Raw genomic sequence first — 121,896 nt, forward strand, 5'->3', positions numbered from 1 at the left:
TAAATAAATAAAATTTTAAAGAAAAAAAGACTTCAGCATTAGAGTCCCGAAGACTTGACACTTGGCTTCTGGGCCCTTCCACTAAACAGCTGTTCTCAGTTTTCCTCCAGTAAAATGGGTCCAACCATCTGGGCCAGGTAGCTCAGAGGTGTGTGTGGAGCCGCCCCCAGGAGACAGGCAAACAGAAAAACGAAGAAGGATGGCCTAGTGGTTGTTCTTTGTGGAATCTGTATTGAATACTAAGAACTGGGTAGGTAGGTAATTTTCTTGGAGTCCTTACCCCACCTTAAGTGATACTGTTACCTCCCTTACCCAGAGGCAAAAACGGGTCAGAGAGGTTGAGTTCCTCTTCCTAGGAGGCTCAGGATTCCAAAACAGAGAGGTAGCAGAGAAAACACTGCCAGGAAGAGTTTCATGAGGCCGGAGAGCCAGGAGCGCCAGATTAAATTCAGGATGTACTTACACTGAAAAATTGTTCCTTGCTTATCTGAAATTCACATTTCACCAGGCATCCTGTATTTTTATCTGCTAAACCTAGCCACCTTCCAGGGGTTCTGATGTCAGGCTGGTGGAGGCCGGGGGCGCAGCTGTGACAAGAGGTGTCAGGGTGAGCTCTGGTTCTGGGGTTGGAGAGCCAGGGGTGGGTAAGAACAGCTGGAAAGGGCAAAGATGGGCAGGCTTGGAATCCAGGCCAGGTAACCAACTGCTTCTGCCTGGCGGCCTCAGCATCAGGCATTTCAGCTTTCAGCTCCTCAGCTGCTCCTTGATGCTGCTGGAGAATACCAAGTAGGCTGGCCCAACCCTGCTCGGTCGCCTTCGGGCCACTCCCAGTTTGCTTTACAAACAAGTGACTGCAGCTTCCTTTTGTAACCTGGTTTTCCCAAAGGGCTTCAGTTTTCCTGCATCCTGAATAAAATTCAGCTTGGCTAATTGGACTTGAAAATAGGGGATTCAGGCATCCTCAGGGTTGATTCATTCAGCCAATTCCCCTGTTCAACATTCCCCAAACCATTTTTGAGCACCTAGGAGATACAGAATTGACAAAACAGACACTAAATAAAAAGTCATCAGGCCCTGGCTGGTGTGGCTCAGTGGATTGAGTGTTGGCCTAGGAACCAAAAGGTCGCCAATTTGATTCTTAGACAGGGCATATGGCTGAGTTGCAGGCCAGGTCCCCATTTGGTGGCGTGCGAGAGGTAACCAATGTGCCTTTCACACACTGATTTCTCTCCCACTCTTTCTCCCTCCCTCCCCCTCTCTCTAAAAATAAGTAAATAAAATCTGCAAAAAAAGAAACATTGGAATTTACACCCAGTTATTACACATGGATTAAGTATTAAATTATGATTTCCCTAAACCCCATGAGGGCAACACATGTATATATAGCAAGGGGATCTGATTTACTGCAAGGTGTGTCCAGGAAGATTCCCGATGGAAGGAATTTTGCTGCGGGTTTTGAAGGATGAGTAGGAGTTACCTAACAACAACAGTGATAGCTAAGTGGTGCGAGACCCAGCAGACCGGCCCTTTTACTACAGGAGCTAGTTTAATCCTGACTACACTCTGGGAGGTGTTCTTATGCACATTTTACAGGCCCCGGGCGTTGAGGCTATTTGCACAAGGTCGCACAGTGAGTGAATGGCAGCGTCAGAATTTGAACTCTACCAAGCCTGTTTTGGAGCCTCCCAAAACAGCTGGGGTCTGGATCAGAGACTGTACCCAAAGTTGAAGGGAACCCTGAAAGCCACCCCCCGCCCCGAAGGCTCGGTGAGCAATTTGAGACTGGCCCGAGAACAACGGGAAACCTTTGAAGGGTTTTTGAGGTGGAGGTTGGGGGATGGGGTATGTCCTGGTCCAAATTGAAATTTCAAAAGATCCCTCTGGCTGCTGAGGGTGGGGGTGGGAGCTGACCGGGACCTGGGGGCTGGTGGAAAGCTAGCTGCTCCTTCCTGCCCAGATACACAAGTAATGGGGATCCGAGCGAGCCACCAGCTTTACAGTATGGTGCTCCGCGGCCGGAATCGACAGTGGAAGGCACCCAGAAGGTAAACCCCACGGGACACCGGGATGGGAGGTGGGAGAGGGAAGGTCATGTCCAGGTTTGCCTTGCAGAATCGGATGGGGCAAAGTTTGACTGCCTGAGAGCGCCTGCAAGTTGAGTTTTGATCAAAGGTCCCTGAGCCCAGATTTCCTCTTTGTCTTGTTGTGGCTTTTGTTGTCGTCGCTGAATGGGTTCCTGATCGCCTTTGGGTGTTTCCTGTGACTATTGGTTCCCTTTCTCCACAGTATTTGTTTCTTGGGATCTTAGAGCTTGGGAGGGCCCTGACTTCATTTTTCTCATCACTGCTGTCCTTTCTCAGATGGGTACATGATTTCATTTTTCTGCGCCTCAGTTTCCTCATCAGTGGTTCATAGAGTTTGTGGGGAGGTTTAAATTAATTAACATACAAAACGTTCTGAGAACAGTGCCTGCCAGCCAGAGTGAGGCTCTGGAAGCGCGGCTGCTCTTGCAGGTAAACAAGGACGGAGAAGGAGGCAGGGATGGCTGTACAGAAGGGTGAAGGCCCATGGAAGTCACTCCAGTTATTTGGCAAGTATGCAGGAAGCATCTTTGTGTACCAGTAATAAGCGATCTATTTTAAATTTATTGATTGATTTCAGAGGGAGAGAGGACGGGTGAGAGAGAGAGAGAACATCAATTTGCTTTTCCACTTATATAAATAAGCGGAACAACATTTGTTGGTTGATTCTTGTATGTGTCCTCACTGGGTATTGAACTTGCAACTTTAGTGTATTGGGATGATGTTCTAACCAACTGAGCCACCTGGCCAGGGCAGCAACCTGTTTCAAAAGGATGCACGGAAGCTCAAGATATTTACATTCACTCAAATGAATAAACATCGAGAGACTCCCAAGTGCTGGACCTGCTGCAGGCACTGGGGCTACCAATGTGTATAGGAAAACAAATTTCCTGCCTTGAAAAGCAAACCCAACACCTCATTTTAGAACGTACTAAGTGCTGGGAAGAAAATGAAACCACTGTGGTGACATGATGTGGCCCCAGGGACCTTCTGGAGGAGGTGGCATTTTGGTCCTGGGTCTGAGGCATCAGAAGGGAACAAGTGCAAAGGTCCATAAGGGGTTTGGTCGGAGACAAGTGGCACATTTTGGGGTCCCCATAATAGGTCAAGGTGCCTGGAGTAAACAGTTAAAGGAGAGAATTAGCTGCTTGTAGTTCTGCTCATCACCACAGTTGAAATTACTGGTATTCAGCTTCTACTAATATACAAATTGAAACTTCATATGGTTCAACCTAGTAGATTGTGCAAAAAGATGATAAATCCATATTAGGGCCATAGGTGATTAACTGGAGGTCTTGTACAGAAACTACTTTATGGAGGAAGGAAATGCCATTCATTGGACAAATATTTATTGAGCAACGACCATGCCTCAGGCCTGTGCTGGCTTCAGGAACACTGGGAACAGATAGATAAACAAAGTCCCTGCCTTTACACGCAGACAAAAGGTAAGTAAACAAAATCAGGTGCTGTACGTTGTGCTAAGTCCTAGGAAGGAAAGAACCCAGCGATGTCCCAGAAAATATAAGGAAGTTGGCCTCAGTGGATGGTCAGGAACGGCCTCCTGGAAGAGTGGCGTTTGCAATGGGACCTGAGTCAAGAGAGGAAGCCACCACGTGGAGTGGCGTTCCAGGTGCATAGGACCTGAGGTGGGACCAAGCCTGGGGAGGCGGAGGCGGAGGAGGAGCTGAGGAAGGAGGACACAGTAGCCAGAACAGAGGAACAGAGAGGGGTCATTTGTGAGGAGATCACAGCAGGGACCAGCAGGGGGGAGGGCTCCGCAGGGCATGTGGAGAGCAGCAGGCTTTTCTTCTGAAAAAGGGGTTGCAAGGGTTTTCTGTGAAGGACCAGATAGTGAACGTTTTAGGCTTTGAGGGCTAGGTAGAGTCTCTGTTACAACCACCTGACACTGAAGCCCAGACCATAAGTGACTGCACGCCCACGGCTGTGCTCCAATCAGACTTTACTACGAACACGGAAATCCCAATTTTGTATAATTCATGCATGCCACAAATAATTTGCATTTTTGATTTTTTTCCCCAGCTATTTAAAAATGTAAAACACTATTTTGAGCTCAAAAGGCCAGACATGAACAGGTGGTGGGCTGGATTTAACCCCTGGGCCTCAAGTTGTAAACTCTGGTTTTAAAGTCATGGGAAGCAACCTGGCCTGTGTGGCTCAGTTGGTTGGAGCATCATCCAGCAAACCAAAAGGTTGTAGGTTCGATTCCCAGTCAGGGCACATACTTAGGTTGCAGTTTGGATCCCGAATTTGGGTGCTTACAAGAAGGCAATGAATCAATGTTCCTCCCCCATGCCCTGCCCCTTCCACTCTGGTGAAAAGCAATAAAAGTCTCACCAGGGGAATAAAAGAATGTGATTTATGATGGGAAGACATGGCTTGAGCTATCGTGTAGTGAGCTATCGTGTAGTCCTTCAACAAACACAGTCACTATAATAGTGACGATGCTGCTGGAGGGACCCATGGTCTGTAAGACACGGTGTGCACTTGCAGAGTCTACAGTGTAGCAGGGGAGTTCGAGAGCAAAAGAGAGACACAAAAAAGCCAAAGTCACGTTGAAAATCAGCAAGGTCGCAGACAGGTGGAGTGAGCCCCAGGGAAACTGGTAAGAGTTGAGGGGAGGGCACATGTAGGACTTGGGATTTTGTCCGAGGTAAGATGGGAAGGCTGTAGAAGGGTTTTAAAAAGTGTGATAACATTCACTTTATGTAAAACTTGCTGTTTTAACCATTTGAAAGTGCCCCATCCGGACGCATTTAGTACATTCCCAATGTTGTGCAACCGCCACTATCTAGCTGCTTTTTGCTTCTTTTACTTGCCTAACGCTTTCAAGGTTCATCCCTGTTGTAACGTGTATGAGTACTTCATTCTTTGTTACATGGTTGAGTAATCTTCCATTGTGTGGATAGGTCATACAGGGGGCAAAAGTAGGCTCACAGGTGTTCGTATGGGAAATAATGCAATAACTGATGAGTAAGAACCCAAGGATAAACTCTGTTTCGCAGACTCCCAATGTAAACCCACTTCTGCTCCACGCTGTGTTTTGTTTATCTGTTCATCTGTTGAAGGGCAGTTGGGCTCTCTCCACCTTTTGGATATCGTGAATAGTGCTGCCCACAAAGGGTTTAGAGCAGGCAAGTGACATCTTGTTCACATGATCCCTGTGGCTATCGCTGGCTGAAGAGCCCAGAAGAGGGCAGGAGGAGAGGCACGAGACCAGTCAGAACAGGATTCGTAGTCTGGACTGCCCAATATGGTCCCTTTGAGGGGTGACATGCACTCTAGCAGAATCAGAGCAGAATCCCCAGGGGATTCAATGGTGAAGGGGGATGGAGGATGGGATGGGGGATGGGTACCACTGGGGAGAAGAAGGCTGGAGGAGTTCTGTGGGTGACCAGGGCAGTGGCGCTGATGGAAGGGATTGGGTCCATGTTCAGAATACATTTGGAAGGCAGAGTGCCGAGACTTGCTGATGGTTTGGAGGAGCAGGTTTGAAGCAGTTAGTCGAAGGGTGATTCTGTTGGGTGGGATGAGAGCCCTGCAGAGCAGCTGGTTTAGAGTCAAATAGCTGGGTTGCCTTGCTCAAGGAGAGATCCCAGTAGCGCCCCACATGCAGAAGTCATACAGGAGGGGCTGTGTTTTTTTTAAAAAATTGTTTTGAGAGAGAGAGAAATATTACTTTGTTATTCCACTTATTTATCATTCATTGGTTGATTCTTGAATGTAGCCTGACCGGGGATCAAACCTGCAACATTGGTGTATCAAGGATGATGCTTTAACTAACTGAGCTACCGGGCCAGAGCTAGGGGCTGTGTGTTTTCATATCCTAAATTCACTGCAGTACAACCTTATGAGATAGTAAGTACTATTCCTATTTTTTTCCATATTTAATCTCTCTTTTTAAAAAAGATTTTATTTCTTTTTAGAGAGAGAGGAAGGGAGAGAGAAAGAGGGAGAGGAACAACAATGTGTGGTTGCCTCTTGCGCGCCCCCTACTGGGGACCTGGCCTGCAATCCGGGCATGTGCCCTGACTGGGAATTGAGCCAGCAACCCTTTGGTTCACAGGCCGCCACTCAATCCACTGAGCCACACCAGCCAGGGCAGTACTATTCTTATTTATAAGTGGAAAACCAGGTGTAGAGTTACGGAAATTATTTGGGCTTCTGTTGCTAGGTAGTGGCAGACATAGCCTCAGGTAGTTTGGGTCTTGAGTGTACATGTTCTTGATTATCTTTCCATGGGACTCGCATTTGGGGTAGACTCAGAGACAGTGCGGACTAGATGGGAGAATGGGGGATAGAAAGAACATTCTGGAATAGTTTGAATCTGAGTACTAGAAAGATAATGGAGGAAGTAGTGAGCTTGTTTCTGAGTCTCTCCTGGCTCAGGTCCTCTCTCACTCACTGGCCTACTTTGGCTACATGTGGTCTTTTTTTGTTTGTTTGTTCCTCTGAGACATTAAGCTACAAAGTTCAAACCTGCCTCAGGGCCTTTATACTTGCTGTTCCCTCCACCTGGAAGGCTCCATGTTGACCAGTTCCATTGTCAGAGCTCACTGAAATCCTCCCCCCCACCTACCTGAAGCAGGCCTCCCTCCCCTCACCCTGCTTTGTCTGTCTTCATAGCATTGTTCTCAGTTTGATATTTTGGCTCGCTCAGGTATTTGTTTAATTGCTCGTTACCTCCTCTGCTCAGGCTTCAGCTCCTTGAAAGCAAGAGCCACAGGCAGTAAGTCCGGCTCTCAGAGGGAGAGGAGACGCTCCCTGCGTTATCTGTGGGCTGTCTATATCAACAGCAGGGAAGTGCTTGCCCAGGGGTCAGATGTATATATAGATCTGGGGGCTCCGGGGTACGGTTGGACCTAGGTAGTTAGATTTGGAATCTGTTGTGGTGGTGGATGGAATTTTGCATGGAAAGGTGGCAAGGAAAGAAAAGCACCCCACATTTCTCGTGCAGATTGTCTGAGCCTGGGCTAAAGAGTCCTCACATGCCCACTTCACAGACTTGAACACTGAGGCACAAGTTCCCTAGGTAGTAACAGAGGAAGCTCAGAATGGACTCCCCCTTCTCCAACAGGCTGGCTCCAGAGCCCAGAGGAGAAAAACTATGGCCACAAGGTCAGAGCAGAGCAGCTAGATTTGGAGCCACTAGGTTAGGTGGTGTTTGGAAAACTCAGAAATGTCTATAATCAAATGTTAGCAAGAGGTCAAGAACAGTGGACCCAATACTAACCAGCCTGCTGAAGTTGATTCTTGGAGGTCAATGATGACTTGTTCTTTTTAAAAATCCTTGTTCAGCCCTGGCTGGTGTGGCTCAGTGGATTGAGTGCTGGACTGCAAACCGAAAGGTCGCTAGTTCGATTCCTAGTCAGGGCACATGCTTGGGTTGCTGGCCAGGTCCCCAGTTGGGGTGCTTCTTGCAAGAGGCAACCAACTGATATCTCTCTCTCCCTCCCTCCCCCTATCAAAAAAAAATTTTTTTTGTTCATCCCTGGCTGGGTAGCTCAGTTGGTTAGAGTATCATCCTGATATACCACGGGTGTGGCTTTAGTCAGGGCACATACAAGAATCAACCAATGAATGCATCAATAAGTAGAACAACAGATCGATGTTTCCCTCTCTGTCTCTCAAATCAATAAGTAAAAAAAAAATTAGAAAATCCCTGTTCAAAAAGCACTTTCAGCAACTACATGCAAATATAAAATGAACACATCAGAGCACTTGTAAGGTGTTAGGACCGATTCACACACAGGTGGGTTCAGAGGAAGGACTGACTGCACAGTGAGGAACTCAGACACAAATTTACAAGTAGACGCAAAAACTGCAAAAACCGCAAAACTCCTCCTCATCAGTATCCGCAATCAATTGTCCATTGCATTCCAGGGGACCACATTTGCATTTCTATGGACAAGCCTCATTTGCACGAGTAAGTTTTCTACAACTTCTGTGAAATCGCTCAAAACCCTTGAGGGGTGCAGGTAACCCAGTGGTGAAGCTAGACAGGCTACACACTGATTTATTTTTTTTTGCGTTTTCATAGTCTTTCACAATTTTCCTAATATCACATTTATTAATTTACTTTTAAAGAAGTAATGATTCATGTGATTGAAATTCAAAAGGGATAAAAGGGTATAATGATGCAAAGTCTTCCCACCCCCAACCCCCAGTACCCCTTGATGCAACCACTGGTAGCGATTTCTTTAATTGATTTTTAGAGAGACAGGAAGGGTTGGGAGAGAAAGAGAGAAAGAGAAAGAATATCATGATTTGGATTTGTTGTTCTGCTTATATATGCATTCATTTGTTAATCCTTGTACGAGGCCTGACCAGGGATCAAACCCGCAACCTGGGGGTACTGGGAAGATGCTCAAACCAACTGAGCTACCTGGCCAGGGCCTGTTACTGATATCTTAAGTGTGCTTCCAAGATATTCTATGTATAAGCAAACGTATTAAGAAAAAGATACATACATGCACATATAGAGGTGTGCCTATTTTTTAAGAATGGCATTATAGTTCATATACTGTTTTTTTTTTACGATTTATTTATTTTTAGAGAGAGGGGGAGGGAGGGAGAAAGAGAGGGAGAAAAACATCAATGTGTGGTTGCCTCTCACACACCCCCTCCTGGGGACCTGGCCCACAACCCAGGCATGTGCCCTGACTGGGAACCGAACCAGCAACCCTCTGGTTCTCAGGCTGGTGCTCAATCCACTGAGCCACACCAGCCAGGGCCGTATACTGTTTTTTTTTTGTTTGTTTGTTTTTAACTCAATGATATGCTTTAGAGTTCGTTTCACATCAGCACATTAAGAGTCCCCATATTCTTTTTTCACAACTGTATAGTATTGTTTTGTGGTGGGATAATGTTTATTTAATCAGTCCCTTATTGATGATGGCATGGTGACATCCGAGTAAACAGGCAATTGAAAGGCTTTAAGGAGTGGGTGGGTATCGAGGCAGATGAGAGTGGACAAGATGTTTGCTTAGAATGAGACTATTAATAGTTCCTACCTCAGGTTCCTCGTCTGGGAAATGGGATTGATGGTTATAATGGTGCCCACCTCACAGAGTTGGGAAGGTAAATGGGTTAGTTCATGCAAATTGCTTAGAACAGCACTTGACACAGTGCTGGGAACATGTCAGCTCTTAGTGTTTACCAGTATCCTCCTTTGCAAAGTTGGATGGTGAAAGAGGAAGAAAACTGAGTTGGAAGCATTTAGAAAATACCTTTTTAAGAGCAAGCAGAGAGGGGAGTAACAACAGCAACTAAGTAAGTGCTGACTGTGCTGTGTTCTTGGTAGGACTGGTCCATCCAATGCTTCCAGGTAGGTGTTCTGATGGCTCCCATTGTACAGGTGTGAAAATCAAGGCACAGAGAGAGTTTTGTATCTCAAGCAAGACTGCGCAGCTGGCAAGTGGGGCGGCTGGATTCACACCCAGGCAGTCTGATGCCAGCAGCCGCATGCCCGGCCGCTGCACTGTTCTGCCGCTTGATGTGGGGAAGGAAGGAAAAAGGTTCAAAGTGTCATGCCAGGGCGCAGGCAGGAAGGCATCTGATAGGGGGAGCAGGGGAGGAGATGGCGTGTGGGGCTGGGGAATCCTTTCAGAAGCAGGTGAGAAGGCAGGAAGGAAGAAACAGACATGTGAGGCTAGAGGAGGGAAATGGCTTATTGTTAGGTGGTTTGGGGAAGTGGGGAGATGGGCTGGGAGGAGGGGCAGAGGCAAGATCAAGTGCAAAGGCCCAGGGGAAGGAGGGAATGGAGCTGAGGCGTTGGAAAGAACAGATGGATGGTCAGAGCGGCTGCAGGGGAGTAAGTCCCAGGAGCGCTCAGGCTTTCAGTCTGAGTGAGGCGGCAGCTACTGATGGACTTGGTGTGGAGGAGGGATGAGGTCTGACTTGTTTTAAAAGGACCACGGGCTGCCTCTGTGTGCGTAGGTAGTGTGCTCATGCACAAGCATTTACAAGGGCAGAAGCAGGAGACCATCTGGGTGGGGGATGAGGTTTTCCAGAGCTCTGACACATATCCGGGACAACGTTAGATGCTGAGAGCACAATGGTGCAGAATTCAGACAAGCTCGTGGCCTTGTGGAAGCTCTCACTCCAGTTCAGGGTTTTCCCAACCTCAGCAGTCGTGACTTTAGGAGCTGACCAGTTCTTTGTTGTGGGTGGTGCTGGGCCACCCTTTGCATTTAGGCTGTTTAGCAGCATCCCTGGTCTCTGCCCTCTGGACCCCAGTAGCACCCCCTTCCTCTAGAGGTGGCAACTAGAAAGCTCTCCAGGCATTGCCACCGGTCTAGGGGAGAGAGAAACAACCGGAGTGCTTGCGTGTTTGCTCTTCTTTCCATAGTAACTGCTCGGGAGTAAAAGAGCAGGGAAGTGGAGGTCTGAATCATCTTTCTTTGGCTTTTCAGTTTGTTTCTGCATCCCTCCCATCTCCCCTCACCCTCACTGTGGCCATCTGCCGGAGGGTCCTGCACCAGCCCCCCCTTGCCCTTCCTGTCTCCCTCCATTTGTGTAATCCTGCCAGTCCCTCCTAGAAAGAAGTTTAAAAAACCCAAAACCCAAAACAAAACCCTTCCTGGGGACACCTCTTCTTCAAGGTGGGGAGTCCTAATTGCCTCTCTGTGGCTGTAACATGACTCCGTGTTCTGAAGGTGAGCCCTCCTGTCACCGAGACTGCAGTAGGCCTCAGTTCCGATTGGCCAAAAAGGAACAAAACAAAACAGGATATTTAAAACACTTCCCTGCCTCAATCCCGTCGTTTTGCATAACGGACTGCGAGGCCTGCTGCTAGCGTGAGGCCGATAACTCCAAGTGTGCTTATTTTCACAGGCAGCCCAACGGGCTATCTCGGGATGCAGCTTGCCGAGGCCGCTTCTCCTGCTGCTTGCCTGGCTGCGGGCCAGCGGCAGTGGAGAGCCATTTTGGGGAGGCTGGGCCTCTGCTAGTTAGGGTGCCTGGGTAAGGGAGCTGGGGCCAGCCCTTCCTCTCCTTGGAGACCAGCTTTATCACTGAGACTCTCTCCCTGGCTTCCTTCTGCCTGATTCTGTCCCCAAATTCTCTTTGTCCCCTGGGAATATTAAGAAAGACAGGCTTAATCTATTTTTATTAGCTCATTGCTTATTAATATCACCACGGAACCTGCTTGTTTAGGCCTGTGCTGGTTTTTCTATCCAGAGGCATAATGGTTGGATTTTTGGTTTTTCTTTTCACGTAAGCCAAGGATTCCCTACCTCGGCATAATGGGATGGTGGGATCACATAATTCCTTGTTGTGGGGACCGTCCCATGCACCGTGGGGTGTTTAGCAGCATCCCCGGTCTCCACCAACTAGATGCGAGTAGCACATTTCCTCCAAACTGTGACAACCCCCAAAACTACAGACATTACCCTCATACCCCCTGGAGGGCAAAACCACCCCTGCATGAGAAACACTGACTTCAAGGAATGTGAAAGCCTGGTTTTAGAGATGGCAAAATGACCCCCTTCACACCTCGCCAAAGATGGGAGAGGAGGTTGCTCAGGGCCTTGTCTGCATCTGATCTAAAACTCTTCCAGCGCCATCATTCCGGACTTAAGCTCATTGTCAAAAGAGTCGACCTCCTGAAGAAAACACACAGCTCAGGCTTCTCTTCGGTTTCTTTCTTTAGAAGCAAAGGAAAGTACAGGGCTTAGCGGATGCGGAGTCAGAACTGGGTCGGCAGTCTGACCCCTAGCTCTTGCCAGCTATGTGACCTTGGGCAGCTCATTTCACCTCTTTGGGCTCAGTTCCATGCCCGTAACAATGCTCCTTATCTGCTGAAGTCAGTGAGTGGAAGGCCAGTGCCCGCCCACTGTGAGCACTGGGCAGCTGCTGGGACCACTCTGTGCAGGGACAGTTTGGGAAGTGCCCCAGAATGATCTGTAGGTGCAGACCAACGACATGGGGCTGGCCTCTTATCAGCCAGGTTCCATCAAGCCCAGGAGTGCCCTTAGTGGGCCTGCCCTAGCCTTCCTTTTCGATCCATCACTGTCCCAGGATTCCATCTGCCACAATACCTTTGTCTCTGTCCCCAGCCCAAATGCTCTTTTCCAGATAACCTCAAACTCGCCCGAAGGCCCACAGCATTCCTCAAACAGAGCCGAGCTGCCAGAATGAGCCTGCAGCTTCCTGCTCTTTGCCCCAGAAAACATTTCAAGTGATCAAGTGATCAGAGAGCGGAGGGGAGGGAGGGGGAGGATGCTGCAGCTGCTTATGCAACAAGCTTTAATCCCGGGGTAAAATCCACCATGCGGCACCAGGGGCATATTTCCTCATTGGATCATGAAGTTAGCCACACACAAGATCTGCCGCAAACTCACAGTGACATTTGTTTGTCTGTCTCCCCCGCCCCTCGCCGGCCGCCCAAAGGCAGCACCCGCAGAAACAAACGGTATTCCCATGGTGGGGGAGGTGGAGGAAGCACAGTCTAATTAGCTCTGGCCTCCGACTCTTGTCCCCCATTTGGTCTCTCTGTATGAGCTTCCACTCCGAGGAAGAGGAGGCCTCTCCCTTCGGGTGTGGCCCAGGCCCACTGTCCTGAGTGCTGGCCCTGTGGAGGTGGAGGCCTCCCTCCCTGCATCCTGGCCTCTTTAGCCAAAAATACAACAAACGAGAGCAGCAGCAGCAGCAGCAGCAACAAAAACCCCTCCCTTGTCATAAAGCCTGGGGCCTGCCCCTGCAGTATACTGTGTGTCGATTCCTGGCTTGCTCCTGTTTGATCGGTTTCCCGGCAGGAAGAATTTATGTACACACGGTGGGCATCTGTTGTCCATGTGGGGGGGGCGGGGGCAGGGAGAGCAGGCCATCAGCTCTGTTCTCTTTGTGGGAACCAACGGGCGTGGGACAAGAAAGCCCACGAGTCCTAATTTTAGGAGGAGACTCGGGGCAGTTTTGGGCTATAGTTTTACCTCCTGGCATGTGGCTTTCTCCCCTCTGGAAGCTTTCTCCAGCCTCTAAAGACTGGTGTTTATTTAGTTTCTGTTGTTCTGGCTTGCTGGTTTTTTTTTTTTTTTTTTTTTTTTTAAGTCTTGTTAATTAAGCACCTTGTCTTTAAAAAAAGAAGAAGAAGAAGAAAAAGAAAGCAAGCATGAACATTTTGGGATCCTTTTGATTTGTCTTTTTCTTCTTAGGGTATAGACCGACTACAAAGGCAGCTTTCGGGAGCAAACAGGCAAAGACCACCTAATACTATTGAAATGGGTGGAATTATAAGCAGCTCTGAAAAACTAGTTAATATTTTACTGGGGAGCAATGCCAGAGATGAGGGGGGGCTCCCAAGCTCTGGGCTGTGTGTGAAAAGCTGTTCCATCTGCCTTAGGGGACGAAAAGAAGCCGTTCTCTGTGGAAATAAATTTAAGCAAGAACCCTTATAAAGCTCATGGGATTCGTCTGCCCACCGAGGGCCCAGCTCCCCAAGTACATACATACAGGGGTGATTGTGACAAGGGCTGAGCGGTGGGTGTAGGCCTGACTAATAATGGGGGTTCTTGTTCCCTGGCCGAGTTTGACATCTTTCTTTCTCCCTCTGGATTTAAATGGCTTCTCAGACCAAGAGGCACTGCCTGTGCCCTGGATTCAGAAGGTACACGCCTCCTTGGGAAGCAAAGGCGAGAGACAGCAGCGCTCGCTTTCTCTCTCTCTCTCTCTCTCTCTCTCTCTCTCTCTCTCTCTCTCTCTCTCTCTCTCTCTCTGCATCTGCCTGGGGAAGCTGCAGCTGGTATTTTTCCATAGGCCTTTTCTGCGATCCCAGGGCCTAGTCTTTCCCAGCCAGGCCCGGAGTCTGAGAGAGGGTTAATAGGCAGGAAGCTGAAGGCATCGCAGGCTCAGACGGAAGTCAGATTTTTGTTTAACTGACAGGTTTAGCAGGCCTCGGCCGAGGGGGAGGGGGCCGGGAGGGGAAGGGAAGTTTGTAGGTCTAGGCATGTGGCCCGCTAGGAGCGCAGTTGGCTTTTCTTAGGGTAAGGCCAGAGAGAGAAGGGGGGCTGCCCCTTGGCATCCTGGCAGGGAGGCAAGAACCCGCTTTGGTTTTTCCTTGGAGTGCTGGCTGAGGGGGACCAGAGAGAGGATGGAGACTGTGCCGGGGGAAAAATGGCTCTCTGGCCTGCTTTTTCCAGGAGGCTTTCTGACCATGACTATGCAAACTTGACCACTCTGTTCCCCTCCTCCCCTCGGCAGCCTCACTCCTCCGTCCTAGTCTGAGAAGCCACAGCTGCTCTGTAGCTATTTTTTGGGGTTAGCCTGTCCTGTCTGTCTGCCCCCAGCTCCACAGAGGCCTGCCTTCAGCCCCTTCCTCCTGCCCCCTTGGCTCATTTCCTGGGGCTCCCCACTCCTCGGCTTCACTTGCCCCTCACCCCCCTTGCTGGATGCTGCTGGATTGTTCTAGAAAAGAGCCAGACTTCCCCCTAGCAGGGAGCCGCTTCTGTGGGGGGCAGGTGAGGGTGAGCCATTTCAGCTCACCCCAAAAACTCTCTTCCCAGGGCCCCCCCCGGGCCTCAGGCTTCGCTGGAGCAGGTCAGGCTGGCTGCACCGGTTTGCCCGTGCCGGGGAATCTAGCCAGGGTGCGGGACAAGTGCGTCTGGGGGCCCCTTTCCCAAGTTTTTCTTGCTGCAAAAGGCCTAGCTTAGCCTGTCTCTTTCTATGCACAGGATGGCTCTTGCTCACCAGAGCCTCACAAAGATAATCGCTCAGGAAGTGTTTCAGCCAATCCCGGGCCGCCTTACACTCCGCTCTGCCGGGCCAGCCAATCGGGGATGAGCTCTTATTAGGCGGCCAGATCATCAAGCCGAAGTGCCAAACCCTTTTTCTGTGAGAACTAGGAGCCTGTCCTCCATGTTTTATAAGTATTGACATTACACAGTGTTAACAATGCATCCACAGAGGTAAGCTCGACTTTTTAACCATCTTTTCTCCCCCTCCCTCTGAGACATCCGAATTGTGGGCGAGCAGTGTGATTTCTCTGTGGCTGGCCGTGCCACACTCACCCCCACAGCACTTAGGTTAACTTGGAACTGTTTAGAGAGAAATTTTTTTTTTTTTTTTTTGCTTTCTTGGGTCACATGGCTAAGGAGCCATGAGCCACAGCTTGATTTTGCAAACTGGCAAGGGCCTGGCACACCTTTTCTTCCACCAGGACATGGTGTTTCTGGAATAGTTTGAAGCTAGCTCCTGGTATGCCAAAAAAGAAGCCTCTTTTTTTTACCCCCCCCTTTTCCTCTCTCTCTCTCTCTCTCTCTCTCTCTCTGTCTCTCTCTCTCTGAGCAGTCTCCCCCCCCCCCCTGCACTATTGTCTTCTCTTGTGCCACATGCCTGCTGGGGGAAGAAAATGGAAGGTGAGCAGGCAGGCTCCTGTCTAAGCAGAGCTCATGGCAGACAGCAAAGCAGGCAAGTTTTCCTCTCCAGAGCGGTTCTGGGAAGGCTGGACGAAGTTTTGACCAGAGAGGACGCGTGTTTCTAAACAGAACCAAGCCCTTCAGCAGAGCAGGGCTAAGGGGAGCTGCTGGCTCCTGGGGCCTAGGTGGGTGGTGGTGCCTCTACATGGTCTTTTCTTTCCCTACAGGGTTTCTGCACTTGAAACTACATTGTTCAGCCTTTTTTCCTGACTTCTGTTGATACAGAGTGTTCTTCTGCAAGCCAGCCTACAGCCAGCAAATGTTTCTGAAAGTGTTTTCTAGGCTTTGGAGGAAGTTTTTGGAGTAGGGATGGGGAGTGGGGGTGGGGGTGGGGGGGGAGGTTGGACAACATCCTGCAATAAATCTGTGAGGACTCTCTTTTGGATCCCTTACCTTTCTCCCTTCTTGCATGATTTTCAATGAACTAATGTAATTTTTTCATCCTCGTTTTCTTTTTCCTTTCCTCTTTTATTTATTTATTTTTTACATTGTATCACCCTCTGCCCTTCTGTGGGACAGTGCAGAGGAAATAAAATCATGTCTGTGTCTCATGACAGCATTCCCTATTCAGTTGTTGGGTTGTGTTGTTGTTATTGTGTGTGTTTTTAATGATCCCATGTAACTGTTTAAAAAAAAAAATTTCCTTTTTGATCAAGTCCCAAATCTGCCAGCCTGTTCTCTCTTCTTAACTGTGGAAAAATGAGACGGTTGCTTGAACATGTTGGGTAAGTAAAGCTATCCATTTCCTCTGTGACCATATGTACAAAGAGTTTGGCGAACATTTGGGGTCTGTTTGTGGCAGGGGGTCTTGGCTGTTGCAGTGGAGGGCTTTTCATCAGCAGGAACCAAATAAGGGCTTTTTAATAGTGTCTTGATTTTTAGGTGACTGTTTGAATCCACTGTTTTTCCTGAGAACCTGCAGCTAGGATCGAAGATTACACTTCCTGTTAACCCTCAGACAGGGGAGACATGTGCAGTTCATTGTGACTTACCTGGAGACCGTTCGTTGGGTTTGTTTGGATATTAGATAGAACTCTGGGTAGGTGATCTGGTTGTGAAATAGAAGAAAGTGCTTGTTCTTAGAGTCACAGAGCCTTAAGCAAGTGGCGGGGCAGGAGCTGCTGGCTGGGGGGGTGGGGGTGTGTGTGGGGGATGGTGGGGTGGGGGTGTGTGTGGGGTGGTGGTGGTGGCAGGAATCAGGTTTTAAGATACTGACACCGAGGGCAGAATCCCAACCCCCAGCAAAGTGGATTTGATTCAGGACTCACTGCACAACAGATTCGGCCTTTTTCCAAGCCTGACCCGCACACATCTGTATGCATGCTTGCCTTTAACTTATGATTTATTTCTCGCTTCTTACACTTCCCCTGATCTCTTAATGCTGCAGTTAGAACTTCAGAGTGGGGGGAAAAAAGTGGACTCTTGTTTAGCTACAGAATTTCCCTAGAAGTTCACTGCATCAGTTTCCAGCCTGGAGACCAATCCAGCGTGACTGTCAATGCTGGAACTCCGTTCAGTTGCTGTGTTATGCCAACCTGATGGAGTCAGTAATTAATCTTTTTTTTTTTTCTTTTAAATCACCGTCCAGCTTTTAGCACCAATAATGAGAAACGCACCAATTCTAAGTTGAGAAAAGCCTGCGTAAGGCCAGCTTCTTAGAGTAAAAGTGCAGGGAGTTAATGATGTTTTCTATACTTAAAACGGAGCAGTGCTCCTGCCCCCCACAAGTAAGTTCAGACACTTAGCTATTCTCTTTGTTCTTATCTCCTGGCTGTAAATGGAAATTACATACTGAGGTTCTGGTGGCCTCCCTAGAAGCAATATCTAATCACAAGACTCCTGGTTTGGTGCCTTCAACGTTTGCATAATGGTGTGTTTGTTGGGCTGGAAGGAAACCTGAGGGCAAGGCATTTGTTCTCTAAAAGCTCACATTAAAATGGCTCCCACAGGTTTGCAAAGCCAAGATCTTGTTTTCAAATGTGCAGCCCCAGCAAATTCCCAGCCCTGGACCAAGCGAGCCACTTTCCCTGGGTACTGTGGCCACCACCAAGCATGAGTCTGTAAAAAGTCAATTGCTTTCAAAGTAGCATGATTTTCCAGTTTCACTTAGGGGGGGAGAACTAACTGTCTGCAATGCAGCAGGACTAGGTAGGCACAGTGGCGCTGGCTCACAGAGCAGCCCAATGGGGCTCCTCTCTGCAGCGTTTGAACCAATAGACTGGGAGGAAAGGTTACAGATTGACAATTGCAATGGCCGGATTGAGACTGGGCCTTCTGGAAATTTCTACCATCTTTGTTCCTTTTAGGAAGAGCAGATCCACCAAGCTGAAGAGCCTCCTGCATTCCATTCTTAGGTCCTCTCCCCCTGCCCCCCTGCTTTTTTATATCAAGGTAGAATGGCCTCTGTCACGTTGGCAAATTGCAGAGGGAGGCACAGAACACTGGGCTGTTTTCCCTTTTCCTTCTGCCTCCTCAGTCCCCAAAGAGGGTGCACAGCTGCAAGGAACAAACGCAGACACACTGGAGCTTTTGATTCTTCTCTCCCCCTCCCTTTTTTTTTTTTTTTTTTTCCTTCAAGACCCTCCAGGATGGATTCACTTTCTGCTTTGGGAAATTAAGTGGCATTCATGTGGGGGAGGGGGAGTAACTGCTTTTATTAGCTCCAGAAAATGGTCAGTGTTCTGTCTGTAACTAGGAATTAATTATATATAATCTCCCACTAAACTTTCTACAGAGTTTTTCTAATTGCTGTGTATGACCATGGTTAGCCTGTTGGAGCCCTGTCCAGTTACTTTTATAATTATCAGCTCAAAGATTTGAGTCAGAAAAGTGGGCCATCTTGGATTATAAAACAGGGATGAAAACAATAGCCTGTCCCCCCCCACCCTTCCTTCCTTCCTTCCTTCCTTCCTTCCTCCCTCCCTCCCTCCCTTCCTTCCTTCCTTCCCTCCCTTCCTTCCTTCCTTCCTTCCCCCCCATTCTTTCCCTAGGGAACAGGGCCCGGGAACAGCTTCAGGTCTTAAATAGGAGACGGGGAAAATGAGTCAATCTTTAATAAAAAGCCAGGACAGTAACCCAGAAAACCCTGAAGGCAGAGGTAGGTTTTTTGAGTCCAACCACTTCAAATGTGTACTTTTTGTTTCTTTTGCCTTTTCCCTTCTCTGTCCTGTGGCAGAGGCAACAAACATTTGTCAGCTGAGAAGCCCTAGATCTGGCTTTGCCTCTGGTTGACCCTGAAAAGAGAGACACATGCAAAAGTGCCTTTGCCACCTCACAGCGGAGGTTTTAGGAATGGAATGTGTTTAGAAGCCCTTGGGTTGCTCTTAAATGCAAAAGCAAGGATTCACCCTTGGCTTCAGGTTGCCTAGGCTATGGCTGCCCTTCCCCCTCCCCAATCTCCTTCCAGATAAACAAGCAGGCGGGAGCCATTTCAGCCCTGTAGCTAGCTGTGCTGCGAGGCTGTCCCTCCTCATCAAGATTACCCACCTACCGGCCGGCAAGGAGCCAGCTGCCCGTCCTTGCCCTGGCACAGCCTTGGGCACCATGCCCTCCCGTCTCCCCTGGAGCTAAAAAGCAGTCACCTTGAAACTCCCCACTCACAGCACTGCAGTTCTGAGGCCCATGCTCAGACCTGTAACCGTAAATTACATTATCCACTATGAGGCTCTTCGTTTGGCCTTTGAAAGCGGGTTTTGCAAAACCCGTTGTTAATTTTCAGGGCTCTGTTGGGGGTGGACAAAAATCTAATTTGTGAGTATCCTGTGCATTGGCTGAGCGAATGTTTTATCGTTGTGTCTCTGCAGACTCCGATTGTCTTTCCTTGATGCTGAGTTAGGACTGGCTGGGCATTTGGTGGCCGTTTTCAGGCGCGTACACTGCCTTTTGATTTTGCCTTGGCCTCAGACCGGGGCGCAGCCCTTGGGCTTGGCTTTTCAGATGCCTGTTGTCCTGGAAGCACGTTCATTTTATCTAGCTCCTTTCTGCCGAGGATGCAGAGCTGGTTTGTAATATACCAAGAGGGGCAAATGGGCTTCCTTCCCCTGCCCTGCCTGCTCCCTTTTCACGTTCTTGGGTTTTGCGCAGACACCTGTCCCCCTGCAGTTTATGCCACAGGGCTGCCTATTTCCTAACCTTCACCCACCTAATTTGAGGGCCAGGGGGCCTCCTCTCAGAGCCTCATGGTAGAAGGCTCAGGATGTGAGAGAGGGAAGGCTTTTCCTTAGGAACCTGTGACTTCACAAACTCCCCCTGTCATTGCAGGGTTTTTTTTTTTTTTTTTTTTTTTTTTTTAAGCTTCTAAACGTTGGGTTGCTGGTGTCCTCTGGTTGAGCTTTTCCTGGTTCTGATATTTAGGAAGGTGGCTTTGAAACTAGCAGGGCTGCTTAAACAAGAGCTACAGCTATTGAACAAACTGCTACCATTTTAGCTTCAATACAGGAATGAGGCAGTGTTGCCAGACGCCATTTTAAGAATCCTGCATAAATAGCTTAGCTCCCGATGACTGCCTGTTTTAGGTGAGTGCTTATATAAAGCTGCTAACCATGCCCTTCCCTCCCTCAATTAAAAAAAAAAAAAAACAAACGAATTGCAGATTTAGGGAAGCATGGTTTTTAAAATTTTGATGCTGACTATTTTGTGATGTAGAAGAGGAAGATGTTGTATCTTGGGGATTAACTATTTCTTGCAGCCTGGACCAGTTTGGTATTTTGAATGAAAGTAAAAAGCTGAAGGAAAAAAGTCTTTTGGAATGATGCATGCTTCTTGAATTGCTGTGCATTCATCCTCAGCTGTAGGACCAGAGTCTCGTGCATGCTGGTTGTGTATTCTAGACGGGTTTAGGTATTCTTGGTTAAAAGTCATATAGTAGGGGCACTTGGGGAAAAGAAAGATCTGGGCATTGTGTATCCAGGCATTTTTCTGTAAAAACTAGAGGGTTTTTTTTTTTTTTCCCTTCTCTCTCTTTTGGGAGTGTTGAGGGGATGGGATTCCTGGGTATTACGGACCAGCCTTCAGTCCTCAGAATTAATAATCAGAAGGCTTAAAACATCCTGGAGGTTCAGCAGTTCATCTGCAACTTTTAATTGCTCTTTTTTCAGTGCATGCAGGTTAAGAAGGAAGCTTAGGTTTTCCTGCTCAGGCACTGGGGGAGAAATGGATTCTTTCTGGGACGGGATGGCATGGTCTTGGTTGTATTTGCAGGGGTTGTTATTTCTTTAATTGTCTGAAATGTGTCAGTTTGTGAAATCCAGATGCAAGTGACCTAGGGTAAATGTGCGTGCAAGAAGTGGTGGTGGTGGCGGTGGTGGTGGTAACATAATATATACAACTAGTTGATGGTGAATTTTCCTGTTGGGGTGAGGGACTGTTGTTTGCTTTTCAGCTAATACTACCCTTTCCTTGTGCGGGCCCCAGTCTCCCCTGCAGACCTTAACAGGAAAAAAAAAAAAGTAATGTCAGTTTGTAACCAGGGCTTGTTGTTCCATTGTTTTTGATTGAAATAGTCCCGGGTTGCTGGCAGCTAACAGATAAGGAAGGAAAGATGCTGTATATTTCCTGAGACTTGAATGTGTTAATGACAAGAGTTCAAAGTCTTCTCTCCAGATGCAGCTGCCTTTTCAGCAATTACTGTTATTTGACTTTTTATTTTTCCCAAATGACTGAACAGCTCTTAACCTAAATTGATCAAGATCTGTGGGGCATGCAGACAGGTACAACAAATCTTTTCTAACCACCACTTTTGATGTAATATTCAGAGTTTTTTCTTTAATAACATACTAGTACTTAACACTAAACCAAACACACACACACACACACACACACGCACACACACAACAAAACAAAACCACCTGAGTTCAGTGGTGTAGGAAAAAGGAAGTCCCTTTAGATGTGGCTATTCAAAAATGACTGATTTTGCATTCTGGTCTTTGCTTTTGTAAATGAATTTTTTCCCTTTTAATGCACAGCCTCTGCAATTTCCTTTAGTCAAATGCAGTGTATTGCGTGTGTGCATGTGTGTGCATACACGGGTTCTCTTTGAAAGGATGGGTTGCTGATCTGTGAAAAAGATGGCTTTCTGAAATTGTACTTGAAATCCTTGGTGAAAGCTGGTGGTGCTGTTGCTAAAGTTAGGTGATTATGGTGCCCGCTTGTAATACTTGGAAAGATAAAAACAGCTTAACTTTTTCCCCCCTTCTTTTCTGCTCCAGAATTGATTATCTTAAACTCAGCAGCAAATAGCCCTCCACCACTAGTTTGCATTTTCTTAGCCTCAGCAGCATCTCCGCCTGATGTATTCAACTCCTCTGAGCTGCTAAAGCCAAGTCGTCGTAGTCTTGAATACAGCCCTTTTCCACGATCTTAGCTTTGGCTGTTTTCGTCCCTGCAGAAACCCTTCAAGTGGGCTTTGGGAGTTCCGTTATGCATTCATTGTTTTGTTTCACTCCTGGACATTTTGGTTGCATCCCAGCTTAGCATTTTTCTTTCCATCACCCCAAAGATGGGATCGGTTTCAAAAGTTTAGGGTTTCACATACTTCATGCTAGAGAGGGAAACAGTTCTAGTTGGCAGAAAGGTCAAGGTGGCTATTTGTTCTTTTGAAGTGCACCATCTGCCCACCTCTGAGGGCTGCATGGGGTTTTCTATTAAAGTTTATTTCCAATCAGGCCAAGCAGGAAACCGTCAGCAGAATCTGTTTGGGCGGCCTTTGGATGTGTGTTGCTGAGTTGAGAATGTGTGCCTCTGAAAGTGGAGTAAGTTGTGAGTGCCCCAGTCACTTTCCACCACCACCATTGTATTGGTGCGTGTTACTGATGTGTTTCAATGTAAAAGGCTGCTTTTCTTCTGATGAAAACCATTTGTGACAACATGTCAGTTACTTCTTTGGAGATTTGTGTCACACAGCCTGTCCCTACAGATGCCGTGCAAATGAAATTGTTAACGGGTCCGGTATCAGAGAGCTCAACGTGGTAATATTCTGATTTAAAAGCAAACTACCTTGCTTCTCTCTGCTGGGACTAGTTAAGTTTGAGGCCTCCGAGTTCTTATCATTTAATTCTGAGCTGTCCTCTCTTCCTTTCTATCTAGTTCCCATTCTGAACCCTTTTCCCCCAACAAATGTGGAACTCCCCGAAACACACCTCCATGTGACCAGGCCTTTTGGGACTCATCTTCTGTCCCACACAGTCCCAGACCATGGAATACGGAAGGGACATTCTAGTCCCTACTCTCCAACCCAGCCTCCCTCCTGTCTTGACTTTGAGTCTTCCAGATGGAAAGTTCCAGCTGCGGCAATTGGGGGTCCACCCATACCTCGCTGGACCACAGTCGGAGAGGATTGCATTAGAGTAACTGTTAAGATTTTTATCACTTCACTGGCAGCCCGAACATTGGGGAAGTTCAGCACCTCACATTCTGCACCTACTGGAGCAGAACTTGACTGGCTTGGCTTAGGGGGGGCGGGGGGAGGGTGTGTGTGTGTGTGTGTGTGTGTGTGTGCGCGTGCGTGCAAAATGGCCTGTGGTCTGTACCAGGAGGAGTTCCAGAAGAGAAAAGAAGATTTCTGGTGGACCTTCCCTGCGAAGGGGCCCGCTTTTCTGCTTCTGTCCCCAACCCCCAACTCTCAGCCTCTCTTTCAAATAACCCTTCCTCATCCCACCGTTGCGGTGGGGTAATTAGTCACAGCTCAGCAGAGTGCTGAATGCTTTCTCTAAGCCGCGCCCGCTACCCAGAGGAAGCGTCCCCGGGGTGGGGGCGTGTTGACCCTGGTCCTCATTCCTGGGGTCATTGGGGGGGGTCTGGATGTTCTGAGACCAGGCCTTTTAGCCTGGGCAGATTTTTCTACATTGTAATTCTGTCCATTTCTTCATGCTCCTGCCTCGTCAGGAAATTGTAAGATTTGGCAGGGAGGTCTGAGAAATGCTGTTTGCCTTACAGAATTCAGACATCAGAACGCTGGATGCTCCGAACCTCCTACCTGAACCCTGGGTTAGAATGAGAAACTTGTTTACTCGAAGGCTGGGTGGGGCAGATTGTAATTGTGTGTCTAAAAAAAAAAAAAGGCTTTTTTGCACCCCCCAAGAGCATGACAAGTGGGATAGTAATTTGACTTAAAAAAAGAACAACCTAGAGTTTTAAAAATACTCCTTTAGGAGGTTTAACACTTTGTTTGCAATCAAGGGTGGATTTCTACTCCCCCCACCCATCCTACAGGATGGGGGGTTCTGTTCAAGTTGGATTTGTTGTTAGGACTTCTAAAGACACCCCCCCGTGACACCCCCAGGGGGCAAGTTCTCAGTCTGCCTAAACCTGAACATCATTTGCTCTGTTTCAGCTTGGCTGAAGAGGAAATAAAAACAGAACAGGAGGTGGTAGAGGGCATGGATATCTCTACTCGCTCCAAAGGTGAGTCAAAGTCTTGAATATTCCCTATTCCAGAGCAGAGGAGGAAAATGAAATTTCTTTCTCTTATTGTAGTGCAGTGAAGTGTGTCTCCGCGAGCCGAGGTTGCAACACTCCTCTGATTTTGAGATGTGGGACCTTAGAAGGATGCACCTGATTCATGGGGAAATCTCTTTTTGCATTTCTTTCCCTTGCGTGCCTGTGCAGGTATACCGACCTGTCGGGGACTGTTTGTGATGGCGCATTTTATATTTGACTGAGGGTGGTTGGCTGTCTCTCTCTGCAGGGTGACTTTCAGGAATCAGAATTTAAATAAAGTATGTTCTGGAAGCCACCCGTCTCCAGCTGCTGCTGTGTTTGTGACTTGAAGAGCAGGCCCGTGTGGACTCACAGGAGTAGAGGGGAATGTAGGACTGCTGGAACGCTGGGGCCAGTAGTTGCACGTAGGACACAACTGAGCAAATTAGACCAAGCCCCGTTGATGTTTGCTAAGATGGAAACCTGTATTAGAATCCTCCAAATTCTGATTGAAGGATTGGCTCTTTTCGTCTGGCCTGGGGGCGATATTACGGGAGGCAGTTGCTCACTTTTGCCTCCAAGGGTGCTTGTAAACAGGAGGTCCTGGGGTATTTTTCATGTCTTCGGTTGGTGAAAATGCTCCTCTCTAAACTGGGTGGTTGCAGCACGGCGTTGCAACCCTTTGCGAGGCGCTGAGTGCCTGCCTGAGCACACAGCCCCTTGCTCTGGGGCGTGGGGACGGGGGGAAGGACAGAGTCTGCCGGAAAGACCCCCATCTGTCGGAGAGCAGCCCAGAAAGCGGCTCCCACCAGTCATCTGACACAACAGAGCTTTTTGAAGATTTGCACAAGCTTGGCATTTTGGGCACAGATAGGGGTCAGGTAGTCATGGCTGCAACCTGGGGAGGGCGGGCGGACCCGACAGATGGGGGATTGGCATGGTTCGGAGAGGGGGGCTGGAGGCCCCTCAGGTGGGAGGGCCAGGCTGCCCGCGTGGGTGGTCTGTGCCTGGGGGGCGGGGGAAGGGAGAGGTTGGGAGGGTGGACCCAGTTAGTGGGCCCTTCATTCTTCATCACAGCCCCCATCCAGCCCATGGTAGGGCATCAGCGGGGGAGTTGTGAGCAAGGAGAGAACCTTCCAGGAGGAATATTTTGCGACAGCTGGAGGGAGTGTGGCCCAGCCCCTTTTTGTGGTCAGAATGTCGAGGGAGAAGCCAGAGGCGGGGTGCTGGGAGATGGGGATCTGTTGTTGTTCAGGCTCCCAGGGGGCTTGGACACCTTCTGTCTCTGTGCCTCTGGTTTCTTCTCTGTAAAACTGGGTGTCAGGTTAGATTCTGAAATTCCTCCCGCCTTGGGCCTCTCTCGTAGAAAACATCCTCACAGTATGTAGGAAGGCTGTGCCGGACCAGGAGCTTTCTCTTACTGAATTCCTCCAGTTCCCGCGTGAGGGAGGTGTTGTTCCCATTTTGCAGATGAGGAGACTGAGGCTCCAAATGGTAATGTCTCACAGGTAGTAAGTGACAGGACTGAGGCTCTGCCCCCAAGGAGGTGCTTCCTTCCTGGAGCCTTGCTATGGAGACTTCTCCAAGAGGGTCAAAGTCAGGGATCGTCACCCGGGGCGGAGGCCTGCCCCGATTAGGACACCCCGCCCCACGTGTGTGGAGACGTCTCTTCTCGACTTCCTTCGTCTCCCTACGTACTCCTAGGTCTTCACCAGATAGCACCTCCCTGTGACTGTGCTGCCTGAAATTGACCACTCCGGGGTGACCACTGTCCCTCTTTCCTACTACCCCACTCCAGTCCTCCTCCTGTAGCAGCCTGGGCGATCCAGGAAGCACAGGTCACATCTGTCCCCTTTTGCTAACTCCTTCCACCGACCTCCAGGGGTGCCCTGAGGCTCAAGTCTGAGGTCATTATGCCTTATGTCCCTGGGCCTAGCTGTTCACCCTGGACGTTCTGTTTAGCTCCCGCCCTCTCTCTCCCGGACTGCACTCGAGCCACCTGGCCTCTTGCCCCTTGTTCCCTCCTTCGGGCCCCGTCTGTCCTGTGCCCTTTGCCGGGAACTTGGTGTCCTGCTGCCTGTTTCTCATCTCTCAGATTCACCTTAGACATCAGCCATCTCCTTGGAGAGAGGCCTTTAGTGGCCACTCAGTCCAAACAAAGGAGCCATTCTGTCGTTTTTCTGTTACTTTCAATAATAAGCTTCTAATTTTAGATTTCCAGATAAGCCGTGAAGATATCGCAGAGTTTTCCCATATCACATCCCCTGCACACGCACACACAGAGTTTTTCTCCCGTTACTGACATCATACGTTAGCATGGTTTACTTGTCACAATTAACAGATCGATCTTGCTATGTTACTACCAACTGAAGTCCACGCTTTGTTCAGATTTCCTTCGTTTTCCCAGTAAGGTCCCTTCTCTGCTCCAGGATTCTGTCCACGATACCCAGTACATTCGTCATCATGCCCCCCCCCCCAACTCATGTAGGCTCTGAGGGTTCCACAGATTCTTGTGTTCGATGACCTTGATTGTCTTGAGGAGTATCGTCAGGTATTTCGCAGGGTGTCACCTGGGACTTTTCTGCTATTTTTCTCACGATTGAACTGAGGCGGACTGGGGTAATGGGTTTGGGGAGCCAGTGCCAACTCATCACACCACATCAAGGGCACATATTATATACACCGATGGCGTTGACCGTGATCGCCTGGCTCGGGTGGCGTTCGTCAGTTTCTCCCTCCCGTGTTGTACTCTTTAGCAGGAAGTCACCATGTCCCGCGCACATGGAGTGGGGAGTGACATTCCTACTCTTTAAGGCCAGAATGTGTATGTAAATGATTTGGAATTCTTCTCTATGGGAGATTTGTCCCTCCCCCACGTTTAGTTATTCAGTCACTTATTTATATCATCATGGACTCCGTTATTTGCTACTTGGGTTATACAGTCCAATACTACGTATTTACCTTTTTGCTCAAATTATTCTGGCTTCGGCCATCGGGAACATTCCAGTATCCTTTTGACATCACTGGAAGTTGACTGATTGACTGATTGAACACTTCCTTACTTTGCGCCCCAACAGGATGCTCTAGGCTCGCTCATCTTGTATATTTTTTCTGTCACCGCACTAGACTGAGTGGTTTCCCCAAGGAGTCCTGCGTTCGTTTATCGGAGAATAATAGCATTAGCAGCCAAGATCTGGGCACCCAGTGTGGCATCGCTGCTGAGGCACGCGGCTTTGCTTTAGGTCCTCTCGGCAGACCGAGCAAGGGGACGTGCCACTAACCCATGTGTGTACACGTGTCTGTAGTGTGTCTATCTCTGTCTATATCAAATGAAACGAGTTTATACACTTGTCTCCAATTCTGCTCCGTTACCACCTGGATCGTTCCAGCCTTCCCTTCCTTATCTGTAGCCTCCCGCCATCCGCCCTGCGTTTACTGTTTCCCGGTACGTTTTACATCTTCGAGGTATAGCTGGAAGAACTTTTGACTATGTACGCTAATGGGACCACAACCCAGGGCGAGCCAATCGAACATTTGCGGCGTCCCAGGAGGGTGCTCGAACTCACTCCCCATTTTCTTCCTATCCCTCGTCCATGACCTTGTAGTTCTTTTTTATTTGTTTGTGGATGGTCTTCCCTGTGAGGATGTAGGCTCCTTTTCTCCCCGGGTTCTTGCCCCCCTTCTTCGATGCCCCCTTCCATTCAAGATGCAGGCTGGCATGAAAGTTCAGAAGACCTTGGCTTTTAGCACCAAGCTCCTGGGGCTCACATTCTGGACCGTGCCCTGCCTAGCTGGTTATTGTTTGTGACTCGGTTTCCCCTCATACACGGGGATGATGGATGCAGACAGAGGGTTTTGGTGAAGGTGAAATTTGCTCACACAGACAGTGCTCAGAGTGGCACCTGAGACGTGGTGGGCGCTCAGAAATGTCAGCCGTGGTCGGAGCCGGCACGAAGTGGGGTGAGCCACTTGTGTTGGTAAGCCCGTCACCTGCAGGTCCTACTTGCCATGTTCTCCTGCTGCCCCCACTTACACCTCTAGAAAACGGGTGTGGAGGTAGGTGTGGAAGCCGTGCCCCAGTAAGGAAGAATTGTGTGGGGCTCCCTGGCAGGTGGGCTCGGACAGGAGCCCTGTGCTGTTGGGACTCTCAGATGTTTGAAGAAAGCTGGTCTGCAGCGGTTTGGGCTGATTTTTTCCCAGGGCTTCTGGAGCCCCTGTCCTGGTGGGGAGTCTGTGAACAGGGGTCACCTGGTGTCAAGGGAGACCTTTCTCTCTCTCCAGGGGCACGGCTTTGTGTGGAAGTGAGCTCCGTCATCAGGGGCTGCTCCTGTGCCTAGGGGACCTTTCCGACAGGGCCCTGTGGGTCAGGCAAGGCCATTGCGAACACAGAGGCCTGGAGTTAGGAGACTGGCTTGCTGAGGTGCTGAGCACTGAAGTCATCTGGTCAATTTGGGAGGTGTGCAAAGGCTGATTGGATGAAGCCTTATCTCTCCTTCAGTCCTGATTATCTCAAAATCTGAGGTGTGTTGACTTAATCCTCCAGTCTGTTTGTCTGTGGTTTGGGAAATTCATGGCTTCAGTCCCTACTGACCCCATCCCTGTCACCGGCCCTGCCGAGCTTCTGTGGTTGCGAGCCCTGGAAGCCGCTGGTGAACTGGAAGGGAAGGCTGTCGGCCGGCCCGTGGGGTCGGTGGGAGTGCTGGAGGTCTGGGGCTGCCCTGGCGAGTGGAACTGTTTGCAGCCTCCTCAGGAGCCTCAGGGCAAAGTCCCCAGGGAGCGTCTCAGCCAGTGTCCTGTGTCCCTGCACTTTGGCCAGGGAAGGGCTGGGATCTGGACACCTAAGACCCACCAGCACTGCCTGCGTGGGGGAAGAGATAAATCCTGAAAAGAAGATGAAGCGCCCCCACCGCTGTGACTCAGTTGGGCATTGTCTCTAGAAGTGAAAGGTCACTGGTTTGACCTGGTCGGGGCACCTGCCTGGGTGTTTCGGGTTTGGTTCCTGGTGGGGGCGTGTATGGGAGCCCAACTGATCAATGTTTCTCTCTCACATTGATATTTCTCTCTTTATTTCCCCCTCCTTTCTCCTGTCTCTACAAATAAATAAATAAACCCTTGGAGGGGGGGAAAAAGAAGATGCGATGACTCTTTAGGCATCTCGGGAAACTGGCAACATTTTCCCCATCTCTTAGGTAGAGAACAGGCTCTGAACTATGCTATATTTGGGAAACATAGAAATGCTGTCAGAAATTGGCTCCAAATTCTGAAATCCTATTACTGCATCTGGTCTGTCTGACCTTTCAGGTTCTCTGACTACATTTTAGTTGGTGTAGCCTCTTCCCCCCGACACACACTCATCACAAACCGAGTAATTTCCGAGCCGGTCGTTGTCATTGCGCAGCCTCGGCACTTACCGGAGCATTTTCATTCTCGGGAGACGAAGCTTCTGAGCCTTCCGGACGTCAGGTTGACATTTGTGTCCGAGGGTAATGATCTGCGGAAAGATGCTCGGGCACACGCTGGAAGTACCATCTAGAGGTCACCTGTGTTTGCCCAGCTAATGTTCTCTGAGTGCTTACTAGGGGCAGGTGTTACATGCAAATCACTCTACTTGATTCTCCTAATAATGCGGTGATGTGGGTGTTGTTTTAGGCCCATTTTACAGTTGCGGTACTCTGAGACTTGGACTAATGAAGTGGCAAAATGGAGAACTGGGGTCAGGTGTTGTCTTCGAATTTAAACCTTTGTCCTTGGTTCTGAGCTCTGCCCCAGGGGTTCCAAGTCGGGTGTCTGCAGGGGCAGCAGGCAGACCGGTGAATGTAGCTGGCCTCTAGGATTTTTGGGGCCTTGAGAGTGACCAGCGGGTGCATGGCTCACCCGGTGTTATGGGATTCTTTACCCCATAAAAATGTCGGATTGAAATACGGTCTGTGCAGCCCATTTTCTGAAAGACAGTGCACAAACCCAGCAAAACACATCTCTAGGTTAGAAGTGGCTGAGGGCTGTCAGTTTGCATTCTCTGCACGAGACAAGTCATAGCACATTTTACCGCAGAACGCTGGCCACCCCGTGCACGGGTCGGGACAAGCCCCTCGCAGGCCAGGGACTTGAAGCCGGGAAAACGACAGTCCCCACGAGCTACGGCTCCCTACAAAGGCTTCCCTGTCGGGGCTGCTTGTGTTTGGATGCTGCTGTGTGCGCATTTTGCCGTGATGATTGTGGTGTGCGGATGCTGGGCTGCCAAAACTGAAACCGTTTTTAAAAAATGTCTGTGTAATGTCACCCGCACGAGGGGAACGAGCCACTTGGAAACCATGCACAGATGCGGCGGAAGCCCAAGATATTAAAATCTTGAACGGTATCATTCTTGCTGAGATTTGCCTGGGTATGGGTATGTTTTCTGAGACAGGATGCTGGAGAATATGCAATTATGGCAATTTGCTAACCAGCCCCAGACCTTAATTAGTACAGGAGCCTCGTTCTCACTGTTGTATGTAAATTAAGACTGTTTCACAAAGGGATTGTTTATGAGGATGGAGATGAGCTAGAGACCTTCTGTCATTTTTTTTTTCAAGGAAACTCTTTAAGAAAATATAACCATAAACACTCCTAAGTCACAGTGAGATGAAGAAGTGCTGAGAATTTTTGTTTCAAAAAAAAAAAAAAAAGAGCATCGGTATTTTTAACTCTATTTTGGCTCGTCTACATCTCCCGCAGCCCAAGAAGTGCCATCCGTGCGCTGTGCAGTGGAAAGAATGTGTTTGCGAGTCAGATAACTACCAGATTGTTCCTCTCCCAACAAGGTCTGAAATGCCCGGAACTCTGAAGACGGCGGGGGACGGCTTTCCAAGTCTCCACTTTCTTGTCTTGGTCGGCATGGCATCCACCGTGCATCTGTGCTGAGAGTCCCGGCGGCACCGTCTGTGCCGCGTAGCTCTGCGGCTCACTTGGGCGCAGCCCCGCGCCCGCCCGGCTTTTGAAGCCTGCCCCGTGTTAGGTGTTTATGTGCCTCCTGGGCTAGGACCCTGGGATCTAAAACGGACTGTTTCCAACCTTAGTTTACAAAGACGAGGCTGCTGCCGCCTTTTCCTCTTCTAGAGAAATGCCTGTAGAAGGAAGCGTCTACATGTAAGGCCTTTCAGAGGTCCTGGCACTTTTCGTTTCTGGCAGGGAGGGGCAGGAGGGGGCTGAGTTGCAAATACTGGTTACCTCCTTTTGTTCCAGTGGAGGTGGATCCTTGACTGTTGACTCCAGGGGTTACCCCGTCTGGAAAGGCTGCTGCTCCCAGTAGGGGGGGCAGTGCAGTGTCACGGGCCGACCCGGCACTTCCCCCATGCCACCCCACGCTGCCCTTCCCCACCCTGTGTTCCCTCTCCGCCTGCCTCAGCTTTCCTGGGAACCTAGAGACCCAGTATTTCACAGAGTTTTTTTTTTTTAAGCTTTATTGATACAATTTACATGCTATACAATTCTCCATTTAAAAAGATACACTCGCGTGGTTTTTAGTGTTCATAGAGTTGTACCACCACCATCGTGACACTCGATTTTAGGGCATTTTTATCACCCCATGGGCATTCGCTGTCCTTGCCCCCTCAGCCCAGCCCCTGACAGCCACGGACCTAGTTTCCGTCTCTGTGGATAGGCTTCTTTTGGACAGTTCATGGAGTATGTCGTGCGTGTGTCGGACTCAGAATAATGTTTTCAGGGCTCACCGGCACTACGGCACCTCTGAGTACTCCATGCCTTTTTACGGCTGACTCGTGCTCTGTTGCAGATATATCACATTTTGTGTGTCCGTTCATCTGCCGATGGACAGTGGAGTTGCTTCCCCTTTTTGGCTATTGTGAATCATGCTGATGTGAACATTTGTGTATGAGTTTTTGTGTGGATGTATGTTTTCATTTTGGGGGTATAGATGTAGGAGTGGAATTGTGGGGGTCATTGGTTAAGCTCTGCTTAACCTTTTGAGGGATGTGGCCTTATTTATTTATATTCACTTTTGGGGGTGACCTTGATGAATCAAATTCTATAGGTTTCAAATGTACAATTCTTGGTCACGTCGTCAGGACATTCCATTGTGTACCCACCGCCCAGAGTCAAAAACGGACAGTCTTTTGAACCCACTCAAGTCTCCCCCACATTTATTCCCATGGCCCTGTGTCGTAATGCCGGGCCACTCCTGTGTCTAGCCTCTAAAGCCAGACTGTTTAGAAGTGTGCGGACTCAATTCTTGGCCTCCCCGCCTCTCGCTTTGCCCCACCAGCTGCATTGTGGCTTCTACCCAGTCCCTCGTCTCTACTAACAGAGCTTCCTGCAGACTCCTCGCTGCTTTTTGGGGGCAGGTGTTCAGCACCCCTCCACCTTGATCTAATGGAGTGTTGGACATTGCTGGTCATTTTTCTCCTGGGAACCACCTCCTCCTCTGGCTTTTTTGCTGCCGCGGCCCTGGCTTTCCTTGTGTTTCCCTGGCACCTTCTCTTCTCTGCAGCCTTTCAGGGTTGGAGCTGCCGAAAGCTTGGCCTGTCCTCATCTCCCCGGGCGTGTTTTTTCCCTGGGGGATCTCGCCCACATCTGTGGCTTTAGGATGACTCACACATTTTTGATTTCCTATTCAGATTTTTGCTAAGTCACAGCGCAGAGGGCCAGCTGCTCACCTGCCCTCCCTACTTATCCACGGGGGTCTCAGACTCAACATGGCTGCTACCAATTTCACATTTCAGCCTTACCCCTGGTTCCCCCTGCACCCCCCGCCCAAACACCTGCTCCTCCTTCACGATGAATACCCCAGCACTCTGCCAGTTGGCAAGATGTGGGGATGTGTGACTTATCCTCCATTCTTCTGTCCTTTTGCCGTTTTGTGTCACTTACTTAGAATATTATATCTTGAAGGCCACTCTTCTTCCCATCGTCCCCATCGACCTGCAGGGGTCTTTTAGCTGGTCTCCTCACCTCTGTCCGTCCCCACTCCCAGTCTTTGAGAGGTCATCTCCTCTGGCTCTTCCCTCTTAAATCCTCACGTGCTGGTCCCTGCCCACCTTTCCAGCTCCCTCCCTCCTTGACCCCCTTTTCTGTCTGCTCCGGCCACCGGGTCTTTCCGATCTTCGATCTTCAGAAGGGCCATCTCTGACCATCAGGCCTTGGCTTAGGCCTGGAAGGTCCTCTTCTCTCTTTTCTTTGAACCTCCCCCCACGTTGATTCTAAGGCTCCAAATGAGGGTGGGTCCTTCCTTTGTTTTTGCTCATCTTATCTTTTACCCTGTGCCCGTTGTGCTACCACCGCCTAGGCGGGTTGGTAGGCGGTGAATATTTATTTTGAGTGCAGGAGTGAAGGACTTGACCTTGTCTATCAGATAGATAGAACTTTTTTCCTGGAGAAGGAAGTAAATGCGTTTCTGCTACAGAGGATGGCTTTGTTGGCAGCGTACTCTGTGCCTGGAAATAATTACCGAAGCTCAAACGTTTGTTCTCTTGGAAATGATTGGTGGCCTGTTTTTTTCCCCAGAGACGTGGTACTCTTTGAAATGGCCCCCTTCCCTCTGATTTCTTCCTTCCCCAAGGTATTAATACCACATCCAGTAGTGGCCCTGGGAACCTACTACCCTCCCATGTGGCCTTGTGTAGGTCCCGTGGCGGGCCAGGGTCCCCCTGCTCCTTGCCCGGGCACACATTTGCAGATCCAGGCTGCTCTCCCTGAGGACCTCCTTCCCTTCACCGTCTCTGCATCCTTGGGGACCCAGGCCCCCTCTTCCTGAGCCTTCATTTACATCTCCTACTGTGGAGTCCTTAGTTTCCAAAGTCAAAATCACCCTGGAAAGTCCCTATGAAAGTACACTAATCAGCTCTCATCAGACATTTTTACGCATGCTAAAGGTTTGCGAATTTCCAGGCCTGGCCAAAGGAGGAATCAAGGGTGAGTCCATATGCGTGTTGCTAGGCATCAAGTCATTATGCCCTTGAGGCATTCAGGATGGGCAGAGGTTCCTACAGTGGCCCTTGCCAGGCTCACTGCAGTGTGTTAAGTATTGAGCTTCCACACCTACACAGTCCAATCAAGCAGCCAGTAGCTGAATGTGACTGTTTAAATTTACATTAATTAAAACAGAAGATTCTTCCCTTGGTCTCACTAGTCACGTTTCAGGTGTCCGAGAGCCACATGTAGCTAGAGGCCGCAGCGCTAGGCAGCACAGGTAGAGAACACTGCGTTATTATGTACAGAAAGCTCTAATACTTGAATACATTAATGGATTGGCCATCAGTGCCGTGCTGGATGCTGTAGGTGAAAAGGCAGAATTAGCCAGGGGCTGGCACAGCATAGAACGCGCTCAGTAAGTGATTGCATTGGGGTCTGAGTTTTGCTTGATCCCCCTGGGCCTGCTCTGTTTTGAAAAGCTCTGCAAAGAGAGAACATGGCTATCTTCTTGTCTTCCCAAGCTGGCATTTCTTCCTTCCTTTTTTTTTTTTTTTAAGATTTTTATTTATTTTTTTAGAGGGGAAGGGAAGGAGAAAAAGAGGGAAACATCAACGTGTGGTTGCCTCTCCGTGCGCCCCCTACTGGGGACCTGGCCTGCAACCCAGGCATGTGCTCTGACTGGGAGTTGAACCTGCAACCCTCCACAGGCTGGCACCCAATCCACTGAGCCACACCAAGCAGGGCCCCAGTTGGCATTTCTTATGGAGGCCCCACCAGACTGCCTTTCCATCAGGCCCTTTGGCATCTTGGCGCTGGCTGGGGGAAAATACCACAGGGTATGCTGGCCCACCCTCTCCCCAGCCTTCAGAATGCTTTAGTGTAGAATTCGTTTACCAGTGTGTCTCCTCACCTAGACGGAAATGGGGACCAGGTCTCCATCACTTTCCTGACAAACATGAGGCTGGTGATTTTTATAATAGTTGCTCAATAAATGTTTTTTGAATAAAATGACCTTCTAAGAAATATAGACTAATTAGAATCTAAGGGGAAAAATAGGTTATTGGTTTTCCTTTTCAAATGATGAAGTCAAGGCACCTCCTTCGATCAGCCGAAGCATGCACAGAAAAAGCAAAAATCCTCTCCTGCCAGGCAGTCAGGGCTAACGGTTTGCTGTATTTCCGCTACACTCTGCCCCCTTCTGTCTCTCTGAAAATATGAGCACACTTAGACCATGATGGGGTCGAACTTTCTAGAACTTGGCCATTCCAGCAAAGCGTCCGTTCTCTCTCACCCCTCTGTCTCCCTTCTCGCCTTCCCCACTTTGCTCTGCCTTTAAGAGATTTTCAAGGTTAGATTGAATCATCTGACAGTTAAGAATAATGGAGACCCTAGCAAAGGGGAATTTTCCTTCCATCTGAAGCGGGCAGCCTGGAGGATTATTCCACGTGGAAATGGGGCCCCGTGTGGCTGGACCGTCTGCTTGGACCGTCTGCCTGCTTTCTTTGTTTAAGAGAAGCTAGAAATGGATCTGCTACACTGGTAATCCTGGGGGTTGCTTCCCTTCTTGACCCCTGGTCCATCTCATAAACTGTCACCAGGGCCCTCTTCTGAATAAGGCTTCGGAGTTTTGTCCTGTCCCTCGTGTCCCAAACCATCTCCAATAACTTTCTGTACCCGCGTAGTAATTGGGACTGTCTTTCGAACCAGGCTGTCATTTCTTGGGTTGGGACCAGGTATACTAGGAGTTGGTAAGAGTTGTTTGACAAATATGAATCTTTAAAATCTAGACTCATCTCAAGGATGGGGGGGCGGCGTGTTGAGAAGAGATCCTCAGACTTAAAAGGGTCTGATAAGAAGAAGGGCAAAGCATCAGGACTAAAATATTTGGTTAAAGGGTCATCACCGTGGGGGTCTCCCAGTGGGGAGCACGGACTGAGTGTTTTCCCTGGCAAAAGTCCTTCCTCTTTTTAAGCTAAATGATCTTAAAATGATAGCTCTCCCCAGGAAGAGTGGAGCTTGGAATGGGCGGCCTGAGAAGACCTCATGGGTTTTCCCGCTTTGGTTCTCAGTAATTGTGCTTATTAGCTGCGTAGGCCCATCACATTTTCAGGATACAAATTCTTACTGAGTCCCCTACTTTTGGGGGAATGGGCTCTTTTAGGCAAGAAACAAGAATGGCTGAGCACCTGTTGAAAGGGAATTTCCTGCTCCAGTTTCTCTCTCGGACCCTGGAATGGCTAGGCTGCCTTTTGTGTGGTCGTCCCTGTTGACCTCACAACTCTCCAGTCTTCTTGCTTTGCCCAAAGAAACCCTGAGACTGGGGAAGAAAAACCGGAGTTTCCTGTGAGTCAGGCCTGCTCGGCGCACCTGGCAGCTTTGTAAGCCCTCCTGTCACTCATGCATTCAGCTGGTTAGGTGTGCGTTTTGGGGCACAGCTGAGCCAGGCCATGTGCCAGGCACTGGGCCCCAGCAAAGAAAGAAAAACTGAGACGAAGCTCACATTCTGGAGGAGACACATAAACCAGTGAACCAGCAAACAAAACAAAACAAAAGAAAACAAAACAAAAAAACCCACCCCATACTTTTCGGGCATTTTCAGCTAGAGAGGACTGCAGTGATGGGACGAAAAAAGGCTCCAGGGTGATAAAATAAAGCGGCTGGAGGCTGAAGTGGGCAGGGAAGGTTTGCTGGCAGGGAGATGACATTGGAGCCAAAAGCTGAAGTTGCCACCTATGGGAAAATTAGGCACAGAGCATTCTAGATGGAAGGGCCAGCAAGTGCACATGAGTTTAGCACATTTGGGGCCATTGTGTTTAAGGGTGAGTGAATGGAGGAGAAAAGGTGAGCAGGGCTAGATCTGGGGGCGGGGGCACATTGTAGATCTTGATAAGAGGTTGGGTGTCTAAGGCCCTGGGCAGGTTTTATGTAGGGGACGGCTCATCTTAGTTTTGAAGCAGGCTGCTACAGAGGGGCAGGGGGCTTGCATCAGGCCGGCAGCTGTGCAGGTTGGACTGAATCTGAACGAGCAGAAGTGAGGGTGGGCGGGAAGGAACAGCCCCTTTGCAGAGCCCTTGCTATATGTGCCGGGCACCACGTAGGCACTTGCTGGCATCCTAACCCTGCGAGGTTTGGCTTGCTGAATGCGTTTTGCAGATTACTGGGATTCTGAGGTCAGCTCCCTCCCCGGCTTCGTGAGCCTCTTCTGAGCAGCGAGGACAGTGCCTTTGGAGGAGGCCCGGGGATGAAGTTCAGGGATGAAGTTCAGGCTGACGGGTGGGGCCGGGACTGTGGGCCACCTGACAGCTGGCTGCTTTGATCTGGTGGAAATTCTGAGCCCTGAACGACTTTGGAGCCTGGCTTGGTTGGCCCCACACCAGCCTGAGCAGACTGAAAAAGCTTGTGATTCTCATCAGTGAGCCTTTTCAGAAACAGGCTGGGAGGAGGGAGCCTGGTGCAAGTCAAGGTGAAGATACAGAGATTGGGGGAAACTGGCTTGAGATTTCTGGGTAACTGTTTTTTTCCCTGCCCTGGCTCCTCCCTCCCCCACAGGGTAGAGTATCAGTGGTAACTGGTGGTGCTGTGTGCCAGGCGCCGCCGGTCACGGTGCCTGTGTTGTCCCACTTAACCCTGACACGCCTTTCAGGAGTGTTCCAGCAGTTCCAGCTGAATTGGCTGAGGCACCGAGAGGCTGAGTAACTTGCCAGAGGACACACAGCTGGCAGGTGACAGGGCTTGGGTTCTGACCTAGTGGTGGGGCTCCAGAGCCCACACACCGAACAGCAGTGTCGTGGTGACATCTTCCAACACCAAGCGTGCCCTTAGTGACGGAGAATGACAAGGTGGCACTCACAGCCCTAGGGAGGACAGGGGACTGGTGCGGGTAGGGGTTCCGGAACGGGACTCGGCTGCGATGCGGTCCCTGGCTGCTTTGACCTGCCTTCCCACTTTGCCTCTCTGAGTCTCACCTACAGAAGGGTCCAAGAATGCCATTTCTACCTCAGGGACTCTTGGGAAGATTCATAAAATAGTAGCTCCTGAGTAAAAAGTATCTGTGGATCGCACAAGCCCAGTTGGAGGAGGCAATAGAGAAATATTTTCCTCGCTATCCCTTCTCCCCCAATATATATTCACGAATTCCTGGTATTTCTCCTGCTCTGCTTTTTGTCCGTCCGTAATCAGTTTCTGATTCTGTATTTCTATACTGAATATATTTTGTATTCATTCTTTGTATACTAGCCACTCATCAGGGGCTCGTTTTTCCCGGGGCCTCAGTTTTCTCATCCATCAAAGGGATACTTAGTCCTGACCTCCTTGTGGAGGTGTGGTGAGGAGTAAGTAAGTCCATGTTTGTATTTAGAACAGTGCCTCGCAGATAAAGCGGTCACCAAAAGGCAGCTGCTGTCACTGTTACTTGTTGCTAGCTGTCCTCCCACTGGGGCCTTGCCGACAGTTCCCCAGGGAGCCCCGTGTCTAGTAGTTGCTCAGTGGCTGTTTGTTGACTGACTGGTTCCATTGTTTGTTTGTTTTTCTCTTTGAAATCTGAAGTCGGGCTGCCAGGTGAAACAGCGGGCATCGTTTTCCTGCTTCACGGACATAGATGCCTCCATGCGTGGTGCATTTACGCAGGGGCCTGCCTGGCAGCTCGCTGGAAGTTTCTGGACACCAGGGCTCCTCAGCCTTGGCTCTGGTGACAGTTTGGGCCTGGTCGTTCCTTGTCAGGGGGCCGTCCTGCGCACTGTAGGGTCTGTAACAACAGCCCTGGCTTCTCCACCCACTAGATGCCAGTAGCAGCCCCTCATTTTGCCTGGTTGACGGCCAAAAATGTCTTCCGACGTTGCCAAGGGTCTCCTGGGGGACCTGGTTGAGAACCCCTGCTTTACAGTCTTCTAAACACCTGAGTCCCTTAAAAGTGGCACCTGATTAATGTCGGGGGGCATGTTCTGAGCTCCTGTGTGTCGGGGGTCCCTGGCTGGGGCCAGTGCCTGGTACACAGTGAGAGTTACATAAATAATAAATGTTACCAGACATGCCCTGGCCGGGTGGCTCAGCCAGTTGGAGCTTTGTCCTGAACGATCCCCAGTTGAGGCTCATACAGGAGGCAACCGATTGACGTTTCTCTCTCAACGTCTATGTTGTCGTTCTGTCTCTCTCTCCCCCTTCCTTTCTCTATAAAATCAATAAATATATCCTTGGATGAGGATTTAAAAAAAAAATTATCGTCCATTTTCCCCTGAGCCGTTTAAACACACCTACAGAGTTAAGCGTGTGAATGCGATCAGAATGAATTCGAAAGGGAGCCCGGAGCTTGTCTCCTGGTCCCGGGTGTTTCTGCGGGCCTTTGCAAACCCGGAGCCTACGCCGCGCCTGTTTCTTGCACCCGGTTCTATTTCTGGCCCTTTTTCACTTGGGTTTTGTTCTATGTACCGCAGAAAGACGTGATTCCCTTTTTAGTCTATTTTTTGGCTGCAACGCGGATTTTTGCATCTCAGTCCCCCGTTCGTGACGTGGAAGTTGTTCCCCAGCTTCAGCGTGCACAAGGCTTGCTGCAGTGGCTGTGGGGCCCGTCCCGCTGGGCTCTCCTGGGTCTTCTGGCCACAGGGTGCTTTCTTAGAGCCCCCCACTGATGTCCAGGTGATGGTGAGCCTCCTTTTCACTAGTGTGGTTGGGTGACATTGTGGGTCTGAAATCTGCTTTCCCAAAGGAACTTGACTAGGTGACTGTAGAGGGTCTGTCTCCTCTTCCTTGGTGTCTTAGAGAATTTTCTTATCTTCACGAATTAGGGGGCTTTTAGAGAGGCCGGACCCCCACCCAGGACATGTGGGGACCGTTGCCTGGCCCTTAGTAACACCTCTTTCTTCATCTGCCCCCTTCCCGAAGCCTCTGTTGTTTCCCTTTTCAGCTCACAGCCCACTTCCCTGCTCCAGCTGCTGCCAGCCAAGGCGTTGTTTGTTTCTGAATTGGCCCTCGGATGCTGCAGTTCCCCATTACAGTTTGAAAGCCACCACCAGCACCTGAGCTTTCTAGAACCTCTTCTTGGCTTGGAGGGTGGGACCTACCACAGTCCCGCCAGCCTCGAGAAATAATGCAAATGGGTTTCTAGCCACCAGAACCAGTTCCTCCTCTGAAAACTGTCCTCATCCAGCTATGAAGTAAAGGCCAGAGGCAACTGGTTATTCCACATTTTTCTTTGTGGTGGTTTGGCTGTTTTAGGGCCTCAAATGTGCACACACATGGGTCGCAGCCTTCGGCCTGGGCCTGCGGTGGGGGGTGGAGGGCCATGGCTACTCCTAGGGAGTTGGGTCCTGCCTTCTCCTCCCTCTTTGCAAAATTTGAAAAAACTTGGCATTCTCAAATCAGGAAATTCCTGTTGAGATGTTGTCGTGTTTTGGTTTTTTTTTCCCCTCCAGAAGCAGAAGGCCTTATCCCAGCCGCGGGGCAAAGAGCTGCCTTGGGTTGCATGGCCTCTAGTTGTTGAGGGCTAAACAGTGAATTCATTTGTAAATCAGCCTCTTTTTCCTAGATTGAAGCAATTTCTGTCCTGGCAGGAGGGTTTGGAAGTTCACCTTTTACATGTGAATGTGCTCTTTAATCGCTATTTCTGCATTATTGGGGGGGTAGGGGGGGGAGACACAGAGAGACAGAGACGGGCCTTGACAGGCCTTGTGTAAATAGGGGGAAGATTGCTTTTCTTGTTTCTGGGAGAGGCTCTCAGAACTGAGGAGAATGTGAAACAATAAACAGGCGTTAAAAAACTAAAACCGCCACAGCTCCCTTCTGCTGTTCTCACCCCAGCCGGCAGAACAAATGCAGGTGGTTGTGTTTATCCACATCCAGTGAAATAAATGGCCCTTCGGTGCAGCGCACAGCCGAGCTGCTGTCTGTCCAGGGTGATAAATTAGAGCCGAAAGCCCCGGGACACAAAGGCACGTCGTCACCCTGCCCCACACCGTCTGATTGCAGAGAGGTGAGGGTGTCCTTGCCCCCCTGGGAGACCCGGTGAGTACGAGACCAGGGCTGGCCTGGTAAATGGTGACTCTTAGTCTGTCCTCTCTGCTCCTTCCTCCTCCCCCTGGGAGAGGCCACTGAGGATCCGGAAGCAGGAATGTCTGCCGCGTGTGAGCCTCTGTTCTCCTTGAGAGAGAGCCTAGGCCCTCTGAGCAGCAGAGCTTTCTCAATGGCAGGTAAGTGCCCCCTTTCCCAGGGTCACCTGCCTTTCCCTGGCTTTGCCTGCGAGGCACCCGGGGTTCCCGGTGCATTGACATTCGCCCAAGTTGAGAATGACCCGTAATTCCACTGCCTCCTCCCTGTTCCAGCCTTTCTCTTTCTGATCTGGGCGGCAAGTGCACATTTCCATGCGCTGGAAGAACCTTTCAACAGCCCAGCGTAGGCCAGAGAGCAGCCTTGCTGAAGGAGCCTGGGGCCTCGTCTCCCAGAATCTGTGGGTCGAGGACATGTTCTGTGTGTGAGCTTGAGAGCTGTTTTGCGTGTGTTCCTTCTGACTTGGGCATTCTCTGCTAAGAAAAAAATAGGGTTAGGGCCCCACCCCACCCCCTTCTCCTTTGCTGATTCCTCATTTCTGTTCTGGGCCTGGAGGAAGTTCAGGGCTTTTGTTTCATTGTGATGTAATTACTGGCTGCCGAGGGCCCTAAGATTCCTGGGGAGGGAGGCCTGTCTGGGTACCTGCTCTGTGTCTTTGGGAAACGCTTTGAAATGATTAACTCTGCTCTCGCTCTGCTGCTTCGGAGAACAGCGTGCGGTCGTGTTTGAAGGAGGCTGTGGCGAGGGCTGGGGACTGCCCTGGGTGCCAGGCCGGTGATTCTGACCCGGCTGCCTGCGCAGTTAGCTGAGAAAACCTGGGCTTTCCCCAGTCCTGGAGATGGAGAGATCATTTCCTGGGCTGATTCTGGTTTCCACTTGGTAGCCTGGCTTCTCCATAACTTTGAACCTGCGTCATTAATTTAACAGGCTCAGCTGAGAATCCAGGCTCTGTTTTTGGAGAGGGGTGGTGGGGGAGGAGGAAGAGGAGGAGGAGGAATATTGTTGGCTTTGAAAAATAGCTTCATTTTATTGAGTGCACACTCTTTGCCAGGCATTACACTTAAGAGCTTCATGTGCATTAACTCATTCAGTTCCTCAGTAACTCCACAAGCTCTTACGACATCCACCTTACAGGAGAATGGAGGCACAGAGGTTATATAGCTTTCTTAAGGCTGCCCTGCTGGGCAGCCGCAGAACTAGGCTCCCAACCACTGTGACACCCTGGCTGTGTCACTTGGAACAGGCCTACGAGAGCATGTGTCCCCTGACTTCCATGTAGGGTGACCAGCTCATGCTATGTTGCCTGGATCTGGCCATCTCTGGCTAACCCAGGGTTGGTCACCCTACTTCTGTGGCCCACGATGCCTGGTGACCGAGTGTCTCTTTTCGTTCAGGCCCCAGCAGGCTTTGCTGTGAGCATCATTTAGGACATTTAACAGCCACAATACACACCACAGGGCTGGTCCTTGTCGGCCTTTCAGCTGGGGCCCTTTCCAAACTCTTAGGAGGACACAAGTCCCTGTCATGGTGTGTCATTTCCTAGACTCTGGAGCACTGTGAGTGCTGTGACTCAGGCTCCGGATGTGGGTGGGGGTGGGAGTGCCTGTCTGGGACACTCGGCTGGAGATTGGAGAGGAGTGTCATGGGAGAGGAGGTGGCTGCCCCCCCCCGCCCCCCACCAGCCTATTTTGTGGCAAAGGCCAAGTTCTGGTGCCACCATTGGAAGATTGGGAGGTGAGTGTGCTTTCCGGGGACAGCCTCTGAGAGACTGGCGTGCATCATCAATGAGTAACAAGCACCATTTTCCATCTTCCTCCTAGTTAGTTCCCGGAGCTCCCGATGGAACTTCCCTCCACCTCCTCCTCCCCAGGTCACATCTGCAGTGGAGACAGAGAAAGGCAAAATGAAAGTGTGCTCTTAACACCTAGACCCTGAATTAGGAAGTCATTTCGCCACTGAGCTGAGACAAGCCTCCCCCAAGCCTCTGGGTCACGTTGCTTTGGTTCAAATCCCAGCCCCGCCACTTGTGTGATCTTGGGCAGTGACTTAGAGGGCAGGACACGAAGGGCATTTTGAACACTGCCTGGTACTTTGTATGTAATAAAAGAAAGCCTGAGCTGTTAATACTGTGGCTCAGGGGCCCTGGCCGGGTGGTTCAGTTGGTTGGAGCATCGTCCTGTTCACCAGAAGGTTGCAGGTTTGACATCCTGTTGGGGCGTGTTTAGGAGGCAACCAATTGATACTTGTCCCTCTCTCCTTTTCTCTCTCTAAAATCAATAAGCATATATAATCTCGGGTGAGAATAAAAACAACACCGTGGCTCAGGAAAGCTGAGAAGAGCCTGGGTTATCTGGAAGTAAGATTTCCCTTAAGTTGAGGGACATCGAGGAAGGGCTGGGAAGGGGTTATGAAGTCCAGGGATCATTTCTGGTGGTGCACAAGACAGCGGGTCGGGTCGGGGCCCATGTCGTCATGTGCTCGGGTCCCGATACCCACAGACCTCCCTGTATTATTAAGATTTCAGCGAACTGTCACGAAGAACGGAACTTTCTGTGCTTCCTGCTCCATGCTGAGCTGTGTTCCTGAGTCACTGCTCTGTCCTTTTCCTCCACACAGCTTTCCTCCCTCGCCCACGTTAACTCCTTCAGAACCAGGCTTATTTGGGGGCCTGGGGGTGGAAAGCGGAGGGTAGCTGGTGTGCCAGCTCAGTGGAATTGCAAGGTCCCTGCTACCTCACGGAAAGATCCTTCAGATCAAGGGGGAACCGTTTCCCTGCTTAATCTGTCTATAGAGGCTGTTTGTCATCCTTCCAAGCATATAGATCAAACACTTTTAGCAATACTACCTCAATCAGAATTAAATCTTTAAAGAAGGGGAAAAATACTTGAGTCAGCTTTCTGGAAAAGGTCCTTAAGGCGGCTTCGTAACCATGACGACAGCAAGGGCCGCAGCACCCCTGAGAGACCTGCTCTCCACAGGAGCGGGCAGGTCTTTATGTCAGGATGCTGACATACCTCGTGTGCCTCTGAAGGCTGCCATTGCCCAGTTTTTCTCCCTAAAAGCCTCCATTGAAAACTGGGGCTGTTGACGGATGGATGTGCTTGTTGTTTGGAACCTGTGAAATTTCTACCCTTTGGATGTAGCTACTGAAGTCCCTCCCATTAGCTCTGGAGGGAGTTGGTATGTGTATAACCAGGAACAAAATTGAAGTCTTTATGTTTTGCCGAGACAAGAAGGTTGGGGTCCTTTGAGGTGAGGGTGGTTTTGGGTCCCCCGTTTCCCCTTTTGTTTTCTGTTGGGCTCCTTAGTTGTAAATTGCTTATGAGTGTATTCATTTCCAGTGATCTCCCCACTCCCTACCCAGTCCTCCCTTTCCCACAGAATTAAAGAATTCGAAAGTTCAAAAGGGATTTTAGGTTTAAAAGACCCTGTTCTTCTTGATCTTTACTGCTGGGACACCTATGGGAAAGTGAAGTGGGCGTGGCCCTTCTTCCCAGGAAGTGGTACCCACCCATAGAACCACCCATGTGGCACATGGGACCCACCCCGGAAGCACAGTCCTGGGTTCCAGGTAAGAAGTTCTGGTCTCCTCTCCCCCCGCTTTACAGGTGTAGCCCTGGGGCTCTCAGAAGTAGTGATGGCCTGGGGTTGTCTCCTGGTCAACAGTCTTTAGTCCCTTGCCTCGCCTTGCCTCCTCGCTTGACTCCTGTTTCCTCAGTCCCGAGCCAACCCCACAGGTAGGGGTGGGAGGAGAGGAGATTGGCTTATGGGGTTCTCTAGGTGTGAGAACTCAGAGGCCACCCCCAAACATGCACTGAGAGCATCTCAAACCAGTCAAACCCGAGGGTGAGCTTCTGAATCCTCTAGAGGGCTTGTTAAACCCCAGGTGGCCGGGGCCCAACCAGGAGCTTCTGATTCTGTAGATCTGGGGTAGGGACCCAAGACTGTGCATTCTAGCAAGTTCCCTGGTGACGTCCCTGCTGCTGGTGTGGAGACCACACATAGGGAACCATCGGTCTCAGCTGCAGGTGGGAACTCAGAATGCCCAACGAGGAACTGCTGCCCTTTCTGACGGCAAAGGTTGGCTGCGTGTGGGCTGGGCTGCCCCCTTGTCCCGGCTCAGCAGTGGCGCTCCTCTGGGAGTGTGTGGAAGGGTGTGGGGGCACTTTTTGGGCCAGTGTTTGGGATTGCCGACGTCATTGCATGGGAGGGTGCCGGGGTGGCCCTTGCAATGAGGAAGAGCTGTCCCTTCCAAAACCCAGTAGCGAGTGCTCCATTGAGAAACATCAGAACACACCACATGATTTTTCCCTGGTGTGCCCCAGTTTTCCCATTGGTGTGCCTTTCCTCGTATACTTTCTTGCTTCAAAATTGACCCACAAATGGCGAAAAACATACAAAATCTAAACCTTTGCCCAGTTGCTTTCAGTTTTTACCCAGCGAGGATGCCATTTCTTCTAGGACCCACGTCCTCTGAGTTCCCAAAACACCTTTCGCAAACAGCCAGGCTCTGACACCTGAGCAAAGATGTTTGGGTTTATCCCATCTGTGGAGATCAAATTCCAAATGCCTTCCTTTGATCAGCCCCCACTCTGTCCATAGGGTGATTGTTTTTATCCTGAATCAGGCCTCCGTCCTCCACTCATTACTGGCTTGGCTTTGTGTACTTCCTGCTTTTTTTTTTTTAATGTGAAATTGAACCTCCTAAATACTTTATTACTTTATTTTGATAAAGTTACCAGACACATGGTAAACACTATACACAAGGGTTACATAGTGAAAAATAATCCCTTCCCCACACCCATGCAAGTTCCCCTCCCCTGAGGCAACCACCAGTCCCTATTTAGAGCAGTTCGTTCATCCAGGAATATTCTAGGCTTATACAAACAGGGAGACACGTATATTACCTCTGTTTTTTTTGGGAGAGGGCATGTGTGTTGGTCCCTTAATGGTGTAGGCATATGTTGCTTTTTTAATCTGATGCAGAAGCTTGGAGACCTCAGACATCAGCCCAAGCCGAGGCGCCTCATTCCACTTAAAGGCTGCAGAAGGGCCCACTGTGTGGCTGGGGTTGTATGTGCTTTGCTCCTCCGTGACTGTGGTGGTAGACGGGGTTTTTTGGAGGAGATTGCTGGGCCAAAGACTTTGTGAGAAAGGGAGAGTTTTGGTGGTGGAGTGGGGCGGGGATCCCTGTGGGACTGAGGAAGTTTACTCTGGGGAACCTGCAGTTCCCAGCTGCACCTTTTGACTGCGTTTTCTCACTAACTAGCTGTCGTGTGCCTCGGGGCCAGCCCTTTGGGCTCAGCAGGCCTCTGCGTGGACATTTGTGGGAGGACTGCTGCCCTCGGGGGTCTGTTCTCCCTCCAGGAGCCTGTGGTTGGCATTTAATTTCCTCTCAGGGAGAACCCCTGAACATTGGTTCCGGATTTTCCTGGGGCCTGTCTGGTGAGACTGGATTTTGTCACAAGCCGCTCATCGTCTTGCTTTAGAGCTTGCCTGCTGCAACATGCTCCGCCTTTCGGACCAGAGTAAATCATTAGGAAGCCTTGCATATGGCCATACTGGACCCTGTTAATCTGCCCCCCGGTGGCTCCTGTCCAGACACAGAGGATGGTGACCCACGACGGCAGTCTGCATGCTGGGACTTGCCTGAGAGTTAAAACTGGAGGAGGAACGTCGCCAGGCTATCTTTGGGGATAATCATCTTTCCGGATTCCGTGTTCTGTCCCATCACCTGCACCCTCCACGTAGCTCTTTCCTCCTCTGGTGTCTGTAGCTTTCATTTCTCAGCATGTCAGGCGTACCAGGCTGTGCCATTATGTCATCCCTAAGCTAACAAGGCAGCTGTCGGGCATGGAGTGGATTCAGAGTCTTGCAGGTGAAGATTGGGTGGTGGTGGAAGTGTACCTGGGTTTCAGTGAGATTCTGGGAGAACTAAAGTAGAAAAGAATGGATTGACAAAGCTGAGGTGGGCATTTTACAGATGAGAATCGGTGAGAATGTCATTTGGGTCGATTTCTTTGGAGGAGAGCTGCACACACACAGCCCACCTGTGGGCTGGGGCCACGGGCACTTTCTGGTGGGTGGGTTATATTCTTTTTGCATTGGTTACCCGTTGTTTGCCTGATAAACATCAATAAATGTTGCCGTCTTCCACGGTCAAGTATGTTTGCCTTTGTTTTCTTAAATGTGTGGCCTTCCTGCTCTGTCTGTCCTGGTTTCCTGCTTTCCCCGTCAGGACCGGATGTGGAGAAGAAATATTTCTTTGGGATAAGGAGGATGCCGGTGCCTGTGTGACAACTCGTGGCAGCTGGGTCACAGCCTTGTCAGCAGACAGCAGCAGGGAAGGGTGGGGATTGTGGCGAAATCGAGGGCCCGTTTTCTTGTAGAAATGCAATGCTTGCCTGGTATTCAGATCATTCTGTTGCCATAGAGCCCTAGAAGGCCCTGATCTTTTTTTTTTTTTTTTTTTTTGAGAGAAGTCAAAGTCCAAGGTTATTTTGTGGAGCCTTCCCAATTTTATATTTGGGCAGTGAACTAAAACTTGTGCACAGGGGTTACGTAGGCCAAGGAAAGGCCGTCTGACCTCTGATATGGGTAACTGAACTTGGGGGTAGGCGGGTATATTTTAGGAGGATGGTTTGGGGACAGAATGCCTGGGGCCTCTCACACCGCCTCCTTGGGGCGGGGGTAGGCCTCCCTGATTGCTTTAAAATGCCTGGTCCTGTGTGTCTCTTTCAGATCCTGGCTCCACAGAGAGAACAGCCCAGAAAAGGAAGTTCCCCAGCCCTCCGCATTCCTCCAATGGCCACTCGCCACAGGACACCTCAACTAGCCCCATTAAAAAGAAAAAGAAACCAGGCTTACTGAACAGTAACAATAAGGAGCAGGTAAAGGGCAGCCGGGAATGGTGTCCACACCTGAGGGACAAAGGCTGTGTTGCGAGGAGCACAGCGCTCTGGGTTTTTCTGAGAGCCGGTTCTTGGCATTTAGCACGCTGCCCGCCTCCGGCTGTCATTGGCCTAGGACAGAAAAGGGCAGCTCAAGATGAGCCTGTGCAGACATTTCTGGCGGGTGTTCAGATGTGTTCTGGGGACAGGGAGGTGACCCAGATGTTCTGAATGTCCTGTGCTGTGGGGTTTGGGGCTTTTCCTTGGGTTTCTGTTTCCCCCTCCCTGGCTGGGGAGGATTTTTCCCTCCAGGGCCTCACTAGCAAGATAGTTTTCACCTCTGCCTGGAGGCGTTTGTGTGGCTGAGCCACGCTCCTTCTTGGCCTCAGTTTTCTCATCTGTAAAATAATGGGTTTAGGCCTGTGGGGAGAGACTGCTGCCAACCCCACCCATTGCTCCTGGTAATTAGTCTCCATTCATTCGGGGCAGCAGACCCCACCCTCCCCGGACAGCCAGGGCCAGTCCACTGGATATGAGCAGCTATGTGCCATCTTGGATCCTGCTAGAGAAACCTTCTAGCTTTAGAATTCTCTGATGCAGGCTAGATGCATTTCCAATTTAAAAAAATGAGATGTGCTTTAGTGTGGACCAGGAGACCAGGTCTCCTGGCGCAGGAGGAGACGGGATGACCTGTGGTTCTGGTACCACTTACGCAGGGATTCCTCGATGTATTCAAGCATTTCGTGCGTTCTGGAGGTTCTGGAGTGCCGAAGTGGGCTCTGGGGATTTGAGGTTGAATAAAACGAGATTATTGCTTTCACGGGAAGAGACCTAGCAGCGGTTAAATGCCCAGAACCGGGAGAGGAGGGTGCGTTTCCGCACACTAATCTATTTTCATTCTCAAATGATAGAGCCAAATGCCAGCTCTGCTTTTGCTCTGTGGCTGTGGGCAAGTTAACCTCCTTGTACCCAGTTTTCCCATCTACTGAAAGGAGGATGAGACTCCTACCACAGATTTTCTAGGTCGTTAAGATGAAGTGAGCGAAATGACGTAAACAATAATAATAGTAGTGATAATAATAATAATTACTACTAATAATATCATACTAAAGCCAGGCTCTGTACTAAGTGGTAAAACCACACACACTATACAGGAAATAATTCAACGACAGTTCTAGAAATGTCCTAGACCTGTGCTGTCCAGTACGGTAGTCACAGCCACGTGTGGCCAAGGAGCACTGGCAAATGACAAATGTGACTAAGGAACTGAATTTCTAATTTAATTTCAATTTAAGTGGCTACCTGTAGGTACTGTGTTGGACACTGCAGATCTAACCCTATTAGAGTTGGAGAAATTGGTGGGTCCACAATAAATTTCTGGGGTGCTTGCCATTTGAAAAATGTACAATGGTGTTGGTAATAATAAAGCTAAAAGCAGTACTTGCCCTGTGCTATGTCCTGTTGTAAGCACTTCCCTGTGTTAATCTTTAAATTTGTTTTTATTGAGTCATAATTGACATGGGACTTTTTTTTTTTAATTGATTGACTTTTAGAGAGAGAGAGAGAGGGAAGGAGACATTGATTTGTTGTTCCACTTACTGATGCAGTCATTGGTTGGTTCTTGTATGTGCCCTGACCGGGGATTGAACTTGCAACCTTGGCATGTTGGGATGACTAACCGACTGAGCCCAGGGCTGGCATATGACATTGTATTCGGTTCAGATTTCCTCCCCGCTTGCCCCCGTTTTCAGGTTTCTATGTTAGTGTTACCCTGGGAGTAAGGGCTGTAATCACCTCTGTTTTGCAGATGAAAAGAGGTTCAAAGAGGTTAAGTTACCTCCCTGAGGCCTTAGAGTGAGTAAGAAGCTGCCTTTGAGTTTAGGTCTCCCTGTCACCCAGGAGCTACTTTACCTGTTGGGATTAAAGACTAAGAAAGAAACACAAAGGCTGCAGATAATCCCCAAACCTTACTTCAGCCAGTCATTAACTCCCTGTGCAAGCTCGTTCTTACCAGCTACCTGTAAGCCACGAAGCAGGTACTGTCTGTCCTTGGGCCTCCTCCCTGTGTGTCCACGCACGCACACACACACTGTGAGTCCCTCCCTGGCCTTTAAGAATTGGCTTGCATCTTTGGCTTGCATGGGGGACTATTTGTTTCTGGAAGCTGATCACCTTGGACAGTTCATGCATTATTCTCTCCCTCCCCTGTGTGTGTATTAACACCATTTTTGTAACACTGAAACCTCATGACCACATCGAGGTGTCTGTCCATCGTGGTCCCCCTCTGGACTGTAGGCTTCAGAAGAGTGGCCAGTGTCTGACAGTTGCTGTCTCCCCAGAGTCTGACCCAGGGTGGGAGGTGTGACAAATAAAGAACATGCTCAGGGTGTGGCAAATAGCAGAGCATGGGTGACTGGACACGTCACTATGCTTCGACTGATCCGTCCTCTTTAGGCCTGGTGGACGAGCCTACAGGATGTGGCACTGGAGGGAAGGTGTGGCAGGCCTGGAGGCAGGGAGGGCCCCTTTTCGCCCCCCTGTGCCTGGGGAACTGGCTGTGTGTGTGACCTTGGCAGTTGTCTCCTATCTCTGAGCTTCAGTTACATTGTAAAAAATGGTTCGGACTAGGGACATTAGAAGGTTGATTGTAGGGGCTGAATGGCCAGGAGTTGGCAAAGGGGAAATAGCCTTTGCTGTGATGAGAGGAAATGGCTGACCTTAACTCTGTGACTCACTGTAGCACATAAAGCTTCTTACATCCTATGGGCAGCTCCTCCCATGCACAGCCTGCTTTCCTAAGGGGAACTTAAATCCTTTTTTTTTTTTTAAAAAAAAAAAAGGTCTTTAGGACACTCCTTTTCCGTTCCTTTTCCTGTCCTTTCTTTCTTTTGGAATTATGGAATTAAAACCAAATTGTAGGTCGGAAATGTTGTGTTTGACGAACATAATGTAATTCCTATTAGTCACCAACATTTGAAGATTATGAGATTTCAGGTAACAACTTATATTTCTGGGTTCTTATGAAACTCAGAATTCCAGCAATAGCTGGAGCTGAGTGGATCCTGCCCCTTTGGACGCAGGGTTTGTGTGCCCTGGTTTTCCATACTCCCCACCCCTCCCTACTGTACCATACCCTGCGTGCTTTGCTCATTCCTTCTGCCTCTGGCTTTCTTAAGTGTTTGAGTTCTTTTGATTTTTGGCATACAAGGGCTGTCGGGAAGGTATCCAGCCATGTAAAAAAAGGCATTTATTGAAGAAGATACAAGATACAAGAAACACTGTACATAGGACAATGACGCCTCAGTCCCCTTCAAAAGTGTGAGGCACCTTGGGACCTCACACAGTTTTCCCCATCACCATCAGCTGCCCCGTTGCCCCATCACATTTTGCTGAATCTCATTGACGGTCTGAAATCTCTTCCCTTTCAAAGGTGATTTCAGTTTTGGGAAAAGCCAGAAGTCACAGGGCACCAAATCTGGGCTGTAGTAGGGGTGAGTCACCTGGGTGATTTGATGTTTTGCCAAAACACTATGGGCGAGGCGTAATGCATGAGTGGGCGCGTTGTCGTGATGAAGCTGCCTGTCACTAGTTGCCCACAGCTGCGGCCTCCTGAGTCATCCAGACACTTTCCATGGAGGAATGTTCAAGCTTAACACAAAATGTGATGCAGATTTGTTGCTCTATTTGCTCAGTCATTTTGAATGCAACAGCCACACAGTACACATGCTCATTCAAAGGCATCTAGCGCCCCCACTGACTAGTACAGTGAAGTCATCATTGTTCACGCATGTGCATTCCAGTCCTCTCTCCTTGGTTGCCAGGTTACATCGATGTCATGCAAACTGTTCTTGTTATATTAACAATGGCTGGGCTTTTTCTGGACAGACCTCATATGTCAAGGTTCTCCACATCCTTCCTTTTTTCCTTCACTCTATTATCTTCTGTATTCTAATGTTCTGAAAACAAAGCCATTCTGGCCTTATTTTAAAAAACTCTGTATTTTTCCATTTTTGGTAAATGACCTTTTATTACCAACTGCAGGTATGGGTTGAGTTTTCAGGTTGGGACCCTGTTTTCACCCATTTTTCATATATTGGGGATTCAAGACTTTTAGTGGAGTTTCAAGAAGAGCTTTAAAACATACTGTATTTTTAGGGGAAAAAGTATTCTAAGCTTTATAATTAATTTTTAATGCCTTTTGGTCCCGTGGTTTCACCCCTTAAGAAACGTTTGAAAACATGTAGGAGCTTTTTCTTGGGACTACTTGGGGGAACATCCCCAAACCTAGAAGGATGCTCCTGGCTTTTTTTTTTTTTTTTTTTTAATTGTCATCTGAGGACATTTTTCCATTGCTTTTAGAGAGAGGGAGGAGAGAGAGAAACTTCGATGAGAGGAGGAAGCTTTGATTGGCTGCCTCCCATGTGTACCCAGACCAGGGACTGTAGGCACCAGGACTGGGGAAGGAACCTGCAACCCAGTTACGTGCCCTGACCGGGAATCAAACCCGTGACCTTTCGGTTACGGGACGATGCTCCAACCAACTGAGCCACACCGGCCAGGGTGCTCCTGGCGTTTTGTGGAGGAGGGTCAGGTTGCCCAACACACTGCAGTTGATGGGAGACAAGAAATATCATGTCCCCAAATGACATTAGGGCCTTGACTGCAAAATAGCACTCTTATCTTTAGTTCTTGGGTCATTTGAGTTTGAAGATTCCTTTGGGAAGCTCTCCTTCCTTCCTTTCTCCTTCCCTCTTTTTCTTCCTTCTTTCCTTCCCTCATCAACGTATTGAGAAATAATTGCTAACAGACTTGTACAAAATGGCCTTAGGTATTCTTTGATCAAATAAGACAAAGAAATCATGGGGCCCCTCCTCACCTCTGAGGCCAGGGTGTATACGTCATAACTGGGCTGGCCAGGACCTATTTTGTTGGATCCATGCATTGTCCTAAAAACCTGGGCTTTCCACAGAAGTCCTTTTTTGGGCAGCGGGGTTGAGCCAGTGCAGGGGATAGCAGGGTCGCTGGCATGGTCCTGGATTGGGCAGCACCGTGGTGGGTGCCCGCCTTGCCGCTTTGGCCAGTGGGGCTGAGTGGAAGTGCTCCCCGAGGGTGGCCATGAGCTCTGCCCCTCCCTGCTGTCTCTCAGTGTCCAGGCTGTGCGCCAGGGCTGTCCCTCATGCTCCAGGCCCTGGCAGTTGGTCTTCTTCTGGAGACCCATGCTTTCATCCAAAGCGGGAGAGCAAAAGCTGGGCAAGCTGGGGCGAGGACAGTGTTAACTATGTGGCCCCTGCAGGAATTTGAACTTGTGGATTCCCCATCCCCCACATGTACCCTGGGCTCGCACAACAGCCAGAGCACCCATCCTCTGGCTTAGGTAGACCAGGTGCTGCAAACTATAGCCTATGGGCCAGATGTGGCCAGGAGCCTGTCGTTTTAATTTAATTTAATTAAAAATAAAAAAAAATTTTTTAAATTACAGTTTATATTCACTATTTTTTGTATTAGGTTCAGGTGTACAGCATCGTGGTTAGATAATCACATACCTTACAAAGATCTCCCCCTCGGTATTTACAGTTACTTACCTGGTACCATACAATAGTTACTATGGTATTCAGAGCCTCTTTCTGTAAGTGAAGTTTTATGGGCCCACAGCCACATTCATTCATTTACATATTGTCTTTCTTGCTTTGGTGCTGTGGTGGCTGGGTTGAGTAGTTGTGGCTGAGACCCGGTCACCTGCAAAGCCTCAACTATTTGCTGTCTTTCTAAAGCCCTTTATGGAAAAAGTTTGCCAGCTCCTGGTGTAGATTGTTTGTTTACAGAACCTGCAATCACCCTGTAATAACACAGGCTGCAACCTGTTCGCCTTACCAGCAGGCTGCTAACACACCTTGTACTTGTGGGGGAGAAAAGTCATAACTCATTTTACCTGAAACGATTTGCTTTTCCAGTTTCAAGTGTTCCATATTGGTTATCAGATTGTTTTGATGGAGCAGGAAACATTTACAAGCAGCAGATAAGGCAGGTATCTGATTGACAAGGAGATTATTAGGGAGGTAGGTCTCAGCCACAACTTCCCCACTTCAGGACAGGAGGAAATCTCCTGAAAAGAGATTGGATTAGCCTGGCTCTCAGCTCCTCCTGATCCTCCAGGAACACCCACCCCCAGCCAGGTGTGGGGCTGGGGCTAGGACGTGGGGGAACTTCACTTTGGAAGGGGCTATGCCCTGGCTTCCATGAGAGAGACAGGACTTGGGTTGCCAGTTAGGGACGCTAACTGTCCTATTTGAATTTCCACTTATATTTAGATCTTAACGACTCTTCGAGTCCTATTATTAACTTACTGAAAGGAAGCCGAGCGCTGACATGGGGCTTGCAGCTCTCCTGCGGAAGCCACGGAAGCCCCCTCGAAGGCCCCGTTCGGGCTAGAGATCATTAGACTTGCTGGACAGGCACAGTTCCGGGACACCCAGGTTCAAGGCCTTGCCCTGGGCTTGGGGGTCAGATCAGTTTTTTTTTTAATTTTATTTTTCAATTACTGTTTACATTCAGTATTATTTTATATTAGCTTCAGGTGTTTAGCCTAGTGCTTAGAAAATCACATACTTTACAAAGGGATCCCCTGATAGTTCAAGTACCCGCCTGGTACCGTACACAGTGAGTACAGTATTACTGACTGTGTTCCCTGTGCTGGGCTGTCCATCCCTGTGGCTGTTGGGTAACTCCCAACCTGTACTTCCTCACCCCTCTGCCTTTTTCCTGCCAGTCTCCCTCCAGATACATCTTTTTAGCCTGGTTTTCTCATCTGCCGAGTAAGACTGGTAGCACCTTCCCCTCTGTGGTTGCGAGGATGAAAGGAAGATGGCGTGTGTGTTGACAAATGTGACCTGGGAAGAACGTCGTAGCAATGATGTTATTCTCTGGAACCCAAGTAGATGCTCCGTCTTAGCTGGTGAACTGAAACAGGGAACTGACTGGACTCAAGGATGATGTAACCCTGGAGCCAGGTTTCAGAGTGGGAGCTTATCTGTCTGTGTCTCTGGGCTTGGTGCCATTTTCTGAAACTAATAAGTATCTATTCTCTTTGCTGCTTGTGTGCAGGTTTGTTAAAGATTTTGTTTATTTTTAGACAGAGGGGAAGGGCGGGAGAAAGAGGAAGAGAAACGTCAGTGTGGGGTTGCCTCTCGTGTGCCCCTTGCAAGGGACCTGGTCCGTAACCCAGGCACATGCCCTGATTAGGAATTGAACCAGAGACCCTTTGGTTCGTAGGCTGGTACTCAATCCACTGAACCACACCAGCCAGGGCTCCTGTTTGTGTTTTATTGGGCTTTGATGCATGCAGGCAAATGGACCCCTTTTGTTTGTTTACAATTTGGGCTCCTAGCGTGGGGCTTTTTGGCCTGTGGATCTGGTGCCCCCCACTCCTGTCTTGGGGCTTGCCACCAGGTCCCCCCCACCCAGCAGCTGCCCAGACCTGTTGTGGCTTGGAGGAGGAGGAGGCTAGATGACAGTCTGTGACCGGGCAGCCCCGGCCCCAGCGCTTTCGTTTGCAGCACAGGAAGGAGGAATTGGAAAGGCCTAGGTTTGGAATTTGCCCTGGTTTTGGAAACCGAAGACGTCTTCTGCCCCAGGCTCCTGAAAGTGGATCAGCCCTGCCTACCACACCGTCCTGAAACTGGACTGAATGACGTCATTGACCTCAGGACCCGATGCAGTGGTCCACTGCCCCCAGCCCTGGCCCCAGCCAGTCACTAGAGCCCAGTGCCTTAGTCACCGTGGTTTTTATTTTCTGGTCAATGGGTTTTATTTTATTCTTTTATTTTATTTATACTTATTTTATTTTGAGGAAACAGTAACCATGTGAGATTTATTAAATCAGTAATGAAAACATGTTCCTGGTTTGGGAAGAGACAGACAGACCAAAAAGAAAGTTCAGACACTGATTCTAATACATGTGGGAATTTAGGGACCCCATTTAATTAGAGCAGATCCAGGTGGACTGTTCTGCCTTGTTGGGCCTCTCCTCATTTCTCTAAATCCTGGAGCCTTTCTTTTAGATCAGTCACTGTGATGGATGGTCTTTCCCCTGTATCTTCTGACCCCGTGGGGGCCGTCGGGGAGCCAGGTGCTAGAGCCTGAGCTTACCTGTCTCCGGGCATGGTGCCATTTCTGTAAACTAATAAACCTCTCCTTTCCTCGCTGCAAAAGAAGTAAATTAAGAAATAAAATAAAACAAGATAAGATGAGATAAAATAAAAAAAAATCACTGTTGAAAGTCTTTTTCTTAGTAGAAATGAGAGTAGCAGCCTTAGAAGGGTTGTTTGGTTAACAAGGATCTGCGAGGCCCTGTGCAAAGGAGTGTAGAGATAGCAAGCCCTTTGAGAACACTAAAACCTTATAATAAAATCCTAAGGAACAAGACTTAGGTGCCTGCAATCTTGGCCACTTTCCCCACTGGGGGTTCTAGCCACTCAAGTAGAGAAAAAAGATACGTAACGTAAAAGCATTGGACATGAACAGACACACAACTGATATAACTTAGAGACAAGATTTTTAATCAATAAACTGTTAGAGCTGTTCATACATGAGGACAGTATTAAAAATCTTAGCAGCATTTCTATGTAGCAACAATAACTATTTAGAAAACATAATAGAAAAAGATGCCATTCACAGTCTCAACAAAAAGTATGCAGTCTCTAAACAGTATGTGAGATCTTTGTGGAGGAGACTAATGTTTTACTCAAGGACAGAAAAAAACCGTTGTACATGGAGGCTCATTCAAAGGCAGGTACTGTGGTTGTGGCTAAACTCTGATCCACGGAATCGAGGCCCACAGTGGGCTGAGCAGCCTTCTAAAGGTCACACAGCCGGTTACACCAGGTCCTTGCGATGCTGGCTGCCAGACTTTCTCATAGTTCCTAAACAGGATTTCGTACCGGTTTCTGATGGACATTTTTCCTAATGAGTTTCTTCTGATTGATTTTATGTGTTTGGAATGTGCCTTTGGTGGATTCTATAATATATCATTAGGGAAGTATTTCTGTTGAGATTTTGGGATAGAAGGAGGTCTGGCTCCCATGAAATGGCTACCCCTCTCATCTTTCTGCCGTTGTTGGTTCTAGGTAGGTGAGGTGTAGTCCCTGATAGATAGGAACCTACCCTGTTTAAGACATATGGCTTTAGCCCTGGCCGGTGTGGCTCAGTGGATTGAGCACCGGCCTGGGAACCAAAGGGTCACCAGTTTGATTCCTCGCCGGGGTGTGTGCCTAGGTTGCCCTCCAGGTCCCCAGTGGGGGGTGCATGAGAGGCAACCACACATTGATGTTTTTCTCCCTCTTTCTCCCTTCGCCTCTGTCTAAAAACAAATAAATAAAATCTTAAAAAAGAACTAGTATGGCTTTAGGTAGCCTCTTGTTGGCTCATAGTACTTCATGCATTCGTGGTAACTTAAAAAATGAGCACCCATTTGATCTGTTCTCCAAAAGTCTGCTGTTGAAAGAATCCCAGGGCAAACTGACTTTATTTTGTTGGCTTTGTACATTTAGACTCACCATCGTTTGGGCTTGTAACTATATCTACAATATTAGTATCGACAACTCTGTTAAATGCATATACATCGTATCGTCCCATTGAATCCCAACCATAATACCATGAAGTTAAATATTATACCCATTTTACAGATGAGAAAATTGAAGCTAAGAGGTTAAGAGAGTTGCCCGGCGTCATGTAGCTAAAATACAGCTGGCAGAGCTACATTCGAACCTGGGTACGCCTTAGTTGTAGCCTTGTGCTGTCTTGCTACAGGGCTGCCTAGTAACTCTTAGACAGCAGCTTTTCAATCTGTGTCCTCTTCAAATAGAAGAAAAAAACCTTAATGTGTAATGATCTGTAAACCCTGTATTTAGTAGAATAACCCAGATGGCTTTTTAATGAATGTATGAAATGCTGTGCTTTTCTTTTGTTGCTATTGATGTATTTGTTCAAATTCCCTTTGAGAATGCACATTTGTTTTGAAACCAAACCTGTCTTTCTTGCCTACATTTCAGTCAGAACTAAGACATGGTCCGTTTTACTATATGAAGCAGCCACTCACCACAGACCCTGTTGATGTTGTACCGCAGGATGGACGGAATGATTTCTACTGCTGGGTTTGTCACCGGGAAGGCCAAGTCCTTTGCTGTGAGCTCTGTCCCCGGGTTTATCACGCTAAGTGTCTGAGACTGACATCGGAACCAGAGGGGGACTGGTTTTGTCCTGAATGTGAGGTTAGTTCTCGGTGAATGAATGCATTGTCTGCCTCGTGTCTTCTCCTGGCTCTTTCTCCCTTCTGTCTTTAACTCTTCAAGTCATCCACATGCAGGGCAGAGAGAAATGTCTTGCCTTCCACCTGCTCTATCCTGGTCCCCCTGCTTCTGGGACCAACACCGGCAGTGTGACCTCTGGGAAAGACAATCGCACTGAATATTATTTTTGATTCTTTGTGGGTCTTTGGATCCCTTTGAGATCTGCAGCCTTCTCTGATTCTCTTGTAGCGAACATTTCAGAAGCTAACTTACAAATCTTCACGTATTTTGAGAAGCTCTCTTGCTATTCTCCCACTTCTTGGAGGTTCTCTCCCGCTACATCGTTGGCCCATCGGCAGGAGCCGGGCGAGGAGGGCCAGCTCTGGCTGTGTGCTCCATGCGGTTGCCATCTGACGCTTTTACGCAGGCGGCAGCGATTTCTTGCGTGCTTTTTAGGTGCTAGGGAATCAGCAGTAAACAAAAAGAGGCACGGATCATAGTTTTTCAGGAGGAAAGGACAAAAACCGGAGTAAGTTAAGCTGACATACAGTGTGTTAGAAGGAGAGTGTTCTGGTGAAAGTGGATCCAGTTGAGGTTGAGGAATAGGGCACGAGGAGGGTGCAAGGTGTTTCCATTTTAAATGAAGAGATCCAGGAAGCCTTACTAAGATTTGAGAAAGACAGGAAGAGGAGGAGCCATGTAGCCAAGGGACGGGGTGGGGGGAGGCCCCCCAAGGCGGAGACGGCTGCAAGTTCAGGACCGTAGGCAGAGAAGCATACTGGCAGAGTGAAGGGCAAGCTGTATGTATTTGTAGCAGAGTCTAAACACTCTGCATTGAAACAATCACTGTGGTTTCCACGATTCTGAGGTGTCTTCTATTCTTGGTGACATCCAGTAGGATACAATTTCAAAGTGCTGAAAATAAGAATGTCATCTACAAAATTACCTAATATGGAATGTCACTTGGGTTCAAAGGTATCCTGGAATTAGATCTCAAATAAGGGAAGCTTTCTAGGGGTGGAATGACATGTTCTCCCAGATGTTGTTAGTGGGAAAAAGCCAGCCAGAGGATGGTATCTATGGTATTGCTTTTGTGTAGGTAAAAGAGACAAGTAAGAAATAGAAGAGATCAGACATTCCCTCAAGAGGACGGTGACCTTTCAGTGGTGTTCTGCGTCCGGCTCTCTTTGGGTGACTCTTCCACGGAGAGGTGGCCGGGACTCTGCGGTTCGGCTGCACCCTCCTGTTTGGAGCCTGCCCTAGCTCTTCTCCATCTTCCCTGGAGCCTTCCTGTTTGCTTTGGTCTTGGCCAATCCTTCCCTTCTGTAAAATTACTACTTAATAATTTCGCAAAAAAGATAGTGGCTCCGAGAGGATGCTTTTGCTGCAGATCCTAGGTCTTCAAGAACAGCGGCTGCAACAGTAGAGGTTTATTATCATGCGTGAGGAAATCCCAGAGCGGGGCCAGGCCAGAGTGGACTCTTCCTGTTCCATCCTTGAGGCCATGTGTCCCTGTGTGGCCTTAAGATGGCTGCTGGGGATTTTATCACATGTGGCGAGACAAAAATCCCCACGTAGGAGTGTCTCTCTTCACATCCCTTTTTGTCAAGCAGAAGGACTTTGCTCTCAGCCTCCAGCTGACTTGCCCTTGGGCTCCTGGGTCAGGATTGGATCACTGGTCCTAATGCCAGAAAAAAAAAAAGGCTTGAAAAATGCATGTCTGGCACTTTCAGTCTCTATTGTGGGAACCAGGCACTGCCAAGAGAGAAGGGGTTGGGGGTGTGGCACAGAGGAGGTGAGTGACGGTTGAGCATGCCGTCCAAGTGCTCTCCACGGATAAGTTACCTGGAAACAAACAGGAATTCAAACAAACAGGCGTGCCGTGTCTAAGGTTTCAAGCCCCGGTTTTCTTCTGGGTGAGTTGGTAGGGCAGTCAGCTGAGAAGACCAGCCCTTTCAGGCTCTGATGGCCAAGCAGTTAGAGACTTGAGTCATTCACTGTTTTCAGCTTCAGAGCGCCTCTTGCGTTGCCCTTTTCCTCGAAAGTTCTCTTTGGGGGATCCAGACATAGGAAGAATGGAAATGAAATCCAAATTAACTGGAGGGAGCTTTTCTCAGCATTCTCTCTACACAGATGGTTCGAGTGTTTCCTGAGAGCATCAGACTTTGCTATTTTTGTTGTTGTTGCTACTTAGGGGCCCTGAAGCTCTGAGATGCCACCCCAGTTTCACAGAGCAGCATCCGGTTTCCGACGATTCTCTGGGCCTCTTCCTTGGTGGGAATTTCCCTTACAAAATGACATTTATTGCCCGTGGAGATAGACAGCTAGATGATGCTTCTCGCGCACTTTGCCAGAACGTCCCGAGTGGGTTCGCATCGGTGGTGACGGAATTAAGTCATGCTTATTTTTAGTTCGCTACCATCCCTTGGGGTCTTCTACCGTGAAGACTGTCCCATTCCGGCAGTGACGTCATTGAGCTCATGCTGGTTCATGAGGTGAAGAGATCACCCTGAGACCCTCCGTGGCCTCTATTCTCATCCCCCCCCCTTCTTGAGACCCAAGGTTGTTGTAATGACGAGTTTCAGGTCCCAGCCTCGTCGCTTCTTTCTCAGATTCTGTCACCTTCGTGAGCACAGAAACGCTTCTCACCAGGTCATCGATGGATCGGTGTGCTTCTGACTTTCATCCACCGATCCATCCGGCCCACCGTCTGGTAAGCCTGGAGGCCCTGTCCAGCGAAACAGCTAGTCTCCTTCGGCTGTTAGTTTTTATGCGTGAGCTTATGGGAAAATTCCGAGGAAAGGGCACTCAGGAGGTGGAAAGGAGCCTTCTCCCTAACCGGACGTGTGTGGTTTGGCTTGTAGAAGATCACGGTCGCAGAGTGCATTGAGACCCAGAGCAAAGCCATGACGATGCTCACCATCGAGCAGCTGTCCTACCTGCTCAAGTTCGCCATCCAGAAGATGAAACAGCCGGGGGTAAGGAGACGGTGCCTCTTGGCATAGCGGCCATGGAAGCAGTGACTTTGGCTCTGTTAACATCTTACTCCATGTAGCTTTGGCTTTTCAGACACCTGTGCGTAGCCCTTCTTACAGGCCCGAATTCAGGTGTCCGTAAGTGAAATGCAAGTGTGACAGCAGGCAGTTCTCTGTCGTGAGCGCCCTGTGTCCTCGGGGACTTGAATTGGGAAATGACACATAGTAGAAAGTTGAGGGGGATTTAAAGTTCTGATTGGTTATGTATGCAACCTTATACCGTATCGGGTAAGGGGAAGTTTATGCCTTCCCACGAGAGTTACTAAAATTGCATTGCAATGAGAAAGCTGAGTACAACCCAGTTTATTTATAGTCAGGGTCCGGTGACAGAGCCTTCAAGTAAAACCAAACCAGCAAGGTTTTCTGTAAAGGGTGAGAGCTTGTTAGTTCCCTCAGTGTGGCAGTGAGATGTCATGTACCGCGAAAGCAGGGCTGCCACGCTGAGCCGGAAGGCTGTGTCCTTCCCTCCCGAGGACCAGTCTGATCGTAGCCACGGTGGTTTTAGTTTTTTTGTGACAGTTTTCAGGAAGATGGCTGTAAAATGCCTTTCTTCTAAAAATCACCAGTCTGTGATGCCAATGTAATTGACATATTATGACATTTTCCCTCCGGAAACTTGAGGATGGAGTTCTCTTTTTCTGCTTGGCACACAGGCACCCTATAGACCAGTAGTGACCCTTTCTGAAAATCTTCAGAGTTTGCTTTCTAAGTCAAATGATTACATAGAAATGTAGAATCTCAGGGTATTTAGTAGCCAATGTGGTTTACTTTCCTTCAAACAGTAAGCTTCAGTTTAGAGATTATATAGTGAAATTTGATACAGTGATGAAAAAGATCCAGAGCATACCATTTGGGTATTGCTAAATTGGGACCCTAGCTGTCTCTTTAATAAAATGTCTGTCAGTGGAAGCAAGGGCATATTGCCTCAGTTTGGTTAAAAAGACACACTTTTTTAAACCTGTGGAGTTTCATATGTTGAGTGACAAGGAATTACTTTCTGCTTTTCATAGGCGGAATTTCATCTGCTGAGGACTGTTAACAAAAAGAAGAGTCAGTTTATTAAAAAAAGGAGAAATTGGAGAGGGTGTTAGTTTCTCACATAAATTGTTTGATACAAAATCATTCAGAGCAGAAAGTTGTTGATTTTGTGGTAGCATCTTTTAAACTTAAAATGACCACACTTTCATTTTGGATGAAAGGGCTCGATGATTGCAAATGGTAACCCATTCGGATGCCTCGCTTTGAGTATATTTTGGTGTTGAATGAAATCTCTTATATTTTTTATTCATAAGTAAGCAACATCCATAAACAAACCAGCCTTACATTTTCAGCTGATTCAAGTAGGGCTTAAGAAAATGGATCAAGATGGAGAACTTTTACACAGTTCCTATGCTGAAGGTAATTTGGCTTCTCAAAGGAGGAGCAAAGTCTCACTGTTCAAATTTTCCCCCACGTGTAAATTACCTGTTGGTACTTAGGGGAACTTTATTTGGTGTATCATCCCTGGATACCGCCCAACTTCACCCCCGTTCAGTTTGGATTATGGGCATTTTTGCAGTGTTCATTCAGAGTTCATAGAGCTTTTGTCAGTCTTAACTAAAGGGTGGGGCCAAAGTGTGTCTACAGTTGTGAATACGCGAAGCACAGAGTTTATTCGTGTGTCATTTTTCATTTGAACAAGTGCAAACCCACTTTTGCCCCACTCTGTGTGAGAGGACAGGACCTAGTCTTTGCATATATCTTGAAAAGGAAACAAATGAAACCAGACCATGACGGGGTGCCAGTGATTTTTGATAAACAGAATTAGAAGGAGAACCGGTTTGAAACTCCTCAAGATCATTCGTTTTGAAAACTTTTAGAACCGTATTGCCCGAAAATGTGTCTCCATCTTTAAAGGGCTTTGTTGGCTTTAACGCTTGACCTTCCACAGCAGGGATGAGTTTGCATCTGTGTATCCATCTCTTCCTCTGTAGACAGACGCATTCCAGAAGCCTGTTCCTCTGGAACAGCATCCCGACTACGCAGAATACATCTTCCACCCCATGGACCTCTGCACATTGGAAAAGGTCGGCCTCCTCCCAAGAACCTCATCGTTGTAGCCCACAGTTGTCGCGACGACTCAGGATCCTCCCTCCTTTTTCGTGCCCCATCTCAAGTTAGATGGTTTTTCTCCATTTCCTCTGCACCATTTTTGTTGGGATGGAAGCACTTTTATCCCTTGAGTTCTTCTGTGCCATTCTTTCCAGGGTGGCGATGGAGTGTTGAAGTCCACTGATGAACTGCAAATAATCACTTTTGCTCGCGGTTCTAGTTCTTTATCTGAAAAAGTCATAGCTTCTGAGAATTAATGATCTGAGTCTTGCCCCCTCTTCTCCCTGTTTCAGAGGTGCTAATGAGGGCCCCAGGAGGGAAGAGGGGGAGATTAAGTGTCTGGGAAACCTTCACATTAGCAATACATTTATGGCTTCACAGAACTTGATTTATTCTGCCGATAAGGATATTTCTTTAATGCCCGAAGGTGTTTTAGGAGCTCATGCTGAATCTCCGTGCTGGAAATTACACTTGTAACCCTTAAGATTGTGCACGACATTCTGGTGCTGATTTTCACATTGTTGGCCCCAAAATCTGGGTCAAGAAAGCGTGGTTGAGGACAGATGACCCCCCCCAGACAAGAAATCTACCCTTCTTTTGGAAAATGGCACATACCCTCGTGGCATTCCAGAAAAAGGGCATTGAGAAAACAAGGTTGGAATTCACAAACTAATAGCTTTGGAACTCTGGATACTTTTCTTAACATTGCCATGTCTTGGCCCCCCGTCTATAAAACGGGGATGATAATGACGGCTTCATTGAGTTCTCCATTATGGGGCTTACGGGAGACTATTACTAGTGACAATAAATACATAAATATGTATATATAATGTCCTGGTTCATTGGAATAAGCTGCTTGATAAAAGACAGCTGCCGTAAAATGAGAAAATTCAAGTTAGCGTGATAAATTCAATGAATGCGTTTTTATAGAGTTATAGATCTCAACTATGATCGCATCTTGGGAAATGAGTAAAAGCATTAATTAATTTGGCAAATGACTGCTAAGACAATTACGTGAGGGACGCAGGTGTTAGCGGCTGTGGCTTGTGGAGACCCACTGGTGATTATGCCCTGGCTTCTGTCCCCAGAACGCTAAGAAGAAAATGTACGGCTGCACAGAAGCCTTCCTGGCCGATGCCAAGTGGATTCTGCACAACTGCATCATTTACAATGGGGGTGAGTGGCTCAGACAGCACCAACAAAAGAGTGTGCGGGGTGTGCTGCCCATTCTTCCACCCTGCATAACAGATCTGGCTTGTTTTTTCATGCATCAGGGCCAGTGTCAGAATACTGTGTATAGACTGCTAACATTTGGGAATAGGGGCCAGTGACTACGTGTATTTTAAGTATGAGCTGACATCCAAACTGGCTCGTGGCTCTGTGATGCTGCTACTTCTCCTTCAAAACCAAAACTTTATTGTAACGAAGGAATAACTACATACAATAAATAAAAAGCACAGATTTTACGGGTAACCACAACCCCAATAAGATCTAGACTAACGTTTTCATGATCCTATTATATTCCTACTTTCCCTTTTCCAGTAGTCTACCCTCCTTTTTGTTCTCTGTCACTGTAGGTTAGTTTTGCATATTCTAGACTTTCATTTAAATGGAGTCTTAGAGATCGAATTGCACTCTTTTGTGTCCGGCTGCTCTAAGGCAGCATAATATTTTTTGGGGGTTTATCCATGTTGTGTGTATCGCTCCTTTTTATTGCTGAGTGCTTTTGTTTGTTTGTTTCATCGACATACAATTTAGTCACCTTCTTGTTCCCGGGTGTGTGTTCGTTTAAAACAAACACTGCTGTGAGCATTCTTGTATAAATCTTCGTGTGGACCTAGGTTTTCATTTATCTTGGGCAAATACCCAAGGGTGGTATTGCTAGATCATTGAATTCGTATTTGACTTTATGAGAATTTTTGCCAAACTGTTTTTGCGAAGTGGTTGTATCATTGTGCACTCCTAGCAGAGTGTATGAGTCTTAGTTGCCTGGCCACGTTCTTGACGACACTTGGGATTGTCTGTCTTTTTAATTTTAGCCATTCTTGAAGGTATGAAATATTAGCTTGTAATGGTTTTAAATTGCCCTTTTCTAATGACTAATGATATTGAGTATCTTTTTTATGTGCTTCTTAATCATTTGTATATCTTTTGGTAAAATACTTTTTAAAATTTCTTCCTCCTTTAAAAAAATTGGATTTTTGTGTTTTATTATTATTGTTGGGGAGCTTTATATTCTGGGTACAGTTTTGTCAGTCGTGTTTTTGGGAGTTTAGAGGAATGAGCCTCTGGACAGAAAGATCTCCTCCTGGCACCTTTCCCACTGCCCCAACTTCTCTCCCACAGTCCTCTCTGTTTACCTTCTGGCCAACTGATCTTTTCGTGACCTGCCAGGTCCTGCTCCTCTTGTCCCCAGGTCTTCTGGTCTCTTGCTGGGACAATCTTTTTACCTCTTTGTCTTCCTGGCTTTTTCTTATTCTTCAGTCTTAGCTTCTCAGGTCTCGTGAAAAGACCAATCGTATGCTATTGGTAGGGGCTTTCACAGTAGCTGTGCTTCCTGTGGCAGCACAGACAACACTTTCTGGATGGTACTGGTTTTATCTGTTTGACTCCCTCACCAGGATGCACGTGAGCTCTTTAAGGGCAGACACCTTGTCTTGTTCCTGGCATACGCTTGGATCTAGCACAGACTTTTCAGTAACGTGTAAGGAAAGCTGTATGAATGGGTGTATGAATGGGTAGACGTTTGTGTAAAGCACGTGTTGTGCATGTGTCTCTCTGTAGCAGGGTTGGGGTGCAGGGAGGGAAGAGAGTCAAGGCCTTGAGAACCGTGTAAAGACTATAGACTCAAACACATGAACCAGTGAATGAGAACTGTCTGGAGAAACACAGAGCACAGGCCGGGGTAGGCACTGACTGTGGGGACAGCAGGAGACTGTGGAGAACGGGGAACTCCTCCTGCCTGGTCTGGCGGGCTTGCCTCTAGATACCCCGTGGTTTCTTGGAGACAGAGTTCTCAGATCTTCTGAGTTTTCAAGGCCAGCCAGAAATCTGGGTGTTACATGTATATGTGTGTGAAATCTTTTTGCCAACAAACACACAATTTCTGTAAATAGGTAATATTCAAAGAAAACGTGGCTTTCTGACCCTTTTGTCTTCTGCTTTAGTGCAAAGGTGAGGGATTTAGAGTTAGATCTGGGGCCATCTTTAACTCATTAGCAAAGTGGGCTTGTGGAAGCAATGACTCCTGGGCCTTGACTTACTCATTAATGAAATGGGAATGTTCATACCTGCTTCCAATATGGCTTCTTGAGGCGTTAACAGGAAAATGTATTTTGGAGCCCTGGGTGCAGCAGAGCTACTTAATTAAATGCCTTCTTAGGTTGGAATTTGGGACAATGGGTGGAGTAGGCCTCCTTTCTAGCAACTTGAGCCTTTAAAATTAATAGTTTTCAAATATTAATGCATGACTTGAAGGGAAGCCCCACAAATGGCTCAGTTTCAGAAAAGATGAGGTCCAGGCACTAAAGGTGGGCAGGCATTCATGGGAGAAGTCAAAGGATTTGAACTGGGATTAGAAGGTTTTCCGCCTTTCAAAGCTTCATCCCCTGGGGGCTGGGGGGGGGGGGAAGGGGGGGAAGCAAGTCGAAAGGTTGTTAGAAGTACAGTCCCAGGGTTGGGTGTTATGCATTTTCATTTGAATTAATCTTATTTTCTTGTTCCCTTAGGAAATCACAAATTGACGCAAATAGCAAAAGTAGTTATCAAAATCTGTGAGCACGAGGTATGTGTTTCTATGGTTGTGTTTTCAACGCATCCAGAAGGAGGGTTGGGTGGCTGACGTTTCCTTGTGCAGAATCTCCCAGTGGGTGGCTGGAGTGGTTTTAGAACTTGTTGAGGCACAGACAGCTCCCCTTCTCTTTAAGGAAAAGAAACAGCAAGAAGGAGGGGACCCCTCAATATGCTAGAGGGCACCCTTACCTTAGCCATGATCTAAAGGAGTGGAAATGACCATTTATTTATTTTTAGCTTTGAGTCATGGTCAAGCACTGGACATGCCGAATTTTCTTGGGGGCATAGAGAGAGTTCATAATTTCTTCTCCCCTGAGCCTGTGACATTGAGTCCCGTCCTCTTCAGGCTTCTTGCAGAAGATGGCTGGTTGTTGACATTATTTGGGGAAAGGTCCGGAGTCTCTCTCAGAGAGCAGCACAGTTGTTCTGGAGAGTCTGTCCCTCTTGCAAATACCGGGCGGTGTGATGGTGTGTATGAATCAGACCTGCTAGGCTGCGCGCCCTGCGGCGTGAGTGGTTGGGGGACAGGCGGGTGGCAGGTGTGGGACGAGGAAGGCTTTGTGTATGAGATCCCTGTTGTAAAAACCCGAGATGGAATGGCCTTCACCCTGTCTGTGCCCTTTCTTTCTTTCATTCATTCATATATTCATCAGGAAAACATTTGGATATCTTAGGATACGTTCATGTCTACATAGAGTTTTACAGTCTACATTTTCCACTTAGTTGGAGGGTCTTCCTAGGTAACTAAACACACAGGAAGAACAGAATTTTTCATGGCTGCTCTGATGGTTTTCTTAGTATAATTGTTAGAAAGGTACCTACCAGGTCCAAGGCGGTAAGCATGCCGAGGCATTAGGTACTTCCTGATTGTCTTTTGGAAAAGCTGTAGCAGTTTGTACAACAGCCTGGAACGGACAGGAGTGGCTTTTCTGTGTTCTTTCCAACACTGAAGTTCTAACTGGAAAAAGTACACGCACGCATGGTTTCCCCTCAGTCGGTGCGATCAGTACAAACACAGTGTGACCGGTACAAACACAGTGTGACCAGTACAAACAGGGCCGTCCGCTCTGATTCTGGTCTGCCTGCCTTTGATGACGAGCCATCACGGGCTGTTTTTGATAACTGTTAATGGGCAATTTGGTGATTCGTGTGGGTGACTTGTTCAGTTGTTTCCCCCTTGGGAACTCATTTGTTTCCCTGGATTTGGGAGCTGAAGCATAGGCTCTTAATTGATGGGGTGCCCCGAGGTGGACTTTATTGAGCCCAGATACTCTCTGTCTGGCATTTCGGAATCTACCTGTTGGCAGCACACTGCTGCCTTACGGGCTGCAAGGCCGGGGCTGTCCTGGACCTGCTGTTCCCACTGTGTTCTGCCCAGTACATTTAGAAGAGAAGTAGACTGGGTAGAAAAAGGTACTACATCCCAGCATTCCTTTTTCAATTATAATTACGAATTATAATTATAAAATTAATAGTTAATAATTAACTGAGCACCCACTATGTATTTGGCACCTTACGTGATGCAGGAGATGACAGTTAAACCCCACGGTGACAGGAAGGTGTGGCAACTGCAGGGCAGTGGTGAAGCACATGAGCTTGGAGCCCAACTGCCTGGGTTCACATCTTGGCCCTGCCACTTCGCCGCAGTGAGACCGAGACCATGGTACTTGACATCTTCTTGGGGCCTCATTTTCTTCCTCTCTGAAATAGTGGGGTCTGAATTCAGATCTGCGATGGAGCTTCCGGCGCCCTTGGTTCTAAGTCATGATGATACCTTGGGGGATGTACTTTCTCAAGACAGAGAGTCAGTAATAGAGTTTTCAGACTGGTGTCGGTAACACAGGGCGCCATGGTGTTAATAACTGCTCTGGGTGGGGAGAGTGGAGATGCAGGGACACGGAGCACGGCGTGTGGTGGCCCAAGTGGCCGGGGGGCAGTGAGGAGCTCAGACAGGTATGTCGAGGCCAGACCACACCTGGCTTTGAAGGAACTGATCGGGCGTTTAGATTTCCTTGTTCGTTTCTCAATCTTGGCACTGCTGACATTTGAGGCTGAAGGATTCTTTGTTGTGGGGACCGTCCTGCACATCTGTCCATCACAGATCCCTATCTGCGGCTGGCCCTCCTGGCCCCGAGGTGTGATAACCAGACCTGTCTCCAGACACGGCCAAGTTGCCAAACATTCCTGGAGGTGTTAAATGCCCCGGTAGAGAGCCCCTGGTCTGAGCGGAGGGACAAGATCGAGTTTGTGTTGGTAGAAGGTGGCTCTGGCTGCTGAGGCTGTATGGGGAGTGAACCATAGTGGAAGCTGGGAGACATGTCTCAGAGAGAGAGGGTGGCGGCCTGGCCTGGGTGGCGTGTTGGGGATGGTGACACGTGACCCCGTGGTGTGACTTCGTTCAGCTGATGTTATTTGCCAGTGTCATCTTGCATTTCTTGAGGGCTTAGAAATGTAAGGCCCCTAGGATGCCACATTCTAACTTTGTTTTTTTTCTGTTTTGTGTTGCTTTATAGATGAATGAAATCGAAGTTTGTCCAGAGTGTTATTTAGCTGCTTGCCAAAAACGGGATAACTGGTTTTGTGAGCCTTGTGTAAGTTGGATTTTCTTCCCCTCCTTTCCTGAGCCCTATGCCTGGATGGCTGGTTACCCAAGAAAGCTTTCTCTGGGTGGCTTATTTAACCAAACTTCGGATGAAATTTTTAAATAATTTGTTTTTCCAATAAAAGTTACAGTAGAGCCCTGGCTGGTGTCAGTGGATTGAATGCTGACCTGTAAACCAAAAGGCTGCTGGTTCGATTCCCGGTCAGGGCACATGCCTGGGTTACTGGCTGGGTCCCCAGTTGGGGGTGTGTGAGAGGCAGCCAATCCATGTTTCTCTTGCTTTCTTTCTCCCTCCCTTCCCCTGTCTCTAAAAATAAACAAATAAAATAAAAATCATTAAAAAAAAAACCATGGCAGGGTGAAGGTAACACAGGTAGGAGAACCCTCTTTGGCTGGAAGTTCGTGGGTCAGAGGCAGCGTGGGAAGTGGGTTTATTAGCCTGGGCAGACTATAGGGTTCAGTGTGAAAGGAAGCCCCTCGGAGAGAGCGAGGATGTGCCAAAGCGATGTCGATAGAGGCAGGGGTGGCACATGGACGTGTCATTCACCAGTCTGTTTTAAGAGGTTGGGAACTACCTCCTTCTGCCCCCTTGGATTAAGTCCATTATCTCTCCATGCATGGGCATATGGGGGTGGTCCAGGGAGGAAAATCACCCTTGTTTTCCCCACAGATCTGCATTTTCCAAACGGTCTTCTCCGGGGAGAAGTGGAATTTTGGAGGGAGCTGGAGGTGGTAGTGGAGTGTATTGGGGGACAGGATGGGGCAAGTAAAGTTGAGAATGAGAACGCAGTTCAGGTCTCTTCCTGCTGTTGGGGATTACCACCTCAGTTGGGGATTACCACCTCAGTCTTCAGGGTTTGAGTAGCCCTCCCTAAAGAATGAGTGCGGTTGATCCCGCCCTCTATACAATCTCTTTATAAGGTACAATCCTCCCACCTAACAGAGGCTGTGAGGGTTACCTTCTCTGGGTGGCACAGAAGGGTAGAGTCTCTTGTTCCCGGCCACCCAGGTAATGACGGCACAACCGGGGTTCAAGCCCAGAGCTTTCAGTGTCCAGTTCTTGGTTTCACCCCTTAACCCCACTCCCACCTTCACCCTGGCCTACTAGCCACACCCCTCCTGGGGAACACCACTTGGGGAGACCGTGTGAAACGGTTCTTTTGCAGTTGGTGGCTTCTATCACCTCTATTTTGCTTTATCCCCAAACCCCAAGCTTTATGTGTGTCTCGTGCTGTCAAATACATACGGACTTTGCATTTTGTGTTTCTCTTCCTAGAGCAATCCACATCCCTTGGTCTGGGCAAAACTGAAGGGGTTCCCATTCTGGCCTGCAAAAGCTCTGAGGGATAAAGATGGGCAGGTCGATGCCCGTTTCTTTGGACAACACGACAGGTGGGAGTTAAACACGGGCTACAGACGTGTAGCGTTCACCGAACCTTTGCTACACCGGTGGGTACGAGGGGGCGCCAGGGGGTGGCCGCCATTTTGTTGAGTATCCCGGTGCCAGCCGGTGATCGCGTGCCCAGGGGGTGAAAGATGTTGTCCTGGGCTGTGTCCGGCCTGGGAGTGTGCGGGCTGCAGGTGTTCCAGGTATATTAGAAAAGAATCTTGCTTTCCTGCTTTTGTTGGTGAAACCAGCACTGGAATAAAGTTCCATGGCTGTTGTAAATGCTGCTGTTCTTTTTATTTTATGTTTTTAAATTTTTTTCTGGAGTAAATCAAACCACTGTGCTAATTGGTTTTGAAAATAATGTTCTCAGGGATCGGAGGCATTTTCCCAGATTACCAGTAAATGGATCCCCTATCATGGTGCAGGGTAGTTCCCCCCTGTTCCTTTTCTCTGAAGCAAAAATGGGAAATTATAAGGGGCTGCTATTTTGACAGGTGTGAGCCCTCCCTCCCAGCCTTTCTGCCCTCCCCTTTCCCTTGCTCACAGCCAAGTAAATTATTGCAGCGATTAGCAGTTCCCTTCAGAGCCCAGCCCCCCCGCGTGCTTGAGAACGACAGGTAGGCCGAGATGAGCAGCAGTTAATACCTGAGCTCCATTTTAACAAGTTAAGTCATGATTTAAAAAGGCAAAAGCCCTTTGGAAGCCTCACCAAGCAGTTTGACAAAGTGCGGGAGCGTGGAGGGGAGACTATTTAAGACATAATGCTAAACACAGGGTCCGGCACAAATTACGCCCCCTTTTTATTATAGAATCTTTCATTACAAAATCGTAAGCATGTAAATCTCTCACATAACAATATCACCCTCAAGCACACCCTATGACATGTTAGGTGAAATGTTCAAATTAAAACTATAAATTATCACACCCGTGCTATTTATTACCTGACCAACCACACTTAAGCAGGCGTTACTTCTGCCGGGCCCTGTGTTACATATACACAGCCACAGAACATACCGAACGTACCGTTTATAATTCTGTACAACACCGGGATCTGAAGTACTGCTCTCTTTGTTAACTTTTACTTGTCATCTTGCAAACCAAAGAAAAGAGTGAATTCCAAAGTAATCTACGAAATCATTTACTTAGGAGCCCAGGCCGTGCAGTGTCGGGAGGCGGAGTGGAAGGTAGCCGAGATGATCGTGGGTTTGCTAGGAGGTACAATATTACCCTTTATTTGATTTTGACCTTTTTTGTTGGAAATCTTTTAAAAATTCTTTTATTTGTTCATCCAAAGAAGTATGTATTTGGTGCCTGCTGTGGGCCAGCCAGGCTGTGTGCTGGGTGCTGGGGGTTTAGGGTTGGGTCGGAAGACGCTGTCTCTGCCCCTGAAAAGGCTGACATCCTGGTGGGGAATACAGATGCTGTACAAGTAAACGAGCAGGCACGGGGTCTCTGGTCAGGAGGTACCGGCGGGGCCCAGCGGAGACATGGTAGAGGGGCCGGAGAGAGCAGAGGCTCAGACTCAGGAGGGCCAGGACCCGTTACCGGATGGGGGAGCGGAGGATGAAAAGACACGGGGTTAGGGGGTGGGTTGGTCAGCCCACAGATCCCGTGGGCTGTTGTCAGGAATCTGGCTTTTTTGAAGAACAAGCGGAGTCAGTGGCAGGTTGTATCTCTTCCTGCCTCTTCATTAGAAGACTCGGTGATAACCTTCGTGATGATTCTGGATTATTCTTACCCTATAGTATAACACAGTAGGATAGACTTAGGACATAGACCCAATGCACCCAGTGTTCCCAGGCCCTTAGAGTCTTGGATTCTGCTTTTAGCTGAGCCACTCTGCACGGACCTCTTAACTCCTACTGACAGCCGTTGAAGGTGGCTTAGGGGCACGAGCTGTGCTGGCTCTGTTTCCACATGCTGCCCTCCCCGCGGGGCCCCTACATTTGGGAAAAAGACGGCAGCACCAGTCTCATGTCCGTGAGGTTTTCCCTAGCCCCCTTGGTGTCTTCTGTCCCCTCGGAGGGAATGTGCTGAGCTGCTGGGCTTGTTCTGTGTGAAGGAAGTGCATTGGGCAAGGTGTTACGGACACCCACAGCGGTGCAGGGGCAATATGTTGGCCTTGCAGGCATGTTTCAATGGCCTTGGGCAGGGAGTCCCTGACAGCCGTGGGGGAAGCCACTCCTAAAAGGGTGAGAGTCCGTCCCTCTACAGAGATGTCCTTCAAGCAGAATGCGGGCTGTTTGCCCACAGCCTGCTCTGGGTCAGACCCAGGAGCAAGACCGGGAGACTCCAGCGAGGCTGCAAGCAGGGGAACGTGCTCTTTCGCAGGGAGCTTGCTTTGGGGTTGTAGAGCCAAAACATGAGCTGGGACAGGTGTTAGTGAAACCGATGAAGACAGTAGAATGAGAAATGGCACAGACCATTCCATGTTCATTGTCAAGCTAGTAAGTCCTGGGGCCAGGGAAGGCGCTTCGTGCAAATCAAGGCATGTTCTGAAGAGTCCCATCTCATGCCTTTTGTCCTTTAAAATATCTTGATTTTTCTGTTTTATTTCATAGACACGCACAGTATTATATAAAACTGTAGGAAACATTCTGTTAAATTCCTGCTGAGCCAGCATTAACTGAGCGCTGACTGTGTGGCAGGCGCTTTTTTGGTAGAAGCTGCCTTTCTGCCCATTTTCCCGATGACAAAGCTGAGGCCCAGAGCTAGAAAGTGTAATACTAGCTCCCCTGTGTGACTCTGTGGCCCCCCACGACATTGCCCCCACAGACTTTCTGTTGTTAAGCAAATCTAATTTTCCTTTGAATATTTCCTGGGCCTGCTTAAAGGAAAAGAAACACTCACTTTCCTGAAATCACTTGCCAAGCAACTTCATTGAAGGCACTTAAGAACCTGGGAAGAAAAAGGTAAGGCCCCGATACCAGACGGCAGTGTGGGGGAAACACAGTCACCGTGACCACCGGGCTCAACAGTGCCTGGTGGTGCTGGGACTGGGGCGTTTCCTTTGCTCCCCGTGTCACCACTCCAGGTTGAGGCTCCTCCTCCATGTTGTCAGCGGCAGTGCTGAGGCTGGCTCAGGCCAGGGGGGTCACTTGTCTACAGAGAGCCCTGGGGATCCTGAGTGATCCTCAGATCTATCCAGTCTGGCCCAGTCTCTCGCTCACCCCATTGTAATAAATGGAGTGTAGGCCGTTCTGACTGGCTGCAGGCGGGGTTCTGCGGTCTCAGCAGAGAGACGGCTGTGAGCTGGAGTGGACGGGAAGCCGGTCATTGCCAGCACTCTGAGAGAGCAGCCACCGCTGGGGTGTTCCGTTTTAGGGCATGTTGCTGTCTAGTTGCACACAGCCTGTGCCCTGAAGTCTGCCCCATGCACTTGCTTTGTTTCTCCTGGGCCGCTTTTTCTTCTAAAACTAGGGACGAGATGCTGACTGTGAAACTGTGGGTAAAACGTAATAGAAGAAGCTCGTGTTTTGTTTCTCTTTGAAACCTTAAAAGGCTTGGTAGAGTGGGGCTCAGATTCCTACACCACAGTGCCCGGGAGGGATAGATGGGTGGGGCTTGCAGTAGGCTGGCCGTGGGGGCCATTCCTGCTCACAGCGCTCTTTGCTTCCCACGACTGGACGCCAGGCTTGAGTCTGTGGGCTGTGCAGTACAAAAGGCTGCCTTGGAAAGCACACTCCCACCTGGTTCCCAGCGGCACAGCGGCTCGAGACTGGGGGATGAAGCGTGACCAAGTTACACGTTGGGTGTTTCGGGATTGGCTCTGCCTTCCGCAGAGCATGGGAGTGGTGCGCCCATCTCCTGCCTGTAGCCACTCAGGGTCACTGATTCCAGAAAAGCAGCTCGTGTTCTCGTGAAGGCTCTGCAGGGCACACGGGCGTGTGGGGTGTTGAAGGTGGGAAGGCAGGACCAGCCTGGGAAGTGGAGGGTGTGTCCCGGAGGGCTAAGGGGCCGTTTTCTCATTATTTTCCATGTGAATTATCTTCACATTGAAAACCACGCTCCTCCATTCAGGGTTATGGTTTTCCAACATTTCCTCCTAGTCCCATGGAGAACTCCCGTTTTGAAAGAGAGAGCTTTTTCTTGTTCAAGTGCAGAAGAGTGAGATCGGGGAATAATTTTCTCTTGGGAGGTGTGGTCTAGGATGCAGTGACTGTTTTGTTATTCTCTACCAACCCAAAGCCAAAGGGGAGTTATTATAATTTTTTTAATGGCTTAAAATGACTAAGTTTATTGAGCCTTTTAATAGTTTGGCTAAGTTCATGTCCATGTTCAGTCCTGGTGACAGAACGTGTTTGTTAAGTGCATCGTTTATTAACCATTCCAACCAAGTCATTTTAGAAAAATGGAATATGCATTTAAAAATCTTGGCAAGCATACTAGGCTGGTTTGGTTTGCATTAAGGAAGAAAAGCAATTCTGAAAACAACTTGAGTGTTCGTTCCACCGACAGATGCGTGGGTAAGGGAAATGGGGTATGTGTACACAGTGGGACACTTTCCCTCCTTAAAGAGGAGCCACGACACGGCTGAACGCTTGAGGACATTATGCTAAGTGAACGAAGCCAGTTATATAAGGACAGATACTGCATGATTCCATTCCTATGAGGACCCTAAAACAGCCGAATTCATACCCTCAGAGTGGAGTGGTGGCTGCCAGGGCCTCGGGGAGGCCAACTGGGGGATCGCTATTCAACAGGCATACAGTTTTGATGAAACAGGATGAATACACCAGAGACCTGCCTGCTGTGCAGCCTGGTGCCTGTAGTCAGCAGTTCTGTGCTGTCCATTCCCGTATTTGTTAAGAGGGTAGAACTCACGTCCTGTGTTCTTACCACAATGACGTTTATGAAAGAAAAAGTTAAAAAGAAAAATCTTGGAAATGCCCAGAGTTGACTTAACCTCTCTTTTTTCTTTTGCCCTCCTAGGGCCTGGGTTCCGATAAATAATTGCTACCTCATGTCTAAAGAAATTCCTTTTTCTGTGAAAAAGACTAAAAGCATCTTCAACAGTGCAATGCAGGAGATGGAGGTGTACGTGGAGAACATTCGCAGGAAGTTTGGGGTTTTTAACTACTCTCCGTTCAGGACGCCCTACACGCCCAACAGCCAGTACCAAATGCTGCTCGACCCCAGCAACCCCAGCGCCGGCGCCGCCAGGATAGACAAGCAGGAGAAGGTCAAGCTCAACTTCGACATGACGGCGTCCCCCAAGATCCTGATGAGCAAGCCCATGCTGGGCGGGAGCACCGGCCGCAGGATCTCCTTGTCGGATATGCCCCGCTCCCCCATGAGCACAAACTCCTCTGTGCACACGGGCTCCGACGTGGAGCAGGACCCCGAGAAGAAGACCATGTCGAGCCACTTCAGCGCCAGCGAGGAGTCCATGGACTTCCTGGATAAGAGCACAGGTCAGCTCCGGGCCGGGGAGGGTGGGCAGGCCCCGGGACTCGGGTTTCCATGGGTGCACACCTGGCGGGCCCACGCCAGCCAGCAGCACTGAGCCAGAGGGAGCTTTGTGGAGTTTTACGCCAGTGGAGCAGATGGTAATTTTAAGATGAGCAACGCAGCTGGGTTCCTGCAGGCCGTTTCGCAGAGAGGTGGCTAGATGTCCTTCCAAGCTCAGCCCAGATGCCTCTCAGATGAATCACAGCAGCTTTTTCTGTCTCAAGAACTTCATTTTAATTGAAACATTGTTTTTCTGTCAAATCATGCACTCACATCATTTAGTGCTTTAAATATCAGAGAGACATGCAAGGTAACCCATAATAGTCTTTTCCCCACACGCTGTCCCTCTCCGTAAAGGTCGCCTTGTTGAATAGTTGTCTGGCATTTTTGAGACTCGCTACAGTGAAGTGGTTAATGAGGACACTGCTCTCAGATTCCAGTTCTGCCACCTCTCCCTGTGTGGCTCTGATCAAGGTACCTGACCTCCTAGGCTGTAGTTTCCTCACCTGTGACACGAGGGTAGTAGGACGTGTCCCCGGGGTTCTGGAAGGATTAAGTGAATCAGTGTGCAGAGAGCTCAGGACGGTGCCTGGAAGAGTAAGGGCTACAGAAATGCTGACGGCTCTCATTTCTTTCACTGGTAGCCGATTGAATGCCTGTGTGCATTAGGAGGGGTACTGGCTGGGTGTGCAGAACTTAATGGTGCCTTGAATTCTTTCTGCCCAGGTGTATTTGTTGTATGTTAAATACTTAAGAACTCCATTAGTTCCACAAGGAAGTAGGTTTACTCTCGTTTTTCTTGAAACATGGCCTTCACTGTTTGTGCTTTGTTATTCTACCTTTGAGAGACAGGGCCCAGAGAAGCTTCCCCGCTAAGCATGGTGGTAAAGGTAACCAGCCCTCAGGCTCTGTGCTGGGGAGACTATTTGAGGGGACAGGGCTGGTGAACCCCAGGGCACACGCCCCATCTCAGGCTTCAGCCCTTGGTTGCCAGGCAAGGAGTGTGGACTCATGGTCTTTAGATCTTCACACTCTTCCAGAGACCTGAGAGATCTCTTTCATGTATTGATTACATGAAAATGTTCTTATGTAAAATCTCCCATTATTAAATGTAGACTCAAAATATCTCAGAATATTTTTCAGAATGAATAAAGCACACCTATAGGTTGGACTGCTGGTCTTAGACTTCCTGCCAAAGCAATGACCTTGGGTGGCTTTTCAGACTCCCTCCTTCCCTCCCCCGCCCGCTGCCTTTCACTCAGAACCCTAAGGAGGAGGCCTCAGTTCTTCAAGAGGCTGCAGAAGGCCCCAGAGGATGAAATGATAAGGACTCAGTTCTTTGTGAGCTCCATCCCACCCGTGTGGGTTGTGTTGGTTCTTCTTGGTTGTGGTTGGTTGGTTACTTTCAGGTGCTGCTGGTAGCTGTTCCCAAAATGCTATAGGTGGAGAGGAGAGAGCTAAGTAGAACCAGTGGCTTCTTGGAAACAAGGCTGCAGCCTCTCCAGTTCTGGTGGTAGCCAGGTGCACCTAGGCACTCCCGGCTGGGTTTTTAGTGCTTTGTCCCAGGACGACGGAACTTGTGCGGACGGTGTTAGAAAAGCTTCCCTTTGGCCCTCTCGTGTCTGACCTCTCGGATTCCAGCATGCGATTCCATGTAACAGAACAGGGTGCGGCATCACCCAGACTCCCCAGCCCGTGCGTTCCCACGCGCGTGCGCAGTTGAGCAAGTGCGGTGACCTTGGCAGAGAGACACTGGGCAGGATCACTGTCGCCTGGACTTTTGTTGCCCCCTCTCAGTACCACCTATTTCATTAACATTCTTACACGTCAAGCCTCCGACGGAGCTTCATCCTAAGCTAAATAAGTAAAATGTATGAACTCACGTCTTTACATTGCTTGTGGTATTTTTTCCTAAAACCCATGAAGTGAGTACCTAACTTGTAAAATAACAACACGTGGGCCCGTGAACCCCCTGTGCTTCTCCTGGTCCGCGTTTCAGGGCGCGTGGTTTCACGTGAAGGCAGGAACACCTATCACGTGTCGACTGTCGCGTCTTCCTTCTTCTTCCCTCGGGAGGCAGAGAGGTTGAGATGCCATCAGAAGTCCTGACAAAATTCCTCATCGTTTGAGTAGGTTTTAGATGCTTTAGTAGATTTCTCCAAATACAGTCCCCTCGTGGGTATGTGCCTGGGTCATTTGGCTAATCACGCGTACAGGAAGAGAAGGTAATACTCACAATTGCTTTAGTCTTACAAGTTGCCCTCTTTTCTGTTAGGAGCCAGATAGTAAATATTTTAGGCTTTGTATGTTTCGTGAACTATTAATCCTTTTCATTATTTTCCCCCAGCCATTGAAAAAAGGTAAAAGAAACACCCTTCTTAGCTTGCAGGTATACAAGAACAGGTGGTGTGCTGGATTTGGTCCTTGGGTCAGTTTGCCAACCTTTACTACAGACTAAGAGACACTGAGCCAGTCTCCCCATTTGATGGAAGGCCAGTTGAGGTTCCTGTGAGGAGTGTAGGGAGGTGCCCAGGTTCCCACCCCTACATCCTGAATGTAGAGCCCGTTTTCTTTTCACTGCATGCTACTGCCCTCTGCTGTTTGCAGTGATAACAGCATTTAGTGGGAGCTGTGGAATATTTATTGAAATGCTCCCACAGTCCTACAAGACTGTGATTTATCCAAAACTGTGTTTAGAAAAAAAAAGAATGCCACAGGAACAGAAAAACCAGATTAGTTAAACCAATGAAAAATTTGTAACCAGTAACATAAAATTTAAATTACATAAAACTTTTATGAGAGTTTAGAAACCCTTCTTTTTCGTATAATCCTTAGAACCAGATTTACCCTCCTGAGAAACACTTTGTTCAGCCGGAAGCCTGTCACTCGTGGTGTCCTGGAATCCTGTTGTCTTAATGTTCAGAATGGCTTATCTTTTGGGGTATTTTTCTCACTCCCCCTTTACCTAGACCTCCCGGCCAGAATGGATGCCTCTGTCGGTAGTTGCTTGTGGGACCCCAGTTGAACTCGTTAATCGTAATAGGGTCCTGGAGCCTGGCGGTCACCACCCTTTGAGCTTAACGGCCCTTCAGTGTTATAGCTTAGGGTTACTGCTTGGGGATAAGGGACACGTTTTCACAAACTCCTTTTTAGTGTGAAATCATTATGTGTTTGTTGTAGAATAATTGTTATTTGCAAAGACTAAAGCCACACAGCGCACCACCTCCCGCAGTCGGCCCCTGGTTTCCAGGACTTTGCCCATGTTGGTCCATAAGCCGCGTGATTAATCGGAGGGCTACGCAGGCATGGGAAGGAGTGAGGCTGGGATCTGTAGGGGCTGGGGTGACCTGAAGCAGCAATATGCCTCTCGTCATGACCGAGGACAGTACACACCTGCACGCGTGTCACTTCCCAAGCAGTGCCGCTCTGAGCTGAGCTTTTTTACCAAGGGCCACGGGGCCCTCTCCTCCTCCTGGTTGTAGCCAAGTGGGAATGGGGGCTCTGTGTCGCCAGGTCTCTGGTGTTCAAGGGAAGCCTCAAATATTTTTTAAGATGACTTTTGTACGTTGGCTCAAATTAAGGAAGAAACAGCTTCGTGCTGCATCAAATGTGTGTGTGAACTGCCCGGTTCCTGGATTACCTGTTTGCCACGTCTGGTGTAGACTGTTCAGCGAGGGTTTTTTTGTTTTCACTTAACCTTGTGTTCTGAATACTTTTTCAAGTTAGTAAATAACCCTTCACAGCATTTCTGTCCCATCATAGACGGTTTGGGGACATTCTGCCACCGAGCCTTGTGTTGGACAGCAGCACTTTGAACAGGCAGGTCGTTTCCAGGGTTCTGTAAGTGGAGGAAGCTTAGCATGAATCAGTACCTCCTCCACCCCACCCCACCCAGAGGGTTGGGGTGCACGGGAAGGAAGGGACTTTTTTTTTCTAATTCAATTCTAAGACTCATGTTTCATGTATTCAGAACAGGGCTTAGCACAGGCTAGGGTTTTGTAAATGCAGATAATAAATGATGTGTTTTAGCCCACACTTGTGAACTGCACATCAAAGTATAAAATCTTATTAAATTATTGGTGACTTCAAAGGCTATTAGTTCTTCCTTGGGGCAAGATTTATGGCCTTATAAAAGGATTAGCATTTGTTTCAGAGCTTAATTGAAACAAGCATTTCCCGATGTCTTCTTTTTGCTTTTGAGAATGTCTGGAGTGATTTAAAGCGGGGTTTCTCGGTCTTGGCTGGCACTGTTGCCGTTTGGGGCCGGATGACTCTGCTGGGGGGCAGTCCTGTGCACCGCGGGGTGCTTAGCAGCATCTCTGGCCTCTGCCCACTAGGTGCTAGTAGCACACCTGTTCACAATTGTGACAGCCAAAAATGTCTCCAGGCCTTGTCACGTGGCCCCTGGAGGGCACAGTCACCCCTCCGGTCCCCGTGGAGAGTGACTGATTTAATGTATCATGCTTTTGAATTTCAGCCCTGACAAAATTCTCATTGCTTCACATTTATCTTTGAAGCTCTTCAATACTGACATTTAATTTTGTCTCATTTTTTTTAGCATAAAATATTCCTTGTAAATTTTAATATTATAGAATTAATAGCAGATCCTTTCTACCCTGAGAGGTGACAACTGTTAAAAACTGGCTGTCCCTTCAGATTTTTAAATGTGTAATCACATTGGTGGTAATTTCTTTTGGGGATGGAAGGGGATCAGGCTCAGCTTTTTGCTTCTTTCAGTTTAGCAGTGTTCCTTTGACTTCTTGTGATGTCTGTGCATATAAGTCTGGTCGTCAGTAGTATATAGATTGTACATGAGTGTGTCAGATGTTGGGATCGTGACTGAATTTTGGGAGACGTTACCTGGGGAAGAAACCTGGTTTTACGAAGTAGTATGAATGTGCTTTATTTTCCTCTTATCCTCACACTTTCGTTGCCTTTAGAGAGAGAAACACTAATGTGGGAGAGAAACTTTGATTGGTTGCCTCCCACATACACTTGGACCAGGCATCTCATACGCTCAGACCCAGGGTCGAACCCACAGCCCTTAGGTTGCCAGGTGATGCTCCAGTCACCTGAGCCATGCCGGCCAGGATGCAAATGTGTTAAATGTGGATACACTGACTTGTTTTCTTAATGTAATACGTCCTTGCTAGCTTTCTAATGCCCAATGCTGTAGGCATTTTGGCCAGCCTAATATTTTACATTTTCTCTAGATGGCCACAAAGAAGCCAGAATGTTTCTCTGCTTTATCCAAGAAGATTTGTTTACTTTCTAAGCACCACTTTTTGCCCCTTGAAGGCTGTATTGCCCCATCGAGAACACTTGGACTGGGGTGATAGCTGGGGAGGTGGCAGTCAGTGAAGGGATTCGGGGTATATTTTGGGAGGGATGTGCAGAGGCCTTGCTGAAAAGCTGGCTGAGTCGAGGCAGGAGGAACTGAAGTGGCCTTGAACAGCGTGGTGGGTGGTTGTACCATTGACAGATGTTGAGGCAGGTACGAGGTCTGTCACAAATTGAGTAGGCGGGGGTAGGGGCCGGCATGGGCCATGGTCCTAGATGTCTGTGAGGGTGGCCCTGCCCTTTGCTGGCCGGGTGGAGAGCGAGCCAGACCTGTCTCAGCGGGAAACCAGTGTTCTGTCGCCTCTGCTTTTGCCATACCCAGGTGCTGTGTTTAAAAAACGAAAACTTAAAACATGTTTCTTATCTTAAGCCTCAACACTGACATTTTCCTAACAGTGGAAACTATTTTTTTTATTGATCCCATGTTCAAAACAAAGGAACTTTATATGCCTGTGAAATTTACGGCTTGTTTCTGTTATTAATCTTTACTGCACACGCACGCACACACAAACACACAGAATTATAAAGATAGTGACTTTACAGGTGATGTTGCTACAGGCCTCTGCAGGACCACAAGTCAGTCAGGACTCTGTAGGCCCCCTCCTGGCTTCTCCTTTTCCTTTTTAAACTTGATCTGTTAAGCAGGGAACGCTTGAGGTCTCTTGTGATGGTTATCTTTGCATATTTTTTGGTTTTGGTCCCTTTACAATTAGGCTTCCTTGTCTCAGTTCCTTGCAGTCCCCAGCTGTGCTCTGCTAGCCGGCCAAGCAAGACCCCCTCTGCTGGACGAGCTGGTTAGTTTGTTTCAAGAATATGTAGAAAAGCCTGGTTTTTATGGTCCTCCAGGGGAGTACGTTATACCCATCTCTGCAGCCACTGCAGATCTCTTGGGAGCAGGTACAACGTAAATGAATGCATTATTGAAAAAGCAAAACAAAACACCAACCCAAACATCTTAACACTAAAGACTTTATTGAAAAATATTTAAGTCTTTTAAAATGTCTTTAACATCATTTACTCGTGTTTCTTTGGGTAACAAGCCCTTTAGTTCTGCTTGCTATCATACTGGAGGTTATAGTTACCAGGGGTCTTACCAGTACTACTAACAATCCCCGGCTGAGAGTATGTTGTGTGCCGGCCAGGCGTTCATTAATCCACACGGTAATGCTGACTTCACTTCGTATTTGAAAAAGCTTAGTCCTCGAAATAATTTCGCGTGTTAATTGAACGCTTGCTAAGCTCCAGTTGACCTGGGTTACCCCATCTCATTCCTGCCTCCTCCCTTCATTTCCAGAGGCACACCTGCTTCGTCCCTGTGTGGACCGATCAACCTCAGCACTGCTGACATTCGGGGCCAAAGATAATTCTTTGTTCGGGGAGGCTGTCCTGTGCACTGTTGGGCATTAGCAGCATCCCTGGTCTCCCCCCACTAGGTGCCAGTAGCACGCTGTCCCCTAGTCTGACAGCAAAACTGTCTGCAGGCCTGGCCCTGTGCGCCCTGGAGGGCAAAAAATCACTCCCGAAAGAGGACCATTGGTTTAGGTGATTGAAACCAGAGCCCTGGAGGTTAATGGGGAGTAGAAAATGATACTGCACCAAGAGCAAACAATAATATAGTCCTTAATAGATGCCAGGCACTGTTCCGATGAGTAATCTATTTGATCGCTACAACTTGATGAGGGTAGGCACTTTTATCCTCCCTTTGTATCATGTTAGTATTCCTCTTTGCTGCTGCTGGGAAAGGGAATTCAGAGACACCAGGTAACTTCGGTCGCCCAGCGAGTTGGCAGCAGAGCTGGGGTGTGTGCCCCATCTGGCTCCCAGTCTGTCCACTCTTGAGGCCACTTCTCTCCGCGTCTCGAGCCTTCCCCGCTCTGTTACAGTAACTACAGTGTTGGCAGGTCCTGGCACCGGATGTGAGCTTACCTCGTGTATGTTGAGTAGCCAAGCTGGGGCACACGTTGATCTGATTGAACCCTCCCTCTGAGCATCCCTATCTGGCAGCTGAGGAAATCGAGGCGAGCCCTTTGGAAGTCCCCATGACGTCTTGGTGCCTGACGCCTTGGCCATCAACAGCTTTTTCCTAAGGACCAGACCACTTTGGAGTCAGTGCTTCCTGTGCGTCTGAGGAGAGCTGGCTGTGTCGCTGCCTGCCACACATTTAGTAACAGGGCCGTCCCATAACCAGGATCTCTAGGAGGCTCTGGGTGGCCCACCTGAACTACCTCATTCAGTTGGTTTGGTTTCTGTTCTTCCTCCCCCCGCCCAGTGGGTGAGGGTCAGAGGGCAGCTCGGACGTAGGTTTAAGGTATTTATAAAAGCCTTGGGAATAGGTGTGACCCTCCACCCTCCTGTCAAAGTTTGAAACACAGTAAAAGGGAGGTAATTTACCAACGTCTCCTCACTCCATCTGGGGCTGCATTTACTTCCTTCAGCTCGGCAGCGCCTTTGAAATGGGAATCTCAAGCTCTCCCGAGGGGTCAGGTCGCCCCTGGCAGGTGCGGTGGCTGTGGGAGCCGGCCCCCGCGTCTCCCGCAAAGGGATGGCATGCCATTTGTAAGCCTGGTTCTGGTCTCTGCATCTGGGCCGTGGTGGGGGCTGGTTTAATCGCTATTTATTTTGAGATTTACACCCGTGAATGGGCCAAGCTAATTTCAGTGGCAGCTTAGCCGATTTGTCTTAGAGCTTTGTGTCTGACAGAATAACCGGGGAGGCCTCCTTCCTTTGTGGCTTTAACGGTTTAACATTGGGTGAGAGCCCTTTGCTTTGAAAGAAGCGGCTAGTCCTGCCCGCTTCACCCCATCTGTGCTGCTCTGCTGGCCTGTGGCAATCAAATGAATTTCTCACCTTTCCCTCCCTCCACCCCCACAAGTTTTATTTGTCTGTGTCTTTGTAAACCTGTCTTTTAACAAGTGCCGTGCTCTTTCCAGCGTCACCGGCCTCCACGAAGACGGGCCAAGCGGGGAGTTTATCCGGCAGCCCGAAGCCTTTCTCTCCTCAAGCGTCCACGCCACTCACGACGAAAACGGACAAGACGTCCACCACTGGGAGCATCCTGAATCTTAACCTGGGTCAGTTGGAATATTTGGAAGTCTCTTTCTCTGGCAGCTGTGAATATTTTTACAAGTTGTGATGTCCTCCTTTGTGAGTGGTTGTTGAACTCCGTGGTTCTCGAACTCTGAACTCTGAGCGAACTGTCTAAAAGGTGCAGTGGATGGACATGCAGAGAGACCAATAAAAGGAGCGAGTTAGGGGTTTCCTGGGGCCCGAAGACATGCAAAGTGTTCATCATGGAGTAACATAGGCCAGCGTTTACGACCTTACTTGCCTTTGACCACAGTAACCCAGTTCTCATCTATGTAAAAACATGTATTTGAAGTTTCATATATATACTTGATATATATCAAGTATTATGAATCAGTATTTATTTTTTCTCTGTGCAGTATATTCTGATACAGTGTTTCCTAAGTTCTGTCCTTTTTTTTTTTTTTAAAGCATTAGCTTAGGCCAAAGTCATCAGCAAAAATTGGCACTGGAAATGCTGATTCCCTAACTTTATGAAGTTATTGTTTTGTTGATCTGTCAAGTGGCCCTGGGACACTCGAGTGGGGAGGGCGGTCCGCAGAGGAGGCTGAAAAGGAGCAGTGGACAAAGACAAAGCCACACCCTGGAGGCCTCCAGCACAGGGTGTCGGGAAGGATGCTAGAGCGGGAATGCAGAGCCTCCAGGGTCAGGCAGTGCCTTCCTTCCGGCTTCCTCTTGTCCTGCAGTGCCCTTTTCAGATGGAGAAACTGAGGTCTGGAGAGAGGCATCTGGTGCCCAGCATGGCAGAGCCCGAAGGTGGTGGAGCTGGAGCGAGCCCATGTCTCCATGGAGGCCAGTGCCTGGGTCCCCCCGGGTCCCCTGTCAGTGCAGCTCTGATGTGATCGGCAATCAGGGGGTGGCTTTAGGGGCTCCGGTCCGGACTGACTGTGGGCATTGCTCACTTGAACAAAAGGGGACCCGTGTGCTGCCCTGGGGAATAGTCACTCTTCTCAGTGGTGTGGTTTGTTCTCCTGCCCTCCTCCCGCCTCCACACCCTGGAAAGCACTGTGGTGTGGAGACGTTCTCACGGTCCCATTTCCTCTTTGCCAATCATGCGTGGCAAGAATAGCTCCTTCCCTAAGCCAGGCGGTCCTTGGGCATCCTTGTGACGCTGTGGTCTTTTCGGTTTGGCTTGACCCACGGTGGGAGCGCACGGTGTCTTCCTGGCCTGTGTTCGGGTGGTGGGCAGAGTGGAACCCGGGCCTCAGGACCTCCCTGCTGGCTCTTCCCATGCCGGGACACGTGCCTCGTTTTGTCAGTGGGAACACGAGCACTGGGAATGCAGGCGTTTTAGGGCTGGGTTTTCAGTTACCTCCTGGAAAACAGAGCAGACAGGCACCAGTGAAAAGTGTCATGGATAGGTAGGGAAAAAAGGGAAAGTGGAGGGAAGTGCCAAATAATTCTCACGTGTCCCAGGGATGGGGCATGTGCTTTATGGGGCTTGATTATGTCTGACATCTCTGGAATTCCTGTGAGCAGACAGAAATGAGGCAGCGCCAGGGATAATGATGGCATTATTATATCTAACAAAATACTTAACTTAAAAATTATATTGGAAGAGGCAGAATTGTAGAGGCGGCAAACAGACCAGTGATGGCCAGGGGTCGGGGGTGGGGGGCGGTTTTACAGATCGCAAAGGGATGTCTGTGGCAGGCGGAATTGTCCTACATTCCATTTGTGGTGGTGGTTACCGACATCTGTGTAGGTGTTAAAACCTGGTGAATTTTGCTCCTGCAAATGAAAACTACTAAATTATAATAACCTTCAATGTAGGTAATAGCCCCATTTCACAGAAGCGGAAACCGAGGCCCAGAGAAGTCAGGTTACCCTCCCAGGATCGCACATGGTTCGAGGTACAGTCGGGCCTGTTTCACTCTGGAGCCTGGGCTCTTAACCAGGATGCAGGAACTGAAATGCTTCGACAGGGCCCTGCTGTGATTTTCACGTGCCCTTGGAGAAGCAGGCCAGCTGCAGGGGTCGCGGGTAAGGTGACATCCTGAATGGGGGGTCACACGGAGGGCGATGATCTTTGTTAAAGGAAGCAGCTCCCGCTACTCGAACCGTGTTGTCAGTCACATACTAAATTTTCAGAAAAAACAGAAAGCTAGATTTTTATGTGAATTCTCCTAGGTTTTATTTTATTTGTTTTTTAAATCCTCACCTGAGGATATGTTTTACTGATTTTAGAGAGCAAAGGAAGGTGGAGCAGGGGGAGAGAGAGAGGGAGGGAGGGAGGGAAGGAAGGAAGGAAGGAAGGAAGGAAGAAATCAATCGCTTGGTTGCCTCCTGTGTACGCTCCCACCTGGGATCGAACCTTTGACCTGTGGGTGCACAGATGACACTTCAACCAACTGAGCCGCCCTACCAGGGCAAAGGCTCCTGGATTTTAAAATTTGGCCTCAATTTCATCAAAAAATAAAAACTCTACTTGGGCCAAATAAATAGAACTAGAAATACACAAACCAGCCCATGGTTTGTGGGTCATCTGTTGGTTACCAAACTACTCTTATGATTAATTTCAGTGTGTGAGCGAGGGGATGGTTTCTGCGGAGACCGCCCTCCCCTGCCGCCAGCACACGGCCCAGTGTTGGCTGTCTTGGGCCTCTTCTCTCAGCTCCAGACAAGGAGCCGGACCCTGGAGGGTTGTCCGGGGTCCTCCAGTGACTCTAGGGTGATGATAAGTAAGACTGAGTTGGCGAGACTAGGAGAGAGGAGGAGGCCCTGATTCTTTTCTTCTAGATTCAGATTTGCGTTCTCTGTGAATTCTCATCTCCTCTTAGCTCCCAGAGGGTGTCTGCTTTGGGCTGAACACACGCAGCAGCAGTTCAGCCATCCTGGTCGTGACCAAGATGTGCCTCGCCGCTCTCCCCACGATGCTGGCGGAGCGGTGGAGAGCGGTCAGAACGGAGCGCTTCTGCTTGCTTTCTCGGCTGCTGCGAGGCGTCCTTTCTTTCTCTGTGGGGCCTTGGGAGTCAGGCGCTCTTCCAGAGCCTGGGTGCAGAGTCGGGGCCTTGGTCTCCCAGAGATTGTCTTGATTTTTTTTTTTTTTGAAGTTTTTGCCCGAGGATACATTTATTGATTTGAGACACACACGGAGAGAGAGAGACAGAGAGAGAGAGAGAGAGAGAGAGAGAGAGAGAGAGAGAGAGAGAGAGAAACATGGATCGATTGCCCGATTGCCTCTTGTCCACGTCCCCACTGTGGACTGAACCAACACCCAGGCGTGTGCCCTGACCGGGGTCAGACCTGCGACCTTTTGGTGCACAGGGCAATGCTCTCATCAATGAGCCACCCTGGCTAGGACTTGATTTTTTTTTTTTGAACAGTGAATCAGTGAGGAAGATCTCTGCGTGGCTTGATGGATGTGAGAGCATCTGCCAAGGCCTCTTGTCTGGATACCATTCCCTGGAAGGAGCCGCCATTCTGTGGCTCCTGGAAGTCCATGCATCATAATCTGCCTACAGCTTTTGAACAAAGGAAATTTTTTTAGCCAAAAAAGAAGTGGTTATATTCCTCTTTTAAAAAGTTTATTTGGTTTTTGTAACTCGTGAATGCTCGTGGTAAAAGAAATTTCAAAGTACAGAAAGGTGTTTAATGAAAACCCACGCCGGCTGCCACCTCTGATCACTTGCTTCTGTGCTGCCTCCGCACAGGTGACCTCTGTCACCTGTTGTTAGCTTCTGTGGAGAGCTCTCCTCGATATATACCAGTGGTTCTCAGCCTGGGGGATGGTGCCCCCCAGGGGACATGGGGCAACCTCTGGAGACATTTTTATTGCCACAACTGGAATGTGGGTGCTACTGGCATCTAGTGGGTAGAGACCTACTGTGCACAGGACGGCCCGGTCCCCCTCCCCCCCTGCCACCTCTCCCAACAAAGACCTGTCCAGCCCCAGATGTCAAAGTGCATTGAGAAACCCCTAGAACCCATACATACGCACACCGGTATCCCATTTCCTTCTTTGCTCCCCCACACCAATGCTAACTGTTCTGCCGCTGGTGCCTTTTTCATTGAACAGGCTGCCTGTCCTAGCAGCGTAGAGATCTGCCACTGTTTTCTTTCAGCAGCTGCGTTTTGCTCCATCTCAAGGCGAACTGTGACTTTATCCGGGCACCTTATTTACGGACTCGAGGCTGTTGTCCACTTTTTGCTGTTCAAACAGCTGCGGTAAAGACCCTTTTGCCCACATGGGAGTGTGTGACCATCGGGTAAATTCCCAGAAGTGGTGTCCCGGGTCAGAGGCCACGGACAGCTGACATTTGGAGAGATACTGCCCCGTAACCCTCTCACGGGGCTGTTCTGATGGACGCTGCCTCCAGAAATGTGAGATCGTGCCTCTTTCTCCAGCGGGGGTATTTTCTTTAATCCCTGGTTTCCATTTATAGCCCAAGCTGTCTTCCTATTAGCTGAAAAGTTCAAAATGTTGGCAGTAAGTGAGGATTCTGGAGATGTTCCTGATATAGAAGGGCAGGGGTGGAAAGAGTCTTGATAAGCTACTGTGAGCTAAATAAGACAGCAGCCTCTCTCTTCTCCCCGTGGAGGAGGAGAGTCGAGCGCAGCTGAAAGTTCCAGAAAGATAATTGCATTTGGCTAAACTGAAGGTGTGTCCCCAGGGACCTGATCCCAGCCCCCTGGCTTTTGGTGGTCCCCTGTTAGAATAAACATTACAGTGGCTTTTTGACTCGAGGGACCTCGTTTTGTACAATGAGGTGCCCTACCTTCTTTTCACTCCTCTTGATTATGAGGTGTAGGTCCCTTTCTCTGAACCCCAAGGTTTGGAAGAGTGGTTCTGTTCACACAGATACGCCAGGATTTGGGCAGGTCCCAGGGAGTTTTCTTTGCTCACGTTAGTTGCATACAGGGCTGTCAGCCATAGCTGCATTAGAATCGCCCAGCTGACTTTTCAAAGGCCAACGCCCAGGTTGTACCCCTGGCTAGTTCGTTCAGAGTCTCCGGGGATGGTGGCTAAGGCATTAGGATTTAAAAAAAAAATTCTACAGGTAGGTAACGTATGCAGCCATGTTAGCAGTCCCTGGGACTCCTACAGCACAGGGGATGGCAGATTTTACTTCCTGCACACCAATCTGGCCCCCACACTTGTTTTTGTAAATCAAGTTTTATTGGAACACAGCCACACCCATTTGTTCACATCGTGTTTCCTCTGGCTTTTGCACCAGATCCTGTGTGGTCCACAGAGCCTACTTTACTCCTTGGCCCCTTACAGCAAAGGTCTGCCGATCCCTGGTGTAGTGGTTGCGTTTTTAAATAGCTGCTCTTTGGAGGCAATTAGCTGGACAAGAATGCTGTTGAGCACATTGATGAGCACGTCAGTTGGGTAGCAACCCTCTCCCCAACCCCACTTCTTGGGAAGTGTTTTTGTTGAGATACTTAAAAAAAAAAGATTTTATTCATTTATTTTTAGAGAGAGGGGAAGGAAGAGAGGGTGAGAAACTTCGATGTGTGAGAGGAACGCTGACCTGCTGCCTCTTGTGCGCCCCCAGCTGGGGACCTGGCCTGCATCCCAGGCATGTGCCCCGACTGGGAATCAAACCAGCAACCTTTCAGTTCACAGGTCGGCACTCAATCCACTGAGCCACACCAGACAGGGCGAGATACTTCTTTTCTAACTTATGCTTGAAAAGGCTGTCTTTTTTCTCTGGGTCCAATATGCTCCTCATTTAAAAAAATTTTATTGACTTGCGAGAGATAAAGATAGAAACATTGATTTGCTATTTCATTTATTTATATATTCGATGGTTGCTTCTTGCATATGACTGGGGATCAAACCCACAACTTGGCCTATCAGGATAACGCTCTAACCAACTGAGCTGCCCGGCCCGGGCTGCTTCTCATTTCCGAGAGCAGACGTTACCACACGGACGTCCTGTTCTTCCTTTTGCTGTCACATTCGGTGCTTAACTATTGAAGCCCGTAAGTCCTAGTAGTACTGTCTTTAATCGCATCCCTTCTTGTTTCCCTGGGCTGCCTCCTCCTCGCTGTTTTATCACTGCTCCCCTCTCTGTCTTCTCTTCATCGGTCCTTCTCCAGGAGATTCGAACAGACATTCCTCCCCCTCCAAAGGGGCCGTGCACGCACACCTGTGAGCGTCTTCTGCCCTGGTGCCGATAGGCTCTCTGAAGAGCCCCTGGTCGGCATGTGCGTGTGCATGGACGCGCGTGCATGGAATACACGTGCATGCCCATGCACACTTGTATGCACACACCCTAATATGTTTTTTAGAGCCTTTTCTTGAATGACAAGGATGCTGTCTATTTCCTTGGACCACTCACTTCTGGAATCTTCCTGGCTATCCACCCTGAGCGTGTTTTTGAGAAAAGGCCCATCCTAATCTTACCTTCGTAGAGACCTCATTATGGTGAAAGAACCAAATCTGAGCAATTCGTTGCACTGGTCACCTGTGAGTGTGTTGGGTGGGGCCTTTGGGAGGCCGCCTGTGGTCCCTTCGTGGGAACCAGTCTGGGCTTGCCGTGTAGGGAAGAGCCCTGCTCCTGGGGGAAGGAGAAGGTGCGGGAGTCCTGTCGGGAAAACAGAACAAAAGCCAAGGGAGGGAGTGAAGGCTTTGAGTCTGTCTCCTGGGCCTCTTCAGCAGCCTGGGGGCAGAGGTGACCTTTGGGAGAATGTTGCAGGAAGACAGCAGGAAGACAGCAGGAAGTCAGGGTGTGAGCTCTCAGCCGGTGCGGAACAGACCAAAGGTTGCTTCTCCTCTCTGTCCTTGTTTCCACGCTGCGTGCATTCTGACTGATACTCTGGGATCAGTGCGGGTAGGGCAGATGCCCACGTTCTCTGCAGGGGGGTCGGTTGGAGGGGATGCCCGAGGTCGGCAGGCAGGGTGAGAGATGGTGCTCCTGCCCGCAAAGTTTCTCATCCCTTCCTGGGCCTTCGTAGCCCCCCTGCGTTTTGTCCGCTTCTTATATTTCTGGGACCCTAGAGGAGGCAGTTGAGGAAGTAGATAAGGTAGGGAAGAAATTCAAGAAATGCAAACCCACGGAATCTGGTTCAGTTGGTCCTATAAAGAGCCCAGGGCAGAAAGTGGCAGGGGGTGGGGAGAAGGGGCGGGACCTTGGCCATCTTCCGCAGTCAGAGGCCCTTGCCTGGGACTAGGGCGATCGAGAAGATACAGATTGAATATCCAGGGCTAATCTATTTACCTTCCCTCAGGTGCTGGGAGGAGGGTCTGCCTCTTCTCTTTTCCCTTCCTGTCTCATTTGAGCTCCAGACTAGGTTGGAGAGGAATGAAGAATGAAGTCTCTATGGTAAATGAGGAGCCAGGGGCCCCAGTTATCCTTTGAGGGGCTCGGCGTCTCTCTTGGATCCAAGCCCTCGCTGACGTGGGCCTGGAGTTCGAAGCACACTCTGGCCAGATGCCGTGTCAGTTTATCTGCGGATACTGAGGTTGAGCTTATTACTATAATCTTTGGCTTTTGAGATTCCCTAATGATGCCGAGTTCCACAGACAGCCTTCTGGCTGGGATCGTGTGTTTTAAATGCTGAAGGCGACCCCGGCGATTGTTCAGTAGACTGAGTAAACCTGCCAAATGTTTTCTCGGGGCTGTTATCTCCCAAGTCAGCTCATGTCACTGGGCAGATGACGTTGGGACCAATGGCAAAAATGTTTCAGATTGTTTTCCCTCCCATGTTCTAAAGTGTGTGTTTTCGAGAAGGACACTGTGTCACGAGACTTGCGTGCCCACCCCTCCAATGCCTGGTCTGACGAGGGTGTGACGGTGTCTTTCAGACCGCAGCAAGGCCGAGATGGATCTGAAGCAGCTGAGCGAGTCTGTCCAGCAGCAGTCCGCCCCCGTTCCTCTCATCTCTCCCAAGCGGCAGATCCGCAGCCGGTTCCAGCTAAATCTTGACAAGACGATAGAGAGTTGCAAGGCGCAATTAGGTACGTCTTTGGTTTGCTTTCATTGTCCTCACTATCGTTGTCATCATCTGTGGGAATGCCACCCAGGTGGAATCAGAGCTGGATCCCGGCTGCTTTGAACCTGGAGTTGTTGGTTCCATTAACACGTATTTCCACTCAGGGCAGCGTGTTTCAGGTTTGCTGGTTAGTTGTTCAGACAGGCTCTTTGAATCCCTCAGAGCTCATTCTTCAGTGGGGGCAGCCTGCAGGCTCGAGGTGTAGGTTGTGAGAAGCTTTAGAAGCAGGAAGGTCCTCCTGCGCCTGCCCTCTGCACACCCTGTCAGTACACGCCAGTGTTGTGACGGCAGGGTTGAGTGTGGCCCCAGCACGAACTCTTCTCCTCCAGACTGGGTCCTCCCCACCCGGCAGGCCCACCCTACTTCTGTGTCTGTTGCCTCCTTTCCTCTGCCCCCATGCTGCCTGCACTCATGCTACCTACCTGAACCCTGTCCCAAAGGCCAAGCTCAGTGTCACCTCCTCCAGGAAGTCTCCTCTGACTGACCTCCCCATCTGCCCACCACCTTTGATACTGTATTGCTCAGAAGCAGCAGTGGTCCTTTTGTGTGGGGGGTATCCTTCCTTCCCTACTAGACTGGAAGTTCGTTGAGGGCAGGGAGGTTGCCTTATAAAGATTTGCCTTCTCCAAGGTACTGGGTCTTGTGTATCAGGTAATGCTCTGGAGTATTGGTTAAATAAGTAAATAAAACCAGGAAGGCATTTATAAATAAATAGGGGATGACCGGGCCTCACTCCACGGTGAGATTTGTGTGTCAGTGGTTGCGCTGGACCTTCGGGTAAGGAAGGAGCTGTAGTTTGGCGACATCTGGGCTGTTGGAGGAGTTTGGTCGGGACACTGAATGGCGTGGACGAAGCCTTGCAGTCCATTTAAATACCCCTCTTGGGTCCTTCCATGCAGGTCCAACTCCTTGACTTACTATTATTGTGAACAAGAATTTTAGTATCTCCATTTCCCGAGTGCTTCCGATGCCCCCTGCACTGTGCTCAGTAAGCACCGCGCAGAGATCGTCCTGGGAGGTTGATGCATTTTGCAGATGAAGAAACTGAGGCTCAGGGAGGTAGGTCCCTTGTTCAGGGTTACCCAGCTCATGAAAGTGGTGGAGCAGGATGTGAGTTCCTGTCCTTTCGGCTTTAGTGCCCAAGCTCTTCCTGTCCCGTGTGTGGTAACGTGGTCACGCTCGCTGTCCTTGTGTCTATTAGCTATAGTGGTAGCATAAGCCTGAGGATTCAGACATTATACCAGATCTGGTGTTTTTATTTTGACGTCTCCTCTTTTTGATTGAGTCCTGGTGGAGGCTGATGTAATTCACCAGCGATTCTGCTGGTGTTGAGTGCCCGGGGCCATTCGTGGCTCTGTCCTTTTGCAAGTTTGCCTTCGCTGTGTCTGGGTCAGGACGTCATTGCTGTAGAATGAACATGGTACAAAGCACTGACTGGGATTTTCTCTTTTCAAAATTTTAGGGTATAGTATTATTTCCCTACTGCCTGGTGACACTGCTGGCTGGTCGCGGGGGGCAGAAGCGGGTTAAATGGAGCCACCATTAGAGATACGCTTTTGCCCATAATCATTTGTGTGTGTGTGCAACACCCGCTATTTTGTCTTTTTCCCCTTTTGATAGACAAGTGGAAATACGTGTCTTTCCCCCTGGCTCCACAGTCAGTGGACAAGCAGTGCAAACACAGCGGCCATCCACTCTCCATCAGCGCAGAGGGTGAGGGGGCGGGCCTCTGGGCCAGCTGCAGTCGGGGCTTCCCCCCCTGACTGGGCCAGTGGCTTCTCAGCCCCAGCCAGCCGTTACCTCACAGGCCTGTTACCCAGAGTGGCCAGATCTGCACTCTCAGCAGATGCCCCCCATCTCGATTTCCGTGTGAAATTTCCTGCTTTGTGAATCGGGCACCCAGTTCTGAATTCAAAAACAAGAGGCAACAACAAACTACCCTGTGAGCCAAGCTGTTGCTCCCCAAGTCGGATGGGTCGGCCGGTCAGGTGTGACTCACGGCCTGTGGGTTTGCAGCCTCAGCTTAAGACTTTGCCTTACCTCTGCGCGCCCTGGACTCACAGGTGGAGGGCTCTCATGCTTTGGCATGCGTGAGGGCAGTGCTGGGGGCGAGTCAGGAGCCCAGGGTTTGGGCCTTGCCTCCGTCTTGGTTTTCTTTGTGTCCTAGGACAAGTGATTGCTCTGGGCCTCTATTTTCTACTCTGTAACATGGATCAGTTTTGATAGTTTATCTCTGGTGTTCCCTTCCATCCCTCTCCTTTTCCATGTCCCAGTCACCAGTATTGCAAATACTAAGCTCCAGATAAATTCAAAATTTGGGCTGTTTGGTCCCACGTTGTCTTTGAAACCCTCTCCAAATACAAGTGCCATTTGTCACCTGTCTTCGGTGGCAACTTGAGTTCACTGCTAACCCCACCGGGCCAGTTGTGATACGATTTGAAATGTTCTTTTTTTATTTCCAGCATTTGGCGTGGAAAATGTTTGCGTGTTTGGTCCTGCTCTTTATTTTGTGACTACGCCACATGCTGGGTTTTCTTTTCGAATTTAGGCATAAATGAGATCTCAGAAGATGTTTATACGGCCGTAGAACACAGCGATTCGGAGGACTCGGAGAAGTCAGATAGCAGCGATAGCGAGTATATCAGTGATGATGAGCAGAAGTCCAAGAATGAGCCAGAAGACGCAGAAGACAAAGAGGGGGGTCGCATGGACAAGGAGCTCTCTGCTGCCAAAAAAAAGCCCAAACTGGCAAACCCAGTGGAGATCAAAGAGGAGCTGAAAAGCCCGTCGCCACCCGGCGAGAAAGCAGACCCAGACTCAGCCAAGGAAAAGGCAAGTCCTCAGCCCGAGAAGGACTTTGTGGAGAAAGCCAAACCCTCGCCACATCCCCCGAAAGACAAACTGAAGGGAAAGGATGAGATGGACTCCCCGACGGTCCACTTGGGCCTGGACTCCGACTCAGAGAGCGAACTTGTCATAGACTTAGGAGAAGACCATTCTGGGCGGGAGGGTCGGAAAAATAAGAAGGAACCCAAAGAACTGTCTCCCAAGCAGGACGGTAAGTGACTAAACCAGTTTCTGCTTTCTCGGTTTGGTTTCGAGTGCCACCTTTCATTTGTGTGATCAAAAGCTGCGTGACCTGTAACCTGGATTGGCTGGAGGTCACTTAGCTGGTTATCTGATAGAACCAGGACTTAAACTGGGCCCTCCCACCTCTTACCTGCTCAATACCCAGCGTGGTTGGTTCTGAGCGCAGAAAAATAAAAGTCTCCTGGAAAGTAGTAGTTGCTTCTAGTAGTCAAGACGTTTTTAGCCTAAGCAACTTCTTTCCCGGTATGTCCATTTATTTTCCTAAAGTGTTTGGCAACATTTAGACATTTGACAAGGCTGAAATTGTTAGAAGCCTTCACTTGGGAAGGTCTTGATATGTTGAGCTTCCCTTTCTTCCCCTCATGCTGCCCAGGCATCTCAAAGTGTGTTTTCTTAACAGAGTACGAGAGCATTGTGTAGGTGGTACCAGAGTAGCGGGTGCTTCTCGGGGCACTGCAGTCCCGGGGGCACGACGCAGTGTGCACTTGACTTGATATGCCACCACATTTGCACTTAATCCACCTGGTTCCAGGGTTTTTCAGCACTGGCACTACTGACGTTTCGTGCTGGGTAGTTCTTTGTCCTGGGCATTGGAGGACATTTAGCAGCATCCCTGGCCTCTCCCCGCTGGGTCCCAGTGGCACCTGCCCAGCTGTGGCCGTGCGAAGTGCCATCGCCCCAGCACGTCGGCCCAGCCCTGGAAGGAGTGTGTGAACGATTGGAAGGGTAACCTTCCCATTGACACGGCAGTCAGCGCGTGTTTCATTTGGTTCGGCAAGCGGCTAGCAAGGGGATTCCAACATGCCCAAGAGAGGTCAGGAAGAATGAGTTGAGGGGTCCGGAGAGGCATTGCCTAGGGACAAACTAGAGGGTGCAGCCGTGAGACCTTACGCACTTGGCGAATAACTTAAGGGATCGCCAGGTTTAAGTTTTTACTCTGCCTGATTTCTGATAGGGGCTAACTTCCGAACCCTTGAGTGAGATGGGATTCTCTGCCCCTGGGGATTTCTTAGTCTGGCTGCTTGAAAGGCAAGTCAGGGATGGGCTTGGAGAGTCTTTGCTGTGTGGTTATGTCAGCCTGAGCTACTCTGGACCCTCCATTCTGCAGGTCACCCAGGGTGGAGGGAGAGAAGGCAATTGAGTGATACTAAAGGACAGAGAGACCACCCCACCATCCCGGCTCATCTCTGACCTTCAGGGATGGTCTCTGAAAAAGGCCGTCATGTTGCGGGACCTCCTCTGATGTTTCAGAGAACAATAGGAGTAGCGTTTGTTCCACTTGGGGGACTATTTTGGGTGCAGACGACAGTGTTCCTATGAATGTTACCTTTATACCGATTCTTTCTGGAACAAATCTTTGATTGATTGGTTGTATACCCCTTCCTCTTCCAGAAAGGACTTAAAACAGATTGACCAGAATACATAATCATGAGTCAAAATGAAGACAAAATCAGAATACTGAGAAGTTTGGGGAAAGTTTATACATGGAAATATATACTGTTTGGGTCTTGCTGTGAGCTTCCCAGCAGTCAAAGCAAAAAGGGAAACACAGTCCCTTAAAAGATGTTATATTTTCCAAAAAATAAAAAACATTCAGTAACTGAAATGAGGTAGAGCTCTTTCCCTGCTCTCCGAGGGAAATTTATCCAGGAGACCCTAAGTGGTGGGTGAAGCTGAAGATGATTCTAAAACATAATTCAGTTACATCAGATTCCTAGGGTTTGGGGCAAAACCTACTAGTCCTAAATCCATAACCCCTGATGGTGGTTTGGGTCTTGAAGAATTGGCTTAATGCTGGACTCTGCAGTAGGGAGAGCACCTTTTCAACAAAGTGTTGTTACTTACAAATTTATTAAGCGAAGGGCATTTTGGAATGTGCTGTGGTGACCTCCCGCTTACCTTCAGCAAGGACTGCAGCTTCTGTGAAGAATATGAAGCTTCAGATAGCAAAACAGCTTTTATAGCCAGTGATCGCAGGACAGAGGCAGAGGGAGCTCGCTTAGACACCTTTGCTATGCCCATAACACCAGCAGTTTCTGTCCTTCTCTTAAAAGGTCCTCCTTTACATACAAGGCAGTGACCGAACCCTGGAATAAGTCGATTAATTGGGTGGGACAGCTTCTGGTGTGCTGGCCTTAAAGAAACTCACCCTTTGTTGGGCCATAGGCCGTTAATCAGACACTCTTGAATTTCTAGGACAAGTGGCATTTTCCATAGCCCGTTTTTCCTCTCCATAAACCATCAGAACCCCCTAGACTAGAAATTAAAATGTTTCAGTGTCTAAATGAAAGCCCCAAAGAGCACTTCGAGGACGGGCGTGATTGCTGCAGAGCTGTAGCCCGTGTGCAGAGCCTGCTCTTTGCTGTTACAAATCCAGAGAGAGAAAAAGACCCTTTGCACTGGGGCGGGGGAGGGTGGTCTTGGGTAGCGTGTGGGATTAGGCTACTTAATCAACAATAACAATATGTTTTTTGGTAACTTGGCAGAAGAGGGGAGGCATTGAAGGTACTTCTGCAGGTTGGAAATCCTGCGGGTCAGCTGCCCCATGTGGGCTCTTAGAAGGGCCGAGTTCAAAGCCACCTGCTCCCCTGGAAGGGGCAGGGGCTCTATCAGTGTCTGGCAGGTTGTCCTGGGAAAGGATGAGGGCTCCTCACTGCAGGAAGAGCTCCCCTTCCAGCCCCACCCTGTGCTCTTGCCCTTGAACTTGGCTGAACTCTCCTCTCCAGAGGAGCAGCCACCAAGCCAGCCCCCAGTCAGAAAAGTCAGTTTATCTTTTCTCACTTTCCTTGGCAATCTAAACCCCTCAGCTCCCTGAGAAGTCTTCTTGAGGGTAATCCAGCGCATGTCTTTTCCAGATGAAATAAATCTAAAAAAGACTGGCGGGATCTTGGTTAAAGGAGTTTGACATTCAGGCACATCATTTAAGAGCGGAGTGCTGACTTGCACCTGTGTGTTGTGTGTGATCCTGGGGCCTCCTCTTTGCGGGGAGGCTTCCACACTGGTGGCTGGGACCTCTGCAGTGATAAACGACACCCCTTATACAGAGGAACCCTTCCACCACGCTCTGCTTCTGGCTCTGACCTGCCTTCCTGCCACTCCTCACTGCCTACCCTCACTTACCGAAATGCAGCGCTCCCTCTTCCTCAACGTGTCTTGGCTGATGCTGTTCTCCCCCAAATTCTTACCCCTGCCTGTTGAAATCCTACCCTCTCCCCCCATAGTCCAGCTCTTCCCAGAAGACATAACTCCATAAAGCAGCTTGTTTCAAATTTGAGGCATTCACATTTGTTATTTTTGCCATTCCCAAGTCCTGCTTGTATAATTACTGACTTAATGTTTTTATTTCAAGCAACCTACTCTTTAAAAAAAATTCCATTTTAGACTTAAACTTGACCACCACACAATAGGTAAACCAGTGTCGTGTGCTGCGCCTCACTATGAGGCAGGAATAAATACAGTCGAAACAAGAACAAGGTTCCCCAATTCTGGATAAATCCCATTGGGTTCAGAAGGTTCTGGTCTTGGGGCGGAGTTCCCTTTAGGGTTAGGTGTTGGGGCTCCGTCTCACTGAGGCGTTGTCCTGGAGGGACTCAGACAAGGTGAAAAGGGTACTTTTGTTTCTGAACGGTTTAATGTTCTTTGCTTTGGCCATTGGGGAGCCATCTGGGTCTTCCCGGTTCCTGCTTTATCTAGCCAGAGGGTTTCTCTTCGTCCCTGGATTAATTTTGGCTAGGTCTCTCTCCAAGTGCTTACCCACTTCTAACTTTGGAAAACAAGGCACTAGGCAGGGATTCAACTCTTCCACCGCCCCATCTATGAGTTGACAGACTACTTGAGTGCAGGGGCTGGGGCTGGTTCACAGGTGTTCCCCAGGGTTCTTGACCTTGTTGACTTGGGCTTCAGATGTGAGCAGGCCTCCCTCATCAAAGGAGGCCTGTGCTCTGAAATAAAAGGTGCTAAGTGAGCAAGGCGAGAGTGTGCTCCCCAGGCGTCCTTGGGAACTGAATTTGCTGGGCCTTCCTGGCCTTCTGTTGTTTCCCCCAGAACTTGCTGGCAAGGAGACCCTTCAGGCAGACCCGAGTCACGTGACTTTCTGTTTGTTTTTTCCATGCATCGGCTTTAGTTGTAGCTAAAGCTCCGCCACTGTCCACTACGGCAGGCAGCCAGTCTCCCCCCGAAACGCCGGTCCTCACCCGCTCGTCCTCCCAAACTCCCACGGCTGGGGTCACGGCCACCACCAGCACCACGTCCACAGTCATGGCCCCGGCCGCCACCGCCACGGGAAGCCCAGTGAAAAAGCAGAGGCCGCTTTTACCGAAGGAGACTGCCCCGGCCGTGCAGCGGGTCGTGTGGAACTCATCAAGTAAGTTTCAAACGTCCTCCCAAAAGTGGCACATGCAGAAGATGCAGCGCCAGCAGCAGCCGCCGCAAAGCCAGCAGCAGCAGCCTCAGTCTTCCCAGGGGACGAGATATCAGACCAGACAGGCTGTGAAAGGTACCGAGCCCCCGTTCTGTTCTCCGTGGCACCCGCGCCCTTTTTGCCACATTGACAGGAGAAAAAAAAAACCAAAACCATTGTTTTATTTTTTTCAGTTCCCGTTTGTTTCCCGGCTGTCACGTGCTGAAGGCCGTACACATTCCACTTTGGCATTATTTTTTAAAATTGTTTTGCAACTCGATTTTTTACTTTTATTTAAAATTGTTTTTTATTTTACAAACGATACGTTGTGTGGATTTTCCTTAGAAAGGGGGCAAGATATTTACACAAAAGTTTATTGTCCCAATGGACTGACATTTCATTTTAGGCTTCTCCCTTTCTCAGTGGCCGCTGTTAACTATAAAACCTTTTTATGCATGTATGCATATATATATTTACATATATATGACTCTTCATGAAAATACGACTTTTTTTTTCCTTTTTTCTTTTTTAAAACATAAAAATGGTACCATGTTTTTTCACCCATCAGCATGTTTAGGAGATCCGTCCGTGTCGGTACATAATAGCTCTACCTTATTCTTTTTGACTGCTGCGTAGCATCCCATAGTGTATCGAGAACGTTGCCCTACTGACGGGCATTTAGGTTGCTTCCAGTTTTTTCCTGTTGTAAGCAGTGCTGCAATGCGTACCTTCGTGTAAGTTTCCAGTGCACACCTGCGAACCTCTTGGCATTATTTTGGAAAGAGTACAGTGAGAAATGGGTAGCGAAGGCCGCCGTAATGACTAAGGGTTAAGAAGAGCCAGCCTTGGGCACCAGTTGCTGAAGTTGCAGAATTAAAATATCCTCCAGCTCCATCGGGAGCTGATGAAGGGGCAGACAGAGTGCTCATTGGACGGGTACCTGTTTGCCCAGCTTCGTGAGCACCGCCATAGGTCTTATTCTACGGGGAACCTGCATCGGGACCCTCGAAAGTTGGGCTCCTTGATGGAAACTCTGGGGTAGCGGGTGCACCGTAGTGGGTAGGACTCTTAAGAGTAGCATGAGGACGGGGTTGAAAGGCAGCCAGATCTTGCATTGGACCTCCCAGTGCAAGCCTTGAGAGATTGGGGAGCAGGAAGACCAGAAAGTTGGGCAGGTAGAGTTGGGGTCAGCTGGATGGGTCTCCCAGTGTAAACAGTTGGTGGGCCAGAGCCTCACCAAGGGGTTGCGAGGTTGGGATGAACAGTGTCTGGTTTCCTTCGTCTTACCCCGTCGGCAGGCCAGCCTCCCCAGGGGAATTCGGGCGCGGAGAGGCTCAGTGGCCACACTGTCGGTCAGAGAGCAGCCAAGCTGGGCGCTGGTTGCAGTGTAAGGACAGGGTTTGCATCGGGAATTTACTGTCGCCGTAGGGGAAAGTAGCCCCCGGTGAACCGAAGTCACCTGGATGTGTACAGAGGTGACCGGGCGTTTGAAGGGAGAAGGAGGGGTAAGGAGGGGGCCAGTGGGGACTCAGGAGAGTTGGGGGAGTGGAAGTGCACACGAAGTGGGAGGTGGGGGGTTGGCCTGTGTGAAACCCTTTGGGGTTTGCTAATCATGCCTTTCGAAGTCAGGCTCCTACCTTCCCATAGACATTGGGAGACAGGTGCCCTACCTTTAGGTATCGGATGGAGCAGTCAATTATTTTGGGGGCCTTGAGTTTTCTCAGGCAGACACAGTAAGGGGGCTGGGGTCACCCGAGGGATGTTGCCTTGAGCTATTAGAAGCTGTGTCAGTGTCTGCAAGCCTTTATAGGCCAAGTTTGGGGGTCAAGCAAGAAAGGGCTCAGAGGAGCCTGGCCAGCATTTGGTTGAGGAGAGGGTCCCTGTCACTTGAAAGTAGAAGAGCTCACAGGGGAGTCTGTCGGGTCTCATTTCCTCACCCCCGCTTCGTGCTGGGAACGGGCTCTTCCTGCGGCAGTGGGGTGACCGGGGCCCTTTGTTTCCCTAGCCGTCCAGCAGAAGGAGATCACGCAGAGCCCGTCCACCTCCACCATCACCCTGGTGACCACCACTCAGTCGTCGCCCCTGGTCACCAGCTCGGGCTCCACAAGCACCCTTGCGTCTTCGGTCAGCGCAGACCTTCCCATCGCCACCGCCTCCGCCGACGTCGCCGCGGACATCGCCAAGTACACCAGCAAAGTGAGTGCCAGCCGGTGCCTGGTGGGACGTCAGGGCCCAGCTTCCTGATGAAAACCAGTTGGGTCGTGACCTCACAAGTCTTAGGGGCTGTTTAGGAGGGCAGACCCTGTTTTTACTGAGGAGCTCCGAGACTAAATGCTGACATTTGGGTCTGAAGTTGCATCTAAGCAGAGAAATGTAGAACAGGCTCGAGTCTTCCTCCAGGAGTTAGCTCAGGTCCTAACGTCAGGACCCAGCAGGAAGACGGATGGCATAGCATCCAAGTGACCTTCAGAATTCAAGTCACTCATTAAGGACAGACTTTCCCTAAGTGCTGGAACAAATTTCTGTTTCTTCAGTTAATAACAGATGGGGAGGTGGTTGGTTTTGCCTTTAGAAGCCATGTGGAACCAAAGTGACAGGCTTAAACATGAGACTTGACAAGGTATGGTGTCCGCACCCAGATTTTTCCAGGAGTCAGGACGGACTGGGGAGGAATGGGCCCCCTCCCCCAACTGGCCCACCCCCTGGGGCATGTAGTCCTTGCTGAGCAGTTGGTGGGTGGTTGGTGGGCGGGCTTCCCATTGTGTGTGCACCTGTGGTTCTTTTTCTCTCCTGATTTGCCGACTGCTTTTGTGTTCCTGTTGGATTCGGGCAAGTAGGAGTCAGGTCTCAGTGACATCTGGGTGTGCTCTGGGGCGACGCAGGGACATTTCAGTAGGCCGCTCGGCAGTGGGAGTAACTATGGATGGTAGCTGAAGAGTAATAGTGTGCGAAGTACTTCGTAAATTGGCCCACTTCCTCAGCCTCTGTCCCCAGCTCCTGTGGCCTGGAGGCCACCCTTGTTCAGTGCTGCGTGGGCCTCCTCAGGGCGGCAGCTTGCTTCGTCAAAGCCAGTGAGAGACAGAGCCGGCCGTCTTCATCTTCACCACGTTCTGTGGGTGAAGCAGGTCCCCGGGCCGGCAGTCTCAGAGTCTGTCGCTAGGATGACACCAGCAGCAGCTTAGGTTGGCTCGGGTTTCACTCTGGGCCACACGCTGTTCTAAGCACTTTTTGTATGTCGCTTACTCAGTCTTAATGGCGGGTCGATCAGGTAGGTGCTGTTCCGCCCCCAGTTTATAGATGAGAAAACTGAGGCCCAGCGAGGCTGCGCAACTTGTCTAGGGTCACATGGTCAGTGAATGATTACGCTGGGATGTGAATGGGATCAGCCAGGATCCAGGGAGTGGCTTTGAGCTGGTTTGTGAATTCTCGCGCAGCCTACTGACTGGGGATGTCTGGCGTGCACACACCGTTTGTGCTTTGCACGTGGCTTTTCAAAGCAGTCCTACTTAAGGTGCAATGTCTAGAGATAATCAGAACCTAGTTTTGTCTCTTCTTTAGTATGTCTCCCCTTTTTGAATAAAATGGAGCGTTGTGATAGAGTCCTTGGACTTTACAAGAGGACGATTCAAATGCCGGGTATGTTGTCTTTACCCGTTCAGCACCTGAACTAGTATTGACTCACCGTTAGTATTTAAATTACATTTTATTTAATGGGCTTAAAATTAAGTCTGCCCTCACCAGATACTGTTCCCCGTCCACTCCTTTTGTTTAAGGGAGAGATTGTCATCCAAGTGTTAAGGCATCGTGGCGCCAAACCGAGACTTAGGATGCGCAGCGTTTCCAGGGAACTGAAAGGGGACTCATTTTTTCATGACTAATTCAAGAAGATGCCTGGAATTGCCTAAATGGTCTCTTGTTCTGCTTGTAACTGACCCTGGCATCACCTTCCATCGCTTTGGTCCGAGCTGTCTGCAGACACGTGAGGAAGCAGACCTGGATATGGCCAGCGGTTCGCGCCCTGCCTGCCGCCGGCCGCCGGCCACCGCAGCCCTGCAGCCCCTGTTATTGTTACCCGCTGCCTCCCCTTCCGCTCGAGCAGAACCGCAGAGGGAACTTTTTGATGGCCGTTTTCTTTGCCGTGAAGAAAATGAACACGGTGACGTATTTTTGGAGGGGACAGACTTCCCCGTCTCCAAAGTGACCCCAAGCTGAAGACCCAGATCTGTGTGCTTTGGCAGAAGGGCGCTCTTGATTAATGTGGGGTTCTTGGCTGTATTTGGAAGTAAGAGTGGAAGGCAGTTCACAGATCCGTGATTTCTTTAGACTGGAATGCAGCCATGGTGTTAACAACGTATTGAATTTCATCCGTTTTCTAAGGTTTTCATGTCAAGCAGTTTCATTTTCACATTTTAAAGCGACGGGGATGGTGCAGTGGGGCAAGGGGCCCATGCAGAACAGCCGACCGGGTACCAGCACGAAGCTCAGTGTTTTTCCTGGCAGCGACCTGGTGTGGCTCCCCAGCACGCGGGGAGTGGGGAGCGGGGAGCAGGGATCTCCACAGGATACTTTGTTCATTCCCCCTCCCATTTTTGGGTGGAGCTGGGGTTGCTGTTTGGGGGCTGGCAGCACTTTCATAATTACGTGCTCGTGTGGGTTGATTTTTCTGAAACGATCAGGAGAATGGGTATTTCTTTGTGAACACCTCCTCTGTGGCAGCTACTGAGCCGCAGTCTGTGCGTGGTTTTCTCGTTCAGTCCTGTGCCCACCCTGCGAGGGGGCACTGTGGTCATCCTCGCTTTCTGTGTGGGGACACCGAGGCTCACAGAGGGTGTGGGTGGTACGAGGTAGCGGTGGGGACAGATCTCGGGCTCCAGATGTGAGGGTGCTCTTTGCCCTGCCTTCAAGCTGCAGAACACGGGAGACTTGGCCGCAGCCAGGCCGGGCCTGAGACCTCGTTTGTTCTTCTGCGCGCTCCTCTTTCCCCTGTGATGTGGGCGGGGTCAGTCGGCACGTGGGAGGAGGTAGGAGAGAACTTCATCCTGTGGACGCCCGTGGTTGTCCGATTCCTGGGTGTCCACTGTGGACCTGAGCTGATGCCACACCCTCGCTGGTGCCTTCACGGGTCAGTTAGTTAGAGAAACTGGAGGGGCAGTGCCCTGCTCACGGGCAATAGAATCATGCACTAGCTACATTCACACAGTGGACTGTATGTTTTTGGTCCATAAAAAGGCATGAAGTACTGATACAGCTGTGAGTACAGTCTGTGGTGTCCAAGAAGCCAGTCCCAGAGGAGGACCACATGTTGTATGGCTCCACATTTGTGAAGCCTCTGGATGAAGCTAATCCGTGCAGACAGAAAGCGGATCGGGGGGGATCTTGGGAGTGTGGGGCGATGGGGACCTGGGGGCGTGTGAAAGCTAAGGGGGACTGGAGTGTCTCTTCGGGGTAATGAAAAGCTCCTAAAAATGACTGTGGTGATGGAAGTAGAATTCTGAATATGCTAAGAGCCATTGAATTGTACACCATAAATGGGTGAATTGAAGGGAATACCAGTGATATCTCAATAAAATGATTGATTTTTTTTTTTTTTAAAGGGGAAAGAATTGAAAAACAACAGTAACACAACGAAACAGTTTCTCCCTTGAACCCACTGTGCTGGCCACTCCAAACACAGTGGGGGGCCAAGTTCAGCCTCTGCAGTCTAGCCTGTGGCTGTAGAAACTAGCTTTATGGTTGTGAAGTTTTCCTGGAATCTGAGGCTGGGAACTTGTGGGTGGTCCGTCCCTATTCTGGTTTGTATCAGGGTTTCTCCGACTCAGTACTCGTGACACTTTGGACTGGGTAATTCTTTGTCCTGGGGGCTGTTCTGTGCACCCTAAGTGTTCAGGGCATCGCTGGCTTCTGCCCAGTAGATGCCAGTAGCACCCCCCACCTCCCACCCCTCCCCCACCAGTCATGAGCTCCCAGTCGAGATGCGCTGCTTTATACAAGTAGAGTTTAGGGGTGTGTCATCTAGGAAAGCCTCGGGGAAGTGATCGCCTGAATTGTTTCCCCTTCTGTCTTTCAGATGATGGATGCCATAAAAGGAACGATGACGGAAATATACAACGACCTTTCTAAAAACACTACTGGAAGCACCATAGCTGAGGTCAGAGATGACACATGCACTCCCTTTTGCTATGAGGGTTTCCTGGGCGCTGAGGGATGGCCCATGATCCGAACATCCCTCCAGGGTCCTGGGCCCAGCACCAGGCGTGCTCAGCTGATGGGGGTTGTTGGGGAGGGTGTTTCCTTGTTGCCCCGGCAGCTGCTGTACTGTGGGAACGCACCCTTCTTTTTCGTAAAACAGCCCCGAGCGGAGCCTGAGCTAACCCACTGGTAAAACTGGGAACCAGGTCTTTCTGCTCCATGTAAAACTGGCTCCCTGATCTTCTCTGGAAGACGGGACTTTTTTTATACAGTGATCCTTCTTGTCTAAGAATCTGTGTGCTGAGCCTCCACCGGTTATGTGATGGAGACAGGCAGGAATCTCGTGCAAAACCACAGACCGACGAGGGCCTGGCAGGGTTGGGCTAGCTCTCGGGTACGGCAGAGAGAATCTTCAGGAAGGTGCCCTGAGAAGCCTGTGACAGAGAGCAGCGTGAATAGAAAGGCTTATGAGACGCTTCACGAAGAATCAGTGAATTGCCTTGATATTTTTGCTAATATGATGCTCTTTTAGATTATGTTGGAACGTCCAGCAAGAGGGGAAAATGTTGCTTTAGAGAAACCTCCCCACCCCTCACCCCCCACAATACTTCATTGTTGTTCATTGTTTTTTAACATTTAATCATTTTTTATTTTTCAATTTCAGTTGATTGTACACCCCAGCAATTGGACATTCTATAATTTACTGTTTATCTCAGTAAATCTTATACCCATCTGACCCCGTACATAGTTATTACAGTATTATTGATTATATTCCCTATGTTCAACTTTACGCCCTGGGACTGTTTTGTAACAATCAATTTGTACTTCTTTTTTTTTCAATTTGTACTTCTTAATCCATTTGTCTCTTTCACTCATTCTCCCATCTGGCAACTGACAGAACGTTCTCTGTATCTTGTGAGTCTGTTTCTGTTCTGCTGTTTGTTGATTTTGTTTTTTAGATTCGATTGTTTTTCAGATATCTATCTATTGTCCTTTTATTGTTAATATGAACAATATTGTTTTGACTTTTTTTTTCTTCTTAAAGAACACTCTTTAACATTTCATGTAATACTGGTTTGGTGATGATGAACTCCTTTAGCTTTTTCTTATCTGGAAAGCTTTTTATCTGCCTTGCGATTCTAAATGAGAGCTTTGCTGGGTAGAGTGATCTTGGTTGTATTTCTGCTTTTCATCACTTTGAATATTTCTTGCCAATCCCTTTTGGCCTGCAAAGTTTTTGTTGAGAAATCAGCTGACAGTTTTATGGAAGCTCCCTTGTAGGTAACCAACTGCTTTTCTCTTGCTGCTTTTAAGATTCTCTCTGTCTATAAGCTTTTGCATTTTAATTATGGTATGCGTTAGCATGGCCCTCTTGGGGTTCATCTTGTTTGGGACCCTCTGAGTTTCCTGGAGTTGTATGTCTATTTCTTTCACCAAGTTAGGGAAGTTTTCTGTCAGTATTTTTTTACATAAGTTTTCAATTCCTTCCTTGCAGCCAGTGAGAGGTCGAGCTGCTGGGATCTCTTGGGGAACGGCACCCAGACCTGCCTTTTTAAGTCTGACTCTGACTCTTTTGTGACAGATTCGCAGGCTGAGGATTGAGATAGAGAAGCTCCAGTGGCTGCACCAGCAAGAGCTCTCCGAGATGAAACACAACTTGGGTAAGGCCTGGCGCACTGGTCTGTACTGAGCAAGGTTTGGGATGTGACCTTCTCTGCACCCCCTGAGTCAGGCCCAGATGTGAATTCAGTCAAACGTGGACTAGGGGTAGTACCACTCCCAGGGAGACCACAGACTCCTGGGGAGTCCATCCTGGAGCAACCAGGTATAAAAGCAGGTATTAAAGCACAGTTGTAGCTGGTACTCGTCGGCTGCTGAACTTGTCAAACCCTGTGCTTGTCACATTTTGACGAGAAAAAAAAGTTTCAGCGCTCGTCGGCTTTGACACTCGTCAAGAGTTCCGGAGCGAAGCAACACTGAGCGCCGAGGAACCACCGCACCTCCTTTCTGCTCTGCCAGACACCAGCCTCAGCATCAGAGTAACAGTAACAGCAGTACTAGCAGCTCCTCCTTATGAACCTCTCTACTTTGTGCCAGGATTCGTGTTCAGTCCTCTTCCACGAAGAAACCAATTTAATTCTTACCGAAACTCTTATGATCAAGGGCTTTGCTCTCCCGGTTTTCAGGCGAAACTGAGAGGCACAGGCATGTTAAGGAAGTTGTATAAAATCGCAGAGCCACGATTCAAGTCCAGACTTCCCCCCTTAACCACTGAGTGCTGAGTGTTTTCACTAAGTCTGGAATACTCTGTGCACCCCACACTGGAGACAAAGCCGCTTTGTGGTCCCTGCATTGGCTTGAGTGCTGTTTCGCCCACCGTTCTGTGTAAACACTGTTGAAGGTTTTTTCCCCAAAGGCAGAGCAGGCGTCAGACCCTCACGTAACAGCCCCGCAGGGGCCGAAGGCAGGAAGCTGTAGGGTCTCCTGGCTGGGGAGGCACACCGGCCATGTGCAGCTGCGCACCCGGGACGCATGATGAACTCACGCCTCTCGAACTTAAATCCTTATGAAGCCACCCAGAGGGGGATCCCCCACGCTGTAGCTTGTTGCCATTCAGGAAGTTTATTCGGATGTTGCTGCTTTTTTCTAGTCAAGTTAAGCAGTACTTTTATGCAAAGGCTCTCCAATTTTAAATAGTGACAACATTTGGGTAAAAACCACCGTGGGCAGAGCAGACCCGGCCCCGGGTTAAAGGCAGTCCTGAGTGGCCGAAAGGAGTCTGGCTGGAAGGGTTGTCTTCTTTACAAGGGACTCATTTTCCCGGCGGCTCTGTTTTGGAAAGGTCGTCCTTTTTTAATTTCAGAAAGAGGATTTTAAGGAATTGAGGAAGCATTTATTTGAGTGTGCAGGTCGCTCCCTGATGAATCGCAAATGGGCTTAAATTGTTTGAAGTAAAATTAAGAGAAATCTCAGCAGACTGAGCAGTTTGATACCCTGTTGACACGACGTTCGACCCCAACACCCTGTCTGGTAGATGTCTTCATTGCCACCAAGCGGACTGAGAGGGGAGCATGTCTGTGTGCTCGTCCCAGCTCCGCCCTGATTATCAGCTGTGCGCCCGTTTCCCGACCTGTGGAAAAGGTGTTACAGTCGCACTTATTACCTCCTAGGATCGGTATATTGATTAAACGGGTTGATATTTATAAAGTGCTGAGAACAGGGCGTACAATAAAATTCAAAGGGAGTTTAGGGGCCCTCGTTTGAGGGTGTATTGGAAGGCACCCCCAGAACCACTGTGGGACTGTCGATCCTCCTACTGTTACAGCTAACTTAGCCGTTCGGTCATATGCCCGTTTTACAGATGAAGATGTCGGGGCTTGGGGGGCGGCGGGGTTACACAGCTGGGGCATCCCCCACCTGAGCTTCACGTCTGATGTGGTCTGAACAACCCCACGCCTGGGCCCGGGGACAGGTGATGAGGCCAGTGTCTTCCCCTCTTCTGGTAGAGCTGACCATGGCGGAGATGCGGCAGAGCCTGGAGCAGGAGCGGGACCGGCTGATCGCCGAGGTGAAGAAGCAGCTGGAGCTGGAGAAGCAGCAGGCCGTGGACGAGACCAAGAAGAAGCAGTGGTGTGCCAACTGCAAGAAGGAGGCCATTTTCTACTGCTGCTGGAACACCAGCTACTGCGACTACCCCTGCCAGCAGGCCCACTGGCCCGAGCACATGAAGTCCTGTACCCAGTCAGGTACGCCAGGTGGGCGTCCCGGCCCGGCTGCAGCTGGGAGCGCAGGGCCGCGGGGGCGGGGGTGCTGACGCGGTGGGGGTCGCTTGCCGAGCCCCTCGACCCTCTCACTCACACACGGTGTGTCTCGTAAACACTCAGCAGCCTGTACGCCACACGGAGCAGAGACTCGAGGTGCAGGTGTTCCGAATCTTCGTGTCCTTTGCACAATACGGGGCTTGTCGTGACAGCCCAGGTGACTTTAGATCTGTGTGAGCTGCCGCGGTTCTCAGCTGAGGGCCATCTTCATGTCCCGTCCCCCAAGAAATCGGCAGTGACTGCAGACAGTTGCGGGAGGGGGCGCTATTGGCACCTGGACGGTAGAGGCTGGGGATGCTGCCCAACCCCGTACAGTGCCCAGGGCAGCTGCCCACGGCGGGTGACCTGGCCCGATGTGTCAGTGGCACTGAAGTGGAGAAAACCTGCGTTTTAGGCAATCCTGGACTCAGGGCTTTACCTGATACGGATTCCCAGCTCTGACGTGAAGAAGCGAGTCTTGGTGTGGAACGAATCCATTCACCTAGGTAGAGCAAGCGGGTCTCAGGCCAGGAGACGCTGTCCGGTTAGACTTTTATTCCTAGTACCCTAAAAATAATTGTTATAACTAGCTTTTATTTATGGCCAATAATACTAGTTTTATGTGGTTAGAAGTAAACGTCTCCATGTTAAGGAATTTATTTAAATAAAAGTAACATGAATAAGTGACAAGGTGGCATGTGTGCAGCCTGGCAAAATGTTCCAAGGCGATGTCGAAACGACCAAGTGTGAGAAGCGGAAGTGAATCTTTGAGGGTCCGTGGGCCACGTGGTCTGTCGAAATCGCTCAGCTCTGCCACTGCATGTGTTTCCATTCAATTTCATTCACAAAAACAGGTGGCACTAGGTTGCTGACTCCCGCTCCATGCTGCCCTTACGTTTTGTTGTTTTTAAAAAGGCAATTGTAAGCCGCATGGTGCTGTGTCCTTTAACCTGCCTTAGGGAGATGTGTTCTCAATAGTGAGTTTAAATCTCTTCCAGCGGGACAGTTGGGTTCCCCTAAGTTCTGGAATGTGTCTGATGACCCCCTTTCATTATCATGAGATGGCCAGAGCCTCCTTCGCTTTCCTTTCTGTGTGTCATCGTGATGTCCATCCTTCCGAAACTCCTCTCACATGCCTGTTTCCTCTTGTCCAAGTGCCGTCTGTCTCCCGAGGCCCCGCACCTCTGACGTCATGCTGTGTTTCCCATGGGTTTCCCCTGGGCTCGGGAGGAAGCAGTTCACGGGGCTAACGGAGGCCGACACCTAGAGTTTATGAGCGTAGCTGTTCTGGGTGAGCAGTCGCTGGCTCCTGGTTTTGGCCTTTGTTTGTTCTATGAACATGCTGTTGTCCCCAGAAGAATTTAGTAAAGCATGAGTTACTATAACAACATATTTTCACACATGGTCTGGATGCAGCTTCTGGGAGACTGGAGGTCTGGCCACCTTGGCTGGGGCTGAGCAGCTGCAGCCTCTGTCACAGTTCGTGTGGTTGGGTCAGAGTTTGTTGGGCTGTGGCAAGGCCCCGGGCGTTGCTGGGGTCCCCGCAGGTCCCGAAGCCACTGCCCTCGTCTTACGCGTGGCTTCTCTCCCCTTCGCCCCCAGCTACCGCCCCTCAGCAGGAAGCAGACACCGAGGTGAACACAGAAACACTAAACAAGTCGTCATCCCAGGGGACCTCCTCCAGCACGCAGGCAGCGCCCCCAGAAACAACAGCCAGCACCTCGAAAGACAAGGAGGCGTCTGCCGAGAAAAGCAAGGACGGTGGCTCGGTGAGTATCCGTACGTCATTGGCCAGGGACACCGATCCTTTGGGCCAGGCAGAGTCTCAGGACCTGTCCCCATGCCTGCCACCCCTCAAAGTCGCCTAGATTTGTCTGTCGTCGAGGTGGGTCAGTCAGACTGCAGGTGGGGGTGAGTCTTAGCGGGTTTCAGCAGGTCGCCTTTTCACCGGTGGGCACGCGGGCAGGGGCAGAGGCATACGGAGTCCCCGTTGACGTGTGTGTGGCGTGACAGCTGCTCCCTGGCCACTCGAGCTGTAGACCAGCATTGCCTAGTAGATCTGCTGTGATGATGGGCGTGTTCTGTATCTGCTCTGCCCAGCGCGGTAGCCACTAGCCACACGGGACTGTGTGAGCACCTGGACTGTGGCTAGTGTGACCTCGGACCTGAACTTTTAACTTTATTTTGACATTTGCGTCACAGGTGACCGGTGGCTTCCGTGCTGGACAGTGGAAGTTGCCTCTCTTAGTGTCCCAGTGTGTGGGATGTGTTGTCTGTAAACACGATCGTAGGTGGCACATCGATACTTCTTCACCTCCGTAGTCCTCACGTATTTATTTCAGATGCATTAGGGGAAGTCATGATCCCGTCAGTCAGAGCCCTGTGATGTCACTGAAATTATTGCCTAGTTAGAGGTGAATGTGAAGTAGAAGTGCATTCATATAATTTCGGAGTAATACACTTCCTTTTTGGATGTGGCAAAACTCTGAAGGATTGGCAGGTCAGGGAGGGAAGTTGAGGAAACGGTGAACATTCTGGCAGCTGAGGCTACAGGGTTGAGGAAGGGGCCACCCCAGGGCTGCGCTCCACCCGTCTGGAGACAGGGCATAGGTAGAGAGGGCCACCCCTGGCCTCCCTGCCTGCGCTCGCCGGGCAGAGGGCACGAAGGTGCCTTGGGGGCAGAACTGAGCACCCCCAAGGATCCCTGGGCTCCCTGGGGGCTACATTGGCCCCAGTGCCTTGAGTCCATCTCTCTCTCTTTGTATTTCTAGACCCTCGACCTTTCTGGCTCCAGGGAGACGCCCTCCTCCATTCTCTTAGGCTCCAACCAAGGCTCTGGTACGTTGCCCCCTGGTGGGTGAATGGTGCTGTCATTCCGCACGGGCAGAGGGGAAGCCGATTTCTCAGAGAGAACTGGAAGGGTTAATGGTTTTCACACTGCCGTGGATCCTTAGGGATCCTTGGGGGTGCCCGGGGCGGGTCAGTGGGGGTGAGGGAGTGGCTGGGCAAGGCAGCCTTCAGACCCCCCCTCTCAACTGGCCAGCACTGACCTGCACACCAAGTCCTCACTTCATGCTGTCGTTAGGTTCTGCAACTTCAAGGGAAACGATGTGTAATGAAACCAGTGTTACCTTAGGCTAATTGATACAAACAAGAGCTAAGTTCCTATGGCATCTCCTCAACGTCGCCATGAAATGACGTTGAAGGAGATGGCGTTATCTGAGGACCTGCTGTATGCATTTATTTGTTGGGGAGCCGTGTACTCCATCTGGACAGGGGGTTCTGTTGCCGACCTGGGCTGGGTGGGGCAGCTCTCCCTGCCTAGGGAAGTGACCACAGGGGATGGGACCGAGTGAAATTTGATTCCCGACGTGCCAGTAGCTGCATTTGGTGGACCAGGGCACTTGAGTCTTTAGGACAATGAAGAAAAGTTTTAGGCAGATGATCTTTCTGTAGAAACCTTTCCTCTTAGGGACTAAATAACCCGGTAGGCTGCATCACGAGATCTTCTGAGACTAAATTTTGGTTTTTCTCTTCTGTGAGTTTGAGGTGTTCTCCTTTCTAGCCTGAAGGGTCTTTTCCCTGCACCCTTCTGAACCTGTTTTGGGCCATCCCAGAAGGGTTCAAAGAAAGTATCTTCGTTGAGGACAATTCTGCTTATTTCAAGGTTTTCCAGCTTTAAGATCTTTCTTTCTGTCGGATAATTCAAAAATTTTTGTTTCACTTTTGCCCATGACCTGCCTGGAGGAAGCAGTGGTGTGCACTGTGAGTGTGGCTGGAGGTCTCCCAAAGGGGCTGAGGCGGGGGCTGTTCAGAAGGGGAAATGGCGTGGACTGAGTTTAGGGAAAATAGGACCTTGGCAATGACCACAGGTGAGCCACCTGTTGAAGGTGTAGCTCCCTTCCCACTTCCTCCTCAGTCCCTGGTGAAATCTGAGAACAGGTGCAGCTTGGTGCTGAGATGTCTTTTGCATTTCTTTGATATTTTCTAGTTTTTAACAGAGAGAGAGAGAGCAGACTGTAGACCTGAGCAGCAAGGTACCCGCTTACAAATTTAACACTACACTTTGCTTTTCATTATGTTTATTAGTAGTGTTGCCTTCTATGCATGGGCAAGTATTCATGATTTTCCCCTTTGGGTGGTGATAGAAAAGCTTCTGTTTTGTTTAAGTTTAACAGTGAGTTTAAAATAAAAACATGAACTGAGTAATATGTAGGAGGGTTGTGGAGGGGTCAAAATCACAAGAGTGGTATGAGAAAGGCCCCGTTGGAGACACACTGTTTCAGGCAGGGGGCGCTGTGGAGGGCATGGCGCTGGGGAGGCGACTGGTGCCCTGGTGGTGAGTGGCACCTGCTGGCATAAGCAGGACTGTAGACAGGGACATGGTTGGGAGCTGCGTCATGTTCCATTTTGGAAGTGAAGGAGGTATCACCCAGCCCAGGGTCGGCACTGTGAAGGGCCACGTGGTAAATGTTTTAAGGTTCGTGGGCCACACAGGCTGTGTCACAGCTGCTCAGCTCTGCCACTGTGGGGTGAAAGCGGATGCAGAGAGTACAAATGAGTGTGGCCGTGCTCCAGTGGAAGGGTATTTGGGAAACCAGGCATTGGGCTGGATTTGGGCCACAGTTGGCTGACTGTAACCTCAAGCACACAGGTGTCCAAGGGGCTGCAAAGGAAGGTTCTGCTTTACTGCAGGTTAAAATAAAAACATGAGCACGTAGGAGAGAGGAGGCAAGAGGCCCGGGTAGAGGCTGGTGATTTGGTGCCAGGTGGGTTGGGGGCAGAACATGATCCCAGAGAGTCTGTTGGCTGGATTGGGGTGGCAGGAAAGGGGAGGGATGGGGAGGGAAGGGCCCCCAGTTCTATGGATTCCTGGAGGGTGCATGGTACTGGGCTTTCTGCAGAGCGTTCAGCAACAGTGCGTTGAGTGTCTCTGGGGCCAGCACTGTGGGGCTTTGGTGGTGAACAAGGTGGACAGTTCCCCTTCGATTTCTCAGGCACTCACTTAACTTCTGTTGGTGACAAGCAGGTGAAATATGGAGGAAAGCGGGCTGTATAAAACGTTGGGGTTTCTGAGCTCTTTCTGGGCTTCTGGGACTTAGGACGGTAAGAGGAAGAGTCTGGTTGGAAGGCAGAAAGGGTTAGTCGGGGGATGAGCTTCCTCGGGGTGGGCATGGGCCTGTGGCTTGTCCCTCAATTGAAAGACTCGAATAAAGCGTTATCTGCATAGTGAGGGGAAATGAAAGCAGACGGGGAAGATCAGCCCCTGGGCCCAGCCTTCCCGCCGTGTGCGATGCGCCTAGTACTTACCTCTGTCTTGGCAAATAATGTTCTTCCCTATACGTCTGTTTCTGGACTTTGTCTTTAGAAATTGCTCGCTGATTTTCAGCTTTAAGAGACGAGTTAGGGTCGTACAGGACGTCTCTCACTTGGCTCCACGCTACTTACGTCACTATTGTGTGTGCTGTGTGGTCCCCCTGGTCCAATACCGCTCTTACTCTTGAGTTCTTACTCTGTCAGCTTAGAGGCAGCACTTCCCGTCCCTGCCCTGGTGGCCCATCTCTTCTCTCACTGCCCCTGCCCCGGTGGCCCATCTCCTCCCTCCCTGCCCCTGCCCCATCCCACCTTCTCCCCTAGGACTTCCCTTCACCGAGGCTGAGAACGCGCCTTCTCTTCTCTAACTGGGGCCTGTTGGCCGAGGCTCCGGCCCAGGTGTAGCGGAGTTCACATGCTGGGATTACATTTCCGTTCTCGCACCGTCTTGCTCTTTCCTGGAGTTCCTTTTTTTTTTTTCCTTTTGATCGTGTCTTCAGGTAGTTCCTAATAAACTTTTCACTGTTATCAGTTATTTTATGGAGACCCCCTTCATGTCCCTAATTGTTGACTCTTCAGTTTCAGATGTTATTTGTTGGTGTCCTACCACCCGTCGTAGCCGAGGATATGGCTCCTGCCATAGCTTGTCTGTAGCCCCTTCCCCAGCCTGCCTCCCTGTTCTGTGCCCACCCTTGGCTGTGGATTAGTTACTACTCGCCCTAAATGATCTGAGTGCCTTGGGTGCTGTCTCCCACCTTCCTGTGGGTTCTGGCCCCTCTGTTTCCCTGGCTGAGTTAGGCTGTTGGCCGCCAGTGGTTCTGAGGAGTTTGCTTTCAAAATTTTGAGCACCTGTATCTCACAGAGCTGCCTGTACGTCTTGTACACCTTATTTCCACCCGTAAGGCCGTGCTGTGCCTGGTGGCCCTGTCTGTGGTTTCATACGTGTTTCTGAAAAGCCTGAGAGCCCTGTGAATGCATTAGGTTGGAGCCTGGTCCTGGTGACGGGAATGAGGCAGTTCTAAGAGCAGTAGCCCGCTGATGACCAAAAGTAGTGCGTCCCTGGACTTGTGCAGAGTTGAGCTCTGGCGGACTCCGAGGGTGCCCGGGCTGTCTCTTCAGTTAGCAGCAGCCTGTCTGTGTCCCCACTGCCGCAGCCCGCCGGGCGCACCCCACCCACCCTGCCTGGGAGTAAGCATGGCCCTGTCTCTCGGAGGCTGCCTGGGGTTCCTCCCGCCATGCAGAAGGCCCGTTGTGCATGCGTGTGCTCCCTTGTTGGGTGTTCTTTTGACTGACGGGTCTTCCTTTGGCTTGCGGTTTTTTTTGTTTTTGTTTTTTTTTAATTTTTATTGTTATTCAATTACACTTGTATGCCTTTTCTCCCCATTGGCTTGCGTTTCTTCTTAGCTGGGCCTCTGGCGGCCATCGAAACTACCAGAGCATGCGGTTTGGCTTCTTGAGGGGACATTTTCCCTCTTTTCCTAAAGGCTCCTCGGTGAACACCGATCATTCCCTGGAGTGATCGGCCACGCCAGCTGGCGCCCTGTGTCCTGTCTGTGTGAGGAGCTAGGGCCCACAGGTGCTGGGCAAGGCTCAGCCCGGCTCCCCTCCCTTCTCTGCCTTCACCAGAGCTGGGGGCACCTGACCTGGCTCCACTGCACGGTAGTAGGGTTTTCTCACGTATGATGATGACCAACTACAGCATTCAGAGACCTTCCAGAAGAACGAGAGGGGCAGGCGTCACAGGTCGGGCAGAACGCTAAGAAAAGGTAGATTGAGGATTGGGAAGATGGAGCCGGCCCTTGAGAACTACAGAGTGGCAGTGACAGAATCGTCCCGGGGATGTGAAGTACGGCAGAGGGGATATATATAGTCAGTGACATTGTAACAACTATGCACGGTGCCAGGTGGGTTCTGGAAAGATCGGGGCTGGGGGAGCACTGTGGAAAGTATATGCTTGTCTAACCACTAAGCTGTACAAGTGAAACTAATACAAATAATACTGAATATAAACTAATAGGGGAAAAAAAGTAAAAAAGAAAAGGCAAAAGAACCAGCCCTTGACCCCAGCCCTGCAGAATACTGCCCCCTGTTGGTCATTGATGCAAGTGACAAAAGCAGCCCTCCTGAGGGACTGACTGCAGCCTTGGGAGGTCCTTGTTCTGTTCATGGTTCTTTCTGTCTTCCAGAAACAGCTCACGACTCAACAGGCCATGAGCTGCGTCACCCCCTAGCCAGGGGTGTCCAACCCAGCAGCCCACGGTCTGCATGCGGCCCAACATAAAATTATAAATTTACTTAAAACATTATGAGATTTTTTGTGATTCCTTGTTGCAGTGGATTTAGTGTCTGGCCCAGAGACGCCAAGAGGTTGGATACCCCCGCGCCTAGACGGTGATGCGGCTCCTTCCTCACTCACTTTGGTTCTGTCTCTATACTTGACAGCTGACTTCTTTCAGTCAGTCAGTATCACCCCACCTAGGAAATGCTAAAGCGTTTTGCCCCAGTCTGTCTGAACCTGGTAAATGATCTCAAACGCTGAGTGGTTTGCTGGTAGGTCTCTCGGAGTCGGTGGCTCAGTGAGCGCGCAGGGCTGGGCGGCTGCAGTTCCGCTGCTTCGCTTACTCAGCCATCAGGGGCATCCTGTGGTCTTGGAAGCTCCCTTAGCTCTCATTCTGCTTCTGCATCTTTCGGTGACCCTCACTGTCCTTACTGGGGGCCAAGGGGTCCGTGTTCCCAGCTGGTCTTGACTGATCTGGTCCACATTCCTTCTTCTTCTTCATCTGTTCCTTTGGGTGGTGTGATGGAAGCCTGTTTTTTGAGTTGCCTATACATTGATGAAAGAAACTGTTGATATAAGTAGATCAAATGCCAAGTTTTGGTGCCTTTTTCCTGTGCCCAAGGTCAGACGGACACAGTGCCTGGGGTGCTTGGTGTCACTGACATCATAAAGATTCGCAGTTGTAGGCCCGCACCAGAAATGCCTTCCTTGGCAATTTTCTCACCGATCTTCAGTCTCCGTGGGCATGACCCGAACTGTTTTTCCAACCAGCTGGTGCTCAGTCCTAAGGAAAATAAGTTGTCCTGCCTTTGCCCTTCTTGGCCCCACCAGTGTCGGGGACCCCGTGGTGGCAGTATTTACTTGTCAGGGTTGTGTGGGGTGAGAGGGGGCGGTGGTTTCCCGGCCGGATGGCAGGGGCAGGAATGCTGATCACTCCTTTCTGTTGCTTCCCCCCCAGACCATTCCCGGAGCAGTAAGCCTGGCTGCTGGAGTGGCAGCGATGAGAAGCGAGGCTCGTCGCGTGCTGAGCTCAACACCAGCACCAGCACGAAGAGTCTCATCCCGAAAGAGTCTCGGCTGGACACCTTCTGGGACTAGGGACAAGTTGCGCCACAAGCCATCCGCCCCACGGAGGAAAAAAAAACCAGACCCCAGGAAAACAGGAAGCAGCAAAGAAACGTGAGGCAGAACAACCGCTTTCGGACTTGAGAATTCCCAACACGTGGACTTGGCCTTTCCCCGGGGGGGCGTCTACACTACATCACGTCCAGCATTAGCTTTGACTGAGGACTGTTCGACCCACCTGTGACCGATGCTTTAGATGTAAATAATGTACAATTTGTGGATGTCACCAAACCTAGAGTACCTTCCCCTTTTTATATTTGTATTGACTTTAACTTATAAAAAAAAAAAGAAAAGAAAAGCAACTGAAAAAAAAACAAACCCCCAACAACAAAAGGAATGTTTTGGTGTTGGAGAAGGGGTGGTCCATCAGCCCATCTGTCACACAATGCTCTGGGGACTGGACCCAGGGATGTCTGTTGCCCAGGGGAACGCGAGCTGTGTTCATTCAAGTGTCTGGATGGGGCACAGCGGGATCGATGGTTTTGGCGCAGATTCTGTGCTGTCGTGGGCGCATCGGGACACGCCCTTGGCCGCTCTCAGCTACTACGTCGCTAGGTTATCAAACGCAAGCTGTCTGGACCAGAGGGACACGCGGAGAAGCTAGTTTATTTTATGGGATTTCAACGTTGACTCTACTCCTAAAAGGGAAAACCCTAATGTCCCTGTTTACAGAAGCGAGACCGAAGCAAGACCCACTCAGCTCCATGACGGAAGAGAAGGACATAGAGCATTTCGCGTCACAAGGTCTGACACGGAGAAATCCTTTCTTTGCATCGTGGTTCCTTTAAACACACCCACACGCTCGGAAAGAGACACGCCGCGCTTCTCGGAGGCGAGGCGCACGCCGAGGACACTTGAGTCTGGATGAAGCATGTCTGTAGTATTTATATGATGGAACTTTACGTTTTTATGTAAGCATGAAACCACGGCAGTGTGAGAGGAGACGCCCGCCGCGCTGCCTGTTACACTACGTGAGCCGTAGCTCCATTTTGTGTGTCGTGTAAAGCGGAAAGCATTGAACAAAGCAGAAGGTGATGTGTGTATATGAGAAAATTAATTGTACGATATCATTCCAGTACGTTCTGTTGTACATTTTAGTCTTGTTCACTTTCTCTTCATTGTCGATAAGAGGATGCGAACTGTACAGTGTCCAGCTAGTTACCCACCTTAGAGAAGAAATAAAGAGAGTATTAGAAGAAAACAGGAGAGAAAGAACATTTGTGAATTGCAGTTGTCAAAAAAACAAAAAATAGCCTAGCTGGCCTTATTTGTGAAGCATAATTGCTTTTAGCATATGGAAGTATTTTTTCACATTTTCTTTGTATAAAATTTGTATTAAACTTAAATATCTTTTTTGATGACGGTGTTTCTTTGTGACTGAGCCAGTGGACTCTCACGGTGTGCTCTTTTGGGTTGCTCCCCTCCCCCCCAAGTTTTTCAGATTCTTCACCTTTTTTAAATTAAACTGTTGTGGAAAAATGGCTTGGTCGTCCTCGCATGTGCAGTTCTCCACTTGGTCGGGATGGCCGCGCCAGGCTCGCAGGGCCGGACGCAGGAGGCTGAGCCGTGAGAGGGCAAGGGCGTCTGCAGGGGGACTGGGCATGGCATGCACGAGTTCCCCCCGGCCTAGCTCCTTGAAATCTTTTGAAAGATGTGAAATAAAGGAAAAATCCTGGATCAGTCTCAGAAAAACAGGGGGCAGGGCAGAGGGAATTGTCTTTCCCTGGGAAATAGGGGGGCTTGAGCTCATCCTTCAGTGGGCAGCCCTACCCAGGCACTCCCCAGTCATTTCATTTTATGGGTCATATTATTTTGAATTTTTTCAACCACTTAAAAATAGAAACACTATTCACAGCTCAGAGGCGGCACAGAAGCAGGGAATCGGCTGCCTTTGGCCCTCAGGCCGTTGGCTGACCAGTGCTGTGAAAAGAATAAAACGGTGACTTAAAAATAAACTTTTTTCGATTACGGTTGTATACTATGAGTTTCCAATGTGAGGTGGCAATTGGACACTTAGGAAGTGCTCACCCTGAAAAGTCTAGTACAAGAAGGGGGTGTTTTAGGGGGCATTTGACCTGAAACCTGATGGAAGAGCTGGCTGTGGGAAGATCAGGTGGGGGAGCATCTCAGGCAGAGGTGGGTAGTGGGTGCAAAGGGCCTGGGCCACATGTGAACTTGATGTGTTTGATGAACAGCAAGGAGGCTGGTGTGGCCTGGAGGAGCGAGCAAGGCAGGGAGGGTGCCGGCTCTGTCAGCGGCCTTAGTGCTCCCACGGGGGGCCGCAGTTTTCCCCTTCGCCCTTGGTCCTGCACCAAACCCGAAAGGGCTGTTCGCCACTCGGTGTGACCCCCCGCTGGCCCTTGTAGAAACAGGCCCGGTAAGTGACTAGCTGAAGGCAACAGAGCTAGTGAGATTCTAACTGGACTCCTTTTGAACTGCTCTTTCTGATAGATAGGGTGTTAGCCGTTACTTTTAAGTTAAAAAGTTTAGTTTCCTTTTATTGGGTGTACGCATGCACCCTCCCTGTATTCCTCATTTTTAACCTGAAGACCACGGAGGAGGTGGCACAGTCTGTTTGAGGGGAAGAGGCCCCTCGGACTGCAAGAGGGAGGCAGTCACCCCACCATCCTCTTTCAGCCCCAACGAGCTGGGCCCTTTCTCATCTCTGGGCCTGGTGCACCCTTTCATGTCTGGGACCTTGTTCTCCAGGTTGTCTTTCATCCTTTGTCTCAGCCTCTCACTGCTGAGCAAAGTTGACCGTCTGTTTACTGCTGTGTCCCTTGCCCCGCCACCTGACTCCCACCCTTCCTGCCCCAGCTGCAGCTTCCCCTAGGAGAAAGGACATTCCAGGAAGCAGCTTGTCAGTGGTTGGGAAATGGTTACTTAAAAAAAAATGTGCATTTCACATTTACTGTTTATTTCACTAGGCG

At 49.5% G+C, this 121,896-nt stretch overlaps 1 protein-coding gene across 24 annotated transcripts; it reads left to right on the forward strand.

The window, feature by feature from the left end:
• The first annotated feature begins 14,820 nt into the window (after positions 1-14,820).
• On the forward strand, positions 14,821-120,324 carry ZMYND8 (zinc finger MYND-type containing 8). 24 transcript variants are annotated; one of them, XM_045194446.3, is made up of 24 exons: positions 14,821-15,001; positions 23,841-23,911; positions 47,612-47,760; positions 57,807-58,025; positions 60,908-61,021; positions 63,052-63,144; positions 64,258-64,345; positions 66,898-66,953; positions 69,475-69,552; positions 70,840-70,955; positions 72,100-72,168; positions 73,788-73,865; positions 75,886-76,367; positions 84,675-84,815; positions 92,585-92,737; positions 95,321-95,830; positions 99,986-100,357; positions 102,267-102,457; positions 106,329-106,409; positions 108,033-108,111; positions 109,957-110,196; positions 111,853-112,019; positions 113,022-113,088; positions 118,800-120,324. In XM_045194446.3, exons 1-24 carry the CDS (start codon positions 14,988-14,990, stop codon positions 118,937-118,939), a joined length of 3,768 nt encoding a protein of 1,255 aa, XP_045050381.2. In that variant the 5' UTR covers positions 14,821-14,987; the 3' UTR covers positions 118,940-120,324. The 24 variants fall into 24 exon arrangements, with proteins under 24 accessions (XP_045050381.2, XP_024414954.2, XP_024414956.2 ...); XM_045194450.3 differs by lacking the exon at positions 14,821-15,001 and adding an exon at positions 15,194-15,290; XM_045194443.3 differs by lacking the exon at positions 14,821-15,001 and adding an exon at positions 15,425-15,503.
• The last annotated feature ends 1,572 nt before the right edge of the window (positions 120,325-121,896 follow it).

This window comes from Desmodus rotundus, chromosome 6 (genome assembly GCF_022682495.2).
Source record: "Desmodus rotundus isolate HL8 chromosome 6, HLdesRot8A.1, whole genome shotgun sequence".
Lineage (NCBI taxonomy): Eukaryota > Metazoa > Chordata > Mammalia > Chiroptera > Phyllostomidae > Desmodus > Desmodus rotundus.

Excerpts from the sequence above, each read along its gene's own strand:
- ZMYND8 (XM_045194443.3), top strand. The coding sequence starts at position 15,445 with ATGGAAGGTGAGCAGGCAGGCTCCTGTCTAAGCAGAGCTCATGGCAGA. Across the intron at positions 76,368-84,674 it reads CTTCCTGGATAAGAGCACAG|CGTCACCGGCCTCCACGAAG; the intron begins GTCAGCTCCGGG and ends TGCTCTTTCCAG. Across the intron at positions 84,816-92,584 it reads CATCCTGAATCTTAACCTGG|ACCGCAGCAAGGCCGAGATG; the intron begins GTCAGTTGGAAT and ends GGTGTCTTTCAG.